The sequence below is a fragment of the Solanum stenotomum genome, chromosome 10 (genome assembly GCF_019186545.1).
Source record: "Solanum stenotomum isolate F172 chromosome 10, ASM1918654v1, whole genome shotgun sequence".
Lineage (NCBI taxonomy): Eukaryota > Viridiplantae > Streptophyta > Magnoliopsida > Solanales > Solanaceae > Solanum > Solanum stenotomum.
Genome location: NC_064291.1, coordinates 34,290,852 through 34,421,300, shown reverse-complemented (window position 1 = coordinate 34,421,300; position 130,449 = coordinate 34,290,852). Strand labels below are relative to the sequence as shown.

The 130,449-nt window shown below is 33.5% G+C and overlaps 4 protein-coding genes, 1 long non-coding RNA gene and 1 pseudogene across 9 annotated transcripts; 1 reads left to right on the top strand and 5 right to left on the bottom strand.

Moving 5' to 3' along the window:
• Nucleotides 1-9,278: 9,278 nt before the first annotated feature.
• LOC125878264 (40S ribosomal protein S3-3-like) lies at nt 9,279-83,201 on the bottom strand. Of its 3 annotated transcripts, XM_049559471.1 has the most exons (7): nt 83,033-83,201; nt 82,799-82,946; nt 81,692-81,863; nt 80,808-80,862; nt 80,591-80,722; nt 80,312-80,470; nt 9,279-9,468 (listed from the first exon to the last, which is right to left on the bottom strand). In XM_049559471.1, the coding sequence occupies exons 1-7, from the start codon at nt 83,063-83,065 to the stop codon at nt 9,451-9,453; spliced, it is 717 nt and encodes a 238-aa protein (XP_049415428.1). In that variant the 5' UTR covers nt 83,066-83,201; the 3' UTR covers nt 9,279-9,450. The 3 variants fall into 3 exon arrangements, with proteins under 3 accessions (XP_049415428.1, XP_049415427.1, XP_049415426.1); XM_049559470.1 differs by lacking the exons at nt 80,312-80,470; nt 80,591-80,722; nt 80,808-80,862; nt 81,692-81,863; nt 82,799-82,946 and adding exons at nt 9,742-9,873; nt 9,960-10,014; nt 10,879-11,050; nt 11,825-11,972 and having other exon boundaries at nt 9,279-9,627; nt 83,033-83,153; XM_049559469.1 differs by lacking the exons at nt 80,312-80,470; nt 80,591-80,722; nt 80,808-80,862; ... (1 more) ...; nt 82,799-82,946; nt 83,033-83,201 and adding exons at nt 9,742-9,873; nt 9,960-10,014; nt 10,879-11,050; nt 11,825-11,972; nt 12,049-12,209 and having other exon boundaries at nt 9,279-9,627.
• Nucleotides 16,326-22,561, top strand: LOC125841543 (probable monogalactosyldiacylglycerol synthase, chloroplastic; annotated as a pseudogene).
• A 9,035-nt stretch (nt 83,202-92,236) lies between the features above and the next one.
• Nucleotides 92,237-93,616, bottom strand: LOC125842084 (uncharacterized). Its single transcript, XR_007443867.1, has 3 exons — nt 93,304-93,616; nt 93,157-93,188; nt 92,237-93,060 (listed from the first exon to the last, which is right to left on the bottom strand). It is a non-coding gene; the product is annotated as an uncharacterized LOC125842084 (long non-coding RNA).
• A 6,664-nt stretch (nt 93,617-100,280) lies between these two features.
• Nucleotides 100,281-109,172, bottom strand: LOC125842678 (E3 ubiquitin ligase PQT3-like). Of its 3 annotated transcripts, none has more exons than XM_049522006.1 (16): nt 108,913-109,172; nt 108,354-108,441; nt 107,879-107,939; nt 107,639-107,751; nt 105,949-106,001; nt 105,779-105,848; nt 105,568-105,698; nt 105,190-105,345; nt 104,816-105,103; nt 104,331-104,375; nt 104,149-104,186; nt 103,070-103,157; nt 102,791-102,989; nt 102,523-102,654; nt 100,823-101,406; nt 100,281-100,639 (listed from the first exon to the last, which is right to left on the bottom strand). In XM_049522006.1, exons 1-15 carry the CDS (start codon nt 109,079-109,081, stop codon nt 100,872-100,874), a joined length of 2,166 nt encoding a protein of 721 aa, XP_049377963.1. In that variant the 5' UTR covers nt 109,082-109,172; the 3' UTR covers nt 100,281-100,639; nt 100,823-100,871. The 3 variants fall into 3 exon arrangements, with proteins under 3 accessions (XP_049377963.1, XP_049377962.1, XP_049377964.1); XM_049522005.1 differs by having other exon boundaries at nt 100,827-101,406; nt 108,913-109,171; XM_049522007.1 differs by lacking the exons at nt 105,779-105,848; nt 105,949-106,001 and having other exon boundaries at nt 100,827-101,406; nt 104,924-105,103; nt 108,913-109,169.
• Nucleotides 109,173-122,035: 12,863 nt separating this feature from the next.
• On the bottom strand, nt 122,036-123,337 carry LOC125842527 (uncharacterized). Its single transcript, XM_049521828.1, has 2 exons — nt 123,241-123,337; nt 122,036-122,536 (listed from the first exon to the last, which is right to left on the bottom strand). The coding sequence occupies exon 2, from the start codon at nt 122,528-122,530 to the stop codon at nt 122,093-122,095; it is 438 nt and encodes a 145-aa protein (XP_049377785.1). The 5' UTR covers nt 122,531-122,536; nt 123,241-123,337; the 3' UTR covers nt 122,036-122,092.
• Nucleotides 123,338-124,012: 675 nt separating this feature from the next.
• LOC125842930 (uncharacterized) lies at nt 124,013-128,227 on the bottom strand. The gene is made up of 5 exons (XM_049522205.1): nt 125,946-128,227; nt 125,545-125,862; nt 125,365-125,464; nt 124,558-125,280; nt 124,013-124,162 (listed from the first exon to the last, which is right to left on the bottom strand). The coding sequence occupies exons 1-5, from the start codon at nt 128,225-128,227 to the stop codon at nt 124,013-124,015; spliced, it is 3,573 nt and encodes a 1,190-aa protein (XP_049378162.1).
• Nucleotides 128,228-130,449: the final 2,222 nt, after the last annotated feature.

The following is a 130,449-nucleotide window of genomic DNA, read 5'->3' as shown; positions in this document are numbered from 1 at the left end:
TTTTTTTTTTTTAATGAAACAAAGAATTATGTTGATTTTCAAATGAAATGAATTATATATGAAAGAGGGTTGCTGATGTGAAATTCAAAAGGTCCAAAGTTACTTGCAGTAGATGTTGTCAAGTTGGCCACAACATGAAGCATGTTCAAATTATCTTGTGCAAAACTAATGATTGCTTATTTGTTTAGACTATATATAATTTTTATTTTATTTTGTCGTTTAGATTAATGTTTTGTTTTGATATGAAACATACTTGATTTGAAGTGCATTATAAACTTAGTGTTTAATATACCGTTCATTCTTTATACATTATTCATTCATTAATCATACAGATTGCATACTGTTAAAAATAAAATTTATTTCAGCTTAATACATAAGATAGTATAAATATTAGTGATAATTATAAAAGGTAATTATGGTATCCTGAGTATTTAATTTAATGTAAGTTTACATGAATATTAATTTGGTTTTCAACTGGTAGACTACCATAAATAAATTTAAAACAAATTGCAGTTAGTGTTTCATTCCCACACTAACTTCAGTTAGTGTCATACACATATTAATCAAAATTTCATACACGTTTTATCCAAACAACATGTATAAAAATTGATAAATTCATATAATCACACAATTAATATCATTTGTATATCAATATTATATCACAATTCATACAATATCCAACAATAAAATATTAAACTCATAGGCATACATGTATTAATCAGTTTCATACATGTTTCATCCAAAAATATGTTTAGAATATAAAGTAAGCATAATGTGATTTTTTTTAGAAAAAATCAGTAGTTTGACAAATCATACCATTTTCATACCAATTTAATAATTTATACCATAAACACAGTTAATAGACAATCACACCAATGTTAAAACGCAATTCATACCATTTGTATACCATTATTATATCACAATTCATAAAATTTTCAAAATCAAAACATTTAAGCGTAGTCATACACATATTAATCAGATTTCATACAGATTTCATCCAAAATGTACAGTTTGGAAACACACTAATATTTTCAAAATAGTATCTTGAAATTGTAATAGACCATTAGTAATTCATATGTAAACGGTATCTGCCTGAAAGAAAACATATGATATTAAATATCATCAAGTACTTAAACACAAAAAAATTGTCCAAAAGTTAAAAAAAATAACTTTTTGTTGTTCTTCTTGTTGATGGTTTTGAAGATGCTCCAACTTCTACATTTTTTTTTCCTTTTTTTTTTTTTTTACTTCAGTAACAAAATCAAAATCGGAATCAGAAGGGGTTTCAACAATTTTCCCCTTCATCTTCTTCCCCTTTTGATTTGCAGGGGTGACCTTTTTTTTTCTTCATTTTTTCTCTCTTTGTCGCTCCTTCAACTTAGATGAACCATCCGTCGCCGAATTTTGAATATTCGTCGAATTTTCAACAATTTCACCCAATCTGGGACTCTTTTGAGGCATTTCAATGGGTTTCCTAGACATAATTTTGTTGAAAAAAAAATTTGGACGAAAGATTAAATGTTGGTGTAGTTAGCTGGTGAGAAAAATGGGAGAGAAGAAGGTGAAAGTGGGTAATAGCGTGTATAGTTGGATATGTGTGGGGGAAGGGTGGTGGGATTGACTAATGGGAGGTTAGAGTATAACATTAAATAAGGAAGTTTAATCAATGTAAAATTCCTATAATTGTGTAAGAGATAATTATGGGGTATTCTTTATTTAAATAATTTAATAATAATATAAAATTACAAAAAATTACTTATTTAATAAAATAAAATTTAATTAATTTATAAATAATTAGTGATATGTTATAATCCGTAATTAAACTGTTATAAGCAAGAATTTTTTAAAAGTAGATTTAAAACCTGTAATATTGACTCTTAAATGTGTATATGGGGTGATTTTTCCATTATTTTTTTCAAGACCAAAATATCCCTTCCGTATATATACATATTTACCAATATATCTCTTATAATTAATTAATGAATATATATCTTACAAGTCTAATTAAATTTCTTCATTAAATTTCATTGAAGAAATTTATTTTTAATTTTGATGTAATATTTTTAAATTTTATTTTATGTTTGCATATTGTCATTTTATATTTTAGATATTATTTTATGTATCATTTTGTAGGATTATAAAAAGGTAACAACAATATATAGGTTTACATCAATATTTAATTTATCTATGTATAATATTGATTGAAAATTTGAATATGTATATTTTTAAAAATAAAAAAAAATTATACTAGATATTCAAGATAGTTTCTCTCTATAAAATAATCTTAATATTAGAAGTACATTGATATTTGTCTTTTCTCTTAATTTGACTTTAAAAAGCACTTTAAAATAAGTTTAGTCTAACACAATATGCTTAGCCAAACACAAGTATTTCTAAATATAAGCAGTTTTTAGGAGTAATGTCAAACAGGCTCTTAAGCTCATTAATAATAGGAAAAATTGTACCCTCCGTTTCACAAAGAATGACCTCCTTTCCTTTTTAGTCAGTTTAATAAAGAATGACCTCTTTCTATTTTTGGTAACATTTTAATTTCAGCTTTCCACGTGGCATGTTTAAGGCCACAAAATTAAAGGGCAATTTTGTACATTTGACATAACTTTAATTTAGGACCACAGATTCAAAAGTCTTCTTTATTTTCTTAAACTTCGTGTCAAGTCAAACTAGACCATTCTTTGTGAAACGGAGGGAGTATGAAATAGCAAACTATTAATTCAAATTAAATGTTATAGCCATAGTTTATTTTATTTGTAATTCACAGCAAACATCCCATTTTTTTGTCATCTAATTTGGTATACAATTAGCCATTTTCGGTATACAATTAGTCATTTGGTATACAAATATATAAAATGCGTTTGTGTTTGTATAAAGCAAGAGAAAAGTGTATATACAAATATATATATATATATATATATATTTTCATCCTATACACTTATAATTATACAAATACAGATCTTATTATACAAATTACAATGTATAAATGAATTTATACAAAATTGAATGTATCTAGCGAATTGTACAAATCAAAAGCTCCATAGCAAACATAAAATTTGTTATGGAGCGCAATTATGCAAACTATAGCTATAACATACAAATATGATTTTTATATTTGTTATATGTGGAAGTTGCTCATAATAATATGATATAATTCTTTAAAATCTGAACTATTCCAAATCAACTTCAAACTAGACATCCAACATTCTAATGTCAATCTTAACAATTTAATTTCAATTATTAGATTTAACTCAAACTTTCAAATTATTCCAAATCAACGTCAAACTAGACATCCAACATTCTAATGTCAATCTTAACAATTTAATTTCAACTATTAGATTTAACTCAAACTTTCAAAATCAATAGATTTACTTTATCTTTTTGTACAAACAAGTTGCATAAAATCCAATAATTATGTTCTTTAAATTTCTTCAACCCAAATCATTTGAAATAATTACGAATAAGTAATAAGTTTTCAATTTTTTCTTGTATGTATGAATATGGAGGAGGAGGAAGAGGAATTTGTGGCGAATGTACATGTTTGTACAACCTTTTTTTTAGGAGTAAACAATTAAATATCATCCTTTCAAAAAGCTACCTCGTTAAAATTTCATTAATAATAACCCAATCCTAATACTAAGAAAAAAAAAATGACAATACATTCTACTAATAAATAGATGTTTATAACTTCTAGTTTCCGTAGTTAGGTTTTTGCCTTTATCGTACTTCATTAGACAAACCCATTTGGTTTAACTAATTTAAATTGTGTAAATACATCAAGTCAACAACTATTAAAGCACTAACACAAATTTCATAATTGAATAATTATATGGTTAGATAAAATTATTAAAATTAAAAGTAAGCGATTGGTAAACTTATTGAATAAATGTAAGTAAATACTTTTTTAAAAATTAAAATAACTAAATATCCTTAAAACTATTTTAAAAGAACATAAACTTCCAATACTATGTTATTTATATGGTTAATTCGTAACCAACAAAATATTATTTTAGTATAACAATTTATGTATTAGCTATGTGTATTTTACTCAAAAGAAAAGTTAGTTTGCTTCATCCATCATGATTCATCATTCATGCATGTATTTAATATATCATGATAATTCACAATGTGTTGAATGTCAATACACTAATGACACACTAAGGAAAGTATTTATGCCTTTGATGTTTTAGCCTATCAAGAAAAAGAGGAACAAACTACGGCAAACTAATCCACTTTTTTTTGTAGGTTTGCCTATCATTTTGGTTTACAATAAAAAGCATGTAAAGGTGGTGGACCCATATGATCTCTTTGTGGGTTGGAGGAGGCATGCCTTCGGGGATTTTATAATGTCATGATCTAGTGACATGATCTTTGAAATTTCATAAAATTCATCATTTTGATTTATGAACCAACAAACATATTGTTTTTCCCCCAAATTCATCTATTGTAAAAATGGTTCTCCACTATCGTCAAAATTTAACATTTTTTAGCTCTCGTCTTTCAAATGCAACTAGTTCTCATATTAATGACTCCATTGATATCCATACAATATTCAATTCATATTTATTTCTTTTCTTTTTTGTACATCTAAAATACTAAAAAGTAATAATAAATTCTTTATAAGCTGCCCTGTTTAAAAAAAATTAGAAGCAAGAACTCAATATTCTTAATTTTAGTTTAGAATTTTTTAGGAGCAAGAACTCAATATTCTTATATGCAAAAAAAGATAGTACATTTGTTTGTCCCTCTCAAGATGCATGGAATATTCACATTGTTGACTTGTAATGTTAGATGCATAATGTATTTATATGTCTTAACTCTTACCACACTACTTTATGTATATGTGTACCTTGTTTTGATAGGAATTAGTAACAAATACACCTAATTTATGCAAGCGTTTCCAGGTAGAGTTGCATGTATCTAGGATACATAGACAAATATTGCACCTTGGTTTCCCTCCCATCTTGCTTGTCAATCTCTTATCTTGCTCGTGTATCTGGTATGTGAGATATAGGCTAATTACACTGGATTTTTGCTAGTGTTACTGAAACAACACCATTGTTTCCATATTTGATTTGAAAATCTTCTCATTTTCTTGATGTTATAGAATTATAAGTTTGAAAAGAAAAAAAATGAAAAAAGAAAAAAAGAAGGGCTAGCCTGCCCCAGCCCTCAACCCTTCTAGGGTTGGGTTGGGTTGAGCATTTTCAGGCCCTTCCAAATGAAGGGTCGACCCACCCTAGCACATCAAATTCCTTGGCCCGCGAGGCGTGGGTCGGGTAGGGCTGGGTCGGCCCTTTTTGACAGCTCTACTCAAAACCATTACAATTTTAAAATTATTGGTCCAATTTTTTTTTAACAATCCAAACCACTTAGAGAGGTGTTACCCAATTTTAAGAAGGAAAATAAAATAAGATAAATAAAAGATTCAAATTTCTAAATTCACTCAGAGAAGTGCACTCAATCATCATCACATGACATTATTGATACTCAAGTGTGGGTTCACACATCTATATTTAGATATTATTTTTAAAAATACAACACACTATATATGATTTCAGGAGGGGTGCATGCGTTCACGTGATCCCCTCCTAGATACGCCTCTGCTTATGTTGATTATGAGATATTTGACTAATTTGAGCGATTTATGTGAATGTAGGGGTTTTGACAAAATTGCACAAGAATTGAGTCCAAAAAAGCTCTAACTTCTTCAAGCTGTAAATTCTCAAATCTAGGGTTTCATGATTTCTTCATAGGTTCGTATTGAATTTCGATTTTTTCTTCATGATTGATCATATTTTGATCTTAATTTCATTTTTTCAATGAAAATTGTATGAACTCATAACATGCAAGTATTTTCATGATCATAATTATGCTATTTTCACATGCATATTTCTGATTATCAAATTTTCATGAATTATGATGCTTTCGAATAAAGTATCTTTTAGTATATATGATTATCATTATTTAGATGCTTTCGATTAAGTATATTTCAAATTATGATCAGTTATCATGATTTATGAGCTACTCAGTTTTCTATCAGATTATCAGTATGATTTAGTATTATCAAATTATTATTGTTCTTAAAATTATGCATATTTTATGTTGGGAGTATACTTAGCACTGAGTAGGACTAGGGTCTATTACCCAAGTCTCAGAAATACGTGCCCCTTAGGTTATGTCTCGAATAGACATTAGCTAGTGGATCCATTTTAGCTTAGATATTATGGTCCTTACACTGGAAAGTAAGACACTCTTTTTTTTTATGTGGGAGCAGAACATCAAATTACATGTAGTACCACACGTGGTTTATGTCGGTTATTAGTATACCTCCCACAAATTGATATATTTTCAGATATTGCATGACCTTATACTATGTATTTCACATCAGATTATCGGTTGTCATATTATGTTTATTTGGTCATTGCATCAACTTGTTTTACAGCCTTATCATGTTCAAAAATCGTGTTTTATGTATTTTTCTCATACTCAGTACATTTCACGTATTGACCGCATACTTTTCTGCCTATATTGTTTGATAATATAGATTTTGATGCACATCTTTCATGTTGTTGTTAGTGCAGACTCTAATCAGTACAAGATCACTTTCGGTGAGTCCTCATGTTTCAAGGACAACCTACTATGATTTTCTTCAATACTTTCTTTACAGATTTAACCAGTTTAGAGTTAGCTAAGGACTTGTCCTAGCAACTCGTTATGAGTAGAGGCTTTCAAACAAACAGTAGATTTTCGCATGTGTTTTGTGTTAGATTCTCTCTTATGGTATGTTAGATTAATTTAGACTTGATTCCGCTTTTCAGTCAATTGAGTCTATTTATGTTTCTTAGGGTCATGTCATGCCATGAGGTTATCTTGGGTCACTTGTGGCTATACGCATTGTGTCGCATCTATAGGGTAGTCTCGGGGTGTGACATGTAATTGGAACTGATGGTGATGATGGTTGCCCTTGCGAATCGTCGCCCACCTTAAAGAGTTAGAGCACAGTAGAGACCTGCTACTCTTTTGTATAATGATGAGAACAACGAGGCCAACTTGAATGGAGTTAGTACCACTGGGGCTATTTTTCCTTCACTGGTGACTTTGGGAGCGAAGTTCAATATCACAAGTATGATGATCCAGCTTATGAACTTGAAGGGCTTATTCAGAAATGTAGTTGGAGATGATCCAAACCTACACTTGATGAACTTTATGAATACTTGCAAAACTTTTGAGATATCTGGAGTTAGCCAAACTGTCATTCGTTTGAGGTTGTTCCCACTATCACTTTTTGGGGAAGCAACAGTGTAGCTTAAAACTCACATCGAGTATACTTAAAATCCAACCACTATATAGAAGAAGAGTCATCCTAACTTTCTTTTATTTTCTATTATCATTCGTATACACCTAGCAAAATAGACATAGCAAAAGCTAATTCGAAACAACTTTAATTTTTTAGCCGAACAAGAAAAATGGCATGTGGCTAGTTTGAGGGATTTGATTTTTGGAGCGTTTAGAGTCATGTGATTGCACATGCGGTGGGATTTGTTAATGTTTTTTAACAGAAATTTTACGGAAGAATGAAATTTGCTAAACTTTGAATACATTAGAGATGATTTTTATTCAGTATATTAGTTGAAGAATATACGTAAAGTTTAGATATAGTTAGAGGATATTTTTGTTCAAAATGTTCAAACAATTTAGAGAAAAATAATAATTTAGCTTTTGAAAAATAATTTTACTACTCTCTCGAAGTACGTATTTTCTTTTAAAAGCTTTTGACCAAACATCTTATTTTTAAAATAATCATTTTAAAAAAAAATAAGTTTGGCCAAAAAACACTATAAAATTTTCAAAGCAATAATTAATAAGATTAACTTAATAAAATAGACCTCTATAGATATTTTCATCAAATCAACATGAAAAAATAAAATGAAACGGAGTAGACATTCATAAGCACATAAATCCCACATGATATGCATCTTCATAATTTGCTACATAACTACCTGCGGATACACCTAGTACCACTTAGCTGGTCAAGACGTTACTACGAGTAAGGTTAGAACAAAATCAAATTAAAAACTGCACCAAACCAAATCGTAAATCTAATCATATCGAGAAAATAAACTTGATTAGTGGATGGATTTGACTTGGCTTAGTATTAGAAAAAAATTCAATTATACGTGGGTTGATTTAATTTTAACTTTAAAAAGTAACTTAAGTCCAAACCAACCCAACATATATATATATATATATATATATATATATATAATTTTAAAATTTATTTTATACATAAATTATTTACTTTGATATAATTATAAAAATTTCTTATAGATTTTTATAGTTTTTATATGTTAACGTATTGAATGGTCCAATAAAAGTAATAGTCTATACTCCATAGATATTAGTAACTCTAATAAAGCTCAAATCAAAATCAAAATCAAATCAATATTAATGTAAACAAAAAAAAATCAATTCAACACTAAAAATGACAATAATGTTGAATCTTTATTCTTTAGTTTTACATTGATAACATAACCTAATTTTAGTTTTTCTTTAATGTTTAGTCTTGTAATTAATACTTATTAGATTTATTTTAGCAGAGTTTAGTACTTTAACCTTGTGATATTATTTACGTTCTAACTTATTTATTTGCAATATTTGTTGTTTACAATTTCATTATTATTTTTTATTAAATATTTTAATATTATCGTTCACAACATATTTTGTGTTATTTGATAAAAAAAAACACCTTAGATATTCACGTAATGTGGCAACTCCACAGGAATATCCCCTTTCCAAGTTTAAAGCCATTAACAGTACACACATAATGAAATTAAAAGATCTAAGGTGTCGGTACAAAGGAGAGAATTTCTTTATTTTTTTTGTGTTTGATACATAAACAAAAAATACTATCCTAAAAATATGTGTATACAATACAAATAGATGCCGTAAGTGGACGATAGAGATGTTGCATTAAGATGAAATGTGTTGGAAGATTGAAAAGACGCCATTTAGATTTCCACTTACTGAACTTGCTCTCTACTTTAACTAGGAAAGTAATTTTCCTTATTTTCAAGATACTTGCTTCCTTAGCAAAAAATCTTTTGATCAACCAACTATGAAAAAATTGGAAAACATTTTCCAAAAGTATTTTCCTCCCCCTACCGGACACCCCTAGTTGCCCTACAGGTGCACAGATTTATATTAAATAAAGTGAAACATCAAAAACAATTTCATTTCAAAGTAAAAAACAAATTAGGGAGATGGAAGATTAACAAAAATGCTTACCAGTCAGTATCTTACATAACAGAAACTAGAGCAAAATGGTTCACTATGTAAAATCTGGTATTCAGCAGTGAAAAAGGAAAATAAATAAAAAACACAAGCCAGCTAGTGCAGTAGTTCTCAAGAACAAAGATAACATCATAACACAGGTTTTTATGCCACGGGAAGAACCTCAATCGCGGGAGCAGCTATTATAGGAGGAGGAACAACAAACTCTCCTTCCTCCTTGGGTGGATGAATAGTCACCAAATCTGGCAATGGAGTCATAGGCCCTTGTTTACCCTTAGGATCCCAGTCAAGCATGATCTTGACTTTGATACCAAGCACACCCTATAAAGTAAATAGACAACAACGTAAAGTAGCAGCAATGTTAAATAACAATAACAAAGCTGCAGCACAAAAATAACAGATCAGTAAAAAAATAAATGAAGACAAGACACTAACCTGCCTAAGTAGCACATGCCTAACAGCTGCATCAATGTATTCTTTAACCGGTTGGCCAGAAGAAATCATGTAACCATCCTTAAACTTCATGGACTTGGCACGCTGAGCACGGAGCTTTCCACTAACAATCACCTAAAGAAAAAGAGACCAATATAAAAATCTTCAAAGAACGTCTACTTGGAGATAGATATAGAGAAGGAAATTGACACCCAACAAACCTCGCATCCCTTGGCTCCACTCTCCATTACAAATCTCAGAACACCATAGCAAGCCCTATATCATGACAAAGGATAAGTTTGGTAAAACAATTATACCAAAGAGTTGCAGACATCCGCGGAATTTGATCATGGCATGCAAATTAAACTCCAACAAATTACCTAATCTTGAAGAAAAAACGTGCAACATAAATATTTGACTGAACTAACAAATATAATTATTTTACACATATTTTACATGGCAAAATCTGCTTTCAATAGCCATGATGCATGGTGACCTTAAAAAGTTGCGTCACCTTAATTACAATGATATCATCTCACCCTTGGAAAAGATGAAGATGAATCTGTATTGAAATGTTACTAACTACACCTAGATGCAGGGACAGATCTGGGGAGGCAGGAGGCTATTCACCCGATCCCCCTCGGCAAAAAGGTTAGCTCAGTGGTCTAGGAAATTCAAAATGTACCCCCAACATCTAAGGTTGAATTCTCAGGGAATGCATTGTTTTTAAAAAATTTATTAGTTGAACCCCAGGTAAAAATCCTGGAACCACCACTGCCTAGATGCATGCATAATGGGACCCAAAATATGCACACAACCATATTGGAGGATATTTTGTATCCGTACAGTTTGTACTTGATTACACCTTCTTTATCAGAAAGTTTTGTTTTCCTCAGGTATTTACGTCATCAGAAGTTTCCTCACTTAGATTCATCAAAATAGGAAATCAGGTATAAATATATTTCTCTGATTCCTAAATAGATGGGATCAATTATAGTCACCCTCAGACACGAGAAAGGTACTAGCACACTCGCTGTAAAGATGGCTTTCAAGTTAGGCAGCAAAGAAAAAATGAGACTTTCAAAAGTCAGACGAAAAAGAAAAATCAAGGCAGGGAACAAGTGCAACCAAGCAACAGACCTTCGGACAGCAAGTCCTCCAAGTAACTTGTATCGCAGTGACTCTGCCTGAGCAATGGCACAGAGACCCCTATTGTTAACTTTCTCTGCATAGAGCTCAACACTGTTTTCCTTGAAATTAAAACGCTTCTGAACAACTGAAGTCAGCTCCCTGATCCTCCTACCTTTCTCACCTGGAAAATACAGACACAAACACTTACTCAACTAATAATTCAATCCATTAAAAGACAACTACTTCCAGCTCATCCAATAATAAGCAAGGATGATTCATTTGCCTCTATTCAAACTAATTATCCTATTTTATTAAGTTATCCAAAATGTTTCCCATTTCCACATAAAAAGTTTTTTCCTCTACCATCTTTGACATTTCGTATTTTGATAAAAGTAAGTACCCCAGAACATAACATCACACTGGGAGAAGTCTAATCTCTCCTAGTATCACTTTTACCTCCATTTTTGGAACCCAATCTATCTAAATACAAAATAACATTTTTTTGAGCAACGTATGAACTAAGACAGCTAAATGAAATAGAGAGAGTAATCTGCATTGCACAATGCACAGCATTCAGAATCTTTACAATAAGTTCTTAAGCCTTCTGCAAAAATTAAATCCTTATTTACAAATGCATAATATAAATCTAATCAAGGGTATAATTTTATTTGATAATTGTGGTGTCAGGGTTAGCAGCAAGCACCTCGACTAACTAAACTAAAAAGTGAGAACCTTAAGTGTATAAAGTAGTGTCTGGTTAACCTTGTTTGTACACGAGTCTAACAAATATATACAGTTAATGCTGTATTCTTTTTATCCGGTAGGATGAATCTAGTTGCTGCTCTATAGAATGTTAATTACATCTACTCTGCTAGCTGATGGATGTAACTCTATCTCTAAATTTCATGAAGAAAAAATAACAAGAGAAATTTTGCTTATATATATCTTTAGGTACCAAGAACGTTCTGAGTACGAGTGGCTCTAATGATGATTTCAGTTCGCATGGGAGTAACCCTAACTTCAACTCCCGAGTAACCATCCTCAGCCAGCTCTCTTGTCAGCACTTCGTTCAACTCCGCAAAAAAAACTCCATCTGCTACAAACTAAACACATACAAAAATCAATTCAAGCCATATTTTGTTAGATCTAAAATGACAGCGAGAAATTGAACTGACATACCTTTCGCTTTTTACTAATCTGAGGCGTCGCCATGTTGAGATTAGGGTTTGATATTGATTCACTGCCGCCGCTAGCAGATACAAGTAAGCGGCAAAGAAGAGTTCGATGGGTATGGAGGAGAAAGGGTTTGTCAAAGATTTAAGGCAGGTTAGAAGTTGGGCTCTTTTCATTACATATTAATCCAGCCCGCTTCTAAAAGATTGGGCTTGGTCTACTTGTATACAGCATTCAAGTGGGCTCAAAATATACATTCTTTAGCATATTTGTATTTGTAGTCAATGATTAAATTAGCAAAATAATAGCCAAAAATGGGGTAATTACGAAAAGTGGTCATTCAAAACCATTTGCTTTATGAGAAAATAGGCTAAATTTTTAAAAATTATCGAAAATTAATCGAATTTGCTTCTTCTACTTCTTTTCACTTTTACCGGCTTCTTCCTTCTTTCTTCTTCTACTACTTGTTGTTCTCACTCTTCCTTCCTTCTTCTTTTATTAAAGTTTCAAAAAAGTTTTTTGATTTAAAAATTTAAAGTATCACAAATATAAATCGTTTCGAGCGAATTATATATCATAAGACTCAAAATATTGAGCGGAATTCATATTTAAAATTTAGGACTTCATATATAGTCAGTGTATTCTTCACGTATAGTTAAGCAATATTCAGCTTTTTGAGTGTCTCATAATGTACAGTTAGTGTATAGTTTTTTTTTTCTTTTAATCAAAAGCATTGGGTCTTGCCCATTTACTGACAAATTAAGGATAAATTACCTTACTACACAACTTTTCTTTCCATATTTTCTAAAATTCCCTACCATTTCAAAATAATGCAAAAATCCCCTTTTTCCTCTTTTTCTCTCCTTTTCCGGATACATTATTCACAACCCTTCTAATTCAATGATTTTGTTTCTATTTTCACGCCTAAAATCACTCTCATATATTGACAGTTACATTCATCATTCCATTTGAGAATTTCAAATTTATTCTCTCTCCGGTTCATCAATTTCAAGTTCAAAAAGAGATAGAACTATTTCTTCATCAATTTTTTTTTCTTCCAAATTCTTCAATTTGTCGTTTTTTTTAAAAAAAAAATTAGTCTTTTCATCTACAATTTTCTTATACATATGTATTTTGCTCCCTCTTTTAGTATGTTACCTTGTGTATTTGATTCTGATGATGAAAACTTTCGTGAAAATAGATCTAATCAACGAAATGATCCGTTAATCATGAAGAATTTGAGAGCGGAGAAGTCGAGAAAAGGATGCATACTCGAGTTTCAAATCTATTGTTGAAAAACGTTCAAAAGAAGAAGGAAAAAAGTTGCATCTGTTATTACACAATCTTCACTACCAAAAGATACATATTTTCAATGTATCTCGTTTATTTGATTCTTAAATTAGTTTTTGTTAGTGTTATTACTAATTCGATACATCACTGCTACAATAGACTTTGTTTTGTGCAATGTATCATGTTCATATTTAAGGTATTGATACATAACTCTAATGTTATTAAATATTCTATTTGTGTTTATCATGTTCAATATAAATGTACTTGATTCATAAATACTACCTAATGTATCAAGTTATATAATGCATTTTCAATCTTGATACATAAATCATAATGTTTTATAACTAGAGAACTATGTATCACATTCAACAATATGTATATTATACATGTTAGTGGCAATCTTTTACTAGCAGATACATGCACCCATATTTATTGAACTAGAAGACTATATATATGTAAACATTACCCAATAAATACACTTGATTTATAAACTCTCTATGTAAAATAGCTAAGACAATGTGTATCAAATTAATTATATGTGCATGATACATAATATATATATATATATATATCAAATTCAATAGTTTTCAAACTTTATTATATATATCATATACATGTCAATTGATCACCACTTTATTATACATCACATAAAAAAAATGTTATTTGAAATAATTACATGTATAATGTATCTCTTTATAAAATACAATATCTCTCATATAAAATAAGATACATAAATTGTAATATATCATGCACTAATTTTTAGGCATGATACGTAAATTTGAATTTATACTAAATGTATCTGATACATAACAATTACCACACAAACACGTATCCATCAAGCTATGTATCTCTTCAGCCATTTTGTTTATTGTATCAATGCATAGCCAACGTTTAGTGCACTGAACTACCCTTTATTTGTATAATTTTCTTGTAGCAGAAAGGAGAAAGGTACATGCCAAACATGTATCTAGAGTCTAGAGCTAGAGAAGGCGGTACTTGAGCCAGTAAATCACAAGCAGTTGTTGGAAGCTGAAACATAACATATCTACAAGTTGAAGTAGAAGAATCTGGAAAAAATATATGTTGCTCATAGGCCACAACTCTGAATAATTTTCTCATCTCCACCACAACAATAACCAATCCATTCAAGAAACCTGCATCACACATAATTACACAAGGGTCTTTTGTTGTCGAAAGACGCAGTCCATATCAATGCATAGCAGATATAGATACAAGAAGAAGAAATTTGAATTTTGATGTTTTTTTTGTTTGCTACGCTATATGATTGAATTCTTGACAGTAATTTGGAATGGTATAACGTAATTTATGGGATCTTAATTTGATTTTCAATTTTTTTTCCCTTAATTGGTGCAACAGATTGATACATAATGTATCAGCAATAATGTATCCTGATCCTTAGTTATGTATCCAGATTGTCTAAAAAACATGGAATTTCTGTAATTAGAAAAAAAATAGGGATAAAAGGTAATTTAGGTTTTACACTATAAAATTTACGTAAGTTATACAAAAATTAAGCCATGATATACATGACTTGAGTCCAACCCAAGCCCAAATTTAATAATGCAATTACTAAAAACGCTAAGCATAAAAATAAACAAAACAAATATAGAAAGCATAGACAGTACAACAGCTCTGGACGACCTTGAGAAATCGTGGGAGAGAGCTGCAAGCTGAATCGATGTTCTTGAAACACAATCTCGCGGTCGAGTAGAGATTCACCTTGGGCATTCACAAGTCCCACGAACCGAGGATTCCTTCTCAACTATGGCAAGCATCAAACTCTCACAGAAACTCAAATCGATCTTCATAGCTACAATATGACTATAAGTAGTATCCATTTCTTCATCTCTAACAGGTTGAGCTCCAGAGGAACTAATACCATTGTTTAAAGACTCCGATTTGGAACCTTCCCATTGTCAAAATTGATTCGCCGACTGAGGTATCATTTCATTCAGTTGATTGTATTTGCAGATCTAAGTTGTTATTTTTGTTCTGTTGATTACTCATAGGTAGGTATCCATTTTTTCATCCCTAACAGGTTGAGCTCCAGCGGAACTAATACCACTGTCTAAAGACTCCAATTTGGAACCTTTCCATTGTCAAAATTGATTAGTAGACTGAGGTATCATTTCATTCAGCTGATTGTATTTGCAGAACTGAGTTGTAGTTGTTCCGTTGATTTTTGACATTTCTTTACTCTTATATTTAAGATGCCCAATTTTTCTTGTTATATCATTTCCCTTTCAGTATTTGGTATCTCTATCAGCGGATTCCAATTTACTTTGAGTGTCGTTATCTTTTCCTGCAGCATGTGTGAATTCTTAGACATTCTGGTTGTATCTATGAGTTAACCTTCATGAATGTCAAAATGCCTTTTCTTGTAGCCTGTGTGAATCCATTAGACATTTTGTTTGTAGCATTTGTAATCAAATGTCTCCGCTTTATTCATTTACATTGTATGGTGCCCGATTTTGATATTTACGGATTCTCAAATTTGGTCATTTGTTTTTCTCTAATTGTACAATAGCTTTAGCTATTTGCGAAATGTCTTGTATACTCTGAAATTGATTAATACATGTACATGCACAAGTGAAGGCATAGTTAGTCAAAAAATCTGCCAACTTATTCCCCTCTCTGTATGCATGAGCTATTTCCACATGCTCATTCTTTATGGATCAGGATCTGTAAAAATGTAAAAGATAACAATCCCCACAAATTGAAAAACCTTGCTCTTAGTTAAAATTAGAGTTGTCTCATCAATTATAGGATAATTGTGAGTTTTTTGATAACCAAAATTTAATCCATTTCCTTGAAATCCAAACAATATACAAGTTGAAATTCTCTTAGATTGGATGCTTATACGTGGAAATAACATTGATTGAAGTTGGCAGTTGAAGACATATGTAGTGTAGTAATTCTTTCGGATTGAATTGTTGTTTATGTTAGCAGTTGGTGGCAACATTTAGAAAATCATGCTACTTACGAGCAACAAGGGGCTCATGAGTTCTTCATTTCAATGCTGGACAGGATCCATGACAAAGAGGGAAAAGCAAGTTTGGCAATCAACAGGTATGTTTTGATGAGAATGGTTCTTGTAGGTTGCTTGGACCTCTTTACAAGACCAGAAAAATTGGGATCCGATCAGAAACTGTACTGTGAAAATTTTCAGGAAAAGCAAGACGTGTTGAAACAAATGTCCATCAAAAATCTCCCCCTTGTGCTCTGCGTTCATATAAAACGGTTTGAACATTCTCCCACCAGAAAAATATCCAAAAAGATCGATCGATCGCCACGTGCAATTTATTTTCTCTTTTGATATGAAGCCATATTTCTCATCTTCAATTGTAAGGAAAAGACACGGGAACAAAATCTTTTCGTTTTACGGTGATGAATCAAATATTTATACAAAATTTGAAATTTTTGCAGTGATCACACATTCAGGAATGTTAGAATCTGGTCACTACGTGACTTATTTGCGTTTGAGAAACCAATGGTACAAATGTGACGATGCATGGATAACTGAAGTCGATGAAGAAGTTGTTAAGGCCTCACATTATTATCTGATGTACTATGTACAAAAGATGCTCTACCACATGAGATGTGAGGATGTTAGCTGCCAGCCGATGTCGCTGCGAGCAGACACATTTGTTTTGATAGTTAGTTGCTGTTAGAACTTCATAGTTTGTGCATCGGACATGGATAGGTCTTTTGCATAATTCTGGCTAGCTAGGGAATAGTATTCGGGGGCCGTGAAACATGATAGTAAGTCTAGGGACTCTCCACCTTCCAAGACATTCCCGTTAGAGGGATGATATATGGAAATTGCATGGTTGTATAACTCAAAATTTGGATTCGAGATAGAAAGTTGTCAACTTGAAAGAGTTCTTACAAAGATGCAACTAACATTTGTTTTCCTTTTAAGTCCAAGAGGGCCATCTTTTGCTTAGTCCCCTTTATCTCATCTCTTCAAGATTCTGATAATGTTCATTATTGGCTTCTTAAAAGTGATCTCATTTCCTTTTGGTTTGTTTGAGATTTGTGTTATAACTTATTACATGTAACTTTATTTCTCATTCAAGAACATAGTATACACGAAAAGCTTGATGAATTTCATTTTAGGAAAGATGAATGATTTTGGTAAATGCCAGAGTTATTTTGTTTTTCCTATTCACAAGAGGAGATGCCCCTATCTATAAAATCGATTACCGATAAATAACATAAAGAAATGTAACTTGTGGTTGTTGAAAAAAGTTACCCCAAAAATTTGCGCGATTAATTGGATCAGAAGCGCAAAATGTATTTGTGTCATCGCCGTCTTAATCAGTGAAGATAGATTTGGCTTTTGAGTGACCTCATAAGAATTTACAGAGGGATGTCTGTTGGGAGTTTTGGCAGGAGGGAGAGGACATTAAAAGACGTTGCTTGATTGACAAATAGACATAGTTATATCAATAGTACATTATGGAACGTGAATCTTCTTTATTTAAATCGACGATTAAAAATTAATTTTGTCATTGCATATATTTTTTGAAACATTAATGTGACTTCTTTCTTTCTTTTTGAAAGTAAAAAAATTCTCAATATAATACTTTATACGTTTGTTTTTATTTGTCTACTATGTTAAAAATATATGTTTTATAGTACCCATTGATGGTGTTGAATCAGAATGTCCAAAACAGGTGCTAATTTTGATGAGTGATACTGGTGGGGGTCACAAGGCATCTACTGAAGCCATTAAGGTAACGTTCAACAAACAATTTGGAGATATAAATATCAGGTCATTTTGGTTGATTTTGTTAGATAGTGTAGGATTTATATGTGTTAGCTATGACTAAGAATGTGAGTGTATGTGTATGTTTGTGAATTATGTTTTATTAGTTTAAAAAGGGTGTGTATTGCAGGTATTTGTTACTGATTTATGGACTGATCATACGCCGTGGACCTTCAACCAATTGCCAAGGAGTTACAACTTTTTGGTAAATTATGACCCTTTATGGAGAATGACATATTATGCATATGCGCCTCGTGTAGTTCATCAATCTAATTTTGCTGCTACATCTGCTTTTATTTCTATGTTAGACAACTTCATTAGTTGAATCCATAATGATGTCCTAGTTTGGCCTGCACGTCTGCTGACAGAAAATATAAGACTTAACTTGTGTAAGAAAAAATATTTTTTAGTTACTACTGCAACAGGAGTATACAACAAGACTGTTAGAGGGACAGTTTCTGTTTTGCAAACTAACACATTCACAAATGGGAAGTTACTCCATTTTAATGTATCAAATAATAATGTATATTTGATTATGGGAATGGTAAGGACAAGTTGCCCTAGTATGCTGTTGAGTGTTATATATCTTATTGAAATACATTTTGAATGTCTTTTTTTCTGAATTCATTAGAGGCTCAATGTGTATGCTATAGGCTTTGGTTACTAATCTTTGAATATTGAAATCCATGTTCATGTCGCAAATATTTTATAGACTTGGAGCTATATATCATGATTCGTGGCAATAAACAAACCACTTGGCGTGGTCTTATTTCAAATATGATTATGAGTATGTTTACAATAGAATTGTGAGTCTTGAATCATTATTGAGCGACAATGAATTTCCCTTGATTGTTTGGTTCTGTAAGACCTTCTCTAATTGTTGTGGTCAAAATAAATGTGTCTCATAACAACACAAATCAAACTACACTATTGATACATCTCATACTTATCATACATTGTTAATTTATTATCAATTTCCCCACTTTCTCTGTTATTGTGCATGTTACTTTGAATTTTTTTTCATCATTTTGACCTTAGGATCTCGCGGCATTTAAACCATTTTGGCTTAAAAACTATTAGTCTTTTGGTTTTCTCTATGGAGTTGGACTTCTTGAACCTATATATTCACTCATACACCCAGCTTACAATTGACTAACTTGACATTTGTTAATTATTGTTTCTTCTGTCATATACCTTAGAGTTCTTCTCTCATAGTTTGTAGGAAGGTTGCTAATGCAGCATGTGTCTCTACGTATCTTGAGGTCCAAGGGGCTCTTAAAGAAGATTATATTTACTACTGTTGTAACGGATTTATGTACTTGTCATCCAACATGGTATATTTAACGCACATATTAATTGATTTATGCCCTCGTCATCTGACATTGTACATTTTGCACGTATTCACCAAATGTGTAATTTGGACACTAGTACTGATTTTCCCCCCACTTTCAGGTTTCATAAACTTGTTACAAGGTGCTACTGTCCATCGGAAGAGGTTGCAAGAGGAGCACTGAAAGTTGGCCTTCAAATAAAAGTTTTTGGCCTTCCTGTGACCGTCAGTTGTGAAGCCTGTTTGCCCAAAGGTAAGTGAAGTTCCCCCACCTTACCTTGGTTGGAACATTGAGTCTCTGTTATAATTGTGCATTTATTTTAAATGGACAGTAGTTCCTTAAATTATTAATGGGTCGTAGCTTCATTGTATTTCCATTTTTATTTTATTCTTTCATTAGTTGATTTTTTGTGAGAATACAAGGATTATATGGTTGTGTGGTATCTCATAGGCGAGAGTTAAGAATTTTGATAAAGAAAATGAAGGAGTTATAGAATATGTATTTGTATGCTGGTTTCTAGATAATGCTCAGAATTGAGAATAGAAGTGCAAACACTAATAGTTACAGCAGATACTATGTTTCACAGAATACAGTATGGAGTGAGAGGAGAGACCACTATATATGCAATGGCTTGAATGATACTAGTATCCAGATTCTGATGTGAATAAGAATGTCATAATATCAGCATGAAATGAATATATTCTCTCATTCGGCTCAATAGTTAACATAAGTACTTCTGATTTAACTATTTCAGACGGTGTCAAACTTATGTAGACATTAAGATGTGCAAGACCACAGTAGTTAAATCAGAAGTATTCAATTTGATAAGAGAATCAAAATGAATGCTTCTCGATTTAAGTACTCTGGTCGAGCCACATCTTAATATATTTATCTATATAATTTTGATACCGTCTTGGTCAAGTACTGATGAATGACTTCTTCTTTTTCAATCCTCTAAAGAAAAAAAATTAATATTAATAGATAAAGATTGGCTTCTTATATGACATATAATAGGTGTTGTGGAAACACAACAGTTTCATAGTTTTTAGCAGGTCCTGCACTCTCCGTAGGAGTAAACATGAAAAGAAGAAAGCAAATAGGTGAGGAACGAGAGAGAAAGCAAGGCTAGTCTCTAGTGAACTACTATTGAAAAACGTTAGAGTGGGTTAGAGTCCTTCATCGATAGGAGAATGGATTGGTGGTCAGTTTATTTGGACTTGGTCAATCCTCTACTCATGAGCTAGGTTTAGTTAGGCGATGTATCATATCTTTACAAAAATAAACTCTCAGCAATAAGAATGTAAATTTGGATTGTGCTGAACACAACATACCTTGGGAAGTAATAATATCTCCTTACCATATGAACTGTGTTTCCAGCATATATAACTTTTACATTTAAATTATATAAATTGAAAAAGTAAACGCAAAACGTACCTCATGATGGTCATTATTAATAATTGTGCAACAATGCTTATCAGATAGTTCCAATTCCCCTATGTCTAGGATCATGTCAAACTCAAGATTAGGTATTACTCTTTGCTAATAAGTACAATACATGATTTTAATTCATTTTTACCCACTTTCTTTTTAATGTCAAAGAGCTACGGGCATGCTATTCAGACCAAAGATAACTCTTACCTCTATTTGTTACTACTTGTGATTGTGTCGAGATTATGAATTATCCTAGTCAGATAGGACAAGAGCAAGTGAAGTTTTGATGATAATGGTGGAGAAACTAAAATCATTAGGACTCGTGATTTATTAATACATCTAGTCATGAGGCAGAAAATAGATGCTATCTAATGCTTAGTAAATATGCTATATCTTTTAATTTCTTTACCATTTATAGAGATTCAATCGAGAATTTTGATTGAATCAGCTCCAGATTTGTAGAAACGGTTATTATTTCTACATGGTTGTCTGTGAAAATATGATTAAAGTTTCTAGATTGTTTTGTTATGAAATGCTAGTTTGAATTGAGGAAGGAACTTGAAATGGAGGGGCATCTACCTGCCGTACTGCTAATTGGTGGTGGGGAAGGAATAGGGCCAATAAAGGCTACAACTCGAGCACTTGCAGATGCACTATATAATGAAGGGCTTGGGGAGCCAATAGGCCAGGTCCTTGTAATATGTGGGCGGAACAAGAAGCTTGCCGATAGATTGAATTCAGTAGACTGGAAAATACATGTCCAGGTATGTCTCACTTGAAACTTTACTTTCTAGTAGGTTCTCTACTAGACTTTTATTGTATTATCTAAAAGGTGTATGAGGTTGCTGCATATTCTTTATGAAGCTCTCCATTGACCATTCAATCAACCCCTTTTCAGCTATCATTTAAGTAGTAAAAAATTCAACCTTCACCCTTAAACTTCTTCGAGTAAAAAACTGTTTTCTTGGTAAGTTTTGCTAGTTCTGGGTACGGGTGTTTATGTGTGTGTTCGGCTAACATTAAGACTAATGCTACATAGTGTGCACTTTGATAAAGGTTTAATATGGTTGAACATCTTGCGAGTTCTTGGGGTTTCTTATGTATTACCGACATTGTAGGTTAAGGGATTTGTCACTAAACTGGAGGAATGCATGGGCGATTGTGATTGCATTATTACCAAGGTAAGCCTTCTTATTGATGTCATCAAGCTTCTTCCACCTGTCTACTTTCGTAAACAAATTGTGAAGAGGGAAGATGATATACGCCTCACGTCAAAGTAACGGAAAGAAACAAATGAACTAGCTAGTCCGATTAATTTGATTTTCTATAGGCTGGTCCAGGGACTATTGTAGAACCTATGATTCGAGGACTGACTATAGTTTTAAATGGCTACATTGCTGGTCAGGTACTTCAGTATTCACTATTTTTTTTAATCTTATGGTCATTCCAAGAAGATGGAAATGTGCCACGTGTTATCGAGAACGGATGCGGGAAATTCTCAAAATCACCAAAAGAGATGGCCAAAATAGTTGGTGAGTGGTTTGGTCCGAGACAAGATGAACTCAAAGTGATGTCTCTAAATGCTTTAAGGCTAGCAAAGCCTGATGTTGTATTTAAGATTGTTCATGACATGCATGAACCGCTCAGACAGAGAAGCTGTGTATCACCTGCTTAAATTTAAATTTTTGCCCACCCCTAAACCTGTATTTAAGATTGTCCATGACATGCATCAACTCAATTTTTTCCACCCCTTAAACCTGCCACTTTGTCATCTTTCACTCCCTTTTTTGTATCTATTTTCTATCTATTCATTTGGTTAATAGTGCACTTCGAATAATTTGGATTCGTTTCAAACATTGTTGACAAACGAAAAAAGGGAGGAGAAAAAAAAAGTCCTTCAATTCAGTGAAGGTGAATTTTGTGATTCTATTACCACTAAGTCAATCTCGATTCTTGTAATTTATAAATTCAAAATCAATCTATCTAACCATCTCTCTCTATATATAAACAATATATTCTGTAATTTTTCTTACGGAAAAATGATTAAAAATAATGTCTATTGTTAATAATCTGATTCAAAAATACTCATACTGCCAATGATTTGACTCAAAAATGTCATTATTACTTAATAGGTCAAAATGCCCTTTTTCTTCATAAAAATGCTCTATTCCTATTAAAGAATTTAGTTCTTGTTTCTTTTCTTTTAAAAACACTTTAATTAATAAATACACATAAATAGGAAATTATCATTTTTTCTTCTTAATACCATTTTAACAATTAAAATAGACAATTTAATGTACCTTTTTAACTGAAAGTATATTTCATATATATAAAATCATAATAATCTTCATTAATTTTTATTTAGATAACGGTAATAAGATTTCTAATATTGAGGGTGGTGGCCTGAAAAAATATAAACAAGAAAGGGAGACAAATGGTGATGGAGTGCATAAAGTTGAGAGCCTTATTTAATTTCTTCAAGTGTCTCTTTCACAAGGGTACAAGATACACTTTTATAAGATTTAGAAAACATCTGTTTACATCCTTTAACCAAATACGTTAGTACAACTTTAAGACTTACAATAAATAGTTTCATTACGTTAGGTTGATGAAAAGAAATATCCACAATTGAATGGTTTTATAACAATTCTATCTTATTGCTTTAGTATTATATTGAGACAAGTAAACGACATCATTTAGGCTTAAGCCCTGATCAACATATAATTTACTAATTTTATAAAATATTTAATTTTACAAGAGACCATGAATTCACGTAACCAAAATTAGCATATAAATTTGTCGCTTCTATCACTCTACTAAAGAGAAATTCCGAGGATATTACATTTCTCACAAATCACTCTCTCAGTTGCCAACTTTTCAGGTTATATATAAGATTTGTAGGAAAAAATCCCACATAAGAGAGAAACAATTTCCCAAGCATTGATTTTGACATATTGTTATCTCAAATTTCAAGAATGATACAACCTTACTTTGTGACTTAAGAATCCACCAACCCCTTTGATTTTGTATCCAAGCTTGGCTCTTTGGCATTTGACATTAAAGTATATCATATATGTTGAGACTAATGGAGAATTACTTCTATTTGAGAAAATAAGTTTTGTTTTTCGATTAAAGAGTTATTTGTATGGATGCTCACTTGTATTTCTAGAATTGTCTATAAAAATTACTTGTGTTTTCTTTTCAGAACAAAATTATCATTCAACTACTTCTATTTTTCTCAAAAAAATATGTAACACGTCAAAGACTTTCTTCTCTCTCAACTGACATTTTATGAACCAAAAGTAATTTTAATATGCAATTGGTGGAAATTAACTCCAAGAATAAAAATATAGATGATGAAGAAACATACAATTTCATTTTTGAAAATTATTCTAAGAGAAATAAAATCTCAAAATCTCAAAAAAAATGCAAATCAACTATTTATAAAAAAATTGTGAAGTGTAGATTTGGACGTAGGACAAATTAGCATAATAATATATTATTCCATCTATTTCAATTTTGAAAAGAATGGAAAAACGTCTTAGTGATATTCATTCACAAAAGTTTGAACCCTTGTCCGCTCCTAACGTCTATTTCAAGCAACGACTTCTTCTTCATCTTCTTCTTCGTTTTCTTGATAAGGGTTCAAAATTTTTGATATTTCGAGTGTGGTGGCGAAGAGACAAGCAATAGCTGCGAATTCATCGGGGTTGGAGAGTAATCAGGCCGGAAAATTGAATGCTGGAGCGGCCAAGAAATGACGAGAACTTTCTAATATCTCGAATCATACAACTGCCTCTTCTAGTATACTCGACTTCTCATTCATCCGAACTTGTGAGTGTTGCTCTGTTTTTTGTCTCTGTTTATTATATGTATTTTTTTTTACTGTAGGAAAATAATTGGAATATTGGGTTTTATCTTCTTCTTTTTTATGTATTTTTTTGATTACTGGTTCAATGAATTACTTTTTTGTTTGTGTTGGTTATGGAGTTTCTTGTATAAATTTGTGTATGCAACGAAAATGTAGGTCGGTTTTGTGATTTTTTTTTGGGATTTTCTTCTTGGATTAAATAAGTAAAATGATTGAAGATACTGGGTAAAAATTAAATTTGAGAAAATATAGTGGAGTGATTTGAGCGTTTTTTATATGAGGGGATTTGCGGGAATTTTTTTTTGTCGAGATTGTGATATTTGAAAGTTGAATTCTTCACTGTTGTGATTATGTCTAAGTATTCTTTTAATGGTTAAAAAGTATTATGAATGGAAAATTTGAAACATCTTCCCCCAATTCCTGCTTTTTGTTTATCTGTCCACTTTGCATTTTGAACATTTGAAGAAAGTTCAAATGTTTTATTTTATAAGCTATTTTGCAATGAGAGTAGATTTAAAAAAAAAGATTGTTCCTCAGGGACTGCTGTTCTGCCAGCATCTCCCTCTATCAAACTAAACATCAAACCTGTTTTTATTCAAATTGTTGTTCCTAAGATCACTATCATTCCTCTTTCTGTCACTTGCAATATGGACATTTCTCCATCTCACTCAGATGGATCATTAGTCTCCATGGATGAATCTATGTCAACTTTTGACACAGTGAGAAGTCCGGAGGTCGAATACATAGATGACCATGAATCGGCTACAGTTGATTCCATCGAGAAGAAGGTGTGAAGCACCCTCTACATCTCAGAACATGTCAGAGCAGCAGGTTTTGATTTTTTCAGCAGAGAGTAGTCCTTGTTCCTGCAGCAGATATATGCAAGGAAGATGCGTTGTGGACTTGGAATCAGGGGATAAAATTGTCAACATTGATAACAATTTTGTTGACCCACAACTATGTGCTACAATGCCTGTGACATATACAAACACTTGAAAGCCTCTGAGGTATAAAACTGTTTACCCTCTTATCTCTTTTTAGCTCTTTGGCTCTTTGAATTGGATGTTGGTACTAACTTTAACTGAATTGCAGTTTTACTAACATTTGCTGCCAATTGTCGAACACGTTTTAATGTTATTCATTGTACTAGGCAAAGAAAAGACGTTCCACAGATTTCATGGCAAAAGTACAGAAAGACATCAATCCTGGCATGCGTGTTATCTTAATTAACTAGCTTGTTGAGGTAAACTTCTAATATCTTTCTTCTTTACAGTTGTGTCCCTGATAAAATGTCAGTGTGCCCAACTTACGACTTAATTAATGTGGATGAGCTCAGAAATTCATCAGTTTTATACGGAACTTGTTTGATGGCATAGGTTGCCAAGGAGTACATACTTGTCCCAAACACACTGCATTTGACAATTAACTACTGATTGATATCTTTCTGGCAATTTGATGGACATCCAATGACTACAGTTGCTTGGAGTAGCTTGCATGATGATCGCATCGTAAGAAATACCTTCTTACCCTCTACTGCATATGTTTTCACCATAATCTTTACAAAATTTTCCTTGAGTGCTTTTCATATTCTTGTTTCCTCAAATATTTCAAGCATATCTGAAAGAAAATGCTCTAAGATATTAATATGATAAAAGCTTTATTGCAGAAAATATGAGGAGATCTATGCACCTCAAGTCAAAAAGTTCTGCTACATAACAAACAACACTTACTTCAAGGAGGAGGTATATGATCTTGATTCACAGAACCCGTAGTGGTTAAACTTTGCAGTGACACTAAAACTTACGTATTATGCAGGTGTTGAAAATGGAGTTGGCTGTTTTAAATTACTTAAAGTTTGAAATGACAGCTCCGACAGCCAAATGTTTTCTGAGGTTAATATCTTACCATTATCTAGGAGTTGCTTTTGAGTGTGATGATTTAGGAACTTATTGTTGAGATATACTGCAGGAGCAATGTTATAACTAGAAAAATTGGGCGTCCCAAATATAAGAGTAAAGAAATGTCAAAATAGCAGGGGGAATCCTTAGACATTCTGGTTGTATCTGTGAGTTCACGTTCATGAATGTCAGAATGCCTTTTCTAGTAGCCTGTGTGAATCCATTAGACATTTTGTTTGTAGCATTTGTAATCAAATGTCTTCGCTTTATTCATTTGCATTGTATGGTGCCCTATTTTGATATTTACGGATTCTCAAATTTGGGCATTTGTTTTTCTCTAATTGTATAATAGCTTTAGCTGTTTGTGAAATATCTTGTATGCTCTGAAACTAATTAATACATGTACCTGCACAAGTGAAGGCATAGTTAGTGCAAAAAATTTGCCAACTTATTCCCCTCTTTGTATGCATGAGCTATTTCCACATTCTCATTGCTCATCATCTTTTGAATAGCCCTCACATTCACAGAAATCAACCAAGGTACCTACCATATACCATTTAAGATCTTCATAGTTGTTAATGAATCAGATTCCATGATTATTGGTGTCAATCCATTAGCTAGACAATACTCCAGGCCACTCTTAATAACCTTGATTTGAGCCTCAATAGCTACACAATCTTTCAACTTTCTGGCTTCAGCATAATAAAATATCCATCTGAGTTTCTGATACAGAATGCTACTGAGGCAGGCCCAGATTTGCCTCTACTAGCCCCATTAGTATTACATTTGAAACAATTACTAGATGGTGCCTTTCATATCACTGTTTTGCTGCAAATTAATAGCATGTACTCCTATAGATATTTAACCATTTCTGGCCATGTGTTAGGAACACCACTCATCCATGGGAACTTAGTCTTGACAAACCAAATCGATTGTCTTGTGATTCCCAGAATCATTGCTCTGATGGTCATATTACTTCCATCCAAAGCCCTGCAAGCATCTTGCAGAGTACAAGGTGAAAAATGGTATATGTAGGTACAATTTGATTCAAGATTGTTTTAGGACAACTCCATTGGTAGGACAACATTGGAGATGTCGAAATTGGGCAGATTATACATGTGTTTGATCCTAAGTTGCATGCTCTTCACTTTCGATGCCGTACCCATATCGGATTCTCCAAGAACGCACTACTTTTGGAGAATCTGGCACTCACCCTTTGACATTTTTTAAGAGTTTGAGCAACATAGATTTGATTTGTTCATCAGTGTTTTGTTGTTTGTCAAAAGAATCAAACCATGATGTCCTTTTGCATGGACAGTCTCAAGATGGACATGAGATTTTAGTAGTTATGGAAAGGGCTGAGCTTTATTGCTTTATGTGTTATGATCATGTGTATGATCCTGATTTTGATAAGGCTGTGATATGTAAACATATCGAGGGGTTTTCAAGAAGTGAAAATGGGGCTGAGGAGAGTGAGATACGATTGAGTAAGAGGAGAAGGTTGAGTTTTGGGATAGATTTAGATTCAAAGAATATGAAGAGATTGTTTATTCGGAAATCGAAATCATGTTTTCCATTGGGATTAAGAGGTTTGAACAATTTGGGGAAAACTTGTTTCATGAATTCTGTGTTGCAAGTGTTGCTTCATGCACCCCCTTTGAGAAATTACTTCCTTAGTGATAGACATAACCGAGAAATTTTCAGAAAGATGTCCTCGGATGGATGTGTCTGCCTTGTGACATTATCTCATATTTTCAGCTATATTTTCTGGTGATCGGTCCCCTTATAGTCCAACTCAGTTTGTTTACAGGTCTGTTACTATTAGTTGGATTTATCTCCTATGATTGAACTCGAGTAGCTTTCTATCTATCTTTGCCACTTAAATTATTGTTACTAGATACTTGAATTATAACCGGATCTGCAAAAATGTAAAAGATGTTTAATCCCCACAAATTCACAACCTCCCTTTTAGTTAATATTAGAGTTGTCTTATCAATTATAAGTGTAATTGTAAAACCAAGATTTGATGCATTTCCTCTATAACCGGGCAATATGCAAGTGTACAATTCTCTTATAATGGCAAAATAAAAATCTCTATGATGTAGTAAGATATCATCATCGGATGCTTAGATGTGGAAATTGTTAATGTTGGTAAGAGACTTGACATGTTGAAGACCTATGTAGTCATTCTTTTCGATTGAATTATTGTTTACGTTTGCAGTTGGTGGCAACATTCAGAAAATCATGCTACCTACGAGTTGCAGGATGCTCATGAGTTCTTCATTTCAATGCTGAACAAGATCCATGACAAAGACGGGAAAGCAAGTCTAGCAATCAAAGGTATATTTTGATGAGAATAAATCTGATACTACTTGTCTATGTAGGACATCTTTTGGGGTCTGTTGCTTAGATAATGGCTCATCTCTTTGTGTCTGAAATACAACACAGTGAGTAGATATAGTACATATCTTGTTTATGTAGATGCTTGATTTCCTATTTCAAAATTTCGGCTTGTACTTTCATTCGGGATCAATTTCATTGATAAGAGAAAGGGTGATTTATGTATTAAGACCTTGCGAACTCGAAAGTTTTGTGGCTTCCTCTTCCTCGTTGTCTCTTACAAAGAAACATTTCTTAAACAGATAATAGAGATTGCCAGTGTATTGCTCATAGGGCTTTCTACGGGCTCTTGAGATCTGATGTCACATGTGCATCATGTGGTTTCACTTCAACAACTCACGATCCTTGTATGGACATTTCTCTTGACTTGAGTGCGTGCAACTCCAGCCGAAAGGATTTAGCTAGCAAGTCGAGTAAGCCAAATGAATCTCTTGTAGGTTGCTTGGACCTCTTCACAAGACTAGAAAAATTGGGATCCCATCAGAAACTGTAATGTGAAAATTGTCATGAAAAGCAAGATGCTTTGAAGCAAATGTCCATCAAAAAGCACCCTATAGTGCTCTACTTTCATATTAAGAGATTTGAGCATTCTCCCACCAGAAAAATGTCCAGAAAGATCGATTTCCATGTTCAATTTCCCTTTTCTTTAGATATGAAACCTTATTTATCGTCTTCAATTGTAAGAAAAAGATACGAATTAAAAAGCTTTTTCTTCAATTGTAAGCAAGATGCTTTGAAACAAATGTCCATCAAAAAGTTCCCTCTTGTGCTATGTTTTCATTTTAATTCATTGATCCCTTTTATTAGCATGATCAATTGGCTTTTGATTAGTCATCATTAGAACTGAAAATATGATTTTTTTGAGTTTGATTGCTCAACATGGATTAAAATCCTTCCAAATTTCCCGGATTGGTCATTCTAAATGTGAATGCCTTAAGCATGTCTTCTACCTATTCCTTGCTATATTCCAGTATAAGTGTTCCTTTTCTCATCTCCTTTTTCTTGATTAATTTGTGAAACTTCAGCATAACTTGTGTCCTTTAGTGATTCCATAGTGATTTGTTTACTCAGAATTGTGTACATGCAGAGAGGATCAACATTGATGGGATAAAACGAGACCCTTGGTTCCTTCCTTTTTATTCCCATTCATTGTTAAAATTTGGAGAGACAAATTGTATTAAGGTAAGAATCAAACTCAGTTTTTCTGCTCGCTTCTTTTTGTTAAGTACATTTTTCTAAGTTTGGTTTTTTCTTTTAAGGCGGTAGGAGGGGGAAATCAGGGCATGGTTCCTCGAGGCAGCGGGGTGGGAGTGGGCCACGGGGAAAGACGGTGGTGTCTCGAGGTGGGGTCCTAATGGAATGATGATGCCTTGAGAAGGGGGAGGGAAGTGGGGTCCCAAGGCACGGCGGTGCCTCGAGGCAGGGGAGGGATCAGGTACTCAAGGCATGGAGGTGCCTCGAGGCGGGGGAGGGGGCTCGGGGCATGACGGTGCCTCGAAGCGATGGGGGGTGAGGAGCTTCAGGGCACGATAGTGCCTTGAGATGGGGGGACTCAGGGAACGATGGTGCCTCGAGGCGAGGGGGGGGGGGACCTTAGGGAACAATGGTGCCTAGAGGTGGGAGTTGGGGGGCCTTGGGGAACGATGGTCCCTGGAGGTGGGGGATAGGGAGCCTCGGGGTATGACGATGCCTCAAGGCGGGGGTGCAGTGCTCGGGGAACAAAGATGTCTCGTGGCGGGGAGTGGGGTCCTCAGGGCACGACGGAACCTCGAGGAGGGGGAAGGGGAGGGGGTTGGGGGTCCTTGAGGAACGACGGTGTCTCGAGGCGATAGGGTGGGGTCCTCGGGGAACGATGGTGCCCAAAGGCGAGGGGACCTTAGGGAATAATGGTACCTCGAGGCGGGGGTATAAGGGGCTTCAATGAACAACGATGCCTCATGACGGGGGAAGGGGGAAGCTCGTGGGGGATGGGGGGCCTCGGGGACAATGGTGCCTCGAGGCGGAGGAGGGTGTCCTCGGGGTACGATAATACCTCGAGGCTGGGTAGTTCCTCGGGGAATAATGGTGCCTCGAGGTCGGGAGGGTTCCTCTGGGCACGACAGTGCCTCGAGACTGGGATGGGACGCCTCAGGAAACGATGGTGCTTTGGGGGGATCCTCGGGGAATGAAGGTGTCTCGAGGTAGGTGGGTGGTGGTCGTTGGGGAACGACGGTGCCTCGAGGTGGGGGGGCGTGAGGCACGACGGTGCCCTAAGGCGGGTGGGGCGGGTCCTCGGGGAACGACGGTCCCCAAATGCGGGTGGGGGGTCCTCGGGGTACGACGGTGCTCTGAGGCTGGTGGGTTGGAGGGGGCCTGAGGGAACGACTGTGCCTCGAGAATGGTGGGTGGAAGGGGGCCTCGGGGCACGACGGTGCCTCGAGACTGGTGAGTGGGAGGGGTCCTCGGGGAATGACGGTGCGTCGAGGTGAGTGGGGTAGTACTCAGGGCACGACGATGCCTCGAGGCGGGTGCTGGAGAGTCTTCGGGGCACGACAGTGCCTCAAGGCGTGTGGGGGGGAGGGGGGTCCTCGTGGCAACACGATGCCTCGAGGTGGGGGGTGGGAGGGGGTCTCAGGGCACGATGGTGCCTCGAGGCGGGAGGGGGCGGTCAGGGTACGACATTTCTTCAAGGCGAGGTGTGGGGTCTTCAGCCTACAATGATGACTCTAGGTAAGGGGTGGGGGTCCTCGGGGAATGACGATGCCTCGAGGCGGGGGTGTAGGCGGCCTCGAGGTACGACGGTGCCTCAGGGCACGACATTGTCTCGAGGCGTGGGGTGGGGAAATCGGGGCACGATGTTGCCTCGAGGCATGGGGTGGGGACCTCGGGGCACGACGGTGCCTCTAGACGTGTGGTGGCGGTCTCGGGGAACGATGGTGCCTCGAGTAAAGTGACTGCTTAAGTAAAACAAACCAAAAAAGTAAACACAAAACGTACCTCATGATGGTCATTATTAATAACTGTGCAACAATGCTTATCAAATAGTTTTTATTCCCCCATGTCTAGGATCATGTCAAACTCAAGATTAGGTATTAACTCTTTGCTAATAAATACAATACATGATTTTAATTCATTTTTACCCACTTTCTTTTTTATGTCAAAGAACTACGGGCATGCTATTTAGACTACAGATAACTCTTACCTCTATTTATTACTGTTTGTGATTGTGTCGGGATTATGAATTATCCTAGTCAAATAGGACAGGAGCAAGTGAAGTTTTGATGATAAAGGTGAAGAAACTGAAATCATTAGGACTTATGACTATTAATACATCTGGTCATGAGGTAGAAAAGAGATTTTATCTAATATTAGCTCAGTAAATATGCTATATCTTTTAATGTCTCCACCATTTATAGAGATTTTCTTCTTGCACCTCATTTATTCATATCGAGAATTTTGGACTTCTTTTAGTAGTGTGTTATGGCCTATTCACAGGTAGGATATTTATCAGGTTTGGGATGATATTGCCGCTTCTATTTTACATTGATAATTCTATTTTCATGGTCCTTATTTTGATCTGTGTACGATTTTCTCGATGTACTCAGTGCTTCTCATGAAATCTACTGGATCAGGAGAAAAGGCAAATATGGAGAGGTCCTTCGGATATGTAGGCTTATTCACTTTGGTTGGCCTTTGGTGGCTTGGTAATGTACATTTGGAAACCACTGACAGCATGAATTTCATAATTTTTCTTTCATAATTAGAAATGCTGCCCATTCTTCTCTCTGTTTGGTCTATTAAGAAGTAATAACATTCTTATGAGTCGGTATAAATTGAAAAGCACAAGAATTGAACAATGTGATCAGTTCTTGATCTTTTAAATTTGTTTGGGATCGGAGGTGGATGCAGAAAAAACCCCAAGTATATACTGAAGGGATAGAAAGAGGGAAAATATAGGATAACCATGCAAAAGATTAAATTCTTTGGGTATCTAATAAAAGGTAACACCATTGTTCTTCTAAGGAAGGCGATGTTATTTAGGTAGTGCTCAAATTTTGGAACTGAATTCATTTAGTTCTTTTGGGACTTTTAGGTTTGGAGTTGATCTATGTGTACCTCATAATTGTCTTTGTGATGAAAATGTGTCCTTTTGGTACTTCTAGGTCTAAGTTGATGTAACAGTGATATAGTGTTCCATTTAATAGCACCATTCTAGTTTAATCATCTTAGTTTTGACTTGGAATGTCGTTTAAGAGTAGGTGAAGAGTTGAAGGCTTCATGTAGAAATTATAATATATCTGGTCCAATTAGAGTTTACTTCTTACATAGTCTGACCTTTTATAAGGATAGAAGTTTGATAATTTTTGGTGCATCTTGAAAGGGAAAGACAAACGATCTTTTCCGTAATGTGTGGAATGCAAATATTTGGTAAGCCAGTGGAAGAGAACTTGCAGAATTCAAGTGTGATGCAACCAGTCATATCATTTCCATCCTTAATTTGAATATCTACCTTAAAGAATTGGTTGTGTATTACTGATTTTTATCACACCCTGTTCTTTATCCCAGTGTGGCCATTAAATGTTGTTGGGTTGGAACCTAAGTTTGATTTCCCAAGCTCAATTTCTATTGCCGAGATTGTGCTGCTGAAGAGATTTATAGGGAGTTTTCTCTGTGACTACTTATGGTACGTACGAGCACTTATCCTTGTAAAAAATAAGAACAAATAACTTTTCTCGAATTGATTGTAAACAAGATATATGCTTGGCTCCAGAAATAAGTTAACTTAAACTATTTGAAATGAGATAAATAGTTAAATAAGGAAAATTTACCTGAATCTCTAGATTCTTTATTATGTCAGAATTAGGAAAACTTTCTATACCATTAATCTTGTTAAGAAAGTTCCATCAATGGATATCTTGAGTTGATGTAATTGAGTGACGAGTAAGGTAGAGGAAAGAAATTTGAGTAGTTGCAACTGAATGGGAAAAGATATAAAGATTGTCCATTCCATCATCTAGTTCTGGTTGCAATTAGAATATAGCAACTTCACTAGCTAATCGACTAAACCAGCTTTTAGCCGACCAATTAACTTAACTAAGCTCAGAAACTATTTTCTACATCACACCACAGCTATGGCTTATCACATTGCTCACCACCCTTATTCCACTCCTGTTTCTTCCACACCATGCTGAGTAATCCTAAAGTTAGACGACAAAAGATATTCTTCACACCCAACTTGCACAAGAAGGATTCATGCCAACTCTTTTCTAGGCTCTTAATCAAGGTATCTGTTAGTTGCTCCTTTCTGTGAACGTATTGTCTACTAGTAACACAAACCTTGACCTTCTTCCTTATGAAATGTGTCACGCCCCGAGCTACCCCCGAAACGCGGACACGGGACCTAGGATCACAAGTGATCCCAAGCTAACCCTGCTGGCATGATCATGAGCATACTAAAGATAATAAACTGATGCGGAAGCTAAATCATAAATAAATCTGAAAAGATGGGGAATACCCATATACTATAACTGAGATATATCAAATCTAAGAGTTTAATACAAAAGAGATATCAAACTCAAAATACTAAGTTGAATCTAACTATGTTTGAATTAAGCCTCTAAACTGACTAGAAATGTTGGGACATGCCCCAACTAGATCTAGCAAAACTGAAACTAAAGACTAAAGCAGTAAGGATAAACATGTCACTAGTCGTCGAAGAATGAGGACTCACCACTGATGTTGCTGAACTAGAGATCGGGAACCGATCTAAGCGTGATCTGGATGCTGAGAACCTGAACCTACATCACGAGAAGATGTAGCGCACGTGTGCATCAGTACTTGAGAGGTACTGAGCATGCAGGATAGAGTAAAGCTGAAATAACATATAACTGAATAAAGCAATAAAGTAATGAAATCATCTGAACATGATATACATACTGAAATACTGAATACTGAGCTAACTGATGCAATGACCAAATTTATAACATGCTGAGACTGAATATTGACTGTACTGAAATATGGTCAATGCGAAAGAGTCTGACTGGACTGTGGGAGCTACTAATAACCGACATAAAACCACATGAGCTAAATGTGGAGTCCGATGTATACGCCCTATTGAGAGGACCCAATATACCCTGCCAGAGGTATAGAGGCATGCTGGCGTGATCACTAAACTGATGTTGCCCACGGAGGGGACTTACACCTACGTGGCTCGTAGTTGTAGGACTATATGGGTACGCTGAACCCTAGTCCAACTCAATATTATGCTACTCCCAATGAATTTAGTAGTTAACTAGTTATGACTGAATTTCTGTAAATACTGGATAGCTCAAACTGAACATGCAAACTGAGAATGCAACAATTAATTTGATAATGATGCATTCATAAACTGAGGCATGTATAACTGAATACTAAAATATCTGACCTAGCATGTGTAATTCAAGAACAAAAGAAATACATAGCTAGGGTTCTGAAATTCATGCGATAAACTGAGCAATAACATGATAATCTGATTTGGAACATTTAAATAACTAACTCATGATGATTTATTCAAATTCTAGAAACCCTAGGTCTATTCATAATCATGGAATCAAGAATCTGACTGAATTCTAGGGACCTAATGGGCGAAAGGAACCCACTAGTGAAATCCCACATATCTGGTGACGAATTCCACGAAGAAATATTTCGATTTTGGGGCTGGAACTGAAGGAAACTTGCTGCGTTCTTGAACTAGGGTTCTTGACCTTTTTCTCCTCTCTTGCTTTTAATTTTCTAAGTTTTGATTAATGACTTTGACTAAGGTAAGTTCTAGTTATGTTTCTAGGCTTAAACTGACTAAAACCTCGTGATTTAGGGTTTAAACGACGTATCTTAGGGGTTAAACGAAATAGGAAAAGACCAAAAGACCCCTGACTTAACTGCTGTCGAAGTGATCGACAGATTGGACTGACAGGCCGTCATTCAATCGACGGTCCGTAGATTGGGTCCGTCGATCGAGTCTGCCTGACAGGGCTTCACTAAAATAAGTATACATTTTTACTCGGAGGTCAGAATTTAGCAAACTTGGTGGCGTTGGAAAGATAATTCAATTATATATCTAACCATAGGTCATGGGACACATAATTCATTTTGTGCTAAGAGTTATGACCATCTGAAGTTGACCCATCAATAATTTTCAGCTAACTGTCTGCTGACCCTCATCTACGGTCAGACCTACGGACCGTGGATCGAATGACGGTCCGTGCTGGTCGACCGTAGTTTGTGTCAGAGGCTGGGTAAGGGAAGTCTCGATCCACAGACACAGACCACAGACCGTGGTCTGATCTACGGATCGTGGGTCTGTCCGTGAGTCGGGACTTAGCCAAATTTTCTGACTGAGTTCTGGGGATGTTTTCTGTCATGAACCACGAACCTGCAGGACGGACCATGAGTCCATCTACGGTCCGTGGATGGTGTCCGTGAGTGTCACCTGTAACACCAGAAATCTGAAATCTCTATTTTCGGATACGGGGTGTTACAAAATGACAGGCAAAATCGATAGTAAACATGTAGAATATGAATAAAGTTGCATTATATCTCGACCTCAAATGAACCCATTTGGATCTTTAATTTGTTAGATCCACCTTTTTCATTCGTTGTTAAGGTTAAGATAATCTTTATCATCTCGATTAGTCGATACATATTAAATAACACTGGAGAAAATATTTCCTGGAGTTGAGCCTTCCTCTCTGCACATCAGCTAATCAGATGATAGTGGAGGCGAAATGAAACTAAACCGCAATGAGAGAAAACTAATTAGCTGGGACAGGCTGTTCAGAGTCCTTATTTTTGCTATATTGAAGATCATTGTCTTAAATTTGTGTTGCTCAAACTCTTCCAGAACCTGCCCTTCACTTTTATCTACATTGATATCTTCTCTATATGCTTTTAGATTAACACACGTATTTTTTGGGAATATGAAACCGGGCTCTTTCAGTAGTATGAACAACACCATTAGTTGCTACACTGGGTATGTCATGGACCATACCCCTTGTTATGATCGCTGACATGCTAGTTAATGGACGTTGTTACTCTGCAGTGTACATTCTTGGATGCATTTAGGTTTTTCTTCAATAAATCTATTACTTTTCTACATTCTTGGAGTATGTTTTAGGAACTGAGAAAAATTAACATGTTACAAACTCAAGTTCATTAACACCTTTCTCTTTTGCTTCTGTTTTCAAGGTTTTCGCTGGATTTTTCATAGCTAACCTATCTGACAAATGTTCATACCGTAGATGGTGAGAATTTTTTAGTCCAAAGTGTGTATATATATATATATACTATGGTAGAAAAACAAAGTTTTCTTCCCTATGATAAAACTATGGTCAAATTGTAATAACAACATTTCAATTTTCCAACTATATATAGTTTGTTATTTATTTGCAAATGTCCGGATCCCTTCTTACTTCTTTATTATATTGGAGAATTTTTTCTCTTGGTCGACTAACTCCATAAAGGGCTGGTGGGTGGGAATAGAGCCTTTAGCGTCAATGTCGATGAAACAAAGTTGTTTGTTTATGGTATGGAATAGGAAGAGTTGAAAATGGAAGAGATGTTTGTTAAGGTCGGCTTTGATGAAAGCAAAAAATGAAGCAAGTTTAGTGAACATAGAGATGGATTTTGGTGCAAGTTAAACATCAACTCAAAAAAGCGATTGGCGAATGGGGATAGGCTCGAAAAAGGCATTTCCCCTTAGACGAATAATATGACCACTAGCCTTCAAACCCATTCCATGAGACAAGACTTCTACCGCTCTTAGTTCTTGGATCAATCAAGTTTTGAATGACTTTATAGTCAGATCGTTCCTGTGTTTTGGATATGATGTCTCCTTCGAACCTTTAGACAAAGGTGCTATTGAGATATTGAGCCCTTATGGTATCTCGTACACATTTCGACGACTGGACGAGCAAATAAGTCAACTTCAAAGTGGATTTGTTGTGCGAAGAGTACATTATGATATGTGGTCGCTTGTTGATAGATCTAAAGTTTATGTTGTTCATGCTATTGACCTTTTATCTACATCTTCTCTCGTAGAGTGAAATGTTTTTATAAGAAAAGACTTTCTCAGTGGAACAAAAAAAAAAAGAAAATTGAGTGACTTTTTAAAATAATTATTATTAATTGAAACATATATCTACTACTTAACAAATTACTACTAGCAATCTGTTGGATCAACATTGTTTGAATTATTACTTTTTCAAAGTAGAGAGAATCTATGGATTTTCATTTTGTTATTGGCAAAACAATGTTCATAGCTTCTTTAGCATCTTAACAATGTATAAATATTTGAATAATTACTTTTGGACTATCTAAATAGCAAGGACCAACAAAAATGACAAAACTTTGCTAACCATTCCTTGAAATATCAATTCAAATCGTATGATAAAATGTTGTACTATATATTCAATATTATCCCGTCTCAGTATATGTGGTATCATTTATTTAACATAATTATTTTTTCTTAAAAAGAGTAGTTTTGAAATTTATAGTCTAAAACAAATCTTAGATATTTTTCTAACTATGAATCATTTCATTGAGGGTAGTAATTAAATATTTTTTAATTCGTATGACATTAAAGTATATCATCTAGGGAAGAAGGACAAATATACCCTCAAACTATCAAAAATGGTATACAAATACCCTTCGTTATACTATTGAGACACTAAAGCCCCTACCGTCCAAAAAGTGGAACATTTATGCCCTTCACTCTAATGGAAGGACACGTGTCGTCATCCTATGCATCTACCCTTATTATTCACTAAATTATAAACCCACGACCCGAATTAAAAAGACCCACCCAAATAATCCCTAACCCACCCATTACTAACACCTAATAATATACCCAAACCAACCAAAATACACGCCTTGATCCTCTGTTTTATTCTTCAAAAATCTCATGCAATTTTGCCGACTACTCATTTTATTTCCTCAAAAAAAACCTAAAAACACAATCAACCCAAAATTGGTTTTGAAAGGAAGGGTAAGCATTTGATTTTGAATTCAAGTTCAAACATGAAGATGGGTGAAAAAGAAGATATACAGGGGTGAATCTCGTGATGGAGTGGGATAGAACCTCGGATTTGAGTGGAGAAAAAGAAGATGACGTGATTGAGCAAGAAGTTGAGGACGAATTAGAGGATGGGGAGAAGCTAAGGTTTTAGAGAGCTAAACAATTTTAGCAACCATGGCTGTTCTATCTAGGCTTCAAAGCTTAATCAATAAAACTTCACTAAAAAATCTCATTCATCGTCGTCTCCTCCGCCCCGCCGCTGCCACTGCCGATGAAGATGATTTTATTGGAATATGTCTAAAAAAAATCTCACTCGCCCAATGAGTGTAACAAACATACCGCCAACACATAATGACTATTCTTATGTAATAGTTTTCTGGTGCACCGACCCAACAATCCTCATCTTTCTAGAAAACTTCATACAACATTCTCACCTCATACGCTCATCACTTTCAGCTCCGACGGACCACACATCCCATACTTGCACAGTTGTTATCGGAAATCGAAGAACTTTGATGATGTGTATGGAAGCTGCGATGATTTTGATGAGGATGACGATGACTATAGCCGTCGTGGTGGCGGTTGCAGTGGTGGCTCTGTAGCTGTGCTTATACAGTGTGGAATTTGGACCCAAATATCACTTTAATTTTGCTTTACTATTTGGGTGGTTTTTTTTTTTAATTTGGGTGGATTTTTTTGTGGGTTTAAAATATGGTGAATAATAAGGGTAGATGCATAGGATGACAACACATGTCCTTCCGTTAGAGTGAAGGGTATAAATGTTCCACTTTTTGGACGGCAGGGGCTCTACTGTCTCAATAGTATAACGAAGGGTATTTGTATACCATTTTTGATAGTTTGGGGGTATATTTGTCTTTTTTCCATATCATATATGTTGAGACTAAGGGATAATTACACCTATTTGAGAAAATAAGTTTTGTTTTTCAATTAAAGAGTTATTTGTGTGGATGCTCACTCGTATTTTAAGAATTGTCTATAAAAATTACTTTCGTTTCTTTTAGAATAAAAATACCATTTAACTACTATTTTTTCTCAAAATAATATATATAACGTCGAAAACTTTTTTCTCTCTCAACTGGCATTTTATGAAACAAAAGTAATTTTAATATGCAATTGATGGAAATTAACTCCAAGAATAAAAATATAGTTGATGGAGAAACATACAATTTCAGTTTTGAAAATTATTCTAAGAGAAATAAAATCTCAAAATCTCAAAAAGAATGTAAATCAACTATTTAAAAAAAATTGTGAAGTGAAGATTTGAGCATAGGACAAATTAACAAAGTAATATATTATTCCATCTATTTCAAGTTTAAAAATAAGTCTTGAAAAATGTCTTGTGAAATTTATTCACAGAATTTTTGATCCTTGTCCGCTCCTAACGTCTCTTTCAAACAACGGCTTCTTCTTCTTCTTTGTTTTCTTGAAAAGGGTTCAAAAAATTTGATCGTTTCGAGTGCAGATAAGCAATAACTATGAATTCATCTAGGTTGGAGAATAATCAGGCCGGAAAATTGAATGTCGGAGCGGCCAAGAAACGACGGGAACTTTCTAATATCTTGAATCTTACAACTGTCTCTACTCATATACTCGATTTCTCATTCCTCCAAACTTGTGAGTGTTTCTTTGTTTATTATATGTACTTTTTTTTACTGTAGGAAAATAATTGGAGTATTGGGTTTTATCTTCTTTTTTTTTGCGTATTTTTTTTATTACTTGTTCGATGATTCATTTTCTCTATGTTGGTTATGGGGTTTCTTGTATAAATTTGTGTATGCAGGGGAAATGTAGGTCGGTTTTGTGATTTTTTTGGGGGGGTTTTTCTTCTTGGATTAAATAAGAAAAATGATTGAAGATACTGGAAAAAAATTAAATTTGAGAAAATAAAGTGGAGTGATTTGAGGGTTTGATATGAGGGGATTTGTGTGATTTTTTCTTTCTTTTTTTGGTCTAGATTGTGATATTTGGAAGTTGAATTCTTCACTGTTTGTGATTATGTCTAAGTATTCTTTTAATGGTTAAAAAGTATTATGAATGGAAAATTTGAAACATCTTCTAGCAATTCCTGTTTTTTGTTTATTTGTTTTTTTTGCATTTTGAATATTTGAAAAATGTTCTAATGATTTATTTTATTAGTTGTTTTGCAATGAGGGTGGATAACAAAGTGAAAGATATTACATTGTATTTAAGTAGTGGTAGCATTCACGAATTGCCTCAATGTATATGCACTTTCTCGTTATTGATAAATTTGAATTTCTGTGTCATGAATTCGATGAAAGGCTTGTTATTGTGTGGAAGTATCTGACTTTTTTCTCAGTAGCGTTAGATGATGAAATTGTTATGAATTTACTGTCATGTTGTCTTGCTTTGGAAACTTTGGAATTGTTTTTATTTAATGGTTTCTATAGGCTGTATTGAGACTATGATTCTGAGATATTAAGAGAGGAGAGAAGAAAGATATTTATTGTTTCTTGTCGAGCACTTTTTCCTCTGGATTGGAGGATTCAAGTCATCAGAACTCATAAATGTAGTCCCTGGTGCACTTTACTGCTTTTTTTGAACTATTTCACCTTCATTTGCTTTTGACTTTCTCGTAGCGTTTTTCATGCATAAAATCCTTAACTAGGCACAAATCCTATCTGATGTATAGGTCATTTGATACCATATAGTTTATATTACTTCATTTGTCACCAAATGGAAAGCAAAAAATTTATGAACGTGAGATTTTTAATTGTATATCAACTTTACACAGGTGGCGATGCCACAACTCGAGCCTTTGGCGGATCAGCAAATCATTAAAATGTGTAATTTGCGACACTGTTGCTAGCAAGCTGAAGATGCTCTCACCCAGGGAATGGATAAACTTCAGCATACTCTCGCTCAGAGCATCCTAAATATGTACACAGGAGCTAGAAATTACACTTCCCAAATGGTTTCTTCTATGGAAAATTTTGAAGCATTGGAGAGCTTTGTTAACCAGTTTTGTCTCACTTTCACTATCATTCTGTATCTCAACGCGTTCAATGGTCATTCAATATCGTCTAAAATCGAGTATAAAGATGATTGTAATCCTGAAAGAACCGATGCGTATGTTCAACTAGTATACATGGTCCTTCAATTACAAATAATTAGACTAGTATAATTTAGTAAATAGTTAATTGACAAATCATTTGGGTTCGATAATCTGGTTATTTTAAGAGCCACTATATTACTTGCGCGACCACGTACACTTGCGTGTGCAATTGGGAGCAACAAGTTTTCGGAGCCACTGTCGAGAACTTAGAAATTAACTATTCATCAAGGCGGAGGGTGGGGAGACCCCACCTCGAGGGGGGCCTCGAGGCACGACGTTGCCTTGAGGTTGGGGTGGGGGGTGAGGGGATTGAGGCACGACGATGCCTTGAGGCGGGGGTGGGGATGAGGGGATTGAGGCACAATGGTGCCTTGAGGCGGGGGTGGGGTTGTAGCCTCGAGGCGGGGGGTGGGGGTTGTGGTCGAGGCAGCTTCCTATTTGTCCTCACCATTTTTATGGATCAGGATCTATAAAAATATAAAAGATAACAATTCCCACAAATTGAAAAACCTTACTTTTAGTTAAAATTAGAGTTGTCTCATCAATTATAGTATAACTGTGAGTTTTTTTATAACCAAGATTTGATGCATTTCCTTGAAATCCAAACAATATGCAAGTTGAAATTCTCTTAGATTGAATGCTTATACGTTGAAACAACATTGGTTGGAGTTGACAGTTGAAGACATATGTAGTGTAGTGATTCCTTCGAATTGAATTGTTGTTTATGTTAGTAGTTGGTGGCAACATTCAGAAAATCATGCTACCTACGAGCAGCAAGGTGCTCATGAGTTCTTCATTTCAATGCTGGACAGGATCCATGACAGAGAGGGGAAAGCAAGTTTGGCAATCAAAAGGTATGTTTTGATGAGAATGGTTCTTATACTTTTTGTCTATGTAGGACATCATCTGGGATTGCTGCTTAGATAATAATGCATATTGTTCATCTCTTTCTGTTTGAAATGCAACACAGTGAGTAGATATAGTACAGATCTTGTCATGTACATGCTCGATTTCCGATTTCAAAATTTCCTCATGTACTTCCATTTGGGATCAATTTCATTGATGAGAGAACTAGAGAGTTTTGTGTCTTCCTCTTCTACATTGTCTCTTATAATGAAACATTTCTTAAACAGATAATGGAAATTCCCATTGTCTCTTGAGATCTCTGATGTCACATGTGCATCATGTTGTTTCACTTCAACTACTCATGATCCTTGTATGGACATTTCTCTCGACTTGAGTTCTTGCGACTACGTCTAGTAAGCCAAGTGAATCTCTTGTACGTTGCTTGGACCTTTTTAGAAGACCAAAAAAATTGGGATTCGATCAGAAACTATACTGTGAAAATTGTCAGGAAAAACAAGACGCATTGAAACAAATGTCCATGAAAAAGCTCCCACTTGTGCTCTACGTTCATATAAAACGGTTTGAACATTCTCCCACTTGAAAAATATCCAAAAAGATTGATCGCCACGTGCAATTTCTTTTCTCTTTTGATATGAAGCCATATTTATCATCTTCAATTGTATGGAAAAGATACAGGAACAAAATCTTTTCGTTTTACGGTGATGAATCAGATGCTTATACATAATTTGAAATTTTTGCAGTGGTCACACATTCAGGAATGTTAGAATCTGGTCATTACGTGACTTATTTGCGTTTGAGAAACCAATGGTACAAATGTGACGATGCATGGATAACTGAAGTCGATGAAGAAGTTGTTAAGGCCTCACATTGTTATCTGATGTATGCTCTACCACAAGAGTTGTAAGGATGTTCGCTGCCAGCCGATGTCGCTGCAAGTAGACGCATCTGTTCCGATAGTTGGTTGTTGTTAGAACTTTAGAGTTTGTGCGTCGTACTTGGATAGGTCTTCTGCATAATTCTGGCTAGCCAAGGAAGTCTAGGGACTCTCCACCCTCCAAGGCATTCCCGTTAGAGGGATGATACTGGAAATTGTATGGTAGTAAGTTGTTAACTTGTAAGAGTTCTTACAAAGAGCTACATATCGTGATTCGTGGCAATAAACAAACCACTTGGTGTGGTCTTATTTCAAATATGATTATGAGTATGTTTACAATAGAATTGTTTTCTTGAATCACTATCGAGCGACAGTGAATTCCCTTGATTGTTGGGTTCTGTAAGACCTTCTCTAATTGTTGTGGTCAAAATAAATGTGTCTCATAACAAAAATTAAATTACACTACTTACCATACATTGTTAATTTATTAACAATTTCCCCACTTTGTCTGCTATCGTGCATGTTACTTTGAATATTTTGTCATCCTTTTGACCTTAGGATCTCATGGCATTTAAACCATTTTGGCTAAAAAAAATATTAGTCTTTTGGTTTTCTCTCTATGGAGCTAGACTTCTTGAACCTCTATATTCACTCATACACCCAACTTACAGTTGACTAACTTGACATTTGTTAATTGTTGTTGCTTTTGTCATATACCTTAGAGTTCTTCTCTCATACTCTGTGCGTGCATGAAGGTTGCTAAAGGTTTAATGAAATACCAGTCGGATATCATTATTAGTGTACATCCTCTAATGCAACATGTAATGGATTTATGTACTTGTCATCCAACATGGTATATTTAACACACATATTAATTGAGTTATTCTCTTGTCATCTGACACTGTACATTTTTCACGTATTCACCAAATGTGTAATTTGGACACTAGTACTGATCCCCCCCCCCCCCACTTTCAGGTTTCATAAACTTGTTACAAGGTGCTACTGTCGATCGGAAGAGGTTGCAAGAGGAGCACTGAGAGCTGCCTCCAACCATCTCAAATAAAAGTTTTTGGCCTTCCTGTGCGACCGTCATTTGTGAAGCCTGTTTGCCCAAAGGTTAGTGAAGTTCCCTCACCTTACCCTGGTTGGAACATTGAGTCTCTGTTATAATTGTGCATTTTTTTAAAAATGGATAGTAGTTCCTTAAATTATAAATGGGTCATAGCTTCATTGTATTTCCATTTTTTTTATTCTACCAGTAGTTGATTTTTTGTGATAATACGAGGATTATATGGTTGTGTAGTTTTTCATAGGCGAGAGTTAAAAATTTTGATAAGGAAAATGAAGGAATTATAGAATATGTATATATTTGTGTGCTGGTTTCTGGATAATGCTGAGAATTGAGAATAGAAGTGCAACCATTAATAGTTACGGTAAATACTATGTTTCACTGAATACAGTATGGAGGGAGTGGAGAAACCACTATATATGCCAGGCTTGAATTACACCAGTATCCAGATTTTGATATGAATAAGAATGTCATAATATCAGCATGAAATGAATATATTTCTCTCATTCGGCTCAATAGTTAATATAAGTACTTCTAATTTAACTATTTAAGACAGTGTCAAATTTATGTTGATATTAAGATGTGGCAAGACCACGGTAGTTAAATCAGAAGTATTCAGTTTGATAAGAGAATCAAAATGACTGCTTCTCGATTTAAGTACTCTGGTCGAGCCACATCTTAATATATTTATCTATATAATTTTGATATCGTATTGATGATGAATGACTTCTTCTTTTTCAATACCTAAAGAAAAAAAATTAATAGTAATACATAAAGATTGGCTTCTTATATGACATATAATAGGTGCTGTGGAAACACAACAATTTCATAGTTTTCAGCAGGTCTTGCACTCTCCTTAGGAGTCAACATGAAAAGAATGAAGCAAATATGTGAAGAAAGAGATAGAAAGCAAGGCTAGTCTCTGGTGAACTATTATTGAAAAACGTTAAAGTGGGTTAGAGTCCCTCATCGGTAGGGGAATAGATTGGTGGTCTGTTTATTTGGACTTGATCAATCCTCCCCTCATGAGCTAGCTTTTGAGGTTGAATCAGGCCAAGTATCATATCTTTATAAAAATAAACTCTCAGCAATAAGAATGTAAATTTGGTCTATGAACACAAATACTTTGGGAAGTAATAGTATCTCCTTAAATATAAACTGTGTTTCCAACATATATAACTTTTATATTTAAATTATATATATTGAAAAAGTAAACGCAAAACGTACCTCATGATGGTCATTATCAATAACTGTGCAACAATTCTTGTCAGATAGTTCCAATTCCCTCATGTCCAGGATCATGTCAAACTCAAGAGTTAGGTATTACTCTTTGCTAATAAGTACAATAGATGATTTTAATTCATTTTTACCCACTTTCTTTTTTATGTCAAAGAACTACGGGCATGCTATTCAAACCACATATAACTCTTACCTCTATTTATTACTACTTATGATTGTGTCGGGATTATGAATTATCCTAGTCAGATATGACTGGAGCAAGTGAAGTTTTGATGATAAAGGTGGAGAAACTAAAAGCATTAGGACTCTTGATTTATTAATACATCTAGTAATGAGGTAGAAAAGAGATGCTATCTAATGCTCAGTAAATATGCTATATCTTTTAATTTCTCCACCATTTATAGAAATTCAATCGAGAATTTTGATTGAATCAACTCTAGATTTGTACCACCTGCTTAAATTTAAATTTTTGCTCACCCCTTAAACCTGTATTTAAGATTGTCCATGCCATGCATCAACTCAATTTTTGTCCACCCCTTAAACCTGCCACTTTGTCATCTTTCACTCCCTTTTTTGTATCTACTTTCTATCTGTTCATTTGGTTAATAGTGCACTTTGAATCATCTGGATTCGTTTCAAACATTCTTGACAAATGAAAAAAGGGAGGAGAAAAAAAAAGTCCTCCAGCTTAGTGAAGGTGAATTTTGAGATTCTATTACCACTAAGTCGATCTCGAGTCTTGTAATTTATGAATTCAAAATCAATCTATCTAACCATCTCTCTCTCTGTATAAACAATATATCATGTAATTTTTCTTACGGAAAAATGATTAAAAAAATGTCTACTATTAATAATCTGGTCCAAATATACTCATTCTGCAAATGATTTGACTCAAAAATGTCATTATTACTTAATAGGTCAAAATGCACTTTTTCTTCATAAAAATGCTCTATTCCTATTAAAGAATTTAGTTCTTGTTTCTTTTCTTTTAAAATCACTTTAATTAATAAATACACATAAATAGGAAATTATCATTTTTTCTTCTTAAATACACATAAAAAAAATTTCTTAAAAAAGAATGGTTTTGAAATTTATAGTCTAAAACAAATCTTAGATATTTTTTTGACTATGCATCATTTCATTGAGGTTAATAATTAAATATTTTTTTAATCCGTATAAAATATGACATTAAAGTATATCATATATGTTGAGACTAAGGGAGAATTACACCTATTTGAGAAAATAAGTTTTGTTTTTCAATTAAAGAGTTATTTGTGTGGATGCTCACTCGTTTTTTAAGAATTATCTATAAAAATTACTTGTGTTTCTTTTAGAATAAAAATACCATTCAATTATTTCTATTTTTTCTCAAAAAAATATGTAACACTCGAAGACTTTTTTCTCTCTCAACTGGCATTTTATGAAACAAAAGTAATTTTAATATGCAATTGATGGAAATTAACTCCAAGAATAAAAATAAAGATGATGGAGAAACATACAATTTCATTTTTAGAAATTATTCTAAGAGAAATAAAATCTCAAAATCTCAAAATCTCAAAAAGAATGTAAATCAACTATTTGTAAAAAAAATTATGAAGTGAAGATTTGAACATAGGGCAAATTAACATAGTAATATAGTATTCCATCTATTTCAAGTTTGAAAAACGTCTTGTGATTTTTTTTTTATCCTTGTTCGCTCCTAACGTCTTTTTCAAGCAATGGCTTCTTCTTCTTCTTCTTCTTCATTGTCTTGATAAGGGTTCAAAATTTTTGATTGTTTCGAGTGCAGACAAGCAATAGCTGTGAATTCATCTAGGTTGGAGAATAATCAGGCTGGAAAATTGAATGTTGGAGTGGCCAAGAAACGACGGGAACTTTCTAATATCTTGAATTATACAACTGTCTCTGCTCGTATACTCGATTTCTCATTCCTCCAAACTTTTGAGTGTTTCTCTATTTTTGGTCTCTGTTTATTATGTGTACTTTTTTTTACTATAGGAAAATAGTTGGAGTATTGGGTTTTATCTTCTTTTTTTGCGTATTTTTTTTATTACTTGTTCGATGATTCATTTTCTCTATGTTGGTGATGGGGTTTATTGTATAAATTTGTGTATGCAAGGGAAATGTAGGTCGATTTTGTGATTTTTTATTTGGGTTTTTTTCTTCTTGGATTAAATAAGTAAAATGATTGAAGATACTGAGTAAAAATTAAATTTGAGAAAATAAAGTGGAGTGATTTGAGGGTTTGATATGAGGGGATTTGCGTGATTTTTTCTTTCTTTCTTTTTGGTCGAGATTATGATATTTGGAAGTTGAATTCTTTACTGTTTGTGATTATGTCTAAGTATTCTTTTAATGGTTAAAAAGTATTATGAATGAAAAATTTGAAACATCTTCCCCCAATTCCTGCTTTTTGTTTATTTGTTTTCTTTGCATTTTGAACATTTGAAGAAAGTTCTAATGCTTTATTTTATAAGCTGTTTTGCAATGAGAGTGGATAACAAAGTGAAAGATGTTACATTGTATTTAAGTAGTGGTAGCATTCACGAATTGCCTTAATGTATATGCAATTTCTCATTATTAATAAATTTGAATTTATGTGTTGTGAATTAGATGAAAGACTTGTTATTACGTGGAAGTATCTGACTTTTTTGTTAGTAGCGTTAGATGATGAAACTGTTATGAATTTATTGTCATGTTGTCTTGCTTTGGAAGCTTTGGAAATTTTGGAATTGTTTTTGTTTAATGGTTTCTGTAGGCTGTATTGAGATTATGATTCTGAGATATTGAGAGAGGAGAGAAGAAAGATATTGATTATGTTCTATGTAACAGTAAATTGAAAAAAAGATTGTTTCTTGTATCTGAAGTTGTGACTAACTTGGAATCATTTTTGGCATTAAGGCATTTCTAAACTTGCATCAGTAATGCAGTTTCCTCAGGGACTGCTGTTCTGCCAGCATCCTCCTCTATCAGACCAAACAACAAACCTGTTTCTATTCAAACTATTGTTCCTCAGATCACTGTCATTCCTCTTTTTGCCACTTGTAGCATGGACATTTCTCCATCTAACTCAGATGGATCATGGATGAATCTATGTCAACTTTTGACACAGTGAGAAGTCTAGAGGTCGAATATGTAGATGACCATGAATCGGCTGCAGTTGATTCCATCGAGAAGAAGGCGTGAAGCACCCTCTACATCTCAGAACATGTCAAAGAAGCAGGTTTTGATTTATTCAGCAGAGAGTAGTGTTCCTACAGCAGATATATGCAAGGGAGATGCACTTACGGACTTGGAATCAGGGGCTAAAATTGTCAACATTGATAATAATCTTGTTGACCTACAGTTATGTGCTACAATGACCTATGACATATACAACCACTTGAGAGCCTCTGAGGTATAAAAATGTTTACCCTCTTATCTCTTTTAAGCTCTTTGGCTCTTTGAATTGGATGATGCTGCTAACTTTAACTGAATTGCAGTTTTACTAACATTTGCTGCCAAGTGTCGAATATGTTTTAATGTCAACTTTGTTCATTGTACTAGGCAAAGAAAAGGCCTTCCACATATTTCATGGTGAAAGTACAGAAAGACATCAATCCTGGCATGTGTGCTATCTTAATTAACTAGCTTGTTGAGGTAAACTTCTAATAGTTTTCTTCTCTAAAGTTGTGTCCCTGATGAAATGTCAGTATGCCCAACTTAAGAAATAATTAATGTGGATGAGCTCAGAAATTGTTCAGTTTGATACGGAACTTGTTCGATGGTATAGGTTGCCAAGGAGTGTACAGGCTTGTCCCAGACACACTGCATTTGACAATTAACTACTGATCGATATCTTTCGGGCAATTTGATGGACGGACAACAACTACAGTTGCTTGGAGTATCTTGCATGATGATCGCATCGTAAAAAACTACCTCCTGACCCTCTATTACATAAGTTTTCGCCATAATCTTTACAAATTTTTCCTTGAGTGCTTTTCATATTCTTGTTTCCTCAAATATTTCAAGCATATCTGAAAGAAAACGCTCTAAGATATTAATATGGGAAATGATTTATTGCTGAAAAATATGAGGAGATCTGTGCACCTCAAGTCGAAGAGTTTGCTACATAACAGACAACACTTACTTCAAGGAGGAGGTATATTATCTTGATTCACAGGACCGGCAGTGGTTAAACTTTGCAGTGACACTAAAACTTACGTATTATGCAGGTGTTGCAAATGGAGTCGGTTGTTATAAATTACTTGAAGTTCAAAATGACAGGTTCGACAGCCAAATGTTTTCTGAGGTTATTAATATCTTTCCATTATCTAGTAGTTGCTTTTGAGTATGATGATTTAGGAACTTATTGTTGAGATATATCCTCTTAAGGTCCATAATAAGACCCCTTCAAACGAAACCCTTATGGATCATTTAGCATGAAACACAACATTTTGCTTTGCTTCAAGATTATAGCTTGAAAAATAGCCTAAACCTCTCCTCCCCAAAAAACTTTCAACAACTCATTGTCACAACAAGGGTGTTTACCACCGAGATCTGAAGGTTTGCGATTGCTGATTGGAAAATCAGTTGTGAAGATTCTCTATCTTAATCTTTTAACTATTGTTCCTTGTTCCCTAGCTTGAAAATTTGTTTCTTGATTTCCAAGGAAACTTAAAAGTTTCTGACTTAGGGCATTTACTCAAATCTCTAATAGGTAGTCAGGCTCCTCTATACAAATTATGATGCATATGTAGTTTGAATCATTAAGTTACTTCTTAATAGTTCTTATGAGTGCGTTCTTCTTGTTTTGTATATGCAAACCCGTCATTCTTCATTTGATTGTCCTTCTATCCCCCAGAACATTTTTCTCATTTATACTTTAGATTGCGAACTAAGAGGCAAATATGTACTTTTACGATTGTAGTCCTAGTTTAGTAATTAGTTATTATAAGGAATCGTATTTTCCTTAAGTAGTAGTAAATTCATTCATGACATTTTCTTATCATTAAGATGTCACTTGTATCAGCTATATTATTGTTTGGTTCTTAAATCAGAAAGAAACTAAGTAGAGGGGCGGTTGTCTTCATTTTAATCCATTGATCAGTTGACTTTTGATTAGTCATTATTAGAACTGAAAACATGATTTTGAGTTTGATTGCTCAACATGGATTAAAATCCTTCCAAATTTCCCGGATTGGTCATTTTAAATGTGAATGCCTTAAGCATGTCTTCTGCCCATTCCTTGCTATTGTCCAGTACAAGTGTTCCTTTTCTCATCTCCCTTTTCTTGATTAATTTGTGAAACTTTAGCATAACTTGTGTCCTTTAGTGTTTCAATAGTGATTTATTTACTCAGAATCATGTACATGCAGAGAGGATCAAGATTGATGGGATAAAATGAGACCCTTGATTCCTTCCTTTTCATTCCCCTTCATTGTAAAAAGGTTGGAGAGACAACTTGTATTAAGGTAAGAATCACAATATTTGATAATTACTTTACCCAACTCAGTTTTTCTTCTCGATTCTTTTTGTTAAGTACATTTTTCTAACTTTGTTTTTCTTTAAGGCGGATGGGAGGGCCATGGGGCACGAGGCCTCGAGGCGGGCAGGGGGGGGGACCTCAAGGCACGACGGTGCCTCAAGGTGGGGTTGGGGGGACTCATGCCACGATGGTGCCTCGAGGCTGGGTGGTGGGGGGACTCGGGGGACGATGGTGTCTCCAGTTGGGGGGGCCTCGGGCAATAACAGTGGGGGCCTAGGTGCATGACAGTGCCTCGGGGTGGAGGGGCCTCGGTGCATGTCAGTGCCTCGGGGCGGGGGGCTCGGTGCACGATAGAGCCTTGGGGCGAGAAGACGATGGGGGAGGGGGTCTCGATGCACGAAAATGCCTCAGGTGCGGGGGATTGGGGGACCTCGGGTACGACGGTGCCTCGAGGAGGGGGTGGGGGGCCTCGAGGCACAACCGGGCCTCAAGCCAGGGGTAGGGGGGCCTCGGGGCACGATGGTTCCTCGAGGCGGGGGTGGGGGGCCTCAGAGGCCTCGACGGTGCCTCGAGGCAGGGGAGGGGGGCTCGAGGTGGGGGATGGAGGGGCCTCGGGGATGCCTCAATGAGGTGTCTTTCTATCTGTCCTTGCTATTTTTATAGATCAGGATTTGTAAAAATGTATAAGATAACAATTCCCACAAATTGAAAAACCTTGCTTTTAGTTAAAATTAGAGTTGTCTCATCAATTATATTATAATTGTGAGTTTCTTAATAACCAAGATTTGATGCATTTCCTTGAAATTCGAACAATATGCAAGTTGAAATTCTCTTATAATGCTAAATAAGTCTATTGAGCTAAGTTGCTATATCTAGTAAGATATCAATCATTTGTTAGCTTAGATTAGATACTTATACGTGGAAATAACATTGGTTGGAGTTGACAGCTGAAGATATGTAGTGTATTGATTCTTTCGAATTGAATTGTTGATTATGTTTGTAGTTGGTGGCAGCATTCAGAAAATCATGCTACCTACAAGCAGCAAGGTGCTCATGAGTTCCTTGAAATCCGAATAATATGCAAGTTGAAATTCTCTTATCGTCTATTGAGGTAAGTTGCTATATCTAGTAAAATATCAATCATTTGTTAGCTTAGATTAGATGCTTATACGTGGAAATAACATTTGGTTGGAGTTGATAGTTGAAGACATGTAGTGTATTGATTCTTTCGGATTGAATTGTTGTTTATGTTTGCAGTTGGTGGAAACATTCAAAAAATCATGCTACCTACGAGCAGCAAGGTGCTCATGAGTTCTTCATTTCAATGCTGGACAGGATCCATGACAAAGAGGGGAAAGCAAGTTTGGCAATCAAAAGGTATGTTTTAATGAGAATGGTTCTTATACTTCTTGTCTATGTAGGACATCATCTGGGAATGTTGCTTAGATAATAATGCATATTGTTCATCTCTTTCTGTTTGAAATGCAACACAATGAGTAGATATAATACAGATTTTGTCGTGTACAAGCTCGATTTCCGATTTCAAAATTTTCGCATGTACTTCCAATTAGGGATCAATTTCATTGATGAGAGAACTAGAGAGTTTTGTGGCTTCCTCCTCTACATTGTCTCTTATAATGAAACATTTGTTAAACAGATAATGGAGATTGCCATTGTCTCATGAGATCTGTAATGTCACATGTGCATCATGTTGTTTCACTTCAACTACTCATGATCCTTGTATGGACATTTCTCTCAATTTGAGTGTGTGCAACTCCAACCAAAAGGATTTTGGTAGTAAGTCCAGTAAGCCAATTGAATCTCTTGTAGGTTGCTTGGACCTCTTTACAAGACCAAAGAAATTGGGATCCGATCAGAAACTGTACTATAAAAATTGTCAGGAAAAGCAAGACATGTTGAAACAAATGTCCATCAAAAAGCTCCCACTTGTGCTCTGCATTCATATAAAACGGTTTGAACATTCTCCCACCAGAATAATGTCCAAAAAGATCGATCGCCACGTGCAATTTCTTTTCTCTTTTGATATGAAGACATATTTTTCATCTTCAATTGTATGGAAAAGAGACGGGAACAGAATCTTTTCGTTTTACGGTGATAAATCAGATGTTTATACAGAATTTGAAACTTTTACAGTGATCACACATTCAGGAATGTTAGAATCTGGTCATTACGTGACTTATTTACGTTTGAGAAACCAATGGTACAAATGTCAAGATGCATGGATAACTGAAGTCAATGAAGAAGTTGTTAAGGCCTCACATTGTTATCTGATGTACTATGTACAGAAGTTGCTCTATCACAAGAGTTGTGAGGATGTTAGCTGCCAGCTGATGTCGCTGCGAGTAGACACATCTGTTCCGATAGTTGGTTGTTGTTAGAACTTCATAGTTTGTGCGTCAGACTTGGATAGGTCTTCTGCATAATTCTGGCTTGCCAGGGAATAGTATTCGAGGGGCGTGAAGTATGATTGTAAGTCTAGGGACTCTCCACCTTCCAAGGCATTCCTGTTAGAGGGATGATACCAGAAATTGGATGGTAGTATAACTCAAAATTTGAATTTCTAGATAGAAAGTTGTTAACTTGTAAGAGTAATTACAAAGAAGCCTTATGAATGTACAATAACTTAACAATGTTAGGGCCAGGTGGGCCATCTTTTGCTTGGTCCCCTTTATCTCATCTCTTCAAGATTCTGATAATGTTCATTATTGGCTTCTTAAAAGTGATCTCATTTCCTGTTGGTTTGTTTGAGATTTGTGTTATAACTTATTACATCTAACTTGATTTCTCATTCAAGAACATAATATACATGAAAAGCTTGATGAATTTCATTGCAGGAAAGATGAATGATTTTGGTTAATGTCAAAGAGTTATTTTGTTTTTCCTATTCACTAGAGGAGATGCCTTTATCAATAAAGTCGATTACCGATAACAATAAAGAAATGTATCTTGTGGTTGTTGAAAAACGTTACCCCAAAGATTTGCGCGGTTAATTGGATTAGAAGCGTGGAATGTATTTGTGTCATCGTCGTCTTAATCAGTGAAGCTAGATTTGGCTTTTGAGTGACCTCATAAGAATTTACAGAGGGATGTATGTTGGGTGTTTTGGCGGGAGGGAGAGGACATTAAAAGACGTTGCTTAATTGACAAATAGACATAGTTATATCCATAGTACAATATGGAACGTGAATCTTTCATTTAAATCGATGATTAAAAAAATATTTGTCATTGCATATATTTTTTGAAACATGAATGTGACTTCTTTCTTTCTTTTTGAAAGAGAAAAAATGCTCAATATAATACTTTATACATTTGGTTTTATTTGTCTACTATGTTAAAAATATATGTTTTATGTACCCATTGATGGTGTTGAATCAGAATGTCCAAAACAAGTGCTAATTTTGATGAGTGATACTGGTAGGGGTCACAAGGCATCTGCTGAAGCCATTAAGGCAACGTTCAACAAATAATTTGGAGATATAAATATCATGTCATTTTAGTTGATTTTGTTAGATAGTGTAGGATTTATATGATAAAGAATGTGAGTGTATGTGTATGTTTGTGAATTATATTTTATTAGTTTAAAGAGGGTGTGTATTGCAAGTATAGTTACTAATTTATGGACTAATCATGCGTCGTGGCCATTCAACCAATTGCCAAGGAGTTGCAACTTTTTGGTGAAATATGACATTATGCATATGCGCATCGATAGTTCATCAATCTAATTTTGATGCTACATCAATCTAGGTTAGACAACTTCATTAGTCGAATCCATAATGATGTCCTAGTTTGGCCTGCACGTCTGCTGACAGAAAATATAAGACTTGTCTAAATAAACCGAATTTTTAGTTATTGTTGCAACAGGAGTATACAACAACATTGTTAGAGGGACGGTTTATGTTTTGCAAGCTAACACATTCACATGTGAAAAGTTACTCCATTTTAATGTATCAAATGATAATGTAAATTTGATTATGGGAATGGTAAAGGACAAGTTGCCCTAGTATGTTGTTGAGTGTTATGTACCTTCCTGAATGTTTTTTTCTTGAATTCATTAGAGGCTCAATGTGTATGCGGTTACTAATCTTTGAATATTGAAATCCATGTTCATGTTTTACTCTAGCAAATATTTTATAGACTTGGAGCTACATATCGTTATTTGTGTCAACAAACAAACCACATAGCGTGGTCTAATTTCAAATATGATTATGAATATGTTTACAATAGAATTGTGAGTCTTGAATCACTATCGAGCGACAATGAATTTCCCTTGATTGTTGGGTTCTGTAAGACCTTCTCTAATTGTTATGGTCAAAATAAATGTGTCACATAACAACACAAATCAAATTACACTATTGATACATCTCATACTGATCAGACATTGTTAATTTATTATCAATTTCCCCACTTTCTCTGTTATCGGGCATGTTACTTTGAATATTTTGTCATCATTTTGACCTTAGGATCTCACAGCATTTTAACCATTTTGGCTAAAAAAAAAATTAGTCTTGTGGTTTTCTCTATAGAGCTAGACTTCTTGAACCTCCATATTCTCACTCATACACCCAGCTTACAGTTGACTAACTTGACATTTGCTAATTATTGTTGCTTCTGTCATATACCTTAGAGTTCTTCTCTCATACTGTGTGCAGGAAGGTTGCTAAAGATTTAATGAAATACCAGTCGGATATCATTATTAGTGTACATACTCTAATGCAACATGTGTCTCTACGTCTCTTGAGGTCCAAGGGGCTCTTAAAGAAGATTTATATTTACTACTGTTGTAACAGATTTATGTACTTGTCATCCAACATGGCATATTTGACACACCTATTAATTGATTTATGCCCTCGTCATCAGACATTGTACATTTTGCACGTATTCACCAAATGTGTAATTTGAACACTAGTACTGATTTCCCCCCACTTTCAGATTTCATAAACTTGTTACATGGTGCTACTGTCCATCGGAAGAAGTTACAAGAGGAGCACTGAAAGCTGGCCTCCAACCATCTCAAATAAAAGATTTTGGCCTTCTTGTGCGACCTTCATTTGTGAAGCCTGTTTGCCCAAAGGTAAGTGAAGTTCCCCCACCTTACCTTGGTTGGACTATACATTGAAACATTGAGTCTCTGTTATAATTGTGCATTTATTTTAAATGGACAGTGGTTCCTTAAATTATAAATGGCTCGTAGCTTCATTGTATTTCCATTTTTATTTTATTCTGTCATTAGTTGATTTTTTGTGAGAATAAGAGGATTATATGGTTGTGTGGTATCTCATAGGTGAGAGTTAAGAATTTTGATAAGGAAAATAAAGGAGTTATAGAATATGTAGATACTTGTATGCTGGTTTCTGCTGGATAATGTTGAGACTTTAGAATACAAGTGCAAGCATTAATAGTTACGGCAGATACTATGTTTCACATAATAGAATATGGAGGGAGAGGAGAGACCACTATATATGCCATGGCTAGAATTATACCAGTATCCAGATTCTGATATGAATAAGAATGTCATAATATCAGCATGAAATGAATATATTTCTCTCATTCGGCTCAATAGTTAATATATCTACTTCTGATTTAACTACTTAAGATGGTGTCAAACTTCTGTTGATATTAAGATGTGGTAAGATCACAATAGTTAAATCAGAAGTATTCAGTTTGATAAGAGAATCAAAATGAATGTTTCTCGATTTAAGTACTCTGGTCGAGCCACATCTTAATATATTTATCTACATAATTTTGATACTGTCTTGGTCAAGTATTGATGAATGACTTCTTTTTCAATCCTCTAAAGAAAAAAGATTAATATTAATACATAAAGATTGGCTTCTCATATGACATATAATAGGTGATGTGGAAACACAACAGTTTCATAGTTTTCAGCAGGTCCTACACTATCCGTAGGAGTCAACATGAAAAGAATGAAGCAAATAGGTGAAGAAAGAGAGAGAAAGCAAGGCTAGTCTCTAGTGAACTATTATTGTAAAACGTTAGAGTGGTTAGAGTCCCTCATCGGTAGGGGAATGGATTGGTGGTCTGTTTATTTGAACTTGGTCAATCCTCCCCTCATGAGCTAGCTTTTGAGGTTGATTTAAGCCAAGTATTATAGCTTTACAAAAATAAACTCTCAGTAATAAGAATGTAAATTAGGCATGTGTTGAACACAATATATCTTTGGATGTAATAGTATCTCCTTACCATATGAACTGTGTTTCCAGCACATATAACTTTTATATTTAAATTTTATAAATTGATTGCTTAAGGAAAACAAACCAAAAAAGTAAACGCAAAACCTCGAGGCGGGCGCCTAGAGAGGGGGTAGGGGGTCTTAGAGCACGACACCTCGAGGTAGGTTAGGGGGAAGGGGACCTCGAGGCGGGCAGGGTTGGGACCTTGAGGCGGGTAGGGGATGTGGGGGGGACATAACCAAGAAATTTGCAGAAAGATTTCCTCGAATCGATTATGTCTACCTTGTGACATTGATCTCAGGTTTTCAGCTGTATTTTCTTGTGATCGGACCCCTTAAGTCCAGCTTAGTTTCTTTACAGGTTTGTGACTGTTAGTTGGATTTATCTCCTATCATTGAACTCGAATCGTTTTCTATATGTATCTCCTATTATTAATACCCCTTAAGTCCAGCTTAGTTTCTTTATAGGTTTGTGATTGTTAATTGGATTTATCTCCTATCATTAAACTCGAATCGCTTTCTATCTGTCTTTGCCATTTAAATTATTGATACTTGATCTTGGTTATTACAGGATCTGCAAAAATGTAAAAGATGTTTAATCCCCATAAATTCACAACCTTGCTTTATAGCTAATATATTAGAGTTGTCTTATTAATTACAAGTGTAATTGTGAAACTAATATTTGATGCATTTCCTCTATAACGGGGCAATATGCAAGTTTGCAATTATCTTATAATGGCAAAATTAAAATCTCTATGATGTAGTAAGATATCATCATTTGTCGGCTTAGATCAGATGCTTATACATGGAAATTCTTCACATTGGTTAGAGACTTGACATGTTGAAGACCTATGTAGTGATTCTTTTTTATTGAACAATTTATGTTTGCAGTTGGTGGGAACATTCGGAAAATCATGCTACCTACATGCAGTAAAATGCTCATGATTTCTTCATTTAAATGCTGGACAAGATCCATGACAAAGAGGGGAAAGCAAATTTGGAAATCAAAGGTATATTTTGATGAGAATGGTTCTTATACTTCTTGTCTATGTGTAGGACATGGTCTAGGGTCTGTTCCTATGATAATGCATATGGTTCATCTCTTTTTGTTTGAAATGCAATACAGTGAGTAGATATAGTATAAATCTTGTCATGTACATGCTCGATTTCCTATTTCAAAATTTCTACTTGTACTTCTATTTAGGTTCAATTTCATTGATGAGAAAATGGGTGATTCGTGTATTAAGACGTTGAGAACTTGAGAGTTTTGTGGCTTCCTCTTCTACATTGTCTCTTATAACATAAGAGACATTTCTTATACAGGTAATGGAGATTGCTAGTGTATTGCTCATAGGACTTTCTATGGGCTCTTGAGATTTGATGTCACCAGTGCATCATGCGGTTTCACTTCAACTACTCATGATCCTTGTATGAACATTTCTCTCGACTTGAGTGCATGCAACTCCAGCCGAAAGGATTTTGCTAGCAAGTTCAGTAAGCCAAATGAATCTCTCGTAGGTTGCTTGGACCTCTTCACAAGACCAGAAAAATTGGGATCCGATCAGAAATTGTACTGTGAAAATTATCAAGAATAGCAAGACGCGTTGAAACAAATGTCCATCAAAAAGCTCCCACTTGTGCTCTGCTTTCATATAAAATGGTTTGAACATTCTCCCACCAGAAAAATATCCAAAAAGATCGATCGCCATGTGCAATTTCTTTTTTCTTTGGATATGAAGCCATATTTATCATCTTCAATTGTAAGGAAAAGATACGGGAACAGAATCTTTTCGTTTGACGGTGATGAAACAGATGTTTCTATAGAATATGAATTTTTTGCAATGGTCACACATTCAGGAATGTTAGAATCTGGTCACTATGTGACGTATTTGCATTTGAGAAACCAATGGTACAAATGTGACGATGCATAGATAACTGAAGTCGACGAAGAAGTAGTTAGGCCTCATAGTGCTATCTGATATACTATGTACAGAAGATGCTCTACCACAAGAGTTGTGAGGATGTTAGCTGCCTGCCGATGTCTCTGCGAGCAGACACATTTGTTTCGATAGTTGGTTGTTGTTAGAACTTCAGACTTTGTGTGTCGGACTTGGATCGGTCTTCTACATAATTCTGGCCATCCAAGGAATAGTACTCAGGGGCCGTGAAGCATGATGGTCTAGGGACTCTTCACCTGCCAAGGCATTCCCGTTAGATGGATGATATCGAAAATTGTATGGTAGTATAACTCAAAATTTGGATTTCGAGATAGAAAGTTGTTAACTTATGAGAGTTCTTATAAAGATGCAACTAGCATTAGTTATCCTTTTAAGGCCTTAGAAGAAGCCTTATGAATGCACAGTAACTTAACAATGTTAGGGCCAGAAGGGCCATCTTTTGCTTGGTCACCTAGTCTCATCTCTTCAAGATTTTGCTAATGTTCATTATTGGCTTCTTAAAAGTGATCTCATTTCCTGTTGGTTTGTTTGAATTTGTGTTGTAACTTATAACATGTAAGCTGATTTTTGGTAAATGTCAAAGAGTTATTATGATAGAGAAGTTATCAATATGTTTTTCCTATTCACCAGAGAAGATGCTCCTATCTATAAAATCGATTACCGACAAATAACATAAAGAAATGTAACTTGTGATTGTTGAAAAAGATTACCCCCAAAGATTTGCGCGATTAATTGGATTAGAAGCGCGGAATGTATTTGTGTCATCGTCGTCTTAATGTGTGAAGCTAGATTTGGCTTTTAAGTGAGCTCATAAGAATTTACAGAGGGATGTCTGTTGGGTGTTTAGGCGGGAGGGAGAGGATGTTAAAAGACGTTGTTTAATTGTTGTGGTATGAGGCTGGATTTGGCTTTTGAGTGAGCACATAAGAATTTACCGAGGGATGTCTAATGATACCAATGCAGTATATATACTGATTTAGTATTAATTAAGTAAAATTATCAACCTTAATAATATCAATACAGTATATGATACCGATTTAGTATTAGTTAAGTGAAACTATCAGCCTTATATAGTGTAATTATTTAGTAGGGTATGAATGTAAAGGGATATATATTTGTAATTATTTTGATTTTGTGGGGTATTTTTGCTTAGTTTCCCCTTTAAAATAACAAGTTAAAATGGACTTCCATAAAATGAGATTCAGGCCGTTTAACTTTTTTAATTGATTTTTGTAATATTTTTTAAGTTGGCAAGGAAATGGAAAAAAATTAGAGAAAATTTTAGAAATAACAAACATAATAGACATAATAAGGCTCTATAGCTATAGTTTCAATAATTGCACTCCATAGCTATAGTTTTGATTGCTATGGAGGTTGCGGTTTATATATTTTTATCCGTTTTTATATTCGCTAGTGAATATACAAATAGGGAAAGTATAAACAAATTTTGTATTTATACATGTAGGAGTTTTTTAGAACTCCATTTTTCTATTTCACTTGTCAATATACAAACAGGGTAATTTATTATAAACCTTTCTTCAATCATAATACTAACTAGGGTAAGCATATACAAAATTTTGAATTTATACCATCATGAATTGAATTATACAAATACTGAATTTATACAAATCAAACGAATAACAAGAATTGGGGAAGTTCTAGCCGCGAATTACAACTTTCTATAGCTATAGTACCTAATATAGGCTATATGTTTGCTATTCTGCATAATTTTTCCAAAATATTATCTACTTTAATTAAATATATGAGATATGACACAAGCATCCCATAGACTATGACCAAAATCTCAGAGACACACCTTAACTAAACTAACGTCCTATTACCCTTGAACCCATTTTTTATAATTTTGTACACCTTTTTAGCTTATGTGGCATCCAAACATCTCTCACGCGCCTCAATTACGTGGAGTCATGGAGTGTGCCACGTGGAGTCATAGAGTGTGTCACTCTAACGGAAAACTAAATAAACTTATGTGGTGCAATCTTATTCGTCGATCCGATATTTAATAAATGTCGGCTCGATGGATAAGATTATGACACATGTATATCCGTCAGTATAGAGGGTATATATGCTCTAGTTTTTGGATGACAGGGGCACCAATGTCCCAAAAGTATGACAGAGGGTATCTGCATACGATTTAAGAAAGTTCGGAGGTATATTTGTCCATTTTTCCATTATTTTATACTACGTATAGTATGGGAAAAAAAACTTAACTTGATTATTAAAATGGACAAGTAAAATAAAATATCTATTTTTAATACACGACTCAAGTCTTTAATAGTTGAATTATTTTCTAAGTAATATAAAATCGGAAAAACATACTATTGATAAGTATATTATTTTCATCCCGAATTAACAAATTTTCTAAAAAAAGTTCTAAAAAAATGTCACTTTAAATATTTAATTTAAAATTATAATTATTTTCACTATGAAGAATACACAAAATTTACATGATAATTCAAACAATCTATTTTTATGTTATAGTGATAAATTATTAAACTACACTTTTTAATGAACATGGAAATATTTTTTGCAATAGTTCAAAATGGAATAGGGGAAGTAAATTAGTACACAAAATAATTGGATGCAAGATGAAATTGTTAATTTAAACAATTTTTAGCTGCACATAAAAAAAATAAGGAAAAAAATTGCTCATTTTGAATTATGTAATGCATTAATAGAGCATTATGGGAGAAACGTAATAGTCTTGAAAGTCGAGTATTTATGTAAAATTTAAAATTAAATTTTATAATAATGCATTATTTTTTATGTAATTGTATTTCATCAATGATTTCACTTTTATTTGAATTGTTTGTTAATATGTATTATATATAATATTTGTTGTAATTTATGTTATTTAGAAATTTAGAATAAAATATAATTCTACATTTAATTAAAAAATTGAAAAGAATCAAATTTATATTACATGAAGATTATATAGATTATAGGGTAATTATTTGTAAAAAGAAAGAAAGAATTTATATTATGAAATAAGAAAATAAAAATGAAATAGAAATAATAATATAATATTAAGGAGAGAGAGAAAAATTTATTTTTAGAGAGTAAAATAGAGAATTGGGTTGTAGTTGGTTGTCTGGAAAAATAGAGAAATCTATATTTAGAGAGTAAAATAGAGGATAGGGTTAGAGATGCCCATTGACATCTTCAACCTACTCTCTATTTTACTCTCCAAATATAGAGTTCTCTTATTTTTAAAGACAACCAACCCCAACCCAATTTTTTAGTGTACTCACTAAAAAAAGAAATTTTCCCTCTCCTTAATATTATATCATTATTTTTGTTTAATTTTTATTTTCTTATTTCATAATATAGATCATTTCTTTCTTTTTTTCAAATAATCACCCTATATAATCTTCATGTAATGTAGATTTTAATCTTTTCAAATTCTTTATTTGAGATAAAATTAGATTTTATTTTAAATTTCTAAATAAGATAAATTGCAAGCAAATATTATATAATATACATATTAATGGACAATTCAAATAAAAGTAAAATAATTAATGAAATACAATTATATAAACTTTATATGAATACTCAACTTTCAAGATTATTATGTTACTCACATAAATGCTCAATTAATGAATTACAGAGTTTAAAATGAGCATTTTTTGTCATTAATATTTTATGTCTAGATAAAATTGTTTGAATCGGAGTTTTTCATTATTCTACATGGTGAATAATAATAATAATTTCAAATTATATCAGTGACAAAAATTAAATAAATTGAAATATTAACAATTCAGGATGAAAGTTGTATATAGTAAATAATATATATTTTTAAACTTTATATTACATTAAAAAGAATTACGAATATTCTAGATTTAAGTAATGGTCTATACGATTTATATTATGTTAACTAAAATTATTACTCCCTCCGTCCCATTTTATATGAGGTACTTTGACTCGGCACGGAGTTTAAGAAAGAAATGAAGACTTTTAAAACTTGTGGTCCACAATGAATGATAGAAATTTGTGTGGTTGTACATCATTTCATTAAGAGTAAAATAGATAATTTATAGTTAGATTGTTACTTTATATAGAAATGTGTCATTCTTTTTGAGACTGACTAAAAAGAAAAGTGAGTCATATAAATTGGGACAGAGGGAGTATATAGTAGAAATAATAATAAAATCAAAAAAATGAAATAGAGAGTATAAAGAATAGTCTCCAAATTAGAGAACCCTAATATTCACCTCTCTCTATAATTTGAGTATAGAGAGTGCAATAGTGTCATGACTCAGGGGTACCCCCTAGACGTAACACGACATACTCGTCCCCGAAGGGTCTCATACAAGCCTCATAGCATAACTTGAACATAATTAGCATAGAAAATAGTGCGGAATTTAAAACTTTTCTTTACAATCGAAGTCTTTTATAAAATGAAAGAGAATCTATGACACCATGTCTCAAACCATCTATAACATTTAATGAAAACTCTTGAATACAACTTTAGGGACACGGCCCTTACAAAATGTCTAAAACATAAAAGAAAGACGATAAAAGACATATGACCAAGCCCTCGAATACAATGAGGACTCACCAATCTTCTTCTTCTTGATCTACTATGAATCTAGCCACGAGGATGGAATCCAATATCTCCAAAGCCTGCACTTATAGGAATGTAGAAAGATGGGGTTAGCATGAAGACGTACTAAATATGGAAGCATCCATAAAATCCTTGAAAATATGGTAAAAAGGATATTTTAGTTGAAAAGTATGCATTTGTAAAGTTTGGAAACCAACAAGCACTTTCAATGTAAAAGACAAGCCATAATCACATTTATACCCATAACATAGTAAAACCATCACCTTAGCAACCCCTAAGAAACACTTGTGCAATGTATCATGGACATTCCATAATACCAACCCTACTAAGTACTCCTTTGGAGTTACCTTAGTCATACATATCATTTTTAGACCTCATCATAATCAATAGTCACAACTATGGAAATAGTCATGTACATTACTTAAATTATAAGGAAAGTCATTCATAGCAACCAACCATTCAACATACATGCATACATTCATGTCTCATCATATCATAAAGAATATCATCATAAATAGAACCATCACATAAGTAACCTTGAGCTCTACTTGTGCAATGCATAGATACGATCCCATAATCCTATCCACATTAAGTATCACTTCTAGGCCACCATGATCATGCATAACATACCATGACCTTATCCATAGACAACATTCGTAAACAAGGAGACATTCATGTTCGTATCTTATAATAAGTAAGACACTCATATCAACAATTCATATCATGCATACATAAGTTCATTTGCCTTCATAGTATAAGGAACCCACACCACAACCCCTTTATAAGTCTACTTGTGCAATGTATAAGTGAAGTCCCATACCCCCCCACTCACACTAAGTAAAGCTCATTAAGAAGTCATAAGTATAGTTCATGTTCATAATTCATATAAAGCATACATTTAACTCATAATCATCATCTCTTAAGAAAACATACCACAATCACTCTCAAAGCCCTCTTGTGCAATGCATGAATGAAGTCCAATACCCCCATCCATGCTAAGTAGAACTTCTTAATGAACCATAGTACATAACTCGTGTTCTTATCATAATTCATAATATTATTATATAGGGAAATAACATTAACCAACATAAACCATGTGAGCGGCATGGAATCCGGTGTCGTATAACCCCACATCGAAAGAAAGTGTCCTACTTGCCCATGGTAGAACTAAATGTATAGCTATAAGGTGGATCCACTAGCTAAAGACCTATGTGGGCACATAGTTATGGGATAGATAGATTGCTTCTAGAAACCCAACCTCTTGTATTGGCGGAGGAGCTTCCATCTCATGATAATAATTTAGATAACTCGACCTATTGTATTGACGAAAAGGCATCGACCTCATTGACCATATCCACTCGGTGCTAAGCATTGTTTCCCAAATTATACATAATTAGTTTTGAATTGCATTTACATGTGTGAAGGAATATTTTACCCCTCATTCAATACAACTCATAAAATAGCTCATAGATTTAATAAAGTGAGAATGTACTTTCAACCTTAGAATCAACATTAGTATGTGAGTAGAACTTTCACATTACATTCATAGTGTTCTCATGAGAATAGACTTTCAATCAACACCACAACATTATCATCATCCTAGACAATTCATACATAATCAAGTGTAGGGGTAAGGTAAGAATAACCTTTCAACAATACCTCAATTTACACATTAGTCATAGGATCTCCACCATTCATGTGAATCATAAGTTTATACACAACTTCCATCAATATGTACAAACCCTACCAATTTACCCTTTCAAGGGTCATGAATCATGTCTCACAATCACACTTAGAATTACTACTTTAAGCATGAATAAAACAATTTTCAATAACTAAATTGACATAGATACAATTCATAGTATTTTTCTTGCATTAATACACCCATCACAATTCATGAAATTGGGCTCATGGGTAATTCATGGGTTCATGGGGAATTTTACAAAAAAAATCACCATTAAACATCAAATCATCCATAATATAAGACAATTAACATAATGAAATCATTTTTAGGAAGAACCCATGGTTGGATTGAAAACCCTAGTTTTATGAATTAGAAATCAAATAGTTGAAGGGCTTCATGGAGATAAGTGTTCCATGAATCAAGACTCCCATACCTTAATTGATGTCTTCCTCACGATATTGGAGTGAAAAAGGATGGATCTTGAACCCCTAGCTTGACCTTGTTGATGTTCTTTAATGGAGTCTAGAGAGAGAAATATCTTGGAGAGGAGAGTTGATTGAGTTTTGAGTTTGTGAGTTATGAGAGTTAAAAAGGGTTGTTTGATAGTTAAAATTACTTTAATATATCTAAAATAACTAATAAATACCACCCCTACCCTTAATTATTTAAAATAGGATTTACGAAAACACCCCTCCCTTGGCCGAACCCAAACCAGCTTTTGCAGCTGAGTGATCCACGGATCGTGGATGGGACCACGACCCGTCCTACATGGGCGTGGTTTGGATCAGAGAGGGTGAATTAGGGGACAACTTGGGAGACTAAGTCTAGACCCACGCCTCCTAACCACGGTGCGTGGTTCCACCCACGACTCGTTGGTGCCCAATAGTAGGTCATGTTGTATTTTACAGATTTTTGGACCTTTCCTTGGCTCTTCCTCAAGGACCCTTGGGGGGGTCCTAGGGGTCATGCCTTGACGCTTAGGTACTAGAACCCTAGTACTAAGTTAGGGAAGCTATTTTAGGACTCTAACCTTACGATTTAACTTCATTAAGCTACTAGACTACATGTTAGGCTCTAGCTTAGGTCATTAGATTTACAGGGTGTTACATTATCTCCCCTTTGGAAACATTCGTCCCTAAATGATAATCTAAACACCAAACTAACTTAGAAACTCTAGACTAACAGCCCATTATGCATGTAACATCAAAAATGTGCAAAACCTGCAAATGCACTATTCAAAAGGAGGGAAACTTCAACTCTATTTCACAACATGGCCAATGCAATACAAGAAAGTAGGAACTACATCTACCAACCCAAGATGCAAGAATCTCAATAACTAGCCATGTTCAAGGAGGAACTACCATCTCCTAGTCATAATATGCTCAACATACTCTCATGGAGTTCATATGCAATTTACTCTCACAAAGCATTCCATTCAAGGAGGAATTTCTCAACTTCAAATCAAAGTCATATTTTTTCTTCTTCTCATGAAGTACAATAGGCACTCATACTCAATGTATTACAACATGAGGAAAACAGTACACATAAACTCATTTCCTTTCAAAACACAAGTTTTCATGAACAAGCATTATATAAAGAAGTCATGGCAACACATAAGCACATAACAACAAATGTATAGATAGGCACACCATCTCCCCCTTGGGAGTGAGACTACACAAACACTTCTAAACATCATTAATCATAGTCATAGGAGGAATTTTATTTTCCAACTAGAAACAAGCTCAACAACACACTATGGAGCCAATATGTCATTTCATCAAAACATATCAAAGCATGTTCATCAAATCATCTCATGAAATCAAATATGCCATCACCATACTAAGAAGCACAACAACATAAGTAACATGTAAGTCATGAAAAACCCATTCTATACAAAATAAGAATATTTCAAAAACATGCATAACATAAGGAGATCATGGAAATTTCTAAAACACTCATGACTCCTAGACATAAAACAAGCTCAAAAGGAAACTCTTGGTCTCAAGCTAGAATAGGAACAGAAGAAAAGGATGAGGATATTGGGACTCTCAATCAATACTGCTATTTAAGCACATGATCCCCCCCCCCTCCCTTGGGAGCAACCCCCCTTCTTACTAAAACCTCAAATACTACTCCTTTCTAACAAACTGAAGCTTTACCAAGGCTCATTATAACCTTACCGGGCTCTAAAACCATAAAGGTCTAATAATCATGCATCCAAACCCTACCAAGGTTAACAAAAGTAACTCTATGGGACAAGGGAATCATGGGACACATATACATCCAAAACTCCACAATCAAGAAATGAGTCAAGGAGAACTTATCATCTTAAGCTAGAGGAGGAATAGAAGGGAACATAAGGATATTGGGACATCCCATTGGCCCTTGGCCTCCTAAACAAGCACCTTCAACTAAGACCCCTACTAAAGTACCACTCATCAACATTTTCATGAAAGCATCTTCTTACACTTCTATTTCTTAACTTTCCGGTCTAAGATCCCAATTAGTACTTCAAAATTAGAGAGGTTCTCATATAAGCACTCTTGCTCACAAGCAACCTTACCAACACCACTCAAGGTCTCACATGCCTACCAAATCGGGACTAAACTCCTCAAACTCACTACACCTCTTAAGGTGAAAATTTCAAGTCAAACCAAATCATGGACATCTAGAACACTCAATTTTTTTCATATCCATCACATAAAGGGATTCTAAACCATGGAGGATTACACTTCTAGCCTCTCTCAAAGGAGTCTACTCAACACCTATACACCACTATTTATCAACTCATCCATCCCATCACAAAAACTCATAATGGCTAGGTTGGGGTTCCACCATCATACACACATGACCATAATCAAACCCATACATACTAAGGACAACATAAAGCTCATCATGTCCAATTCATCAAGTCACAAAAGACAAGTACTATCGGAATAGAAATAAGCATGAAACACATACTGGGAACAACATTAGGAGGACACTCTTGTTCACCTCTAGCTTGAAGAGCATCAGACCTAATTTTCTTCCTTTCTCTTCCCTTAGTGGTATGTACCGGGCAATCTCTTATTTTGTGGTCACTCCCACCACAACCATAACAATCTTTCGTGCCGGCTAGACACTTACCAAGTGCTTTCTTTCACATATTTTGCAAGTAGGCTTAAGTAACACTTATTCACTATTCCTTCCTCTTTTAGGCTTAGGGTTAGACACCCCCCCCCCCTAACTTTTGGGAGAATCTTAGAAGGATCTTGTCCAAAGGACCTCTCAAGTGAAGAATTTCCATCATCCATCCTAACCCACTTTTTCTCCTTCAACCTTTCCTCAAGTTTCTTTTGCTCAATTTCAAAGGCATACACTATAAGATGAGGGATATTCATATTATACTCAAACATGACCATACGACATTCCTTTGCCACTAAATCGGACAATCCCGACACAAACTTACTCATCCCAAATTTGGGATCGGATACTAGGATTGGAACATACTTAGATAATTGAGTAAACCTCCATGCATATTCCTTAACATACATATTACCTTGTTTAAGGTTGATGAACTCAAGCACCAAAGCTTCTCTCATTTCTAAAGGGAAGAACCTATCTAGAAAGGCACTCTTGAACCCTTCTCACTCTATAGGGCCCAATCCTACCGGCCTAGTCTCTCTCCATTGATCATGACATATTTGTGCAACCCCTTTGAGTTGAAAAGAATCTAACTCCACTTTCTCTATCAAAGTTACCCCCATATGGTCTAACACCTTAGAGACCTCCTCCACAAACCCTTGGAGCCATAAAACATAGGAGGATACCACCCTAAAAACTCCCTCAATCTAGAAGTAGTTATCCCCGTTATAGGATTTGCCGGAGTTACAACCTATTTGTTGACTTGCACCATCAAGGCTTGAGCCAACATTTGGATAGCGGACCTAAAGTCCAAATGAGTCACATTCTCCCTTATAGGGTCAATTGGAGCTTGGAGAGGAGCTTGGAGTGGAACTTCTTGCTCCACATTGTCTTTCTCAATCCTTTCAATGTAGGCCCTTGAAGTAGTCATATCCTGAAAACCATAGGGCACACATTAGGAGAAAGGTGTAATAAAGCTAAACTATAAGACATGACTTAGAGAATGAAGAAGTGAAGTTTTCCTAACATTTGATAACCTCTTATACAGAAAATGTGGCACGTTTCACATTTATGAACAAGACTCAACTAGATGTGCTTGGAGACATCCAAAAATTATCCCCAAAACCTTATGCTCTAATACCATGTTTGTCACGACCCAGGGGTACCCCCTAGACGTAACACGGCGTGCTCCACCTCAAGGGGTCTCATACAAGCCTCATAGCATAACTTGAACAAAATAGCATAGGAAAATAGTGCGAAATTTAAAACTTTTCTTTACAATCGAAGTCTTTTATAAAATGAAAGAGAATTTATGACACCATGTCTGAAACCATCTATAACATTGAATTAAAATCCTTGAATACAACTTTAGGGTCACGACCCTTACAAAATGTCTAAAACATAAAAGAAATACAATAAAAGACATATGGCCAAGCCCTCGAATAAAATGAGGACTCACCAATCTTCTTCTTCTTGATCTACTATGAATCTAGCCACGAGGATGGAATCCAATATCTCCAAAGCCTACACTTATAGAAGTGTAGATAGAAGGGGTTAGCACGAAGACGTACTAAGTATGGAAGCATGCATAAAATCCTTGAAAATATGATAAAAAGGACATTTTAGTTGAAAATTATGCATTTATCAAGTTTGGAAACCAACATGCACTTTCAATGTAAAAGACAAGCCATAATCACATTTATACCCATAACATAGTAAAACCATCACCTTAGCAACCCCTAAGAAACACTTGTGCAATGTATCGTGGACATTCCATAATACCAACCCTACTAAGTACTCCTTTGGAGCTACCTTAGTCATACATATCATTTTTAGACCTCATCATAATCAATAGTCACAACTATGGAAATAGTCATGTACATTACTTAAATTATAAGGAAAGTCATTCATAGCAACCAACCATTCAACATACATGCATACATTCATGTCTCATCATATCATAAAGAATATCATCATAAATAGAACCATCACATAAGTAACCTTGAGCTCTACTTGTGCAATGCATAGATATGATCCCATAATCCTATCCACATTAAGTATCACTTATAGGCCACCATGATCATGCATAACATACCATGACATTATCCATAGACAACATTTATAAACAAGGAGACATTCATGTTCATATCTTATAATAAGTAAGACACTCATATCAACAATTCATATCATGCATACATAAGTTCATTTGCCTTCATAGTATAAGGAACCCACAACACAACCCCTTTATAAGTCTACTTGTGCAATGTATAAGTGAAGTCCCATACCCCCCACTCACACTAAGTAAAGCTCATTAAGAAGTCATAAGTATAGTTCATGTTCATAATTCATATAAAGCATACATTTAACTCATAATCATCATCTCTTAAGAAAACATATCACAATCACTCTCAAAGCCCTCTTGTGCAATGCATGAATGAAGTCTCATACCCCCATCCATGCTAAGTAGAACTTCTTAATGAACCATAGTACATAACTCGTGTTCTTATCATAATTCATATTATTATTATATAGGGAAATAACATTAACCAACATAAACCATGTGAGCGACATGGAATCCGGTGTCGTATAACCCCACATCGAAAGAAAGTGTCCTACTTGCCCAAGGTAGAACTAAATGTATAGCTATAAGGTGGATCCACTAGCTAAAGACCTATGTGGGCACATAGTTTGGGATAGATAGATTGCTTCTAGAAACCCAACCTCTTGTATTGGCGGAGGAGCTTCCATCTCATAATAATAATTTAGATGACCCGACCTATTGTATTGACGAAAGGGCATCTACCTCATTGACCATATCCACTCGGTGCTAAGCATTGTTTCCCAAATTATACATAATTAGTTTTGAATTGCATTTACATTTGTGAAGGAATATTTTACCCCTCATTCAATACAACTCATAAAATAGTTCATAGATTTAATAAAGTGAGAATGTACTTTCAACCTTAGAATCAACATTAGTATGTGAGTAGAACTTTCACATTACATTCATAGTGTTCTCATGAGAATAGACTTTCCATCAACACCACAACATTATCATCATCCTAGACAATTCATACATAATCAAGTGTAGGGGTAAGGTAAGAATAACCTTTCAACAATACCTCAATTTACACATTAGTCATAGGATCTTCACCATTCATGTGGATCATAAGTTTATACACAACTTCCATCAATATGTACAAACCCTACCAATTTACCCTTTCAAGGGTCATAAATCATGTCTCACAATCACACTTAGAATTACTACTTTAAGCATGAATAAAACAATGTTCAATAACTAAATTTACATAGATACAATTCATAGTATTTTTCTTGCATTAATACACCCATCACAATTCATGAAATTGGGCTCATGGGTAATTCATGGGTTCATGGGGAATTTTACAATAAAAATCACCATTAAACATCAAATCATCCATAATATAAGACAATTAACATAATGAAATCATTTTTAGGAAGAACCCATGATTGGATTGAAAACCCTAGTTTTATAAATTTGAAATCAAAGAGTTGAAGGGCTTCATGGAGAAAAGTGTTCCATGAATCAAGACTCTCATACCTTAATTGATGTCTTTCTCACGAAATTGGAGTGAAAAGGATGGATCTTGAACCCCTAGCTTGACCTTGTTGATGTTCTTTAATGGAGTCTAGAGAGAGAAATATCTTGGAGAGGAGAGTTGGTTGAGTTTTGAATTTGTGAGTTATGATAATTAAAAAGGGTTTTTAATAGTTAAAAGTACTTTAATATATCTAAAATAACTAATAATAACCACCCCTACACTTAATTAATCAAAATAGAATTTACCAAAACACCCCTCCTTTGGTCAAACCCAAACCAGCTTTTGCAACTGGGTGATCCACGGATCGTGGATGGGACCACGGTCCGTCCTTCATGGGCGTGGTTTGGATTAGAGAGGGTGAATTGGGGGCCAGCTTGGGGAGACTAAGTCTCGACCCACGCCTCCTAACCACGGTGCGTGGTTCCACCCACGACTCATGGGTTCCCAATCGTAGGTCATGCTGTATTTTACAGCTTTTTGGACCTTCCTTTGGGTCCTCCTCAAGGACCCTTGGGGGGTCCTAGGGGGTCATGCCTTGACGTTTAGTTACTAGAACCCTAGTACTAACTTAGGGAAATTATTTTAGGACTCTAACCTTACGTTTTAACTTCATTAGGCTACTAGACTACATGTTACGCTCTAGCTTAGGTCATTAGATTTCCAGGGTGTTACAAATAGAGAGTGATTGAAGAACTCATTCTCTATTTTGCTTTTCAAATATAGTTTATAGAGAGTAAAATAGAGAGGGGTTGAAAATGACCGTTATTAATTGCACATGGGTACGATTTGTTAGTGTTTTTCAACAAAATTCACGAAAGAATCAATTTTCTAAGCTTTGAATACATTAGAGATGATTTTTGTTCAATATATTAGTTGAAGGATGTACATTAAGTTTAGATATAGTTAAAGAATATTTTTGACCAAAAATTCAAACAATTTAGAGATAGATAGATAGATAAATAGATAGATAGATAGATAGATAGATAGATAGATGGATGGATGGATGGATGGATGGATTGATGGATTGATGGATAGATGGATGGATGGATAGAGTGAGAGAGAGAGAGAATTAGCTTCTAAAAATAATTTTGTTATTCCCTAGAAGCACTTATTTTCTTCTAAAAACTTGATCATAGAATTGCTACATATAATTGACAATATATGGCCCAATATTAATTAGCAATTAATAGACAAATAAAAACATGGCACATGTTAGCCCAAAAGTAATAAATCCGCATTTTAAAATTATTTTTTAAAATAATAAAAGATTTTTAATATCATCTTTCTTCTAACTTCCAACAATTTCTTCTTAAAACTAGCAAAATATTATTTAGAATTATCTCTCTCCTTTCAAATTATAATTTTTTAAAATAATAAAAGATATTTAATATCATCTCTCTTCTAACTTCCAACAATTTCTACTTAAAACTAGCAAAATATTATTTAGAATTATCTCTCTCCTTGTATTCATAAGATTAGTAATTGTCTTTATATTCCTTTAAATTAGGAATGTCATTTTACGGATACATGTAGCAATTTTTTTTTATTATTATTTATAGGTTAATTAAATTGTTGTTTATTTTTGTATACATCTATTTAGCATATTGATTCAGTTGATGAATACCTATTTTATTTGATTTAAAATTTAGTGTATACATTGATTGTGGCATGACAAATGTAGTATGTATATTACTTATATTTTATTTGTATACATTAGTTGTATACATAAATACATTGCACAACTGTTGATATCTACCTCTAATAGATATATTACTTCCGTAAAAATATTTTGATACAGACAATTAGATTTGTATACATATTGTCAACTGCCTATACATAATATCCTATTTCATATATATTCAATTTGAAAACGTATCAATTTATACGAATTCATATTTCACGGTGACGGTATCATATTCAAAACGTGATTTCCTCTATCAATTTGTATATCCGTAACATTCTGCCCCGCCACTTGAGAAATCCAGTATTGTAGTGACAACAAATTCTTAACATACCATTTTTTTGGATCGTTGATAGTAAAATCTTCAAAATCGGATCATTATTTCAATTGTTGACACAATTCTTAGAATAATCTCTCTTACTCGTTAGATTTAGAACAAAATCACACTAAATAAAAATAAATTACTCAAGAATGAAAGATATATAATCCCCGAACTCTAAAAAAATTTGGAGAAAAACACGCTGAATGAATATTCAATTTATTTGTGGGATTCCATTTCCCTAATAATAGAAAATCATTGTGTGATGGGTATCTAGTGGAAGAAAAAATTTAGAAAATAAAGAAAGAAGAAGAAGATATTGTTGAAGAATTGTGGGATTCAATTTCCCCAATAAGAAAGAATCATGGTGTAATGGATATCTAAATGGAAGAAATTTTTTAGGAAAAAAAGAAAGAAAGATACAGTTGAAAACATAGAGAAAGAACGAACAATAAAGTAATATTTTCTTTCTTTTCAAAAAATAAAAGGACATATTTTGGGGAAAACTTTATTTCTTGGTTGTGTGGCTAGCCCATTGTTGGCCGAGATCATAGGGATACGTGAGGCTCTTAGTTGGCTAAAGGAACGGTTCAATAGAACGAGGTTGGTTGTGGAAACTGATAATCTACTTGTGAAACAAGCTCTGGAAGAAAATTTGGTGAATTACTTTTACTGTGATTCTTTAGTTTTTTATTGTAAAACTCTTATCAAAAAGTTACTTTTTATCTCTTTGTCGGTTGTTAAGAAATCAACGAATCAGGTTGCTCATTGTCTTGCTAGAGCATCTATTTCTATGTCTGGTTCGATGGAGTGGGATACTAACCCTCCATCTCTCATTATCATGTACTCATTTTTTGTTTGAATAATACATGATGAAAGAACCATTTAAAAAAAAAAGACGTATTTTCAAAGCATAATTAATTAGATTAATTTAATAAAATAAATCTCTAAATAAATATTTTCATCAAATCAACATGAAAAATTAAAATGAAATGGAGTAGACATTCACACAACGCATTTTTATAATATTGTTACATAACTACCTGTTGATACACCTAGTACCACTTTGTTGATCAAAACATTGTTACGAGTAGGGGTGAATAAAATTGAATCAAAAAATGCATCAAATCTTATATCAAGTTATATTGAGAAAAATAAGTTGATTAGTGGTTTGATATGTTTTGATTTGGTATTTAAAAAAGAAAAGTTAATTATATTTGGATTTGTTTAGTTTTATGACTTTTATCTTTAAAAGGTCGATCTAAGTCCAAACTAACCCAACATTATATATAAAAAATTAAAAGAAATTATACATAATTATTTACTTTGTTAGAGAGTAATTTATAAATATTTCTTATACTTTTTCATAATTTTTATCTTTTAACATATAATATCAAGTTTGACTTAGAATTTTGAATGTTCGATTAATAATTAGGGAAAAAGGACAAATATTTCCCCGTACTTGTAAATGATACGTGTATATCCTTCGTTATACTATTAGAACATCAGTGTCCCTACCGTCTAAATTGTAGAGTGTTTATATCCTTTATACTAAAGGACATCAACCGACCCGATATTTAATAAATTTCTACCCAAAAATAAAAAAACCCACCCGATTAATTAAAAATTCACCCAAATAAAAAATATCCACACTCAAATTACAAAGAGATTTCACTGTAATTTCCGATTGCGTTCTCATACTTGAACCTTGCTCTTTGCCGGAAAATAATTCCAACAGCCCAACCTAAATGCCTACAAGCTGACTTCCATGTCGTCACTCATGGCAATTGAAAACTCCATCCATATGTAACCTTTCACAACTTCAAACTCGCGAAACCTAGTCGTTGATCCCCTGCGATCCGACTTTGAATAATTTGATGACTCCTCTCAAAACAAAAGACGGTCTCTTGAACCATCAAGAATGAATTTCACAATGTCCAAACATGAATAGGCAACACAAATAAAGAACAAATCAAAGAAGAGAAATAGATTGAACAACCCAAAAAGCCTCAAAATGAAGAAAAAGAATTCATTTTTCCAGAATATTTACTTTTAATGATGTGTAAATTGAAGCTATCAATGAAAGTTTACAAAGAAACAACCTATGGTTCTCAGGCGGGATTTCTCAAATGGCCGTTTACCATAGATAACACAAGTTCTCATATGGTTCACCAGAGAGAACAGAAGTTCTCATATGATTTACCAGAAAAAATCGATAAATCTTAAATGGGTTATCAGAGAGAACACAAGTTAAACCATCCAAATAAGAGATTCGTAAAGAACAACTGAAAAGGCAGCGAAGACTGAAATTAAATCTACGAAACACAGGAACAAACACCTATTACAACCACCAAGTTTGTTGTGTTCTTTACCGGCGACGATGGGTATGTCCATGGCTACCATGATTGACCAGAAATTAGTGAATGTAATCGCTTATAATGTGCTAACAAGGTGCAAGTTGGAGCACATTAGGACGGCGACGGCAAATCTCCTACCGGAGAACTATTGCTGGACGGAAAAAAAAAATAATTTGTGGAAGAATTGAGGGTTTAAGTTATGTGGGTCGTGGGTGGGTTAGATTATGGATAGAATGGGTGGGTTTTATTAATTTATGGGTAAAAATTAAATTGATTTTGGATAGACCGTTTAGATAATGACATGTGGCCCTCCATTTGTTACAAGGGTAAATACAATCAAAAGATTGACGGTAAGGGTATGAATAACCTTAAAGTATAATGGAGGGTATTGACATATCATTTATGATAATTCGAGGATATATTTATCATTTTTCCCTAATAGTTATAATCTATACTCTAGTATAGCTAACTCTAATAAAGCCCAAATCAAAATCAAATCAATATTAATGCTAACAAAAATAAAAGGAAAAACTACCTAACTACACATACATCACTACTATATATACTATATTTATCTCTAGTTTAAAACAATTACATATCCTATCACTTTTAATAGTTATACCATATATTTTAAAATATTAAATCAGATACACAAATCCCTTAAATATGGTATTGAATAATTATCTAAAATTTAAAATCCCACAGTAATGGTCCTTTAACAAGTCAAATATGTTTCTATTCGCATATGTCGTGACTCCCCCCCCCCCCCCCCCCCCCCCCCCCCCCNCCACACACACACCCCACCTTTCACCCCCACGTCCACCAGCCTTCTTTTTTCCTTCACATTCTCCCTCTTTCTTCCTTCATCCTCTCAATACATGTTTGCATTCAAATCAACATTATACATATATGTTTGTTTCTATTGTTTTATTATAATCATGTATCTTGGTTTTGTATCTGAGTTAAAGTTCATAATGTTCTAAAGTTCAATTTTAAAAAGTTTTATCAATTAGGTTTTATATTTTTTGATTTTGTTATTTCTCAAACACTATCAGATGATTCTTGTTAAATGTACTACACATTAATTATACTAAATCAACAACTTTTATTTGTTTATTTTCACTCATGAATTTCTCATCGTAGGGATTAACTCTTCATCCGTCAACATTCAAGTCGAGAATAGATCCAAGTATAAAAACGATCCAATCAAGATGGAGAATTATGTCAAGCTTTAGTTAAACAGAACAAATACACAATTAAATATACATCAAGTACAACAACGTTGAATACACATCATGTGTACATATATCTAGTTAAGAGTTCATGTATCTGAGTTGATTATACAAATTTGTGAGAAAAAAATCCAGATGCTAAAAAAAGAGGAAGAATTTTGAAAAAAATTACTTTTTTTGGATTATGCAGTCGTGCTTTGTTCCTAATTCGTGTGTTTCAGTTACATTTCATAATTAGATACACATAATTATATGTATATGTTTACTATGTATCCGATATAAATATTTTTGAATATAATGTATGAAATTGATACTTGATACATCAAAATAATAGTAGATACATATAAGAGATACATGATTAGTATCATTAAGCGAAAATTATCAACCTTAAGGAATAAGGAGTATGTGTTGTAATTTTTTATTAGAGAGAATGATATTTCTTGAATTAATTTGGATTGTGGTATGAACATGTAATTATTTTGAGTTTTATGGCCCATTTATGTAGTTTATCCTTAATTTAAGGGGAAAAAGTCTGAAATATACCTGAACTTTGACCGAAATTGCTATAACAATACCGAACTTTGGAAATGACCTTTTACCCCCCTGCACTATTTAATAGTATATTTTAAAGGTATATATGTGTCCACGTGGACATCATAAATATTGCATAATTTTAAATAGTAATGTGTCCACGTGGACACATATATACCTTTAAAATACACTATTAAATAGTGCATGAGGTAAAAGGTCATCCATAATATTTGGTATCGTAACAGCAATTTCGTCCAAAATTGAAGTATTTTTCAAACTATTTTCCCTTATGACAATGATGAATATTTATTCTTTAGTTTTACATTAATTAGACAATTAAAGTATATAACCTAAATTAATATTTCTTTAATGTTTAGTCATATAATCAATACTTATTAGACTTACTTTAACATGATTTAATATGTTAATATTATGATTTTAAAAAAAAAACTTAAATAGTTATATTTTGATAGACCTAAAGGAGTATTTGAAATACAAATTAATTATATGTTTATATGAATAACTAACCATAAAATTTGAGAAAAATCCAAAAAACCCAAAATAACAGAGGTTGAAAATCCCAAATTTTATTAGTTCGATTTGATTCATATATTTAAAAATCCAACAAAATAATTTAATTTAATATTTGAAAAACCCAAACCATGTCAAGTCCATGTACCCTTCTTGCACTTGCGAACAAGATCTATCAAGTGGAGAAAGAAAATTGCAGATATTCACGTAATGTGGCAACTCCGCAGGAACATTCCCTTCACAAGTTTAAAGTCAATAAGAGTACACAGATGATGAAATTAAAAGATCTAAGATGTGATAGTACAAAGGTAACCTTTTTCCAAAAAAAAAGTGAAAGTTTAGTTTCTTGTTTTTGACAAGTAAACAAAAAATATTTATATATAATCTAAGTAAATACTACAAGAAGTGGACGAAGATGAAATGTATTAGAAGATTGAAAAGAACACCATATTATCTTAAAAGTATATTTATATATAATCTAAACAAATACGGTAAGAAGTGGACAATAGAGGAGTGGGGTGATAGAGATGGGATGAGGATTAAATGTTTTAAGAAGATCGAAAAGACACCACGTGAAGTTCCACTGATGTAACTTCTTCTGTACTAGCAAAGTAATTTTCCTTATTTGTAAGAAACCTGTTTACTTGAAAAAAAATGTTCAACAAAACTTTTTCCAAAAACTAGAGCAGAATGGTTCACTATGTAACCTAGTATTCAGCAGTCAAAAAAGAAAAGAAAATAAATAAAAAGTACAAGCCAGCTAGCGCAGTAGTTCTCAAGACCAAAGATAACATCACAACACAGGTTATGCCACAGGAAGAACCTCGATTGCGGGAGCAGCTATCATAGGAGGAGGAACAACAAACTCTTCTTCCTCCTTGGGTGGATGAATAGTCACCAAATCTGGCAATGGGGTCATAGGCCCTTGTTTACCCTTAGGATCCCAGTCAAGCATGATCTTTACTTTGATACCGAGCACACCCTATGAAGTAAATAGACAACAAAGTAAAGTAGCAGCAATGTTAAATAATAACAAAGCTGCAGCACAAAAATAACAATAAGTCAACAGATCAGTAAAAATTTATGAAGACAAGATACTAACCTGCCTAAGTAGCACATGCCTAACAGCTGCATCAATGTATTCTTTAACAGGTTGGCCAGAAGAAATCATGTAACCATCCTTAAACTTCATGGACTTGGCACGCTGAGCACGGAGCTTTCCACTAACAATCACCTAAAGAAAAAGAGACCCATATAAAAATTTCAAAGAACATCTACTTGTAGATAGATATAGAGAAGGAAAATGACACCCAACATACCTCGCATCCCTTGGCTCCACTCTCCATTACAAATCGCAGAACACCATAGCAAGCCCTACATCATGACAAAGGATTAATACCATAGAGTTGCAGACATCTGCAGAATTTGAATGACGTGCAAATTGAACTACAACAAAAACTACCTAATCTTGAAGAAAAAACATGCAACATAAATATTTGACTAAACTAACAAATAATCGTTTTACACATATTTTACATGGCAAAATCTGCTTTCAATAGCTATGATGCATGGTGACCTTAAAAGGTTGTGTCGCCTTAAATACAATGATATCTCACCCTTTGAAAAGATGAAGATGCACCTGTATTGTAGACCCAGTCAGTCATGAGACCAAACAAATGGAACACCTTATTGGAAGATATTTTATATCTAGTACATTTGTTACAAACTACANGGGGGGGGGGGGGGGGGGGGGGGGTTGGATACTCAGCATATGCTGTTCCATTGTTTTTTACATTTATATTAGTTGAACCCCTGGGTGAAAATCTTGAAAACCACCACTACCTAGATGCATGCATAATGGGACCCAAAAAATGCACAACCATATTGGAAGATATTTTGTATACGTACAGTTTTTACTTAACTAAATCTTCTTTATCAGAAAGTTTTGTTTTCCTCACAGGTATTTACGTCACCAGAAATTTCCCCACTTAAATTCATCGAAATAGGAAATCAGGTATAAATATATTTCTCTGATTCCTAAATAGATGGGATCAATTATAGTCATCCTCACACCCGAGAAAGGTACTAGCACACTCGCTGTAAAGATGGCTTCCAAGACAGAAAACAAAGAAAAACTGAGACTTTCAAAAGTCAAACAACAAAGAAAAATAAGGCAGGGATCAAGTGCAACCAAGCAACAGACCTTCGGACAGCAAGTCCTCCAAGTAACTTGTATCGCAGTGACTCTGCCTGAGCAATGGCACACAGACCCCTATTGTTGACTTTCTCTGCATAGAGCTCAACACTATTTTCCTTGAAATTAAAACGCTTCTGAACAACTGAAGTCAGCTCCCTAATCCTCCTACCTTTTTCACCTGGAAAATACAGACACAAACACAACATTATTCAACTAATAATAAAATCAATCCGTTAAAACACACCTACTTCCAGCTCATCCAATAATCAGCTAGGATGATTCACTTGCCTCCGATTCAAACTAATATCCTATTTTACTAAGTTATCCCAAAATGCCTCCCATTTCTATATAAAAAGCTTCCTTTTTTTTTAGAATAAATTTTTTACATAAAAAGCTTTTTCCTGTACCATCTTTGATATTTTGTATTTTATGATTAAAGAAAGTACCCCAGGACATAAGATCACACTGGGAGAAGTTTAATCTCTCCAAGTATCATTTTTACGTCCATTTTGGAACCCAGATCTATCTAAATACAAATTATTAACATTTATTTTGAGCAATGTGTCCAACTAAGGCAGCTAAATGGGATAAACAGAGTAATCTGCATTGCACGACACACAGCGTTCAGAATCTTTTTTAAAAAAAAAAAATTAGTAATGTAATGTTACAGCATTCAGAATCTTTACAATAAGTTATTCAGTATTCTACAAAATTTAGATCCTTATTTACAAATGCATAATATAAACTTCATCAAGGGTATAATTGTATTATGATAATTGTGGTGTCAGAGCTAGAAGCACGCACCTAGTGAGAGCATTAAGTGTATAATTTCTAATTAAAGAGTGAGAACTACACCAAACTAATACTTGATTACTAGAGTTCACATACACAGACTAAACCCGCCTTCTTTCTTGGAAAGATAGACTTGTATGTACATATATATGCTGTACATTTACAAATATATACAGTTGCTATTCTGTAGAATGTTTAATTACATCTAGTCTGCTAGCTGATGGCTGCAACTCTAACATGTTAATGGAGTCATTTATAAGTATATAATAGTGTATCGATGAATTTCATGAAGAAAAAATTTGCTTATATATATTTATGTACCAAGAACGTTTTGAGTACGAGTAGCCCTAATGATGATTTCAGTTCGCATGGGAGTAACCCTAACTTCAACTCCCGAGTAACCATCCTCCGCCAACTCTCTCGTCAGCACTTCGTTCAACTCCGCAAAAAAAACTCCATCCGCTACAAACTAAAACACATACAAAAATCAATTCAAGTCATACTATAAATATTCAGTTAGATCTAAAATCACAGCGAGAAATTGAACTGACGTACCTTTCGCTTTTTACTAATCTGAGGCGTCGCCATGTTGAGATTAGGGTTTGATATTGATTCACTGCGGCCGATGGCAGATACAAATGAGAGGCAGTGAAGAGTTCGATTGGGACAGGGGAGAAAGGGTTTGTCAAAGATTTAAGGCAGGTTAGAAGTTGGGCTCTCTTCGTTTTATATTAATCCAGCCTGCTTCTAAAAGTTTGGGCTTGGTCTACGTTGTATACATTTATGTGGGCTCAAAATATACTTCTTTTTTTTTTTGGAAAAATTGTGAATGATAAACTATTAATTTAGAATAAATAATATAGCTACTGTTTCATTTATTTCCTTTAAGTAGCTACAGTTTTGGACAGTTTGCTATTAATGGGTTCCACAAATTTGTACAAGTAAAAAAAAACAAACTGAAGTTCCTTTTATACACCACCACCACCATCGGTACCAACGTTCATGATGAGATCTGAGATGTTTCTCTTCTCGGCAAGCTTGGAGAACAAGAAAGGCTAGTAAGGCTCGACTGTGACATTTGCTGCTTTTACAAGAGCAAAAATCTTCTCTGCGGTAATGGCGAAGTCATCGGCGTGAAGGATCAAACAAGCATAGGTACTAGCAATTTCTCCGAGCGACATTTTCTACTAAATCGAATTGCATGTTCCTTAAAAGACAAGAAAATGGTGGTTTGCTTCTTCGGCTGTTGTTACTAAGTTCTTGCTGCTTATTTGTATAAAGATATATACAAATCAAAGCAGTTATTTTCTATCCCCATTTACACCATTTTCTCCTATAATCTCTCACCCATATTAGTTTCCTCTCATCCACATTATTTTTGAATTTTCGGTTCTTTTCTCTCTCCATTTACACAATTTTCTCCTAAATTCTCTCACACATATTAGTTTTCTCTCTCCAACATTATTTTTGAATCGTCGCCATTACTTTCCCGAATGTGCTATTAAAATTTCAGGTAATCGCCAAAAACATGTTAAAATCAACTTTATACTTTTTTTTCTTTGTATTCTGTATAATATTTTTAATTTTTTTCATGCATGTTCATACACATATACAGATTCAACTAATACAAATTTTTATTTATATACATATTACACATATATACATATACAACTGAAAAGCAAAACAAAAAGAACATATACTTATACAAATTACAGTTAATACTATTTCTTATTTGCATATAGATTTCACAGATAGACCTATACAAAGAACACGTACATATACAAATTACAGCTATATGTACATATACAATGGACAAGCCTAACAAAAAAACACATTTACATATACAAATAACATCTAATATACAAACACAATTATCATAATTAAAGATGAACATGACTGTTTACATATACACATATAGAAAAAAACTGAAACGTTTTATATACAACTTATCCAATTGTATAAATGAATTTATACAAAATTGAACAATTTGTATATAAATTGGATGTATCTAGCGAATAATATAAAATAAAAGCTCCATAGCAAACATAAAATTTGTTATGGAGTGCAATTATGCAAACTATAACTATAACATACAAATATGATTTTTATGTTTGCTATATGTGAAAGTTGCTCTTTTGTGTGTATGTGTGTGTCATTAATTAACACTCGCAACTTAATTTTAGCTATAATTATGTACACATCTCTCAATGTTGTCTCTCTCATTTTTTATACATATACAAATATAAATTATACAAATACAAATTATACATATACATATACAATTATATGACAGCTATACAAATACAATTTTTCTCTCTCCACTCTATGCCCTCTCTTGCTCACGTCACTCCCCCCCTCCCAATCTCACTCGCCTCTCTCCTCCCTCTATGAATCTCGTTCCCAGGTATATAAATGCATATGTATATCAGTTACATATATACAATTATCTGACAGATATACATATATAATTCACCTCTCTCCATTATTTGCCATCTCAGTAGCCTCTCTCCTCCCTCTCCTAATGACTATAATTAATAATAAGAGTGAATTAGAAATTATGTGATAAATTATCTCTTAATTTTCTAAAGTAAACAAGTAAAATTGAATAATTATTTATAATATAATAAATAAATAAAAATGGACAGAGGGAAAATTTACTAGAAAATAATGTTCGTAAAACGAGTTGGTTGATATAATACTCATGATTTTTTATAACATGAAAACTGTTGTTACACCCTAAAAATTTTAAGTTAAATTCGAACTATTCTTTATTTACGTGTAAGGTACTATCGAGTGATTCTACAATTGTCTATATGTGAAAAGGTCAATTCTTTAGTGTGAGAATCGCCACCAGTTTTACGTCAATCTGAGTTCCGAGTAGAAAGTTATGACTATTTTAGTAATCTGATACACTGCAGTGATGAATTAGCCAATGGAAAAACATTAAAAGGGGTCATTTTTGTCTTTTTACCTCTAAGAAAATTTTAAACGGATTTCTTGACTAATTAAAGGCCCAAACCAATCATATTTTCATCTCTTAATCCAACATTCTCTTCTCTCTCAAATCCCAAGGCAAAACCCTAAGGAAAAATCAAAGTAGAAAACTTTCATTCAAGATTCTTCTTCAAGGTAAGTTTCTCTCCAAGAATTCCATTCTTTCCAACTCAAATTTCTCTATACAGTTATGAATCACTAATGAAAATTATAATTCGTGGTCATAGATATTTCAAGAAACTAAATCAAGAATCTCAAGAAAGGTTTTCTTGATTGTTCTCCTTCAAGCTATGGTTTCAAGGCTTCTAATCAAGTTCTGCAAGGCTATCATAGTGTTGTACTAGTTTGTCCTCACGCCCTACATCTACTTTCAAATAAGTAAAAGAGTAATCTAGAGTGCTATCCCTAAATTTGAGTATTCTTGAGATGAGTTGATTTTGAGTTCTTGAGTTCCTGATTCTTTTTGAAATTCTATTCCTAATTATTAAATTGCTATATGTTATACATTAAGATTCTTGAGTTGATTTGTTCACGTCTATATTCCAGCATGAACTTTATGAATTGAGTATTCTTGAGATGAGTAGTATCGTTGAGTTCTGAGTATTTGAGTTCCCAATGTTGAGATCCTTGAGTTGATTTGATCATGTCTATATTTCAGCATGAACCGTATTTTGAATTATAAATTTTGAGAATCTTTTAAAGCCAGATTTGTGTTTTAAACTGAGTTTTTTAGGAAGTAAAGAGAAGTTTGAAAAAGAGTACAAAGGAACTAAGTATTTCCCAAATGTTTCATTTTTACATGAAGAAAGAGAGTATTATTTTGAGAAAAGAGGAACTTTGATTTTTAAACGAGTTCATGAGTTCAGAGATATTTCAGAGAAGTTAACTCTTTTAAGAGAATAGTTTAAGCAATTATCTCAAACTAGAGAAAGAGTATGTTTCATACATTTGAGCATGAGTACATATATTATTGGAAGTAGTATTGATCACTGATATGGAGATGAGTTCAAACAACTCAAAATCTTTATAAACCATGTCTTGCCAACATGGGTACATAGTCATACTTTTTAGATGAATCTTTATTGCTTAGTGGATCCGCTTAGTTGAGGTGTACTATATTCCGACACAATTTAGGACAGTTTTGACAATGTGGGTGAGACGTTGTATCATCATGTAGCTCACGGTGATTGTTGTCGCATTAGAGAATCTCCCAAATAAAGTTAAAAGTGTATTTTATTATAGCACTTAATATGTTGAGTTCAGAGATGAGTACGTAATTTTGTAAAGTTTTAATGATTTCACTTCATTATTTCTTTACATTCAGTTGAGTGTATATTTATATCTATTGCAGTTCTTTCATTCAGTTGTTTGTCATTCAGCTATATTACATACTCGTATATTCAATATATTGATGTCCTTCAATCTGCATCTCTTAATGATGCAGATACAAGTTCTTAGGATCCTCAATAAGAGTCTGTTGGGATCACTTCATCCGTTCGTCAAATTTTGAGTAAGACCTCATATCTTCCGGAGGACTCTAGTTTTATGAGTTGTTAGTAGTAGTTCTTTTGAGGAGTCGTGAGTCTTGTCCCAACACTCATCTTTTAGTAGAGGCTTCATAGATAGAGAGTTTTGGAGAGTCTTTCAGTTTTAGATGTTTTATTTAAAATTTATTTTTCATATTCAGTATATTCAAGGAGTTTTGAGATTTATTACACTACTGATTTAGCATTTCTTTCAGTTTGATGCTTATGTATCCATGAGTTAGTCTTCCGCTTGTAGTCAGCCAAGATGAGGGTTCGATTGGAGGACGTCCAGGGTGTAGGCTCGGGTCGTGGCAATTGTTCTCTAACGCCACACATATTTTTCTTTTGTCGTTCACTTTTACTTGTTTTTAATGTTCACTTTGCACATTCTTTAAGAACTTAAGAACGAATGATTTGAAAAATGATATAGAATGAATAATTAGTGTTAACCGTAATAATATAAAAATAAATTGTATTTCTCTTGATAATGCTAAAGTGAACAACTAAAAGAAAAATATTTTAAAATGAATAGTTAATACTAAAAGTAAAATAAAATTTATTTTCATCTTTCTCTTGATATGATAAAAATAGATAAATACAAACGCAACTTTATTTTTAATATAATAAATAAATAAAGTTAATTCCTTAAAAATAAACGGAGCTAAAAATGTGACATGACATTTTAAAAAAAAAAACCCTTTTTTTAATAATATGAAAAAAGTAATAATTTTTTAATTGGATAATGACTTAAAAGAGTTAAGCAATTTATTGTAAAAAAAAAGGAATAAGGTGACATGTGTCATCTCATAAAGAGAGAGAAAAATGTTTTCATTGTGTCAAATATAATTTGAATAAATTAGGAATAGTTAAGCGATATTATAGTCCTAAAAGAAATAAAAATGATATTTCTAGGTAAATTTTTAAACATGAATGACTATCTAGAAAAATTGCTCCTAAATTTTTCATAATAAAAGGTATACAAAATAATGTATCTTTAATGTGGTTTTGTGAAAGAAATATTAGTAAGAATCTATTATTACCAAGGTTGGAGTTTCATTACGGAGGAAGACTCATCTTGGGCCAACTTAAGTAAACATTAAAAATCTTAAATAAATTACGTAATGTAACTTTATGAGTTGCAGTTTAATTATCTCTTTTAGTTCATATTTTCCATTTAAACTGATTTAAACATTATCAATATACTTAGTAGGGGTGTTCAAAACCGAACCGAATCAAATCGCAAACCAAGTTAAATCGAGAAAAAAAATCCGACTAGTGGTTGGTTTGACTTGGTTTGTTATTGAAAAAAACCCGACTATTTTTGGATTGGTTTGGTTTTAACTAAAAAAAAACAACCCGAGACCAAATCAACCCGATATTATATATATAATTTTAAATTTTTTATTTTATACATAAAAATATTTACTTTGATATAATTTTTAAATATTTCTTATACTTTTTCATAGTTCTTATCTTTTAATATATTATTTCAAGTTTGAAACTTAGAATTCTGAATGGTTCAATAAAGATTATAGTTCACAGATGTTGGTAATTATAATAAAGCTTAAAATCAAAATCAAATTAATATTAATGCAAAAATAAAATCAATTCAACACTAAGAATGACAATAATATTGAATATTTGTTCTTTGATTTTGCATTGGTTTAGACAATTCAAATACATAATCTAATTTTAATTTTCTTCAATATTTAGTCATGTAACTAATACTTATTAAACTTATTTTAGCATGATTTAGTACTTTTAAATTATGATCATTTTCATTATGACTTGTTAATTTGCAATATTTGTTTTACGCGATTTCATTATTATTATATTTTTGTTGGATATTTTAGTGTCATTACTCATATCATATTTTGTGTTATTTTCTTAAGAAACACCTTAGATAGTTGTATTTTGGTAGGACTAAAGAAATATTTGAAGTACAAGTAAATTATATGTTTGTATGAATACTTTACCGAAAAAACCCAAAAATTCAAAAAACCCGAAAAAACCAAAAAAACCCGAGGTTGAAAAACCCGAGTTTTATTGGTTGATTTGGTTTATAGATTTAAAAATCCGACACAAATGGTTTGGTTTGATATTTGAAAAACTCGAACCAACCCGCTCATGTACAACCCTAATACTTGGCATTAAAAAAATAAACTAAATTATACATAAGTTAGTAATAAACATACTAATTTCCTCTCTAAATTAAAGTTTTCCTTCTGCTCCAAATTACAAAGTTGAGCAATATTTACCCCTATTCCCTAATTTATGTAATGTAATATAATAATTTGTGGACATATTTTTTATGAGGAATTTATTTGATTCTCTATATAATCATTTTCTAAATAAAGATAGAATCCATATTTTAGATGGTGAAGAAATAAATAATATTAATCATCTCGTGTTAAGATATAAATATAGTATCTTATATATGGGTATTCAAATTAAGATATATTAATTTTAGTAATAAATACAATCTCCCTTAACACTATTAAAGATGTCAATAAATATAATGTAAAAGCTTACCATGCAGGTGTATCTTCCTTGTTGTTTTTCCTTATTTATGTTTAGTTGGTCATAAATCATAATGGAAGTAAATAATTTATGTTTAGAACAAATCTTAAACCCTAATTAAGTAAGCAATAGGAATATTTAGCTACTTTATGCATCCATGGAGCATGAACCTCCTCAACCGGTAATGATTTGTTATTTTTCTCCATCATATTATTTCCACAATTTTATTTATTGCTTTGATGTAGGAAAATTGTTCTTTTTGCAGGATTGTATAATAAAAATAGAGGCCATCGGTTGTTGTGAAAATTGTGCCAAAAGAGTGAGAAAAAAAATTGTTCGACTGGAAGGTATGTACGTCTACCCTTTATACGGAGTTTTAGAAAATAATAATTTCTATCGTTGTGTATCTCTTGCTTGTCTAATATCTAATGAAATTTTGTGTACAAAATGATTTGATTTTACATACCTAATTGACTTTTGAATAATATTAAGGGATCCAGTAGAACAACTCATTTTTCCAGTTTCAATAGAAAAACAACTCTTTGGGGTGCTTTCTTATTGTCCCTTTTTTTCCTTACTGTATCGGTGGGAGAAGTTAATCTCAAGTTGAAAATAAAATTTGAGATTTTGAATATAACCTAAGGCCTAAGGGAATTGTCCCATCGGCAGGATCAGTAACATTTTTATTTACCCTTTAGGAGGGCTCAACCTCTCGATCTACAGATTGATTATGGATGTACTCAACCATTTAAATAAGTTTTGTCCATTATATTTAGTTTTAAATACTGAGTAACATTATTTTCTCAATATCTAGATAATTATTTATTTCTATTATCTCCATTGTTTCAATTTTTACGTGAACATTTTTTAGTATGTTTTTCTAGAAGAATGTCACTTTTTTTATTTTGTAATTGTATAGTAATTATTTAGCTTGAACATACCACATGTTACGTTTAACACAACAAGATTTAAAGATATTTTGACACATTTTACACATTTTTAAGACTACATAATGATTTTTTTTTAATCTTAAACTTTGTGCTCAGTCAAACTAAAACACATAAAATTAAATAAAAAAAGTAAAAAATTAAAAAGTCAAATAAAATAATTTTATTTAAGCATTTGATTCCACAAAATATGAATCGTAAGGTGATGGTTGGTGGTGGTTAGTAAGGGTGGTATTGTGGTAGAAGTGGTGGAATTGATGGATAGCTATAACAGTAGAAGTGGTGACTATGATAGTTGAGGTGATTGGTGATAGTACCTGATGGTGTTGGTGGTGGGTGGTAGAGGTGGTGAACAATAATAGTGATTGACAATGATGATAATTGTGATGGTGAAACTTATCGGTATCTTAATAGTAGGGATGGCTCACAGAGTAGGTGAATGTAATGGTAGAGGTATTTGGTAGTTATGTTGGTGGTTGTAATGGTAAAGGTAATGGTGATTGTGGCGAAAAAGAGTGATGACAACTGTTGCTGGGGTGGTGATAGTTAACAATGATGGTAGTGCCTATTTGACAATTGTGATTGTGGATAGAGTAGTGATGGAGAGATAGTCTACATAGTAGTGCGTGCAGAGTCAAAATTTTCAATAGGTGCAATCAAATACCATAAATGACATGGAAAGTAGAAAATATTTGATAAAATATCATTAGCTTTCGTCTTCAATAAAATTCATTTTTTCATATGGATGTAGTTTGTTAACTCATATTTTGTTTTGTTGATAGGTGTGGATTCAGTTGAGATAGATAGAGAAAAGAGATGGGTATATATAGGAGGGGATGTAGAACCTCAGTTACTCGTTGACTACCTTACTCAGCGAACAGTGAAACCTAACAGTGTAAAACTTATATACTATTGTTCCAAGGAAGCAACAACTCATCATGCCAAGAACCAAACTCCAATGGAGAATAATAGTCATGTCAAGGAAACTTATCGTCATATGCCTAGTGATGATCATGCCAAGAATAACGAAAAAAGAGAAGGGGAAAACTATAACCAACATCATACAAGGGGAGACTACGATCCAAATCATTATGCACCACGTAAAGATTGGGTCCATAAACCTGAAAATTACGTAGCACAGCCACAGCCACAAAAACAAGATCAATATCATACATCTTCTGAATGCAGGAATCCATCTTGTGATTTTCATGCTTGGAAGAGACAAGGTAGCACTAGTCGTTTTGATTTTGACATGCGTTCTACTAGTGCGCGGTGGTTGAGAGAGGTGCCACCACTTTTTTATGGATACAATGAGCCTATTATGCGGCCACCGGGACAATTTCCTTATATATGATGTGAGTGTTGTTAGAAAAATGATGAGGTCTTTTCAATAACTTACTTATATGTAGTCATGGATAGTAGTAGTTTGTTGCTGATAGGACTTGAGAGTTGGAAAAATGTTTAGTGTTAGCTAGTGTGCTACCAAGTGAAAATGTTACACATTACTGCAACACCTCAATTTGAAATTGGCTTTCTATTGTTATATCTTCACATATACATTAAGATTAAAAAAAAAAGAAGATTTGCTTTTGCTTTCAATTAGTTTTACTTACTATATGTTCGAGATTAATTATTAATGTCAAATTTTGCAGTAAATAGTGTAGTAATAATACTGCAATTTCACCTTCAAACACATTGGAAGGGAGGAGGGAGTATATTCTAAAGAGATGAACAATTAGTTAAAGAATTTTTCATCTTTATATTTTGGACTATATCACAATCATATACTGAATTTGGTGCAAGTTCTTGAATTACATCACAAATAGCGGTCATACCTCAACAGTGATTAATCCATTCCCAAAGCACATGTAAAATTGATACTAATATCCAGAACAGCTCTGCCACCTTCTTGTGAAGGAAAATCTAATGGTAGTTGTTCAGTGCAAGACAAGTAGGCTGTCGTGTAAATCAAGTAAAGTTGTTATGTGCTTGCTTACGATAAAATGATCTGCTACACCACTATGTGTGGCGCCAAAGTTAACCTTCCTTCCACAGATCACAACCACCCTTTACCCCAACAGCACTTCCAAGGCGGCTAAAATCACTGGGCTACAACACCTTATTATGTCAAGCTAAGGGTGTTCAGAATATGTTATTTAATCACTTTGTATATCATTTTGCTTATATATATGCTATTATTTTTCGATGAATTGGACACCCTTGCTATAACATAGCTACGCCCCTGGATCTCACATTTCAGGTCATGAAGTACAATACTGAACGAGTGAATCTTTTCTGATACATATGGAATAGACCTGTCCATGATTTATATGCAGTCATCTTTTTGAAACACCTGACCTATCCGTGACTAAAAATCTGAATGATATAGACAGACTAAGCTTGAATGTGTTACAAAGGGGACATTCAGGCTTCTCATTATATTGCAGGAATGTGTGATGTGGATTAAAATTTTTGCGGATTAAGCTCAACCCACCCCACCCTATTGTCATCCTTAAATTTTTTGAGAGAATTGCACTCTCCCATCAGTACCAATAATCGAGTACTTGCATTCTCCCACCCGTACAACACCAGATTACTGCGCACGCAAATGGAAAGAAATCTTAACTGGTCAAAAATTGATTTAATATTATTGGAAAGGCCAAGATAACAATACGAGGTAAAAAAGAATTACCTCATTCTGGTAAGCTACAACGACTCTTGTACCTGAAGAAGAACAACTTTAAGATTTCAGAAAGATAATATTTAGTTACGTAATGAAGCTAAGCACAGAAAGGGTAATAAGAGAGACCGACAAGCTTCATAGACTAAGGAGACGTACTGGTCATCTTTCTCGGCTGCCCTCATAATCTCCAGCTGCGCCGCCAGCGGACCAATCCCATGGTTCAGAATTTAGATAGGGTATTGGTCGACAAGTTCAATGTTTGATCATTTGCTTAACTTACATCGTAGTTCAATTTGAATTTGAACTAAACGATAAATGATGAGCTAGAATATAATTGTTGCCCACTCATCTATATATATCAGTCATCAACCAATTTCTATTTGGTCTTGATCAGATTGAGAATGATAAAAATTGTGAGTTAATATGTCACAAAATAAAACTAATCCATACAATAAATTAGGATATTTTTTTTTACCTAAAGGACCAAATTCACCCATTAAACAACTGTCGAGGAATGGAAAGAACTCGATTTGAATTCGTCCACTTTCTCTTTCAACAAACAAAAAGAAAAATAGGGGGAAGAAACAATGAAAAGATGTATGAACTGTACGTTGATTTGAAGGGGAAAAATATACTTCAACCCAATCAACTATTATTTTTATTCTACTTTTAACATATCAAGAAAACACAATTAACTGTTTTCATGTTTTATCCTTAGTAATAAATACTTTTTTTTCAATTAATAGGGATAGTATGATAAAACACTTATATCAATAATTATTTTCTTAATAAGTATGTCAAGTCAAATAGTGACATCTGACAAGTAAAAATGAACGGAGAGAGTAATGTTTATTTTCATTATTATTCAAAATTTATTAAATTTATTATTATATAACAATAAAAAAAATATAATTTTATGTGACGATCAATCTAATGTAATTACGTTGCTGCCTTACTTTTTTCATTTTGCTTTTACTTATTATTTAATGACTTTATTTTTCCTTTCACCCACTTCTTATAATTATAATAGCTCCACCATACCATACCCAATGAAACCTCTTGATTCCAGAATTTTAATATTATGATATTTAATATGTCTTGGTATGCTCTTTTTTTTTTTCATATTTGATATTTATATTTAAAAACTATTAAAAATCTCATGCTAAATATATAATTACATATATAATACTGACACTTATATAATTTATATAAACTAATATAAGTACATTAACACTAGTTGTTAGATGTTGAATCTCCGAGTACTTTATATTGATTAATTTTTTTTTAATTTTATGTAATTAATTAACGAAGGAAATTGCTTGTACTTTCTTTTGAATATCTCTACATGTTTAAAATGTTTCTTAAAAAGTCAGAGTCATAATTTCTAGTACATAATTATATGTAAATGGAAGTAAAACAAGTTATAATTATCAATTACAATACAACAAAATACTGAAACTGAACTTAAGAATATCAAACCATACCAAATTTAATTTGATATTGAAATAATATAATATTTTTATAAACTAAAAATATAAAATTTTCAATATTATACCATGCAAAAACCTAATACCCTACCTTTTTTTAGTAATATTATTAGCTTGTTCTTGATCATTATATTCACTATATTAATGTTCTCTTAGTTTCATATTAGATGGGTACTTTTTACTTTGCATAGTAATTAAGATCAATTTTACTGTTTTTCTCTTTGATCAAATCAAAGCACATAAAACTAAGTTAGAAAAAGAATACATAAAGTATAGAAATAGCTAGTATTGAGAATTGTTTACTTTACAAATGTCATATTAATTATAGAGATAAAACAAGAAAAGTTTAATTAACTATATCTTGTTTTAGTAAATGATCAAGTAATATGAGATAATTATTTTTAATAAAATGTCCATTTAATATGGATGGAGAGAGTACAATACAATGTAATTATGATATATAGTAAATTGATATGTAAAAACCATCTCATTATAACCTGTTCACGTAAACCAGTTTCAAACAAGTTTTGGATCATAACTTGTTCACATAAACCAATTTCAAAACAAGTAAATGGCCCTGACAAAGTATCTCTACAATCTAGAGACCTGGTTTCATGGTTAAAACTAGATTCAAATTCAACACCGAACAAAATTGATTAAATAAATTAAGTTTTTATTTGATTTTGATTTTGGTTTAATTTAAGTTTTAATAAATCAATAATATTTATTTTGTTTGATTTTATTGAAAACAAGTAGAATAAAAAATTGAAACAAATTAATATGTTATATATATAAATTTTATAATTATATATTTATATATAATGTATTAATTTTATAAATAATTATAAATACTTCATATATTTTTTGATAAAATTTTATTTATCTCTAAAATGAACTTACACCTTAAACCCATTCATTAAAAGAAACAAACTATGACATTTATCTATATATATATTTATCAGCTTTATTCACTTGATTAAAGCTTATAGATATTCAGAAATTCTCCATATTCCAAAAAAGACTATAATCACTACAATAAAAGGTTAATAACGGATTATAAGTTGAAAATTTCTTCTGGTTGTTGAAAAAATATATATATCATTATGTTCTTAAAAACCAGCCAAACACGCTATCAACACCTACTATTAAATATTGGTTTTATTATAAAAGTTCGTTCAGCCACTCTTGACACAATTTTTTTTGACAAAAATATGCGCAGCTAAAACATAAAACAACTTCAATAATCAATGCTAAATTTCAAAGTTTTGATAAGGGAAATCCGAACACACTGTTAAGAGTTTGAAGGTCTCTTGCAAGTGAAAATCTGGCATCGTATACTGGAGTTCAAAACTCTTATCGTGAAACGCCAACACACACTGTTGAAATCCCCACCCCCATTTTCTAAAGAGAAAACTACAGTCCAGAATTTTTTATTCATCTGGAGTGTTAGATAGCGTATTTTAAAATACATACAGATACTTAAATTTATACACCATGTATAAACAAGTGTATATGTAAAATAAATATATTTGATAGTACCCTATATATCCCTTTTGAAAAAAAATAAATTCTAGTGCAGTTTTTATTTTTTTTTGAGACAAGGTAACTTTTCTAGTGCAGTTTTTATAACGAGGCTTATTCAAACTCCTGGACAAAACAAATTGAACTCTGAAGTCCTCGAGTTCAAAAGATGTTCGAGAGCGAAGAAAACCTTTTCACATGATACCTCTTTTGAACTCCAAATCACAATCATGAAGAGTGACAACGTAAATATTTCTCTATCTCACTAATAATACCTATTTCAAACTCTATCATGAAAATTTATAGAGTTCAAATTCCATAAATTGTTCATGAAAATTTAAAAACCAACCACTTCTCAAAATTTACTAGCCATCCACCTAATTTTATCAAGTATTCGATAGCCTACACAACGAATGAGCCCATTGCTTTCTCTTTTTGGGGTATGGGATTACGAGGGTTTTGTGGGGGTGTCTTTGTCCTTAATAATTTTTATTTTTTTATGGCGAAGATAAACAAAACTGTGCCATTAAATCGTTGGGGGAGGTGTCCCCAAGAAGCAATTGGAGTGACTTGTAGAGCTATCAATATAGGTATATGCTCAGTCCATCCGTAGAAATTTAAGGAGTTAGCTTGGACTGACCCATTATTTTGGTAAATACCAGATAAGGTTAAGCTCAATGCACCACAACGTGGATTACACGCCACGTCGTGGCAGGCCAGTTCACTGTTTTAAGAAAAATATTTATTTTTTATTTAAATTTTAATCCTAAAATGTTAACATAAATATCTACAAGATGAAGATGTTACTATACAAGTATCTTGAGTACAACTATATAAGAAAATGATATTGAACATAAAATCTATGTGAAACAAAATAACTTTTAACATAATATATACTTACTTAAACCAAGTAGAGACATTAATAAAGCAAACTAAACAATTAAAGAATAACAATACAACTAGCTAAATTGAACTATTAACTTGTAATATTTACGTATGATGATTTAAGTAAACGTAGAGTTTGAATTATTCTTGTTATTTACTTATTTTTACTGTTATACTTTATTTATTTTTTACTTAACCCATAAGCCGGCCTAACCAGCTTGCTCAAGCTCCACTAACCAGTATACTTATTCAGATTAGGCTAAAAAGCTTTGTTCTTAAATTATTTTCAATAATCTTAGCACAATCTTATTAAATTGCGAGTTGGATCGATCCGGTGTAACAAACTTACCCCGTATCAACAACTCTAGTGGCTTGAAATCAAGCAAAGCTCAGATACTCTTGAGCAAGCTTGGACTAATCGATCTGTATGTCTAAGCTCCTGATGTATGAGAGTTAAATACCACAAATTTTTACCCTGATTAAGTAATAAATTCCAGCCAGAGAATATACTTGAATACATTAATTGTATTAAAAACACATGTAACATATTTACTTAATTGATTATGGTAAACATGGGATGTATGATTAAGTTTTCCCCCAAAGATTAGTTGGTTACAGTTGCCTCTTCCTCCCACTAATATGGTCTCAACCTACCTAACAATAACTCAATAACTCTCTTTGAAACACTGACAGCAAATGTACTTGTATGTGGTACACTGCACAAGCAACGTACGTGGATGACATTGATAGCAGTCATAGCACGACAATAATGTCTCACAGTGCATGCATGCAACAAACACAGTTACTTAGATCTCCGTAAAAATTAAGATCATCTTTTTTTTTAGTGATTGAGGTATTTGTGCCAACTTTTTCACCACTCGATTAATTTTACATAATATTTGCCACCTCCCATCCGTAACAAGTATCAGATAGCTCTGTCCAGTAAAATTGAAACAAATGAAACCTAATAATTTTTTTTATCTCCACTAAATTTTAAATCTAAGACCTCAAAATTTTCAATCACATGGCCACGCCTTAGTGAAAATTAGGGAGATTTGTGTCAGACAACATGCATGCAGTATTGTCGGACCACTGAGATATCACGACTACTTCGAAAAAGTCTCAAGTTGATATCAATTTTAACACTTCTTTCTGAGCTTTAATTCCTAACAATCTGACCCTTTATTTTACCTATTGTTATTATAAACGCATTTCATGAATTGTATCTTAATACAGGTCATAACCACCATTTCTGGTAACTATTTACTTAATTTTGATGTTCTACTTTATTATTTATTTATTTGGCCCACAGACTAGTCCAACCTACATTGCTCAAGCCCTCAAACCAGCAAACATACTTAGGTCTAGGCTAAAAAGTTTTGTTCTTAAACATTTCAATAATTTTAGCTCAACCCTATCAAAATCACAAGTTAGATCGAGCTAGCCGAAAAAACCTAGCTCGTTTCAACAGCTCTAGTGGCTTGGAATCAAGCAAAGCTCAGGTACTCTTGAGCAAGCCTGGAATAATCTATCTGTATATCTAAGCTCCTGATGTATGGGAGATAAATACCACAAATAAGTCCTCCCCTTCCTGAATCATGCACCATATGTCACATATTGTATCAAAAAGAGACATTAGGAGAAACACACGTCACACTCAATGTTACATCAAAATTATATTTCTTTACCCTGATTAAGTAATAAATTCTAGTGTGAATATACTTGAATACATTAAATGTATTAAAAGCACATGTAACATATTTACTTAATTAACTAGGGTAAAGATGTGGTTAAGTTTTTCCCCAAACATTAGTTGGTCACAGTTGCCTCTTCGTCCTACTTAATATGGTCTCAACCTAAATACTGACAGCAAATGTACTTGTATGTGTACACCGTACAAGCAACTACGTGGATGACATAGAAAGCACGACAATAATGTCTCACAGGACGCGTCCATGCATGCAGGAACCCACAGTTTCTTAGATATCCGTAAAAATTCGGGAGACATGTTGTTCATGACAATTTTCACATACCTTGACTAATTAATTCTACAGGATATTTGTCACCTTTGTATCAAGTAATTGTCTATCAAAACTAAAGACAAGACAGATAAAAGGAATCACCTAATGTTTTTCATCTCTGCTAAATTTTGAACCTACAATCTCAAAATTTTCAATCACTTTATTGACTACTAGGCCAAAAATTTAAAGAGATTTGTGTCAAACGACATGCATGTAGTATTGTCGGGGCACTGAGATATCATGACTTTGAGTAAGGGCTTACGTTGATATGAATTTAATATTTCTTTTACTTTCAGATATATATGTTAAGTTGTGATGGGCTGATGGCTTAAACTAAAAAAAAAAAAAAGATAAATATGTTGTGAGCTTTAATTCGTAACAATCTAACCCTTTATCTTAGCTTAAAACGCTCAATTTCATGCATTGTATCTTCATACAGGTCATATCCACCATTTAGAACTTATTTTGGTGACTTTGGTTGGAGCAGAAGGAGTTCAGAGAAGTTTCTGAAACACCATCTTGCCATTTTGGAAGGTTAAAGAATAAATTAGCAAACGGTTGATTCAATGCAGGTAAAGGTGGGCCCTTTGGACGGTCTGTTACAACACAAATGCCACTAGTACTTTTAGATGATTGATCATGTGTATTGTCAGTGCACAGATTTGGAAGTGAGTATTTTCAGTAAGTCCTTACAAGTACTTCGTTGGGGATAGTATGACATTTACATGGAAGGTTTTATAAATCTAAGATACTTGTGCACCGAGTTGCCCGGGATAGTGAAATCATGAAAGGCTCTTACATATCTGAGATACTTTGTGCATCGCATTGTCCTTGGATAGTGAAATCATGCAATGTTCTATAAATCTGAGATACTTTGTGCATCGAGTTGCCCTTGGGTAGTGAAAGGTTCTACAAATCTCAAATACTTTGTGCACCAAATTGCCCTTGGGTAGTGAAATCATGGAAAGTTCAACACACCTGAAATACTTTGTGCACAAGTTGCCCTTGGGTAGTGAAATCATGGAAGGTTCTACAAACCTGAGATACTTTGTGCATCAAGTTACCCTTTCCCTTCGATAGTGAAATCATTAAAGGTTCTACAAGCACTTATGCATCTCTACATCTCACGAACATATCGCAAGATAACTTTATTGTAATTTATGTCATCATACTATTTTAGTTTATTTTTAAGAGTATCTTGGTAATTATCATTTTATGCATGTGTTGATCGGTCTAGTTGGCTGCTAGACGGAAGTGATAGGCTTTCCAAATTAAGTGAATAGGACTTAATTGCAGTAAGCATTAGAAAGCCTATTCTAGATCCATGTTAGAGAACATACCTCAAATCAGCTTCCATACCTGTGTCCAAAACGATGGTTGGGCAGCATATAAAATGATCCAAAATACTATTTGTAACCAGATGGCTTCTGGTTAAAACCTTTGTCTAGCAGCCAGACCTCACACTAAAGAAGTGAAGAGGATTACAGTTACGTAAATGAACAGGGTTAGTCATGATGTACTTTCCAAAAGCCGGTTACTCTACAGATATGTATCAACAAAGCCAACCATTCTACAGATCTGTACCAACAAAGCAAACAGATTGCAAATTAGATCCTAAAATACCTATGTATTTTATAAGTTGCAGAGATCTACATATTTCCATCGTCTATTGGGATATAAAAGACCATATACCAATACTACAACAATGCCAAGCTGATACAAGGTACATATTCAAAAGGAAACAGGAAGCTGATTGTTCACCTACACTGATGTATGTGCAACTTCAGTTACAAGTTCACATTCATCACTCTCAATGATCTCTCTTTCGCTTGTGATGATAACCATCTCTGCAATCTTCATAAGAGCCGCTTTTCTTGTTGTCACGAACCTCATCGGTGGAGCGTCTTGCATGGTGCCTGGAGTGCTTTGCATCATGCCCAAAACCCCTCCTCTCTTTGGATCGTGCCATCTGATGCACAGGTGTAGTAGGTTCTAGTGCAGAACTTGGGATATGCTTATGATGAGAGTCTCTTTCATGACGCTTTCTTGAGTCCCGAAAATGGTGTTGATGAATTTCTCTCCTGCGCCTATCAGAACTACTAGGAAAACCATCATTAGACCTGTCAGAGTGACGAGCCACCTTGTCTCTACTAGCAGATGAGGAATGATGACTTTTCTCCCTTCTTTCCTCAACATTGAGCTGCTTTCTGTGTGTTTTGCGAGCAAAGCGATCCTCAGAACAATTTGTACCTGGTTCCCTCTCCTTGTGGAACTTTCCTGTTGCTTCTCGATCGTCCTTTGGGAAATGCTCCTTAAAGTTAGACTCAGCTTGACAATATTGCCCACTGTACAAGGGTAGTTTTAATTAAAATCATAGTTTAATCAGAAATACATGAAAAAGAAAGTAACTAAAAGAAAACTATACAAGGATGAGAAGGTGGAGGCAGGATACAGGCAAAAGAAAAATGACAAGTACTGAAATAAAAAACTCACTGATGTTGTGTTCTAAATTCTCAACTTATTCCAGAGAAGGACAAAGGAAATAGCAAAGTTCTTCAAAGGAAAGCGTGAATAATTACCTAGCATACAATATGTTGTGCCAAAAATATTGAGGGGCACAGGGAAAGCACTAGAATACTTGGACAGATATTAATGTGGTAAAGGAGAACCTTGTAATATACTTTGAAGGAAAAAAATGCACCTTTTTACTTCAGCAGAACAGCAATCAAGAGTAAAAATGTATTGTGGTTTAGACACAAGGACAGATGTCAATGAATTTAATATCCTATAACACTCAAATGTGGAGTTAAGTTTGTTAAGGATCAAAACCCGACTTCGGAAAAAGTAGCAATTTTTTAAAATCATATATTTACCCATTGTCAAACCTGCTGTAACTCAAAGTGTGGCGTCTGACAAGAAGACAAATCAATAATTGGAGCCATAATCAGCAAAAACAAGGCAGATACTTAAGAGCAACGAAAGGAGAGAGATATTGACTTTTATAGATATTTCATGTTAATCTTGAATTCAGCAATTGCATAAAACAATTTACACGTAAAAGTACTAAGAGACAAGACGCTAACAAAATATATTTGGTCAGATGATCCCATTGTTGCTTGCTCTATGTTCAGATGATCCCATTGTTTCTTGCACTCAGTGTTTGAGTGCTCAGACAAAGGAAAAGGATGCATGCTAACATGAATCGGCAACTACTTACGAATGTGATAATTCAGAATTTGAGAGGATGGAAAAGGAGAGGCCGGAGGGACTAATTTAACCATTTAGCTAAAGATGACAAACTGCATCACATCCACTCCAAATAATGCATTACGTCAAGCTAACATCCAAAAGCAATCAATGCGAGATAAGATTTGGAAGACTATTTCCTGTTTTAGATATTGCGAGAACAAATAAACCCGTGTCGATTGCATTCTACTATTGATTTATATAGCTAAAATTACCTTCCCATTTTTTCATTCTGAATTCTCCTGTTTTCTTCAGCAAGCTGGGCGCCCATGTACTCATATTGGTTCAATGGGAGATCATCTCTGTTTCCAGCTGGAAGTGCCATACCATCCATTCTCATGATTTCTCTGCGAGAAGTTTCCAAGGTCGCAAATTCATTTGCATCAATTTGAATTTTACATGATAAAGGACGCCCATCTATAGATAAACGGCGTCGAGAAATCATTGAGCTACAAAGGCTAATCAAACGAAGAACTGACTTACCCATGTAGAGGCATGCCAGCATGCATAGATGGCATATAAGGAGGAACATAAGCAGGTGCCGGGGGAACCATACCAGCATTAAATGAAGCATTTCCAGCATTATCATACATATTTGCAAATGGCCGTGGTGTGGAATACGTATTGTTATTCCAGTAAGGTGATGAATAGGTTGGAAATCCTCCTGTAAGCATGAGGTTTCCTGATTCAAGCACTGCCAAAGCAAAAACATTACGCATAACGCTCTGCCTACAAAGTGAATTAACCAAACAAAAGGTCTACCTGTTTGAAGCATTGGATTTGGATTGGAAGCAAGAGCAGAGACTCTGTTGACATGTTCAGGAGAACCATACACGTAACAATTAGGGTCCTAAGAACCAAAAACCACCGTCAGTTTATGCCTATAGGTCCAACACCACAACATGACTAAGTAAATACTTATCATTTTTCTTTCCCACTCAGTATAAATGATCGTATATCTTTCTGTTGCTATCTATCTTGCTATCACTGATCACATAGACCAAAAATTGTTGTAATACTCCAACATAGCCAGGATAAGAAGGTAATGCTTTTCTTTTTTTTTTATTTCATTAAGCTAAAAAACATAAGTTAAAGTTATCCAGCCAAAGAGGGGTTCTTTAAAGAAAGACAAACTAAAGGGAGAATTATAAATGTGATTATGTGAAAATCTGAATTGATGAAAGATGTGTGATGTTTACTCTAAACCAAACAAAAGATCTTACACACTTAGGGTGAAGTTCATAAGAATGCAGACATATAAAGGTATAGTTCATCTCAAAGTCCCAAGATATGGACATGATAATGAACGCCTTAGTACTACTGCAAATGTTTCTGATGATTCATCACATAATTTACACTTCAAGGCATCTCAATGTCCTGCGCCTTTAGAGTTATAATATATTTGAATGCATGTACATGCACAGTAAATAATTTGTTCATGTTTGTAAAATGTCAAGCCCAAGCAATAAATGTGCATCCAACTATTTTCAAAATCACCAACGGTGCATCATTTATCAGAGTCAAATATTGCAATAAATGACACAATTTAGGAGCATATTCACACTCATTTAGGAATTTTCAATAGCATATTTCTTACCTAAAACGAAGTGTTCTTCACATATAAAAGAAAGATCAGATTTTCGAGAAAGAACATTTCCTTCTCATATTTTCTTATCCTCACTTTTGTATAATAAACATTGCTTACACCCATATAGAGATATTTAGCTTGAATATACCCCTGACAGAAGGGTAATTTAGCCTGGATTCCAGGTTGCACGTCAGGGGTTACCCTAAAAAACAATAAAATGGTACTAAGCATGCTGACAAAAGTGGTACCGTACCTCCATAATACCAGCAGGCGGAAAATTCATGTTCCCACCTGCATCAAGACATGATTTCTAGTCAGTAATAAAAGATCTGTTATTAATGAGCAAAAACCAGAATTAAGCTATCAAAAGTTCATGATATTAATTCATAATGCCAGTGGCACATGTAAAGGGCCAGTGAAAGCAGTAAATCCTACCTCTTGTGTCACACCACAGGCCTGTATTCTTCTTGATGGAAGAATCTGCAATCAAATAGTCAGTGAGTAACTACAGCAAAACCACTATATAAACAAAGAATAACCCAGTAGACAAAGCAAATATGAGGAGTGCAAAAAGTAATACAAATCTCAACCTTTTAGCAAGCAGTGATATAGCTTGTTTTAGTCGAGAGAAAATCAATTTGAACAGTATTTAGTTCATTTTTACATTTTTTGTCACAACATAATAGGTAAGGACAAAAACCTAAAACATCCAATGCTCTAGAACATGGCAAAAAAGTTACTGAACATAACTAGATAAAAGAATAGATAATGGGTTCAATCAAATTTAAATTCAAATCTATGTAAGATACCGATTGCAAAATAAAATCAAATATCTTGAGTAATGATTACAAACCAAAGTTAATTTTGGTTACAAATGCAGAAGAAATAGCTAGGAAAAATGGTCAGTTATGAGCTAATACCTTCATCTTGATCATGGGAATGAAGCAAATTAAGAGGCTTGCTTTCAGCCTCAAAATATTCTGGGTCATCATGTATATTTGGAAAATTCCAATGATTAGCATATTGACCTCTTCCTCCATCTATTTGTTGCATTATCCTAGACAACGCTTTTTTCCCAACAGGTGGGTCTACCATAACTTGATTGGATCCTTTTCCAGTAGCTGAGGGTGAATGAGGCATCTCCGGTTTCCGTTGCGCAACAGTTACAGCACAACAAATATCCTTCACCTGATTGCCAGATTCACCATCTGCACCGAGAAACAGGTCAGTCACACCTCATTCACTACTAGTCTCTATTCAAGATTCACAATTCTCATGTAGCAATCATTTTCACCTGGAACATGTCTGCGTAAAGCATTTTCTGACTCAGTTGCAAGAAAATGCTCAATTGTTTGCCTGAGAGATATATTTGGTAGCAGATCTTCCACTCTACATCTGCTAGAAGAACATTTTGGGCACTTCGCCTTTTCTAGAAGAACCAGACGAATGCCTGCAGATACATGCATCCAGAAAAAGTAGAAGTATATTCTCAATGCTCAAATCATTATTATCCAAGAACACAATATGCTCAAAAAGAGATTTGGTAAGTAATGACAAATGCAAAGAGTGAATATAATACTCATGAAACATGCATTTCAGAAGAAACAAATGCATAACGGAAGCAAGCACAGATGAATAGACAAAATTGCTCAATAATGCATATACTACTCACATTTCTCACAAAAACTGTGCTGGCAGCAAGGTATCATCACAGCATCCTTAGAGAAGATATTACACAGAGGGCATTTCAGTTCGTCCGGTAAAACATTATTGCGAAAAGCTGGAAAGTTGGAGTGTATCACCCTTCAACCATAAGACAACAAACATCAGCATGCTTATGGGCTAAAAGGAATGACTAAAATAGAAGATAGATAATGCAATACTTGTGCAATGTCCGCGCATCAGGAGTTTTTAGTTCAGGTAACTTTGTTGGGATCTTGCTATGGTTAAAACCTGAGATAAACATTCATGATTCAACCATTTTTTTTTTCAAATGAGAAGAAAAAAGACAAAACAAGACACCTTCCAAGAGATACACGACAATAAGACCAACCTCTTTGGATTGCCTGATTTAAGCCTCTTGAATCAAGATTTTGATACTGAAACCTGGATGTATCAAGGAGAATCACATTAGTCACACCAACCGTGTATTCATGCAAACATTATTTAGCATGGTCCCATTGACAAGATTAGGATGTCCAGGTGCCACCCTCAGATTAGGATGCTCTCTTACAACTAATATTTGTACACATTTTCTATACTAGAGAAATTGTTTGGGGTGCAATAAAATCTAACTTACTTACCAAAAGAGAAGGTTAAGAATCTTGAATGAGCCATTACCTAATATGTAAAACGCTTCCTTCCATGGAATATGAAGCTGTAACTTGTTGTGTCTAAAATAAAACTTAAGGAGGTATGGTTCTGTAGGTTTTACACCAATACACTTTAACATTTTACTAGAAATGTTAGTTTTACGACATCAAGTTTGAATCCGAACCAACTCTTTTTTTGGGTTCAAACAATAAGGGAAATTCAAATGTATCGAACAGTACAGCTACCAAGAAAAGATTCATAAGAATTATACTTTTTTTTCCTGAAACTTGAGTCGTACAGAAATCACTAATCAGACAATATATAGAAAGACAATGATTAGGATCACCAAATATAGTGCCTCAATCACTATTTTACCATTTTCATAAGTGTAAAGCACAATCTGCGTTTACTAGAGAATAGTGAATCATGGTATATATTATACATTCTATGTAGGTTTTTGAGTTTGTTTCATGTTAAGAATATTTTTCAGAAATAGTACTAGGAAGAATATACTTTGGAAAAATTTCAGGGTCATACGTCAATTAAGTGGGCAAGAGTGTTTTTTAGGAAGAAAACACTTTGGAATAATTTCAGGGTCATATATCAATAAAGTGGGCAAGAGTGTTTTGTTTTTGTAAGTCAAAATTTTCATCAAGAAACACTAACTGGTATCAAAAGTTTGCATATGTTGGTCATAAGGCTTGACTCGAGTCATACATAGGTATCTATGAAGTTTAGAGGAAGAAAAGTCGTAAGCTAATCTCTTTTTACTTTTTTTCACCTTACTTAAAAGAGAGGAACACACAAAATTATATATGCCAAATATTGAGGAGCAAAGGGTTCCTCTTTGGCATGCCTGGGGCTTCAATTAAACTGCTCACAGTCCCTATCCTCTCCAATGTTCAAATGGCCTACGGGACAAACATTCAGCTTATACAAGCTGCCTAAGATAAAAATACAATATTCTATTTGGTCACTCAGCTTGATTAACCCAGAATAAATCATATCTTTCGGGATCTTGAAGTATTGGTAAAATTATCATTCTGCCGCTGGAAACAAGAAAAAAACATAAATTTAACAAAGTGTATATACTTGTAGGAAATTCTTAAGAGTGTGCAATGTAACACATTGATTTAACAAGCTACCATTCTTCTTCCTTTTCAGTTCAACATTATTTAATTATAAAGCATAAGTAATCCACTGACTAGCACTTACTTATTCAGTGTGGCTAAAATAGTACACAGAAGCATATATGTGAAGCATTAGTTTTCCAAGCTGCTTCTATTTAATTCTTTCTAATACATTTTCCTGGTGGTGGATTAGGGGGGTGGCTAATCTTTAGTAATGTTACTAAATGAACCAGAGGTATACTCTTTTGCTGAAGAGAAACTTACTCCAAATTATTAAAGAGAAAGTCAGAAATAATATACCTTGGACCTGAGAGGTACTCTTTCTCAAAGTCCCAGTAGTTCTGCTGATCAAATCCCTCAGCCAGCGGAAAAAAGTCAGCCCCAAAGTCATGAAACTCATTGACTTGCGCATCCTGTAACATATGCAGTATATTAGACAACTCGTGCACAATAAATTTTGGGTTTCTAAGTGACTATCTACAAAGGAAAAAAGTAACAGATACCATGAGTGTGGCAAGTAAAAATGGTAACCACACTTACCACCTGATTCATACGATCAACATCTTTCAACCCTAAATCCTTCATGGTACCAATTGGTGGCCTGTTACCGTGTTAAGTCATATGAGAGACTTCAGAAAGCAGAAACAAACTTAAATGACAGATATTATTAAAGCACCTCAGTATCTAGACAAATACATTGTTCTGCGAAGCATAAGAATCATGACTGACACCATAGCGCTCCAACTAAAATAATTAACAATAAATGCCATGATAACAATACAAAGCCCATCCAATATTAAACATCAATTTTCTTTTATACAGTTCACAAGCTAATTTAATCTCATACAATACATCCAATTTAGTCATTGCATTGAAAACCTCACAACACACTTTTACAGCAAAAAATGAGAGAATTTAAGTTATAAAAGGAATTCAATCGACCTAATACCTAATAAGACATATAGTAGTAAAAGTTCTCAAAAGGATTTTGCATTTGCAAATAGTAAGAACTCACTTAACAGTTGAGGGAGTCATTCCAGCAGGAACTCTCCTGATAATTACACTTGACCCACTCGCAATCTGAATACTTTCGTCATTATATACTGCAACCACAAACACAAGAAATGTAGATCGAAATCAGACTTTGTGTAAATTCCAGTGGATTGTAAGATACAAAACACACACATGAAAACACATAAATAGAAATGCAGATATATATTTAACTCTAATCAGCATATAAAAATTATAACGTCACTAAATTTCAGGAAACTTCTTTCTCTATCAATCTATCTCTATCTCTATATATAGATATATATCAACCTATCTATCTCAATCAATCAATCAAACAATCTACACACATTAAAAATACATTTCAACACTAAAATAAAAATGTATGAACATATACACACTACCTATACATAGATATATATAGCTGTGAACTAATAAAAGAAAGTTCAGAAACATATATGTATATCCACACAGACACTTACACATGTGTAGGTTCACAAGAAGCAACCGGTGTGCATAAAAATGGTAGGAGAAACAAAAACAGAAGGAAAAAAAAATTGACTGACCTTCTCCGGAGAGGGCATCGGAGAAAACGAGATCGAAATCCTGCCCAATGTTGAGCTTTTTCAGGCGGGCGATCTTCAACATCAGTTCTCCTAAAGATATAGAGGTCCGGCCATCTATATCAACAGAGTCGAAGTTTAAACAGCTTCTGAATTTGAAGCGAATCGACATTTTTTCTGTGAACCAAACCAGCCCCAATTCAATCGATTGTAAAATCCTATCTGTATAGAGAGAGAGAGCGATTGATTCGAGGGAAGGAAGAGGGCTAAAATGAGTAACGGAAGTTGAAAACACAAAATACACAAATCCAGCCCCTTTTATATGAGTCCTGAAAAAAGAGAAGAGGGGTCACGTGTTACCGGCATGTTTATTACGTGTATTCAAGTATTAAGACAAATGGAACAACAAAAGCATGCATCCACACTGTTTAAACGGTGCCGTTTGGGTTAAAACCCAAAATAGTATATTGTGGGCTTATACTCTCTGGTTTTTCTATAAAAGATTTATTATATTTACTCAAGGAGCCCCTCAACTTGTACAAATATATTTTCATCCTAATTGTAAGTTGTAACGGTTTGACCGATGATTTTTTACTAAAAATATAAAAGGAAAATTGCATTAATGAAGACCTAAAAACATTAAAATTAAAATACCACTTTAATTTTTTTCTTTAAGAAGTTGATATCTATATTAACTTTCTTGTACTAAATTTCAATGATCAATTTATGAGTGAAATGAAATTTTTTCTAATTGTAACTGTTGAATTTTAACCAAGGATTTAAAGGTAAAATACATTAATTAAAACATGAAAATAGTAAAATTTTAATACCACAATAAAAATAGAAAAAATTGCAGAAATCCCACCTTTTAGTTTACTTATTACCATTATCCCCTATAAGTTTTACAAATCTCCAAAATTCCTCATTTTCGCACATCAGATTAGTGTATCTCGCGCATCAGATAGTGTATCATGTATAAAATCTACATCATATCAGTGTATCATGTATAAAATGTAATGTATGTTACTTAACGATTAATGTATCTCGTGCATCAGATTAATGTATCAGCACTTATATTATTGTATCCGTTTTGAAGGATTTTTGTAATTATAAACTTTTAAGGGATAGATTGTAATTTTACCTTAAAAATATGTGATTTCTGTAATTTGCCCATAAAAATATATACTTTAATTTTTTTCTTTAAGAAGTTGATATCTCTATTTACTTTCTTGTACTAAATATCCATGATCAATTTATGATTGAAATGAAAGAGGCGAGCGAGATTGGGAAGGGGAGAGTGAGGTGAGCAAGAGAGGGAAGAGAGTGGAGAGAGGAAAAATGTATTTGTATATTTGTCATATAATTGTATATCTATATGTATAATTTGTATTTGTATAATTTATATTTGTATATGTATAAAAAAGGAGAGAGACAACATAGAGAGAGGTGTACATAATTATTATAGCTAAAATTAAGTTGCGAGTGTTAATTAATGGAAAATATAGCTAAGCTAGCTAATTACCCCCTCCCCCGCCCCCTACACACAAAAAAAAATAAAAGAAGAGCAACTTTCACATATAGCAAACATAAAAATCATATTTGTATGTTATAGTTATAGTTTGCATAATTGCTTTCCATAACAAATTTTATGTTTGCTATGGAGCTTTTATTTTGTATAATTCGCTAGATACATCCAATTTATATACAAATTGTTCAGTTTTTTTATACAATTGGATAATTTGTATATAAAACGTTTCAGTTTTTTTCTATATGTGTATATGTATACAGTCATGTTCATCTTTAATTATGATAATTGTGTTTGTATATTAGATGTTATTTGTATATGTATATGTGTTTTTTGTTAGGATTGTCCATTGTATATGTACATATAGCTGTAATTTGTATATGTACGTGTTCTTTGTATAAGTCTATATGTGAAATCTATATGCAAATAAGAAATAGTATTAGCTGTTATTTGCAAGTAGACAAAGATGGAGTTGTAACTAATAGACAAATATATGTATCTATACTTCTACTAAACTAGCAATGTTTGGGAATCTAAATGCTCTTACTAATGATGTAACTCGTATTGATGCTAATAATTAGTGAAGATGCTACTATTATGGATACTAGTGCAGATGCTACTACTATTACTATAAAAAAAACAGCGTTTAGTGACACACAAAATCTGACGTTACTTTACATATATTCGTTGTTAAATTGGATTAGAGACAAAATATTATTTATTACTATTGTACTCGTTGCTAACCTCTTGGCAACGAAAAAAATTAATTTTGTTGCTGATTTAGCGGCGTCACAGCGACAAATTATATTCGTTGCTATTTTCGTAGCGATGAATTATTCGTTGCTATTTTTACATTGTTGTTGTTATTTTTATATTTTATTTCGTCGTTTGAATAACTTTACGACAAAATCTTTTGTCGTTATTCCGCCGTAACATATTTTTTGAGTAACTTCCTGACAAAATCTTTTGTTGCTAATCCGTCGCCAAAGTTTTCTTTACAACTACAATTTATATAGTTGCTAAATATGCCGCAAGAAATTTTCTTGTAAATCTTTTTATTTATTTATTTATTTATTTTTAATATACCTTATTGAAACATATTAAATGTAAATTATTAAATACCATTGAAATAATCAACATACGTATAAAATAATAATTATCGAATGTTTAATTATATAGATAGCAAAGCTTCGACAACATAATTATATCCAAAACATTCATAATAAGTATCTATCAACAATTCTTGAATCAAAAGAATCCACATCCATCAAGTATTACGGATACACAATGTACTTTAAAAAATAGACAATATCAAAATTTAATGCAAGTTAGATCAAGGACTACGATCATCATTTGAAACTAAAGGATCATCCTCCTCAATATTAGTACTAGCAGGAGGAACTACAGGTAGATTATCGATAGGTGGTGAAGAAATCACTTCATGTACCCGCTCGAGAATTACAGAAAGAAAATGATCAACAAGTGCAGGAACAATTGCGTAAAAAACTCAGGCATATTTATTGTCGTTGTTGGTTGAGAAATCGAAGGTGATACTAATGATGAAGCATTAGATCTATAAGAGACAAAAAAATTTGACCCATAGTAATTTTTTCTTTCAAATCCAAGACCATATATTCTTTTCTATTTTTGCTCCTCCCGCGACTTTGTAATATGCTTCACATTGACCAATACCTATCTGAGACTCTGTTTTTTCTCATAATAGATATCTTTCCTGTAATAAATAGTAAAATTAATACATATTGTATCAAAAGGTGACTGAAAGATTCTTTGAAAGAAAAAAAAGTTAACTTTGATTTAATAATAATTAAACACCTTAAAAGGAAAAGTCATCCTTAAACAAAATTGACAAAATCAATAGCTATTTTGCTAGTACATTTATATGTTAGAATAAGTTATAGTACTGAAATGTGTTCTTTTATTGTTCACCTTAGGTCACAAAGATATGATATAAATGAGCCCTTGTCATAACATGTATACCTCTTATCAATGAACTCCAGAAAAGATAGCGACATGATTACAAAATGAGCATGATTTGAAGTTTTGAGTTCATATAAAAAAAAAAATAGGGTTCAACATCACATGGTAATAATCATAGATATCCAGTAGATTTCTTAATATGTATACACAGTCTTAGCAAAAAGTATTGAATTCACATGAACCTATATGTTACATTGTAGATCTATGTCAACATTTAAAAGGTGTCTCACAGTCAAAAGTTAACTCTTCTTAAGAATACAAGTATGTGTAATGGCAAAAACCAAAGCTAATTCAAGATAGGTTAAAAAGGCCAAATGAGAATATTAATGTGCACCAAACAACTTGGATGTACGTAGGTGATTTCTATAAAAATGTATTATTCATACACTTACGTGTCATTTGCCTTTAAAAAACTTTGATATTCTTAGCCACAGACTCCTAAAAGGAATAATCATGCAGTTTATTACATGGTCAAGACATGTTATTTTTTCAGAATCTCGATTTGTAGCTAGATACAAGTTTTTTTTTTCGATTTCATGGGAACCAGAGATCTGAAGGAATGAATGATGCTAACTTATCCTGCATTGTCCTTCTCCCACACATTCTTAAGTCTCATTCACTTTTCAGCTAAGCATACAAAGGATAAAACAGGACATGAAAAGAAAAAGTGATCAGTGCAATAACATATTTGAGAAAATATAGTTGAAGCCAAACAGAAAACATAGTTTATGATACTATGATTCAATGTATGTCATTCATAATATGTACAATTAAAAATGAAAATCAACAACAATTCAATGTATTTCACCCATAGCTGCAGGATGCTAAGATGGTAGAGTCCGAGTTAGTCATTTTTCTCCAACTTAATAAGCTTTCCGTCCTATTCACCAACTCAATTCCAGACAAACTAATTATGCTACATAATAATCCTAAGCTACACCCCACTAAAAAGAATTTAAATAACCTTTGAAGATAAAATTCAAGCTCACATAGTTAGAATCATATGAATACACATTAACATAATATAGTTACTGCCCTACTAATAAGAAGTTCAAAAATTTCTATAGTGTTGGCACCTAACATCTAAACCTTTAAGATTTTCAAATATAAAGTCAATGAAGTTACAAAATTTTAGACTTACATGGACAATTCGAGAACGCTCACCAACAAAATATTTTCTATTGTGATCATGTGTATGAACATGCAAATGTAATTCGTTTGGTGTTGCATCTCGTTCCTTTTCAATAGCCTATACAAAAATAGAATTTTAATCACTTCTTTTTAGAGATATCTCTATTACGAGAATGATTCAAGCATATGGCAAAAAATGAACTATATATATAAATGAAAACAAAATAACATGAAAGTTCATTATACCTTCTCAAGTCACTAGATTAAACTAGAATGACTTCTCCCTTACTGTATGTATAGGTTAGCAATTCATATATATCCCCCACACAATTAAAAGTTTTTTTGTAACTATATGTAAAGTATAGATGAAAAATGAAGAGAAAGTGTGAAGGATTGCATGGTTTTGAAAAATAACAAAAAGAAAAGCAAGTCTACAAGTCATTGTAATGAGGTTATAAGTCTGATTGCTTTCTTGTATTGAGATCTCAAAATGCTATACATTTCCTTTGTAAGGTTACTTTAGATAAGCGATATTATTTTTCTTAATATTTGTATATTTCACATTTGCTAAAAAGTCCAGCTCAAGCTGATGTTAGAAAAGTGAAAAATTAAAAAGTTTAACAAGAAAAATAAATGCACAAAATACTGGATAACTTTCTACAATAACTTACTGGTCACCTTCCTACAATGAATATTGACTAGCTTCCTAAAATTAAGTGGATATATACTTACTAAGTGGATAATAGAGATGCTAAATCTACTACTAATGCTGTAATGTTCTAATATATATATATATATATATAATATTTTTGTTTCTACCAAAAAAAAGGAAAGAACCTCTACTTTTTTAGTATTCAACACTTTTAGCCTTTGTTTTATTTTTGGACCAATCCCGCCTTTATCTGAATCAAGTGTAATGCTCTAAAAAATTGTACTTAATTTAGATTAACAACATGCTTAATGACATAATCAAAATAGTCAAATTTATCATTGATTTAATACTTTTATTATTGATTTACTTTTACGTTAAAGTCAATATTAGAGTATGAAATGAAGTCTGAAGGGAAGTATCTCAATATTTCTTGAAATTCAGCAATTTTATCCTTCATTTTATTTTTGGATCAATCTCGCCCTTATCATGAATCAAATGTAAAATTTCAAAAATATTTGTATCAGTGTGTTTGGTATGAAGGAAAATGTTTTCCTAAAAATATAAAAAAAAATTAAAAAAAATAAGTCGGTTTATAATTTATTTTCTCATGTTTGGTTGGTGAGTGGAAAATATTTTTTAGTGTATGGTTGGTGAATGAAAAATATTTTTCAGAAAGTATCTTTTATTTTGGCTAGAGAGTAGAAAGTATATTTTTAAAAAATAGTATTTGTACCGAAAACCAACCCCGATAATCGATCCAACACGCAACCCCGACTCTCAAACCAAAACATGACCTCGACACTCGATCTGGGCCCTGATCCTGACACTCAATCCAGAATTTGACCCCTAATCTCGATATGGGACACAACATTCTAACTGGAACCCAACTCCGACTCAAGTCGGGACACGATCCTGTGACCCTACCCATGACCTCACCCTGACTCCCAACTAGAGGACCGACATTCTAACTAGAATACGATCTCGACACCTAAATCTGGACACTATTCTGATGATCGATCTCAACACTTGACTTGAGACTCATTAATTCCGGCTCTCGACCTGATATTTGACATTTGAATTGAATTTAACCCTAACATTGACATCGACACTCAACCCCAATGGATTCGGAGCTCAATTCCAATGCAGACTTGGAATCCGACCTCAACTCCTAACTTGGGAGCCAATTTTCGAACCTAGAATTTGATCTGGACACCTTATTTAGGATCTGACACCTGAATTCAACACCCAAATCGAGACCTAATATCTGAATTGAGACTCGACTTTGGAATCGAGATCTGATCCCCACATCCGATTTGAGATTAAATTTTTGAACCGAGATTCAACTCTAACACCCAATCAGAAACATGACTCTGACCTGAGACACGACCCTGATTCGAGACCCGATCCCGACTCCCGTCCCCAACATCCAACTCAGGATCGATCAATTATTGTGACTATACTATTACTTTTTACATAGTTTTCATGTATATAATTTTTATTTTTAAAAATTTATGTTTGAATTATGGTCAAATTTAAACTGACTTTCAAATTCGAACGATGCCACATAATTGGGATAACGAAAGTAAAAATTTCCCGCACACTTCAATCTAGTCTTATTAATTATCTCCCTCGACTTTCATTGCAATATTGTAGTTTAAAATTGACATATAATTAAGGAATATTATTTATTGGTTGTTCATATACTGTTTGGATTTATGAAATATTTTTCATCAAGGTGCTAGAAAGATGTGATTTACATAGAGATTTACATGAGTATTATATTCGCAGGAATTTCTCACAGATTTATATGCAGATATTTAAAATTCCTGAGTTCTAGAATATTTTACTTGCAAATAATATTTTTCAAAAAAATCTATAGTAAATTTGGCGTCAATTTGCGCTAAAACATTATTAGGGAATTAATTGTGGAAAGTAATTTGCATGTAACATTTTCATAAGTAAATTCACAAGTTGTCAAGAAAAAATAAATTCATTCGTTACATTGCAGCAAAATCTCCAAGTAAAGCTACTCGCCGACTTAGTTAGGGATATTTACCTAGAAACTTTTTAGTTGAGGAATTACCTGAAATTTTAGTTCTGCGAATTTTGTTGGGGTTTAACTTCATGAAAATTTATTTGGGAACTTTTGTATATGGAAGATTACATAAAAATAATGTTGTTGCAGATTTAGTTGGGGATTTATTTCATAGGAATTCACCTAGAGATTTTCGTATAGGGAGATTTTATTTTTAATGTTATTTTAAAACATCTTCTTAATTAAATGTATTTAAGTAACTGGATCTTTTATTCATGATCCAAATTGGTGAAATAAAAAACTCGTTCTTTCAATGGGCTGAGAAATAGAAAGGGGTGTGACAAATATTTTTTGCTCTTTGTTGATGATTTTAGTAGAAAAACTTGGGCGTAATTCTTGAAGCAAAAATCAAAAGCTTTTGTTGCAAATTTTTTTAGGAATCACATAGTTTTAATATGAAATTACAATCTATCTCTCTTTAGTTTGTAATTACATTAATCCCTTAAAAAGTAACAAACCAGATACATAATATGTAGCTCGGATACAATAAAGAGTATCTCGGATACATTATAACATAAACCGGATACATAATATGTAGCTTGGATATATTAAAAACTAGCTCAGATACATTATAAAATAAACCGGATACATAATATGTAGCTCAGATATATTAAATACTGTCTCGGATACATTAATATGTAGCTCGGATACATTAAAGAAATAAGGATTTAGAGGTTTTTAGAAATAGAAGGGGATATTGGAAATAAGAGAAACATAAAACGTGTATTTCACTAATTTTTCCTTTAAAATTTTCAAAACACTTGTAAAAAAAGAGAGCGACTATGAAATAAATGCTTTAAGGTTCGATAGAGGAGATGAATTCACTTTCAAAAAAGTTAAATGACTTTGTCAGTTTCACTAAATTTATCGCCTTTTACTGATACTTTATACGCACCAATAAAATATAGTTGCAGAGAGAAGAATAGGACAATTCTTAATATGCTCGATGTATGTTGAAAGATAAAAGTATGTCAAAGAAATTTTGGGCCGAGGCTATCTAATGCAGTTCATTTGAGAAACTGGTTTTCAATAAGAAATTTTAGGGATCAAATCCCTCAAGAAGCATGAAGTAAAATAAAAGTAAGGGTCAAACACTTGAGAATATGTGGGAGCATAGCCTATGCTCATGTGGTCAAAGGAGAGCAAAACTTGACGATCAAAATGTCAAGTATGTATTATTGGCTGTGACACAAGTTCAAAGAGTTGCAAGTTATACAACCCAAGAAACACCAACATAGTGGTGAAATGTTGAATTTGATGAAGAAGCAACAGAAAATCATAGACTCAATAAAAAAGAATAAATGATTTTCTTTCTCATACTTTGGAGATGACGAAGAACACGAGAACATGACATTTGCACCGGATGCAATCCCACCTCATTTACCAGCAAAATATTGCATCTCTTTCTTTTCAAGAGAGTTCAAACTAAAGACCACAAAGAATGAGGAGCATTCTAGAGTTCTACGATGATATATACTTAAAAGAAATTACTAATTTTGATTTTTTTGTTATAGTGAGGTGATGAATTTTGATGAAGCTATTACAAATAAAAGGTGGAGACAGGACATGAAGGAGAAGATCAAGTTAATAGAGAAGAACAACATTGGGAGTTAACCACTCTTTTCAAGGATCATCAAGGAAAAATTCTCATGGAGAGATACAATGCAAAATTTGTGGCTAATGGTAACAAGCAATGACATGCGTAAAATTGATATGAGGAAGTCTATATGCACTTGTTTTCCACATGAAGATGATCAATTTTCTTATATATTTAGCAGCACAAAAGTGAAAATCCATTAACTAGATGTCAAGATGGGATTCTTGAATGGATATCTTGATCGATAAGGAAGTCTATGTTGAGTAACTATTGAGCTTTGTAGTTAAAATCATGTAAATAAAGTGCTTTGGTTGAAGAAAGTTTTACATGAATCAAAGCAAGCTCCACATGCTTTGAATAGTCACATAAACATGTATTTTCAAGACAATAAATTTGTTCATTGTCTCCATGAATATGCATCTTACATTAAAGTTCATATTGATTGAGATATTCTGCTTCTTTACCTTTATGTTGATGATCTTATTTTAACAAACAATAACTCAAGTTTGTTTGAAGCTTACAGATAAGCTCTGTTTGAGTTTGAGATGACATACAACATAGGGCTCATGTCATATTATTTAGGCCTACCATCTTTATATATCAAGAAATCTATATAAAAGAAAATTTTGAAGAGGTTCAATTTGCTTGATTGTGGAATGAAATTGTCAAAGTTTGATGATGGTGAAAAGGAGGACTTCACCTTTTTCAAAAGTTTAACGTAGAGTCTGAGGTACCTAACCAATAGAAGGTCATATATACTCTTTGTAGTTGTAACAATAAGTTGTTTCATAGAAGTTCTTAACTTCACTCACTTGAAGGTTGTTAGAAGAATTATTTGTTACATAAAAGGTGTGATACACCTTGAGTTATTTTATTCTTCTTCTAAACATAGAAAAATTTCGTAATATGATTATGAGGGTGATACTGATCATAGAAAAAACACAAATAATTTTGAGTTTTTCTTGGGTGATTGTATATTATTTTTTTTGGGAGTTCAAAGAAGCAGTCAATTATTACTATCAACTTGTGATGTTGAATATGTGGTAACAACATTATGTATGTGACACTCTATTTGGCTGATAAGATTGTTAAAAGAGCTTAATTTACCACAAATGAAAGCCACGATGATTTGTGTTGACAATTCACACAAGCACTTACTACGAATCCGGTGTATCATAATCGAAGCAAATATGTAGTCATAAGATAGTACTTCATTAGATAATGCATTTCCAAAAAGGAACTAGAATTCAAGTATGTGAAATCTTAGAATTAAGGCTTGGATATATTTGCAAAACCTCTCAAATTTAAGGACTTTTGAAAATTAAGATCAAATTATGGAATGAAGAAAAGGATAAGAATTGAAAAAGATATTTGTAGGATCAATCAAACAAATATTAAAAACAAGGGAAGTGGCCACAAGCTGCAGCAACAAGAAGTTGTAACATGCAGTAACAAGTTATGCCACATAATTGCAATTAATATTGTAAGTTGGAGAAACCAATTCTAATTGGTTTTGATTGGGTTGTTCATTTGGTTATAAAAGGAGACCCTCATGAGCTTCTTATTTGGTACATCAAACAAAGGAAGCAATAGAGAATATTAGAGAGTAATCCACAGGGTATTTTCTATATATAGTTGGTGAGAAAATAATGTGAGAGTAATATTGCATTGTGTGAATTAAAGAAGTATTTTTCTTTTGAAGATATAATAGTTTCTTGACACCGGCCACAAAGTTTATTATATTGATTTGTTCAAATATTATATTTTACCATGTTAAAATATTTGGTCTCATGGTTACTATTTTGTTTTTTATATTTAGTTTGGACTTTGGATAATATTTTTGAATGAGATAATTATTTTCCCAACACAAGCATAGGTAAACATTGATCCATGGTAAAATTCAGTCTTCTTTTTTGGATATACGAAACATCAAGTATACCTTGAATTTAAATCCAAATTAATTGTTTCTATTTTATTTTTTTGGAGCAAGACTATGTTGGGTTTAGCAAGGTGTGAATGGGAAATAAAAAGAGAAAATGGAAAGTGGAAGAACCAATGAAAGTGGGGGAACCAATTTTGGAGGGAAAATGAAAAGTCATTGCAAAAGTGCAAATGAAAGGTCATTTTTACCATATTGGTAGAAGAAAGGAAGTTGTTGTCCTTATATTAGGAAACACTTTCTTTAGTTCTTAAAGGGTTAAGAAGAAGGTGCCCCCTCGCGCCGTCGTCGTCGCTCGCTCGGCTTCAGCTTCGGATTTGGCAAATGATGTGATTGATTGTTAAATCATTTCCTTTCTCTTATAAATTAATTCAGAATGTTAATTAAATAACAAAATTAATTTGGCGCAACTGAATTTATTTGAAATTCACGTGTAACGGTCATCCTTCCAAAAAGTCGTTACTTTTCTCAAACAGTAATCCTTCCAAAAAGTCGTTACTTTTCCCAAAGGACACAATGTTCTGGAAAAAACGGGTCTGAACAGACTCGTTGCTTGCTGCAAATGGCTATAAATAAGAGGTCTTTTTCGTTTTTTCAAACACAGAAAATTTTGCTCTCTGCATACATTTTCTTACATAAATAAAATTGTTGTCGATCGACTGAGTCTGTGTGTGCTCTTGTTGTTGTTCTTGCGTTCGCTGAAGTTATTGAAGTTTGAGGTACCGCTACTTCTTTAACAGGTTAATCCGTTTTATCTTGGGAGGAATTAATCTGCAACCTTGGATACAGTGAGGGGATTAAATTTCTTAAGGAAACACAGTGATTTCTGTGGACTCGGATTAAAAATCATTCTGTCAATTTCATTTTTTTTCTGTTTCTGTATTTTTTAATAACCTGAATACAGGAGATAACAATCTTAAGAAATTTAATAGTTTCTGTATTTGAGGTTTCTGGAGATTAAAACCTTTATGGTTTTCTACTCTGTTTGAATTTTTAAAATTCATTCGGTTAACGATTAAAAGAACATAAAAACTTTATCGTTAAATCAGAAACAGTCGGTGTAAGGATTTATTCTTTACTGGTAGTATTTCACATACTAAATTGTCTGCCATTTGTGACAGAAAAATGACTAATTCAAGTCAAGTAAATGCTGGAACAGTAAGTGCTGCAACAACATCGGTTGCACACAATCGTTCAAATGTTGCACTAGCACCGGCTAAGAAACCTGCAAAGTTTTCTGGAGTCGACTTCAAGAGATGGCAGCAAAAGATGTTCTTCTATCTGACTACGTTGAGTCTGCAGAGGTTCATTAATGAGAACGTTCTTGTTATGTCGGATGAAACTCCGCCTGAATAACGATTCTTGGTAACAGAAGCATGGACACATTCTGATTTTTTGTGTAAAAATTATATTCTAAATGGCCTGCAGGATGATATGTACAATATGTATAGTAATGTGAAAACCTCAAAAAAACTCTGGGATGCTTTAGAAAAGAAGTACAAAACAGAGGATGCCGGAATGAAGAAGTTTATTGTGGCAAAGTTTTTCACTACAAGAAAAAAGCAAAATTGTGACAGACGATTCTGTCACAAATCCGTCACAAATGCTAATGTGTGACGGATTTGTGACGGAAAAATGGACGTCCCAGAACCTGGGGTCATAAACTCATTGTGACGGATTTCAATTCCGTCACACATTTATTGTGACGGCATAGTGACAGACCTGACGGTGACAATATAAATCCTTGTATTTGAATTAAATTCCGTCACAAATTTGAGACAGAATTTTGGACGGAATATTTGGTTACAAAATAGTGACGGAATCGTTTCTGTAACAAATTTCTAAATATATTCACAATATTTGTGACGGAATATTTCGTTACAAGTAAATTGTGATGAAATATTTTGTCACAAAATTGCTCTTGTAGATATTAGTAACAAATTTAGAATTAATTGTGACAGATTAAATCCGTCACAAATTTGATTTTAATTTAATAAATAATAATTGCTATATATTGTAGTCGACAATTATTATTTATATATACATATATATATATATATATATATATATATATATGTATATATTGTAAATTAGTCAAAGACATAAAAATAATTAACCACCATGATATAACAAACATAATATTAGATTTATAATACAAAATTATGAAGTTAAAACATGTCAAAGCACAACTTCAATAAGCAAAAGTGTACAAATATTTAAACACATAAACATTTGGTCATTTCCTATTAAGGAGAAGGATTACTAGATGAGCGTGAGGATAACGCCATCTCGCTCATCATGCGAGACCATCGTTCCTCCATAGACTTGAATCGATCATCACTTTGTTGCCTCAAACGCGAGACCTCGTGCTCTACTCGTTGTTGCACCTCCGCCTCTAAACGTTCTTGAAGAATTCTCTCTTGATTTTCTCTCATATGCAACACTTCTTCCTCAAGTAGTTTAATGCGCTTTTCAGCAACATCATCAGACACCGCAGGTAAATTGCGCGAAGTGACAGAATTTTGATCTTGATACAACGCCAAACCTTGAGAGCCTAAACCATACACACGTCGTTTTTTTTCTCCACCCACAACATCAAAGTATAAGTTATTTATATCAAGTTCTTGAACTTCTTGTGAATCATTTGAGGAGCTAGAAATAGCAGCAGCTAAGACAACCTCCATTTTATCCTGAAATTTTCAAACAATCAACCACCAAAAACTCAAGCTTTCCACAAATATGTGCATATTAAGTTGCTTCTAGCAACTCTGTAAAAAAAATGCACCCAAAAGACAGCACAAACTCTTTAAACAGAACAAAATCTGCCCCCAATATGGCATAAAATATATATAAAAAAAAAGGCACACAATTTGCTTCAAATTGCATTAATAACTGTCCAAATAACTACTCAACATTTGATAAAAAAAAGTAAGATAAAAATCTGCACAAAAAAACAGCACAAAATCTACCCCAAAAATAGCACAAAATCTATCAAAAAAGGCACAAAATCTACTTCCAAATTGCATTAAAAAACTGCTCAAATAACTGCAAAACATATGATCAAAACTATGATAAAAATCTGCTCAAATTAGCACCAAAAACAGCACAAAGAGCTGCACAAAGCAGCACAAAGAACTGCCACAAAATCTGCCACAAAAAAAGGCACAAAATCTATCCATAATAGCACAAAATCTGCTTCAAAATTGCCCAACAAAACAGCACAAAGAGCTGCCCCAAAAATTTGCTCAATTGCAACACAAACAATTATAGCAAATCTTCTTAATAGCAACACACACAACTACATAAAATCTACCTTTTTCTTTTTTAAAAGCTTCACAAAATAAGGATCAGTCCTACAATGTTTGGTTAAAGAAGAGCAACACACACAACTTACATTAATGCATTTAGACTTGGCATCAACAAAGCTGCCATCCTTTCTTTTATGCAACTTCTTAAATATATCCCACGAATTTGGTGGACGACGTAATTCTATTGCCTAAAAAATAGAGTTTAATATTAAAATAAGAGATACGATTAGAAAAATATTATAGAAAGTGTTAAATTTGGTACCAATTTTATAGTATGCTCCACTGTTGATCTAGAACCACCGGTATGCTTGCTTGGACCAGTGCCTAATCCACCAGTCTCACTACATCGATTTCGAGTGGCGATACGAGATTTATCCATCCATTCATCTGAGGCCCAATGCGTCTTCCAACTTCTCCAAATATCCTCCAAAACAAAATTAGGTTTGACTGTACCTTTTCGCCAAATATACATTTTCTTGGAGTATAAAGTGGATGCCACCTTATTCCATGTACGTTCCATTATAGAATTCTCAGTAGGATTCCACTGATATGATTTCTGGAAAAAAATTACTTAGTGAAATAAACACATAGAGACATATATTAAATAAATTACTTATAAATTTTAAATATAAAGCAATAGTTACCAAAAATTCATGCCAATAAAATTTACGAGTTGATTGACTGACATCCTTCCATGAGTAGCCAGTAGCATCTTGTCGTTCCTTGAAAGTTTCTGTGATGGTCTTCGAGATAGAATGACCATTAGGAACGAATCTGAAATAAAATTAAAAATAAATTAACACATTTCATAATACTTATATTAGAAAAAATTAGATCAACTATACAAAAATATCTTTCTTACTTTTCCACTACAACTGAGATGACCAACCGAGCAGATGTTGATGAGCAACTAGTAGACCCAATAGAGACATCTGGAGTACTAGGAGTGGTTGGAGTACAAGGACCAGTAGGAGAACCAGCATTTGATGATGGCGTATCACTCATATTCTTAAATTTTAATTACCTAGACATTGTACAATTGCAGCAACAAAGTTCTTGATAAAAAATCAACAAACATTCAAATTGTATTAGTTCATTTTGTAGATATATAATATAAGATGCCCAACACAAATCACAAGATATAATAGCAAAACTAAGAAAATGAAAATCACTTGTAGCATAAAACAGTACATTCAACTTTAGATTAATAGAAAAACTAAATTTAAAAACTTCAAGTGACATTAATCTCAACACTTTCTTCTCTTTTTGTTTTGATGTTCATATTCTTCTTTCCCTTCCTCGTTGTCATCTTCATCATCATCATCATCACCATCCTCCTCATCCTCATCCTCATCCTCATCCTCATCCTCATCCTCATCATCCTCCTCCCCCCCATCATCAACATCCTCCTCCTCCTCATCATCATTGTCATTAGCCTCATCATTTTCTTCCATCTCCCTCTCTTCCTCTTCCCTCTCTCCTTCCTCCTCCTCCTCCATGTCAATAAAAATACCATCTGGATCATTCAATATATAAGGTGTTTCATCTTCACAAATCTCAATTTCATGCATTTGACTGTTATCCTCTTGAAAAGCTAGATCATTCAGTGTGTGAGGTTTTTCTACTATATTTGGAACATCTACAATTGAACGTGCCTTTATTTGACAAACAGCTAACCAATCATTTTGTGTCCTCTTTACTGAAGGATAGGTTTCAAAATACACCTGAGAAGCTTGCACAGCCATAATAAATGGCTCATATTTATTAAACGCTCTTCTTCTGTTAACCTCAACAAGATTATATTGTGGATGTACTCTTGTACCATGTTTTGGTGTTGGATCAAACCAAGAACATTTAAATAATACGATTCGCTTAAATGGTAATGCATGATACTCTAGCTGCAGAATTTCTGTCAATATACCATAATAATCGATCTCATTTGCACTGTGACTAGAGCCCTTAATGCATATACCACTATTCATTGTAGATTTATTTGAACCGTATTCTTCAGTGTGAAATTTGTAACCATTTACAACATATCCATTAAAGGGTTGAACCTTATGCAGTGGCCCTTCTGCAAGATCTTTCATGAATTGATTGGTAATGCCGGATGAAGGATCACGTGCCTATTGACACTATAAGTAATTAGGCATACATTAAGATTATATTGAATTTACTGTATAGATTAATTTAGATCTATTAGTACTTACGTATTGATTAAACCAAGACGCAAACTCTGTTTCAAGTTTAGCATCAATCTCGCTATCTTGAATACATGGTTGTATTTGTCTCAAGGTATCCTCAAAAATTCTGAAGAAAAAAAAGTTAATTTATTTCAATAACTTCAAATGTAAATAATATGTATATCTAGATCATGATAATTAACTTACTTTATATATGGTTTCACTTCATCACAATTCAACAAAATATATGTCCGAGCTGCATGATATTCTCTATCATCTAACCTTCTTATTTTCTTTTTACCAAAACCACGACCAACATGCTTGAAAATAGACAACATTTCAGGATGGTCCTCTCCAACCCCACCATCATCCGCATTTCGTGGCACTTTTCTATATCTAGTCAAAATGTCTGACTTAAAGTAGTGCGTACAAAGTGTTGATGATTCTTTAACCAAACATGCGTTGCGTATACAACCTTCAACTCTATTCTTATTTTTGATATCATACTTCACCCCATGGAGTTTCCTTCAAACATAATGTAAGTATATGTCAATATAGTATCACTAGTATATTTATATATCTTATAATATATAATTAACTTAAGTTACCTTTCACATGGATACATCCATCGTTCTTGAACTGGGCCTGCTAAACGTGCTTCATAAGCTAAATGGATGGGAAGATGTTCCATAGAATCCCAGAAGCTTGGAGGAAAAATGCGCTCAAGCTTAGTCAAGATGAGAGGAATATTTCTTTCTAATTGTCTCATGTGTTCCTCAGTTATTGAGGTAGAAGTGAGATCTTTAAAAAAAAGACTCAACTCTGTCAATGGTTCCCACACATTTCGTGGAAGCAAATCTCGAAATGCAATAGGTATGAGCCGTTGCATAAATACATGACAATCATGACTCTTCATACCAAAGAGTTTAAGCTTGTTCATGTCAACACATCTTCCCATGTTAGACACATAACCATCAGGAAATCTCAACTCTTGCAACCACTTACAAAGCACTTTTTTGGCATTATCATCTAACATGTAACAAGCTTTCGGGTACTTTTTAGTAGTTTCATCCTGATGCAACTCTGGACGATTGCAAAGTACTTTTAAATCTTCTCTAGATTTGGCATTGTCCTTTGTTTTTCCCTTAACATTCATGATGGTGTTAAAAATGTTATCAAACACATTTTTTTCTATGTGCATCACATCAAGGTTATGCCGAATAAGATTTGTTTTCCAGTAAGGCAAGTCCCAAAATATACTTCTTTTCTTCCAACCACATAAGCTATTCTTTGATATTCTTGCATTCACCTTATCAGAACAAAGTTCTGTCACTTTCATGAGTCCCAAATCCTCAATCTCCCTAAGTATTTGTAAACCTGATTGTTCAGTAGATGCAACCTTATGTACTATTTGACCCTTCTTGAACCACTTTTTGTTTTTTCGCCATGTATGATCTGGTGGTAAGAACTTTCTGTGATTGTCAAACCATGAGACTTTTCTACCATTGGATAGTGAAAAAGCATCAGAATCTTTCATGCAATAAGGACAAGCTAATTTTCCTGCTGTACTCCAACCCGACAACATTGAGTACGCTGGAAAATCACTTATTGTCCACATCAATGCAACTTGCATTTGAAAATTATTTTTACTTGAAACATCATATGTTTGGACTCCTACCTCCCATAATTCTTTCAACTCTTCAATGAGGGGTTGCAAAAAGACATCAATTTTTTGTTTTGGATTTTTTGGACCAGGTACAATCACAGATAAAAACATGTATTCATCTTTCATGCACATCCAAGGTGGTAAATTATATGGTGTAACTATCACAGGCCAAGAGGAATATTGTTGGCCTGATTGACCAAACGGTTGAAACCCATCAGTAGACAAACCCAATCTAACATTTCTAACTTCAGATGCAAAATGTGGATGCGTCTCATCAAAATGCTTCCAAGCAGGAGAGTCTGAGGGATGACGCATGACACCATCTCTTTCATGCTCTGAATGCCATCTCATATGTTTTGCTGTTGCATTAGATGCATACAACCTTTGTAGCCGTGGAGTTAAAGGAAAATAATACATCTTCTTATAAGAAATATTAGTTTTCTTCTTGGAACGTTGATGTTTTGATCTCTTAAATCGAGGATGAGAGCAAAATTTGCAATTGATTAGTTCACTGTCCTCACGCCAATAAAGCATACATCCATTTTTGCAACAATCAATCTTCTCGACTGGCAAGCCTAATCCCCGCATTAGCTTTTTAGTACCATAGAAGCTATCGATCATTTTGTTATCACTTGGCATCAATTCTGATATAAACTGACATAACTCATCATACAACCTTTCCGAAAAATGATGTTCTGCCTTAAGATTCAACAAACGAGCAACAACAGACAATTGTGTATGTCCATGTGGATTTCCCGTCCAAATCTCTTGTTCCGATGCTTTGAGCATATCATAAATATGTTGTGTTGTTGGATTTGGGTCCTCTTCCACGTTACCATTATAAGAAGGCCCAGCAACATCAAAAACCATTGACCGGAATGCATTATGGGATTGAGGATTCACGGTTTCACCAGAAGCTTCTTCTTGATGATCGTTAAGCACACTTGGATTTGAAATATAACTTTCTCCATGGTGATACCAACGGTAATAATCCGGTACAAAGCCATAAGTTCCTAGATGTGTCATAATTGTAAACTCATCCAAAATATTTTTATTTCGACACTTACGATGATTACAAGGACATCTTAACTTCTCACCATCCATGCACTGTGGATGTTCTTTTGCAAATGCAACAAAGTTCTCAACTCCATCAATAAACTTTGGATTTATGAATCCATCTTCCAGTATTCTAGCATACATCCACTCACGATCAGAGTTACTCATATTATATACACTGACACAAATAATAAATGTGTTAAAACTTACATGATGACTACTAATTTATATATGACACTAGAACCTAGAGATAGCAAAATATAATGAATTCAAATTCATAAACAATCAGTTAATCACCAAAAGTTATAGTAGTTAGAACCTAGAAATAGTGTACTATTTTATTTTAAATAATACTACATGTCAAGGTGATCATGTAAAAACAGATATGCCAAAGATGTATTCAATTTATAAGCTTCATTCTACTCGTACGACACCAATATCTTTTTTAGTGATTTAATTAGTACGAAGAAGAAACTAACCTTTAGCAAATGTGATAATAAGTTTTGTATCCTACTTGGTCACATAAAATAAATGCTTTAAGATGTAAATTATCCTCTTACCTAACTTAAGCAATGATAGAAACACCAATGTAGAAATCTTCCAGAAACTAATAGACATACACAAACTACCTGAAAAAGTTTATAGAACAAAAGAGAATGAAATGAGAATTGATGTAAAGGAGATTATTTTCTAATAAATTAAAAGCATGAGTTGATGAAGATTTGATTTTCTCTTTGGAATATACATAATTACATTGTTCTTTAGGAACAAGCAAATAAATAGGTGTTTAGTCATTAACAAAGTGATATCCAGAAACATCAGTAGAAGAAGCAAGAAATAAGAAAAATTAGAAAACTTTGAGATACATTAGCCAAGAATCCAACATCTATTTTGAAGAACCACAACTAAATAACATTAGGTAGATAATATAAGCAAATGGAATAAATTAGAATAAAAGACAAGTTAGATTAACAACATCTCGGCAGAAACCGTTAAAACAGGGTAGCTAGCAGCGATAGTGTTGCAGCATAGTAAAAATATTTAAAACAAAATTTATGTCGTTATGAAGTTGTGTAAAAAATAAAAAACAGAGCCAGCATAAAAGATATGTACAGTTGCTGCTAATTTAGAAATTAATGTACTATGTTCTAAATGTAAATGTTAAAAAAGAGCAGCTGGCTGCTATGTACTAGCAAATGTGTCTCACATCTATGTTTTTATACTTGGAGTTTCTAATATTTACTTGTAACCAAGAAGATGAGTCATTGAATTACAAGTCATATACTTGTATATTTATGTATCATGTATATGGTCGCAAAATCTCAACACCCAATAATTTTTGCAGTTGAAATCATTAACCTAATAAATGTTAAAAAAGATGAAGAAGAAGTAACTTGAATACACAAGAAAAAACGTTATTCATATAACTTATGAAAGAAACACAACAACTCGATCGGAAGATGAACCCACCTGAAATATTGTCCCAAGCAAAGCTGTGTTGGATTATATTTCGAACAGTGCAGCAAAAACTCGATCAGAAGAATGAACACACTTGAAATTTTGTCTCGAGCAAAGTTTTAATGGATTCTATTTCAATCAGATCGAGTAACAACAACACGAGGAAGAAGAAGACACCTTTACCAATTTAATGGAAGAATGTAGTTGAGATTAGGGGAGACAACAATAGCACAAAGAAGAATACACATCTATCCATTGAAGGGGCAAAACATCGCTGAGATTAGCTAGGGCAGTTGGGTTTCATTCATTCTCAATTGTAGTGGTGATTTGAAGAGATTAGGGCAACTTTTAGGACAAGCTTCTATTTTGAGAATTAGTTTTTTTCGTTTTACTTTTAGAATTAATTTTTTAGCGCCTCAAATTTGATAAAAGAAAAACTTTTCGTATTGGCGGAAAGACTTTCCCGCTCAAGCCTCAAAATATGCATCCAATTACATTTACACTTTATTCTTTGGAAACTAAATCTCTTGTTGTTGAAAATAAAAAAATTAAAGGGAAGCAGGTGGACACGTGGGGGATGGATTGAAGTCAAGGAAGAGGTGCAGTCTACTGTGGAGTTGTCGGCCACAAAGGAAATAATTATCACATTTTTCTTTCACATGTTTATTAAGAATTTATAATAAAAATATTTTTATTTTCTTCGTTCATTTTTTACTTGATAAATATTGACTTAGTACTAATCTTGAAGGGTACTCCCTTTGTCCAAAATTATGTGGCATCTTTCAATATATTTTTTAATTATTTTAATTTATAGTAATTTTTACTTAATTTTGAAATATGAAAAATTTATTTCAAAAAATTTAAAGATTTCATGCCAAAAAATTCACGATCAAATTTAAATTATTTGACTTTCGAAATTTGAAATGGTATCA

Bases quoted from the DNA above. Each gene is read 5' to 3' on its own strand.
- LOC125878264 (XM_049559471.1), bottom strand. From the start codon at position 83,065: ATGGCGACGCCTCAGATTAGTAAAAAGCGAAAG. The intron at 80,863-81,691 runs GTCTGTTGCTTG...GTCATGATGTAG, and splicing joins GGAGGACTTGCTGTCCGAAG to GGCTTGCTATGGTGTTCTGC. The intron at 80,723-80,807 runs GTATGTTGGGTG...CTTTTTCTTTAG, and splicing joins GTGGAGCCAAGGGATGCGAG to GTGATTGTTAGTGGAAAGCT.
- LOC125842678 (XM_049522006.1), bottom strand. From the start codon at position 109,081: ATGTCGATTCGCTTCAAATTCAGAAGCTGTTTAAACTTCGACTCTGTT. The intron at 105,346-105,567 runs GTGAGTAGTATA...ATGTATCTGCAG, and splicing joins GCACAGTTTTTGTGAGAAAT to GCATTCGTCTGGTTCTTCTA. The intron at 101,407-102,522 runs GTAATTTTAGCT...ACCCTTGTACAG, and splicing joins CAGAATGAAAAAATGGGAAG to TGGGCAATATTGTCAAGCTG.
- LOC125842527 (XM_049521828.1), bottom strand. From the start codon at position 122,530: ATGGAGGTTGTCTTAGCTGCTGCTATTTCTAGCTCCTCAAATGATTCA.
- LOC125842930 (XM_049522205.1), bottom strand. From the start codon at position 128,227: ATGAGTAACTCTGATCGTGAGTGGATGTATGCTAGAATACTGGAAGAT. The intron at 125,863-125,945 runs GTAACTTAAGTT...TTATGTTTGAAG, and splicing joins TGGATGTATCCATGTGAAAG to GAAACTCCATGGGGTGAAGT. The intron at 125,465-125,544 runs GTAAGTTAATTA...TTTTTTCTTCAG, and splicing joins GAAGTGAAACCATATATAAA to AATTTTTGAGGATACCTTGA.